The sequence below is a fragment of the Ascidia mentula genome, chromosome 8 (assembly GCF_947561715.1).
Source record: "Ascidia mentula chromosome 8, kaAscMent1.1, whole genome shotgun sequence".
In the NCBI taxonomy this organism is placed as follows: domain Eukaryota; kingdom Metazoa; phylum Chordata; class Ascidiacea; order Phlebobranchia; family Ascidiidae; genus Ascidia; species Ascidia mentula.
Genome location: NC_138573.1, coordinates 10,979,790 through 11,103,043, shown reverse-complemented (window position 1 = coordinate 11,103,043; position 123,254 = coordinate 10,979,790). Strand labels below are relative to the sequence as shown.

At 34.7% G+C, this 123,254-nt stretch overlaps 9 protein-coding genes and 1 non-coding gene across 13 annotated transcripts; 7 read left to right on the top strand and 3 right to left on the bottom strand.

The window, feature by feature from the left end:
* Positions 1–6,032: 6,032 nt before the first annotated feature.
* On the bottom strand, positions 6,033–14,305 carry LOC145910529 (S-adenosyl-L-methionine-dependent tRNA 4-demethylwyosine synthase TYW1-like). The gene is made up of 14 exons (XM_082997681.1): positions 14,201–14,305; positions 13,981–14,139; positions 11,452–11,643; positions 11,125–11,243; positions 10,978–11,062; positions 10,787–10,911; positions 10,505–10,593; positions 9,804–9,918; positions 8,876–9,042; positions 8,491–8,618; positions 6,980–7,165; positions 6,803–6,914; positions 6,579–6,748; positions 6,033–6,404 (listed from the first exon to the last, which is right to left on the bottom strand). Exons 1-14 carry the CDS (start codon positions 14,282–14,284, stop codon positions 6,192–6,194), a joined length of 1,944 nt encoding a protein of 647 aa, XP_082853807.1. The 5' UTR covers positions 14,285–14,305; the 3' UTR covers positions 6,033–6,191.
* A 1,521-nt stretch (positions 14,306–15,826) lies between these two features.
* On the top strand, positions 15,827–37,863 carry LOC145910317 (uncharacterized). Of its 2 annotated transcripts, XM_082997388.1 has the most exons (33): positions 15,827–15,955; positions 16,678–16,900; positions 19,186–19,321; positions 19,921–20,099; positions 20,726–20,807; positions 21,068–21,208; positions 21,520–21,616; positions 21,915–22,051; positions 22,645–22,775; positions 23,040–23,129; positions 23,881–24,003; positions 24,878–25,026; positions 25,561–25,644; positions 25,941–26,047; positions 26,297–26,435; positions 26,506–26,714; positions 26,865–26,989; positions 28,777–28,892; positions 28,945–29,072; positions 29,735–29,877; positions 30,053–30,220; positions 30,378–30,454; positions 30,600–30,692; positions 30,749–30,895; positions 31,821–31,920; positions 32,154–32,307; positions 32,377–32,533; positions 32,596–32,769; positions 32,952–33,110; positions 34,780–34,843; positions 35,753–35,953; positions 37,125–37,273; positions 37,383–37,863. In XM_082997388.1, the coding sequence occupies exons 2-33, from the start codon at positions 16,762–16,764 to the stop codon at positions 37,770–37,772; spliced, it is 4,488 nt and encodes a 1,495-aa protein (XP_082853514.1). In that variant the 5' UTR covers positions 15,827–15,955; positions 16,678–16,761; the 3' UTR covers positions 37,773–37,863. The 2 variants fall into 2 exon arrangements, 1 of the variants encoding a protein (XP_082853514.1); XR_014403202.1 differs by lacking the exon at positions 37,383–37,863 and having other exon boundaries at positions 34,780–34,911; positions 37,125–37,265.
* Positions 18,419–18,492, top strand: Trnat-agu (transfer RNA threonine (anticodon AGU)). Its single transcript has one exon. It is a non-coding gene; the product is annotated as a tRNA-Thr (tRNA).
* A 1,420-nt stretch (positions 37,864–39,283) lies between the features above and the next one.
* Positions 39,284–41,603, top strand: LOC145910831 (intelectin-1b-like). Its single transcript, XM_082998039.1, has 8 exons — positions 39,284–39,463; positions 39,528–39,634; positions 39,703–39,859; positions 40,085–40,176; positions 40,233–40,392; positions 40,815–40,989; positions 41,051–41,130; positions 41,356–41,603. The coding sequence occupies exons 1-8, from the start codon at positions 39,304–39,306 to the stop codon at positions 41,457–41,459; spliced, it is 1,035 nt and encodes a 344-aa protein (XP_082854165.1). The 5' UTR covers positions 39,284–39,303; the 3' UTR covers positions 41,460–41,603.
* A 2,800-nt stretch (positions 41,604–44,403) lies between these two features.
* LOC145910830 (uncharacterized) lies at positions 44,404–49,088 on the top strand. The gene is made up of 14 exons (XM_082998038.1): positions 44,404–44,532; positions 44,645–44,693; positions 45,106–45,194; positions 45,251–45,383; positions 45,606–45,697; positions 45,752–45,911; positions 45,967–46,174; positions 46,241–46,346; positions 46,430–46,588; positions 46,891–47,021; positions 47,158–47,225; positions 47,574–47,757; positions 47,865–47,950; positions 48,550–49,088. The coding sequence occupies exons 1-14, from the start codon at positions 44,458–44,460 to the stop codon at positions 48,651–48,653; spliced, it is 1,644 nt and encodes a 547-aa protein (XP_082854164.1). The 5' UTR covers positions 44,404–44,457; the 3' UTR covers positions 48,654–49,088.
* A 5,308-nt stretch (positions 49,089–54,396) lies between these two features.
* LOC145911938 (DNA helicase MCM9-like) lies at positions 54,397–56,664 on the top strand. Its single transcript, XM_082999369.1, has one exon. It carries the CDS (start codon positions 54,397–54,399, stop codon positions 56,662–56,664), a length of 2,268 nt encoding a protein of 755 aa, XP_082855495.1.
* Positions 56,665–56,727: 63 nt separating this feature from the next.
* LOC145910330 (general vesicular transport factor p115-like) lies at positions 56,728–66,721 on the top strand. Its single transcript, XM_082997411.1, has 22 exons — positions 56,728–56,820; positions 57,569–57,655; positions 58,762–58,900; positions 60,318–60,379; positions 60,490–60,625; positions 61,155–61,210; positions 61,539–61,736; positions 61,959–62,057; positions 62,112–62,252; positions 62,606–62,793; positions 62,856–62,911; positions 63,386–63,594; positions 63,843–63,953; positions 64,047–64,165; positions 64,223–64,404; positions 64,462–64,580; positions 64,680–64,818; positions 64,876–64,937; positions 65,006–65,053; positions 65,120–65,191; positions 65,468–65,674; positions 66,493–66,721. The coding sequence occupies exons 1-22, from the start codon at positions 56,758–56,760 to the stop codon at positions 66,565–66,567; spliced, it is 2,568 nt and encodes an 855-aa protein (XP_082853537.1). The 5' UTR covers positions 56,728–56,757; the 3' UTR covers positions 66,568–66,721.
* Positions 66,722–67,813: 1,092 nt separating this feature from the next.
* Positions 67,814–72,997, top strand: LOC145911811 (uncharacterized). Its single transcript, XM_082999248.1, has 12 exons — positions 67,814–67,961; positions 69,356–69,510; positions 69,566–69,696; positions 69,787–69,853; positions 70,846–70,886; positions 70,967–71,012; positions 71,098–71,147; positions 71,539–71,618; positions 71,790–71,969; positions 72,027–72,125; positions 72,243–72,382; positions 72,709–72,997. Exons 1-12 carry the CDS (start codon positions 67,852–67,854, stop codon positions 72,837–72,839), a joined length of 1,230 nt encoding a protein of 409 aa, XP_082855374.1. The 5' UTR covers positions 67,814–67,851; the 3' UTR covers positions 72,840–72,997.
* An 853-nt stretch (positions 72,998–73,850) lies between these two features.
* On the bottom strand, positions 73,851–79,730 carry LOC145912345 (uncharacterized). The gene is made up of 5 exons (XM_082999782.1): positions 79,651–79,730; positions 74,363–74,513; positions 74,235–74,297; positions 74,041–74,163; positions 73,851–73,986 (listed from the first exon to the last, which is right to left on the bottom strand). The coding sequence occupies exons 1-5, from the start codon at positions 79,663–79,665 to the stop codon at positions 73,910–73,912; spliced, it is 429 nt and encodes a 142-aa protein (XP_082855908.1). The 5' UTR covers positions 79,666–79,730; the 3' UTR covers positions 73,851–73,909.
* Positions 79,731–82,400: 2,670 nt separating this feature from the next.
* On the bottom strand, positions 82,401–122,747 carry LOC145912623 (protein furry homolog-like). Of its 3 annotated transcripts, none has more exons than XM_083000156.1 (62): positions 122,604–122,747; positions 121,686–121,810; positions 117,860–117,919; positions 117,746–117,785; positions 115,896–116,116; positions 115,101–115,250; positions 114,694–114,796; positions 114,438–114,638; positions 114,110–114,274; positions 113,836–113,995; positions 112,889–113,115; positions 111,434–111,537; positions 110,990–111,170; positions 110,501–110,613; positions 109,938–110,076; positions 109,663–109,878; positions 107,645–107,809; positions 105,760–105,861; positions 105,239–105,411; positions 104,118–104,271; positions 103,915–104,058; positions 103,689–103,802; positions 102,976–103,267; positions 102,728–102,899; positions 102,408–102,515; positions 101,496–101,644; positions 101,232–101,401; positions 100,748–100,960; positions 99,950–100,317; positions 99,382–99,421; positions 98,891–98,985; positions 98,731–98,797; positions 98,111–98,245; positions 97,987–98,050; positions 97,264–97,366; positions 96,382–96,508; positions 95,190–95,285; positions 94,545–94,738; positions 93,939–94,120; positions 93,649–93,743; positions 93,463–93,593; positions 92,622–92,776; positions 91,482–91,624; positions 90,331–90,481; positions 90,147–90,274; positions 89,687–89,789; positions 89,511–89,603; positions 89,017–89,141; positions 87,745–87,814; positions 87,599–87,693; positions 87,414–87,536; positions 86,549–86,710; positions 86,411–86,495; positions 85,810–85,891; positions 84,838–84,891; positions 84,586–84,758; positions 84,118–84,230; positions 83,944–84,051; positions 83,785–83,889; positions 83,002–83,210; positions 82,837–82,937; positions 82,401–82,606 (listed from the first exon to the last, which is right to left on the bottom strand). In XM_083000156.1, exons 1-62 carry the CDS (start codon positions 122,706–122,708, stop codon positions 82,476–82,478), a joined length of 8,472 nt encoding a protein of 2,823 aa, XP_082856282.1. In that variant the 5' UTR covers positions 122,709–122,747; the 3' UTR covers positions 82,401–82,475. The 3 variants fall into 3 exon arrangements, with proteins under 3 accessions (XP_082856282.1, XP_082856283.1, XP_082856284.1); XM_083000157.1 differs by having other exon boundaries at positions 86,552–86,710; XM_083000158.1 differs by having other exon boundaries at positions 105,766–105,861.
* Between the last annotated feature and the right edge of the window lie 507 nt (positions 122,748–123,254).

Here is a 123,254-nt window from a genome sequence, read left to right as displayed (position 1 = left end):
TTGGATCTGGTCTGTTCCGAAGTTCAAGTAAGGAGATTGGGAAAAAGAACGTGTCAATTTCTTAGGGAGGTCTGTTGTAGGGATGAGGTTTTTCTTTACTTTGTTTGGGTTTTCCATATTGTATGGGAAAGGGAGGTATTTAAAATAACACAAAGGGCTTGGTTTTCTTGGGTATTGTTAGTTACTTAGGGAACAACAAATGATTGGCTTGATCAAAATAATGTTGGTTTGAAGGCAATAGTGCTTTTAAAGCAGAAATAACTAAGGTGCGGAGTGCTTGAACTTTCGGACAGTTAAAAAATAAATGTTCATTTTTTTCGTTTCGTAACTTAGGGAACAAAGGGTACACAAGGAGTCAATTGTCTAAAAGATAAATAATGACATAGAAGGTAAATAATGATATTTCAGGGGTAGAATTTGCAAAGTAAGTCGATGATTAAAGGTTTTTAAATAATTAGGCAAAGGACTAAAATAAAAAAGGACCAGTCAGTAAAATAAGAAGTTTCGGGTGGAGAGTTTGATAAACGTAAATATGATGGCTTCAACTTAGGAGAAAGTAATTCCGATTCCGTGGGGTTTAGATTTGTAACTAATAAAAAAAATGCTGATAGAACGGAGAAGGTGTTGTGGAATGGGGTAAATTATTACGTATTCTAAAATTGAAAATTGTAGAAAGTTGAAATCCAATATTGTACTCTATAAATGAAAGGGCTGGGGTTGTGGGTGTGTCGAGTATCCTGTGTTTATAATAATCTTTGATAGGAAAGAGATAAAATAGGTCAGCATAGAGTGGTATGTTGGCGACGCCGTAACCACCGTGGTCGAAAGACGCCGCCAGGGTTTTAACGGGGAGGGTGGGGTTCTGGTGGCCTGTAACAAAGCTTGCCACAATGCCATCGACCGTTTCTCGCTGCCGGCGAGGGAGGGGGTAAGATTTAGCTAAATAAGAGATTTGGGGTAGGAGTAGTGTTTTTGTAAGGATGCTTTTCGAATTGTAGGTGAGAAAGGGGTTGCTTATAGTGGAGGTGTAAGAGCGTGGAGAAGATATGGCTTTGCGCCATGCCGCGGTAATATAGTTGGGATGTCTTATTGCTATATTTAGAGGGCTTATGGCCTGTCGATTCCAAGTTATATTATATTGGGTAATGTTGCAAGGGGGTTTGATGATGGCAATCGCCTGGGACTTGATGGGGTTTATGGTTTGATGGGGTTAGTCCAGAAATTACCGAGAATTGTTTGACCAGGTCGAGGGAAAAAATGAGGGAGTCACGGCAGGTCACCGCAAGGGTGACATCGTCCGCGTAGGCGATTGCTTTGGGTGTTTTGCGGCAAGGCGCGGGAATGGACCTAATTGAGGAGTGGTTCTGTATGGCAGCAAGCAACGGATCGACGGCAACCAGGAAGAGGTTCAGACTAAGGGGGTTACCTTGCCTGACGCCTCTCCTGATCGGGAAACCCGTTGAGGAGGGCTTGTGAGGTGGCTGTAGAATGAAGGGCAGTAAGGTAATGGGTGCAAGATTTGTGCTTGGTGCATGGGGGGAAACTTATCTAACAAATGATTTTGAACACAATTAAAAGTCACCACAAAAAATATTAGGATATGGAGATGAAACAGAAGGATAAAGTCAATCAAAATATAAATTATTTGCTGTCGGGTTTCCTGCGGGGGCATAAATGTTTACAATATGGAGGGTATGGGTACGGGTAGAGATGTCGGCCGCAATAACGCGACCGGCAGGATCAGAAATAGATTTTAGAATTTTGAGATTTGGAGAATTGAGACATAGCCTTTGTAGGGTGCCGAGTTTAAGAGGGCAGGGCCGGAAGTACATTCGGACTTCCAGAGGGACTCGGTCTGGGGGGTAGAGTGAGTCTCCTGTAAGAGGTAAATGTCAAAAGATAAAGAGCAAAGTTGGCGGAACAAGGCCTGCCTTTTGGTAGCCAGGCCTATGCCGTTTACATTTAGAGTACAATTTTTTTATATAGGATTCCATTACATTTACATATTTTAAACATAAAAACACACACGATTTGACAAAGATAAACAAAACATTTAACCCCCACAGATACATGTCAATTTTTTGTTAGGTTTTATCTTCGTCCTCCATCTCCCGTTCTTCAGGGTGTTGTAGTGGCTGCTCCTCTTCTTGCTCCTGCACGTGATGTGGTTGGTTCTGCTTCTCCAGGGGTTGTTGCAGCTTCTCCTCCTCCTGCTCGTTGTGATAGGATGGGGATTTTTGTTTGGTCGGCTTCTGCTCTTTTTGATGGGATTGGGGTCTTTGTTGGTGGTTTGGATGTTCTTCTTGTCTATTCCGGACACTCCTCTTTTTCGTGGTCATCGGCATGGCAGTAATTGCAGTGCGGTGGTTGGTTGGTGTAATGCACTGGTATTTTGTAGACACCAAGTCGGATGTCTCGTGGCATGCGGTTTTTCTGAAGTGCAGAGCCCTTCATTTCATATAAAACACTCGCTTGCCTCCACTTATCCTCTGGTCGTCGAGGGCATGTCAATTCCTGGCAACTGTAGCATACGTGGTGAGGTAGTTGGTTAGTGACCTTTGAGACATCAAAGGTGGTACGTAGGACAAGACGACTCTCTCCACGTCTTCAGACCACGCTGTGGCGTAGATTGGCTTGCCGGTTTCGGACAGATCTCTGGCAAGCTTCTTTGCTGCTTGCTCCGACGAAATGTGGAAGCGTACCTTGCCGTTGGGCAGTTGGGTGATGCATTTCATAAGACCAAGGTTAAACCTTATGTCCTTCAGAAGTTCGTATATTTGATCTGTTCCGAGTACGGGGTTGAACCGACCTCACCGCTTCGGTCGATCGCAAAGAGATCGTCGTTCCCAGCGCATTCTGGCGCTGGGGTGGCACAGGAAGATTACACTGCCGCACAACTTCGCGGCTGGGGTATAACCTTTTCCATCGAGCCCTGAACAGGGCTAGCGACTTCAAAGAAATATTCTCTTTTCTTTTTAACAAGGTATCTCTACGATATCCTTTTAATATCTTCTTTTTCTTAAAAACCAGCGTTTGTGGTGACTTCGCTGGAAAACTGGAACACTTCAAAGTTTCGCTTTCCGTAGCTGGATGGGTTCCGGCCAGGTGACAAAAACGCCGGTATATGCGCCCAGTCTTCGGTAGCAGAACTTTGTTTCGTTCTTCGATCTTCAGATGATGAGTAACGCGTATTTGCTCGACTCCTGGTCTGAATGGGTCTTGTGTATTCTGAGCGTAGCGGTTTTTCTGCAACCACAACATTTATAATAGCAGATTGTTACGTCACAATATCGGTGGTGAAACAATGCACAACGAACATACGCTTCCCACCACCACCACCACAGTTTACAAATTGCATCTGCGTTAATCATTAACCTTTAAAATATTAAAGACTCGCAAACTACGTCGCCGAGTCAAGGCACATCACAAGATCAAAACGATCACAAGATCAAAAAAGTAAAAACTGAATATACCAACTGTGGGGGGTCCTTGCAACCCTGCGGCTAGTGGCTCCATCAACGTTCCAAAATTCATATGCATTAACACACGTCTTACTGGTGTCTTATTCAACTTATTCAAATAGAAACAGGATAAATTAGTTGTCTCTTAACATAACAAAAGTTTAACAGCAGTACAACTTTATCCTTACACCCTACAACATGTCGTCCTAAAGATTTAACACAATAGACTGCACGGTTCTATATTCGGCTGGGATTGACGACAACACAGGCTCGCTGTTGCTTACCCATTTTCCAAACCGAAACCCTCCAAGTTGCAACAGATCCTGCAACTCGCCAGCCAATTTGATTGCCTTATCTTCAGTTTCGACGGATTTCAAACAATCGTCCACATAGAAGTTTCGTTTCACGGTTGCGACCGCTTCGGGACTAAAATTATCTTTATTATCTTCAGCCGTTTTTTGTAAACAGAACCCAGCACAACAAGGAGACGAGGCTGCGCCAAATATATGTACCAGCATTTGGTAGTCTTCAGGTTCACACGACAAATCGCCTTCAGGTCACCAAACGAATCTCAGCACGGATGTATCGACTTGGTCCACTCTAATCGAAATAAGACATAGCGATGCTAGTGTTGCTTTTCCATTAAAGTGTTCAACTATACAGGTAGATAATTAGATAATAAAATCGCCAGTAAACAAAATTTAGAACGCGGGTTACTCGGCCACCTTACGAGGTAGTGGCATATTTTTTTTACATATTGTAGTTTTTAAACTGACCTTTCCAACGATATCAAAATTATGCGTATAAGTTGTCAAACCAAGATCAGTGGTCTGGAGCAGAGCATTCTACGCGCATAACCTTTTCAAAAGATATTAAAATATATGAGACATTCGATGAGGAACGTGCAGAAATATAAATTTATATTTGTGAAACATGAATCCATTTTTCCTTGGTAACTTTCCTAATCATCATGTTCCCCACTTTCAATTTACAACCAAACGAAAAATCAAGCTTTTCAAAATATTAAACTTGTCTAAAAACATAGGCTGCAAACAAGCCGAATACAGTTAAAAGCATACACCATTATAAACAAGGTTTAAAGATGCTCCGGCACATACTTTCGTCGATAAAAAATTTGGCACAAACTTGGGTCCCAGCTGTTCTTTTGGACAAATAATCGTATACCATCCTGCTGTCGAATGAAATCAAACTTTAGCCCATTCAGTCTGAAGTGTTATGCTAAATTTAACGACAACTACAAAAATTATAAGCTAAAATATGTTCATGCTACAAAATTATGTTTACATCAAAAGTTTTTGTGGTTGTTTACCACAAGCAAATGTAATCAGTTGTTTGCGCAACATTGTTTTTTACATTTCCGACAGCAATGCTCGGAAAAACGTTTCGCCTTATGAAGTACAACCGACTAAAATAGGCTATTTTCATTTGCAGCTTTAATTTAAAAATTACGTTGTATGGCGCGTATGCCTTATATAGGCGTATAAGAACAGAGGGCGCCCGGGTTAGGTTAGTTGTCGACTAATTTAGCATAGCACCCCTGACTGAATGGGTTAAAGTTTGATTTCATTCGATAGTAGGGTGGTATAAGATTGTATTTCCGAAAGAACAGCTCGTATGCATATATAGGCGTATGGGCTCAAGTTTTATCGGCGATGCATATATAGGCGTATAAGAACGGCGGGCGGGATTACGTTAGTTATCGCTCGACTTTCTGTAGTACGCCAACCATTCGATTTAAGTTTGATAGCAGGATGGTATTAGAGTGTTTATTACAAAAATCGGAGGCCGCCGGAGTTTGTGCAAGGTTTTATCGGTGTATGGCGCGTATGCAAATGGCTTGAGGGCTTATAAAAGCGATGGGCGGGATGAATGTAGCAAATTGTCCCCGTATGAATGAGTTAAAAGTTTCATTCGAAAGTAAGGTGGCACAAGATTGATTTTCCAAAAGAACACAGCCTGGGCCCCAAATTTCATCGACGAGAGTATATGTCGGACCACCTCTAAACCGTGTTTATAATGGTGTATGCTTTTACCTGTATTCGGCTGGCTTGCAGCAAGCAGCCTATGTTTTTAGACAAGTTTAATATTTTTGGAAAGCTTGATTTACGTGCTTTCGTTTGGTTGTAAGTGGGGAATTTAACGATAAAAAAAATTATCCGATCATGTTTTCGCAACCTATTTCATAATACGCATATCATATTCGAATCTAAATATTTTCTATCGTTGGAAAGGTCAGCCTATGGTCCATAATGTAAGAAAATCACGCCGATACCTCGTAAGTTGGCCGAGTAACCCGCGTTCAAAATTTTGTTAACCGGAGATTTTTTTTGTATCTAGCTTCCCTCTGGTTGTATATGAGATGAAATAATCTACCAATATGATATGTCAACGTATCATGTGAAGCCAAAATAAAATCAAGTGGATTCAAGCAGTTGGGATGTGACAATTGACTTGTTGCCAGCCCTGGCCAAAGCATTTACCAACATACACAGGAATCAACAATTGGATAATACAGCCTAATATGACAAGTGTCAACAAACAAACAATCTGTGTTCTCGTCAATACCACAAAAGCATTTTTTCCTGGGGCAAAAATCTAAATAACCCGACATGGTTTAATATAACAATGCAGAAAATGAACACCAGATTTTGGTTAATTTTGTGATGGTCTGCAAGTAATCAACATATCCGTTTTTTATAAGAACTCAATTCAACAACCATGGGAGACTTTTTGTTTTCGCCTCCAACGTGTCTCTTTCGGGTCAAAACCTTTTTCTTTTGACCCATAAACAGCCCACAAAGGAGTTGGTTCACTGTAGTCTAATGCTTGAAATGTTTTTCCAGTTGCTTGGTATTGCTGGAAGAGCTCATGAAATCGGCCATAATTTATCCAGGTTCTCCAGCAATCGTTTCCATCTTTAAACTTTATAACAACTTTATGTTACATGTGGCTAAATCCCCAGATAAGTTGCCCTTTGCACCCACAATAATGAATTAAACAAAGTGGTTTTGTCTTGAAACAAGTCTTCTTTATTTATAATGCAGAATTAAACAGGACATATACAGTATCTGCTTAAGTTAATGAGAAATAACCTACTTTTTTGTTTGCCAGTAACACACAATTGGAGTGCTCATGTTCAGATGCAATTTCATAATCTGGCAACAAGTTAGCTAACAATTCCACAAAGTATATCACTTCTTCATGCCATGGAACATTTTTTAGTGTCAGACCATCCCCACTGGAGGAGTTGCCACAAAAGGTTACACCTAAAACATGCGCTAATGTATTGAAATGACCAACATTTACACAACAACATATACCTTTCACTTCTATGAAATCAGGAGTTCCAAGCGTAACTAGTTTCGCATAAGCTTCAATCTCATCATTATTCCAACACTTGACAATTGTCAATCTATATATTGTGCGTTGGCCCTTAACAATAAACTTATCCATTTGATTTGTTTCATGTTTGACGTAAACATATTCTCCAAATATACCTTAGAAGAAAGTGATTTAAGACTTTCAATAAACCTTGGCCAGTAATCACTGAACAATGGCCTGTCAATCTTCTTTAAACTTTCTGGAGTTGCAGCATCCACACTTACATAAAGTTGTGTAACTGGTATCAAGCTTTTAATAGCATCAGGAAATTGAGCATTGGTTACTAGGAACGATGAGATTCCCTAAAAATATTGTTTGTCAAAAATAAAATAAATAAAAGAACACCCACATACATAAATTTGTTGAAGACCGCATATCAGTAATTCTATAAAAAAAAGTTTTGCTTGCGGGGAATGCCCACCTTGTAGTCCTCTGTTGCAAAGAAAGTCATTTAGGTAACAAAGCAACCGGTGATGCAGTAAGGTCAATTTTAGGGTTGAATGAGCAGGGACGCATGTGCTGTTGCCAGGGCGATTCAGCTGTTTAGTGCAGTTTTGGTGTATTTTTTATCCTTTTCAGTCAGCTAGTTATTTGGTGCCGGGTGTTGTCAAAAAGTTAGTTGAAAAATCATTAAAATATTCAAAGGGATGTAGCTAAAAATTTCATCACAGAAGTGTATCTTTATTTGTCATTTTATGTTAGGCCCGCCACTTGTTTACGCATTCAGGTCCAAATTAATTGCAGGATAGTTGCTTAAAGCACCCCCCAGTTGTGCATTGTGCCCCCTGATCGGACATTATTTGGCCAAAAAGGCTGCAAAAAATGTAAGTTGGTTTTGCGAAAAAATGAATCACAAAAACCTTAACCATTTTGCAATTCAATGTTGGCCCCAACCCTTTTCTATGCGATGGCTAAAAAAATTCTCATAGGAAAGTTGCTTTGGCAACCCTGGGATGTTTCTGCTATCTTATAGGACATAAGATCCTCCTGGAGGCTTCGTATACCCTTGCTGTGTTGTGTCCAATGCAGCTGCAATCGTTATGTTTCCTTTGATTAGTACTGGTGGACCTTCATGGGTCATAAGCCACAAGAATTGTTTTCGGCAAAATAGTGTATTAATGCAGATAACCTTTAAAACTTTTTTGATTTTTGGGATTTATTACGGATATGGGGCCTTAAAGGGAAATTTGTCATTTTAAACTATAAAATGTGTCTTAAATTTATAAGTTAAGTAACAATCTGGGTTGTCCTTTTGCTGTGAGTTAATAATAAATTCTTTAATCTGAAGGTTTAGAGGTAATTTGCGATGAATTGATGCCGCCCACAAAAACACAGCACTTTTACTTTTGTTTTGCACCAAAACTGTTGTTGTAACACTTAGGAAACTGCAAGTGTAATACAAATAGTTGTGTCTTTACATTCACAAATAATGCCTGTTTGCCAACAATTCAGCATCTTTGCAATGGCAATTTTCAGCAGTGTGTTAATCAGGTCAACATTAACAAAAGGTAATTTTGTTTAAAAAGCAAGCACAACATATGCACATTTGACCTCAGCACTTTAATTTCAAAAGTAAGTTTTACCAAAATTGCAAATACCAAAAACTAATAACCTAATTTGTACATGCCTTTTCATGAAGTAACTCGACTAGTTTGTTAATTTCTGGATAGAGTATGGGTTCACCAACAAGGGATAAAGCACAATGTTTAATCGAAAATCCTTCACCAAACCTTTCAGGTTTTACTCCTGGCACACCTAGAAATAAACATTAGAGTTCAAGTAGAGGTGTGTTAATTGGATACAGACAGAATCCTTAACATGCCATTCATTGAAAATCTATCAGTTTTAGGATTTGGTAATGCCCTTAATGCATAAACAACTTCTGCTAGTCACGAGCTTAAACAATTGCTAAAAGCAAAATACATCATAGTGTGATATTTTTCTGTGCAGTAATGTAACAAAAAACTATATGTCAACTTCTGTTTATACTGGTTGAGTTATGCAAACCTTACCTTTAAACTGTTTAATCAAGCCATAATGACTGGATATTGCTTCATCTACAATAAATGTTGGTGAATCCTGCTTCCATTTCCATTCTGTGCCAACTGGATTTGAGTGATGCCGCCAACAAAACACACACTTATTTGCACAAGCCAAACTAGGTGTAGCTTCCATACATCTAAAATTTTTTATTTGGATTATAGAACTTATATTATGTTAATTTAACTAATTTTTATGTATACATGGAAACAACCAAGTTTAATTTAAACAACATACATGTTATTGGCAACACACACAAGCATCAGATTATAAGCCAGTTTCAACATTACTACATTCCCGTATTGATTATTGAAATCAGACCTATTCGGAACAAAGTAGAACACTAAGTTATGCTTTATTTAGACATAAACAATAAGCAAATAAAATGTATTTTGGGCAAAAAGCAACTACATAGATAAACAGTATACAACAGAAACAAAATGGCACGTAGAATCATAAAGGATAAAACCAGCATAATGTCAACAAGTAAATTTCCATTGACCTACTTACAAACCAATAAGCTTGAGTCTACCAACAATGGGACAAGCTAAAATTTTGTCAGTGATATATATATATATTTTACCAAGGTTTAAAAAATTACTTTGAGAATGAACACATGGTTAATTGGGTTGTTGCAAAAACTCAACATACAATTTTTATTGTTTAATGTTTTGCTTTTATATTTTAATGTTGCTATTGCTGCCCTGCCAGATCTGATATTTATGAAAAGTTATTTCAAACAAAGGCAATTTTTCACTTGTTATCAAGTGACACAGATTTCATGACATTATATAACTGGAATCAATGGGTATTTTACATTTTGAAAGTCAGGTATTTTGAAGTCGGGTAACCCAAAAGGCTTGTAAATAAATGTGACTTAACTATTACTGCATCACTAACCTATGACTTTCTATTCCATAAAAAGTATGTTTGTAACAACCACCTCTTCCTCGAAGCATTGACTTAGTCCATCTACAAAGCTTGACACCAGAATGACTTCCTACTAGGCGATATCCTTTGAGAAGTAGTTACATCAATTTTTTATGTATTCTTTGCAATTATTTTTTTACGTTTTAACACTTGCTGTTTTAAGTCCTAAGCTAATGTAATTGGTGAAGTCAAGTATAACTACACAGATACAAACTGCATGACAGACGTATATTGAGTGCCATGCAGGCAAAAAATATAAATAAAAGTTAAAAATGAAGACAAATGTAGACTCTTTGACCATTGTGGGTGTTTTTTTCTTATTTGCCAAAACTACAGTAAAAATGTTGTACAGGTTATTTCTACTTTCAAAAAGGTAATTTTAGTTAATGCTGCTGGTACAGAAAACAATGTGCTCTATGTGAAACCTTTAATGTGTGCTATGAGGGGTAATATTGATAAATGTCAGTACATAATGTTATTGGGTATGAAGTGTGTAATGTTATTTAATAAATATTTAAATCTCTATCCAAATAGGACATAGAACAGAAGTTAGTCCTGTTTTAAATTTAATACCTTAGCAAAGCAACTACTCGACACAAAGATCTTTTATTAGAACTATTTGTGGACACATTGCCAATTTAGCACATAGTTATGGTGTTATGGCTATGTACCTTGTTTTGTTAGGTTTTTACGAAGTTCAGGAGTAATCATTTCCTTTAATTTCTTCTTTTTCTGATTACTTTTCACAGCAGTTTGGTTCCTGCAAATGTATTTATTTAATACTAAAAATTACTGTTTGATGTTTATTTGCACTGCACATGTTCGACATTTATGTTTTCAAAATATTAATTTTCTTTAGAGCAACTAAGACAAAAAGGAGTGCATTTATTCAATTCAAAAAGCACTGAAAGTTGAAAAACAAGATTTAATATATAAATATCCTGTGAACAAACTTTTGTTCAATATCTTGCATGTACTGATGGACTGCATTGCCAACATCTTCAACATCTATGAGGCCATCAGAATTACCCTCTTCTTCAGTCCCACTGCTTTCACTTTCACTTAAGTCATAATTCTCCTGAACAAGTTTACATCAATGTTTACAATTACTTAATTGCATCTACAATAACTAAATTCAAAGGACCTTGATATGTTTGTCTTTTGGGATATTCAAGCCATTCATGTCAAGTAGATAGGAAATAACATCACTGATAGTTCCCAGCCATGTACTAAAGAGATACATACAAAAAGTTGAACGACAAGTTGTTACCGGTATAATTTGTTACGCAACTAAAAATCCTGTTGTTGGCTTCCATTGATACTATCATTTGTGTTTTGGTTGCCTTCAGAGAATGGAAATATTCTCGTGGCACTGAGTTTATGTAGCCACTTGTCTATGTTTTTTCCCACCTATGGATTTAGAAACAATACTTGCATAAGCAAAAATTTACACCTTTGTACATAATACTTTTTATATTACTTTTGCAATCTTATTTATTACAAATTACTTGCAAGAAATAGTAAAATACCTTTGTGCTGACAAGGGCTTTCATTAGACTGTACATAGTATACATGTTATAAAATAGCTAGACAAAAATATATGACAGTAATTACCAACCTCATTGTAATGAATTTTGTATGATGAGTCACCCAGGCCAAACACAGCATACTTCAATCCTCTCAACATGCTCTTCTGTATTCTAAAATCATTTGAGGACTCCCTCAACCATTTGTAAAACCATTTTGAGTTGCCTGGTACAGATCCATCAACATAGGTGGATATAATGAAAAGGTTGATACCACCAGACATCTAAAACAACAAAAAAGTGATAAGGACACAGTAATACAGACTTGTCTTTAAAACCATGTAAAATGTATAGCTTACAGTTAATGACTCTTTAAATACAAGTACAAAATAAAGAGCCATGATATTCATGCTAAACCAGCTGTACTGATGAGACCTTACAGGTCAAAACAGTGTACACTACTCCGTGTTTTAATTAAGTTTGAAAAATTAATTTAAGTTACCGATTAAGACTTTAATAACGATCACAGTAATCCTTAGTTAATCCAGATTTTATTGCTTGATAAAATTAATCAGATTACATGAAGTTCAGGACTTTAGGACACATATTGGTATTTCTATGAAAATAAGTTTCGGTGGTGGAAAATGCCCACCAGACCTCTGTCACAATGGAAAGGTCATGTCACAGAGCAAACCAGTGATGCATAGATTTTTCGGTTGAATGAGCGCACATGCGTGTGTCATGGCAAAGAAGAAGCACCCCCCTACAGTTCTTTATACACCCCTGTTGGTCATAAGATTTTCCAGGAGGCTCAACAATTCCTTGTTCTTTGAAGAATATTACGTCCCTATGTAAGTCACAAGACCCATCACGAGCATTGAGAAACAAGCAGAACAGTTGCCAAATGCATTACAGCAGAGGGCCTTGAAAACTGGATTTCTCCAATTTAATAATTTACAAACCATGGGTTATGACTGAAATATAATTGTGGGGTTGCAAAACAAATTGGCTCTGGTAGGGTCTGGTGTATTTCGTAATTTTTTAAAAATGTGTTTACATATAGAAAGCCAAGTTCTAGGTAATTGTCAAGACATCCCTGCAACTTTAAGGTTAAAAAAACAGTTAACTGTGACATCATTCGTGTACTGATAACAGTGTTAGACACCACAGGTGTTACTGAAGCATGTTAGTTGTGGAGAGTTATCTGTAAAATTTGGCATTTGGATATATAACAGAATATGCAATGGTGAATTTATTGTAGCACTAAATGCATTGAAGACAAACAAAAATGTTCAAATCCATAGAATGTAACATTTGAATTGTTTGACTCAAGAAAAACCGCACACACAAATGGGCAATGACGAATATTGGGCCACGGCATGCAAAACAGTTTTTATTTGTATGTTTTTGGGGTAAAAAAGCAACAAAAAATCAAATTGGATTTTCCAGAAAAAATTTATCATTTAAGTATATATCCTATATATTATGGTTTTATGTGCAAGGCCCATATCTACTCTACACAATGGCATCAAAGTTAGTTGCTGAATAATTGCCTGAACAGACCTCCATACCCTAGGGATATTTATGCTCCCCTGTAGGTTACAAGATCTCCCAAGAGGTTCTACAAAACCTTGCTGTATACTGCCTCATCCAGGTGCAATGCATATTTTTGACTTTAAACAACATTAAGTCCTCTTTGCTCATCGTATGATTATTATGACCCAGGGCCTGACGGCACCATGGGCGCCTAGTCTGGAGGGGGCTGCGCCCCACCAGTTTTTTAAAAAAAATATTAAGTATGCTATTGTGCTATTATGCGCGTCTGTCTGCACTATATAACTCATCTCATTCATAACGTTTGAAGATTTATATGTTTTATACTTATAATTTGACTAAACCCACCATCAGACTTTCAGACACGCAACAATCAAACCATGTGTTTCCATTATTTTTGTCTGTGCCTTGCAAAAAAGCGTTTTAAGACAATGTGAGTCACCAACAGAAAACAGTGGAACCAGATAGGAAAATGGATGGTTGGAATCACAACATTCACAAAATACATCTTGCTCTTTCTCTGAACTAGATTCCATTAATTATGTTTGGTTGAAAATAATTAGATTGCTCAAAAAGTGAAGCGCTTATTCACAAAAAAACAGCTACTAGTCAGTTTCATCCCACCCTTTTGGCTAATACGACTTATGCACTGAAATTCAGAGACAGTTTTGTGATACTTAGTGACGTCAAAGTAACAAATTATGATGTCACAACAGAGCCGCCCCCCCCTGGAAAAATTAAAACTAGGCGCCTATGGACGGCACTATTCGTTGAGCATGTTTCCACCTTGTTTTCTTCGTAAGGTTGCACCTAGTTTGGTGCCCAACGGATGACGGTGATTGTATAGTCACCACAAAGTGGAAGTCGTTGCTTGGCCATTTAGTCAGCAAAGTCGTTTGTGATAGTCACACCAGCTGCGCTTATGAGTCCTTATAGGTCGAAACAGTGGCCATCTGTATGCAGCTTACACAATATTAAGTCCATTTATAAGTCACAAGACCCAGTAACGGTTATTGGTCGTATGTCTCTGATGTAAAAAGAATTAAATATAAAGTTTTCTAACTTACAGCTTCCTCATAGTTGTCTTCAAAGTTAAATTCATCACAAGACCATATCCTACATGAAACTTTCATGTGTGACAATGCATCTGCCAGTTGAAAGGCATATTTCTTTGAAGTTCCGGTTTGAGTGCCATAGAATATTTGTACCTTTTTCGATTTTGAAATCTTTAGTAAAGTAATATGTTAGCATGTATAGAATAACACAGTATATTTCAAGCATACTTGCCTTATGTCGTTTCACTTTAAAATTTATTAATATAGTTGTCAGGATAACTACTCCGACAGCAGCAATTAACAAATCCACAATCATCAGATTCTAAACCCTAAATCTATTGGTAATCACAAACAATATATAATTGTGACAACCTTAAAAAACTGTTTTCTATGGCTGCTACTTTTATTTTGAAAAGGTAGTGCTTACTAGTTTTAAGAACGCATCATATTGGGTTAACAATTATAAACAGTAGCCTAATGTGTTACATTTTACAAATATACAGTGTTGGCCAGAATATCATATTCCAAATATGCAGTGACCAGACTGGAAAAAATGTCGTGCTCTTTTGCGAAAATTCGCCGATAATGCGCGCAATATTAATTAGCTAATGCATTAACATAGAAAAAAACGTTGCGATCGTCCGCGCAATTAATGATCGCCGAAGCGAAATCCTCCGCGCAAAAATCAAACTTTCCAATCTGGTGCAGTGATGTGTGCGATTCAACAATTGACATGCATGTTAATATCGGATTTTGAAAAACATATTGTTTTAAGCTGCAAAAAACTTGGGGAGTTAATTACATTGACCTAGAGAATCATAGCAGAAGCAGAGCTGAGCAAACGTTTCGAACACTGCACTGAAGATTCATTCATCAGTGATGAATGAATGATGATAAGCAGAGCAGTGTTGAAAACGTTTGGTCTATACTATGATTAGGATATTAGCTCTAGATTTTCTATTCAATGTTGTTTTAAAATTGTTACATTACTCTTGACATTATTAAACCAACCACTAACTATCAGAATAACAACACGTGGTTTTCGTACAACATAGAAAACAAACAAGCTAGCCCTAGACGTCCAAGATCAGTTGCTTGGTCAAAATCGGTTGCCTAAACACATGACTGTCGCGGCAATCAGGGAGGGTAGATAATTTCATCCAAGGAGAGGTTAATTGAAATTAAAATGATTTACCCGTAGCTTTGTTAAATAATGTAGTATTTTGCCTATACCTTGCACCGTGTCCACGATAGGTAACTTTGTTAAACGTTGGAGAGTAGTTACGCTATACCTTGTACTGTGTCACTGTCACAGTGCATAGCAAATCTACTCTAACCCACAAAGTGGACACAGTGTCTTATCGTGGACAAAGTTACCTCCTTGGATGAAAATATGTACCTTCCCTAACTGCAACCAATTTAGGCAACTGATTTTGTCTACACAACTGATCTTTGACGACTACCTATGTTTGCCATAACGTTACAGTCATATAGCATAGTCTCTGGTCCGGTATAAACTAAGCACATGGTTTTGTTTTGAGGACAAAATGATATCTATTAAAATGCATAAAATTGTCTTTCAAGTGATTTGGTAACCAAGATGAGAAAATAGAGGAAAAATAATCTTGTCAATCAGTTTAGTTTATTTTGCAAAACAAAACAAAAGTACGTTCAAATCAATTATTTGCGTAGCGGTATTTAAAGGGGTCCGGGGAAATCTGCGATTTTATTTGTTTACAAAAATTATACCAACTTGTTTCGTTTGGGTGGTTTTGTGTGCACCGTTATCAAGCAAACATTTTAATGGTTTTACTGTTACTCTTTCTTCTACATTTTGCGAAAATAATTTTTCGAAGGACATTTTTTTACAGATCTTGTTGGCGGCAATTTCAAATTATTTTGCTACGTGTTAGGACATATCCCGTCTATTATGTTATGTTTACGTACCAGCCTTCAAGGTGTGCCGGATACAGCATGAATTAACAACGTATGTAAATTTCAACTATCACCAGCTTTTGTACACAATACAGTGCGACATTTATATTGCTTGCTTCATGTCAAACCATACGGGTCCATGGCCAATGGTTGGGGGACCTTAGTCTTAGGATGTCATCACGTAAAAATTGTTTACCATGGCCCATGCCCATTGCTTATGTTAAAAGGGAATAAACATGGGTGTCAATTGTGTTGCGCACAATGTTGGCAAAATTAATTCTGCACAATCACAACTATGTGTGTCAGGTTGGAAAAAATTTTGTGGGAAAAAAAAACATTTTGTAACTAAATCATCAGAATGCACAGAAAAAATAATACATTATTTATCCATATACCTATATTTTACAGGACTTTCCTAAACTGAGAATAAGGAGAACACATTTAATGTTTTTATTAGATCTAATGTGCATTTCCATGCAATCAAGACTTAAACGCAGCAGCAAAAGCACATGCCAAAGTCATGTAGCTGCCTAACGCACTGGTTACCATTGATACCAGACATTTTTCTTTGCCGAAACGTAAATTTTTGTTGTTTAGTATATATTTACTTTTTTCCTTGACAATTTTTGCTTCAAAAATTTAATTTGAGCCAATCTTGCCTGCAGCCTTGCGACATCTTACTCATTCATTGATATCCCATATCGGAGCCATGAATATGAACAGAACATTGGATGAGTGGCTTGGGATTTAAAGTAACAAAGTATTATTTTACAGAACTCTACACTGTTGTTGGCAAATTTTAGTCACTATCACCACATGGCGTACTCTTACCTTGGTTGATCGGAGTTGTTGTACAATATGTGCAAAATACAGATGGATAGTTTGAATTTAGAATCATGGATACTGCCGCCATGTGTGCTGCAGTGCTATCATCAGTCCGGTTTTACACATATGTATGAATGGCAAAAAGAGTGTTTGCGACTTCCTGGTGTTTTGGGTAAGAAACAACATTTTTTTTGTAAATTGGAAAACTGCATGATTATTTAACAGTTTAAGCACCATTCATGTACCCTTTTCGAAATACAGACAATTTTGTGAAGATTCCTCCACACAGTTACAACATATTAATATTATTTAGTCTTGGACACAATTATAGGTGTATCCTAGGTGTCTAACTGGTCCCTCTAAAAACCCATTGTAGGCATCACAGGCTTAGTGCTTTTTGTAGTGATGCACCGAATCATCTTGAGTCGGTTCGGCTAAAAATCTAAAACCTATTTGTTTTAAGGTTGTCTTGGTGGTTGTTGTTATTTTCCAAGTGTATTACTAATATTGTATCGGGCATGGGCAAAACAATATTACTTCAATGAACACTATTGACTCCATTTTTTAGGATATGTCTTCAGCGACTGTGATAATACTTACATCACAAAAATAATCCATCCTTAACAGTTTTATTGTTACGTCACTGAACGACCATAAGGAGTTTCAGACTAGTTTGTAAGATTGTGTGATCATTTTTCATATTATTGAAAATTATCCATTAAGTCCACATGCTGTTGTTCTAGAAAAACGTTTTTTTTAAGTGGAAAGTTTGGTTTTGGCCAAATCAAAACAAATTATTTGGCCGAAATCTTCGTCAAATAAATCAAGTGAATAAATTCGTCAATCTGAAGCTTCGGTACATCACTTGAATGAATAAACCGTTCCAATCCGTGACAATTAGACAATTGCAGGACACAGTGGAACACAAAGCGAGCATTTAGCTATCGCGCGATGCGAGATAATGGTTGCCATTGTGGGTATGTCAACTTAAAGAACGGCGGAGACTTTTCAAATCCAGGGTATGAAGCATATGTATTTTGCAAGTTAGGCTTGCCTTCTCTGGGAGATAGGAATAGGAAAGATAGATGTGAATTTACACCTCCCCAACATTTCGGTAAATCAAATAAATCGGCAAAATTTAGCAATTAACCAATTTCGCAGTAATGTTTCATGCAATGGCATGATTGGCAGGATCGCCCCACTGCGCAGGTCCTTGCTTGGCGATCACAGCTAACATATGGCGATCATGAGGTTTGCAGGCTTGCTCAGCCCAGGCATTGCAGCCTAGGTGGATCAGCCACTTTTTCCTGACAAACCAGAGTAAAATTTGAAAAATCAAGCTCCTGGTGAGGTTTCAACTCTTGACCCTGGGCTAACCAGGCCCAACGCTCTACCAACTGAGCTACAGGAGCTCAGTGGCTTCACAAGTATATTATGGCCAAGGTACACTGGTGTGCAAGCAGTTGATTTTTCAAATCTTGCTCCGGCTTGTCTGCAAACCTCATGATCGCGATGCGTTAGCTGTGATCGACAAGCAAGGACCTGCACAGTGGGGTCTATATTACTGAAATATTACTGTGTTATCTGATACGGTGGTAGAGATCCCCTACGTATATGTGAAAGTTGCCTGGCAAATTGTGCGAAGCGCACCAGTTTACCATGGCCACAATATAACCCGAGAAACCACTGAGCTCCTGTAGCTCAGTTGGTAGAGCGTTGGGCCTAGTTAGCCCAGGGTCGTGAGTTCAAACCTCACCGGGAGCTTGATTTTTCAAATCTTGCTCCTGGTTGTCAGAAAAAAGTGGCTGATCGAGCTAGGCTGCAATGTCTGGGCTGCCAAGCCTGCAAACCTCATTATCCAATTTTGCGTTTATAATGTGAACCAGAGTATTTTCTCAACGAATGGCAGGCTTGAGATTACTGATCCCAATGCAATTTACAGCGATTTACTGACATGCCTTTAACCTGATATGTCTTTATATACTTGATTTATAAAAATAGTACATCATTTAAAAAGGATGCTGAATCTAGTAATATGGCCATCCTTTAGAATATGGCAGTACGAAATGTGGAAACTCTGAAATATCTTTTGCCCTGACTTTTGAAATACCACCAAGAATTAAAATTATTACCCTCACTGGGGTCAAATATTTTTAAACAATTTTTAAAATGAAAATTTTTTAGGCACACCTCCCTTTTTTCCGTAAAATTTCAAATAGGCCAAGGGCAATACATGTCTGTTGATAAAACCACATCATGTAACATGTCCTATCCGAATGCCCAAAAAAAGCTCATGCGAGCTGGTTATTCTTATGATGTCACAGACTCACAGTATAGCTGCCCGTTTGGGAAGTATGAAAATTAGGTGCCTTACTCTTAAATATGGGCCAATATCTCACATGTGCGCACAGGAAGTTCTTGTATAAAACATAAGTTTGAATCTGTACATCTTTTTAGATGGAGGAAAGAATTTGGTATATTCTGCTCCAACAGGTTCGGGTAAAACATTTATTGTTGAAATGATTATTGCAAGAAACATTGTCAACAAAGGTGGAAAAGCAATGTTAATATTTCCATACATTTCTGTTGCAAGGTGATGATTTGATCAAGTTACAAACATGTTAAATCTTCAAAGTATAGTTGTCAGTTGTCTTGAATATTTCTGACATTGCCCTAATGTATAAAACAAAAAATCAGACTTTTCCATGATCTTATTATCTTGTATTGTTTATGAATTGACTCAAATATTGGCAACCTACCTGGTTTAAAACAAAATACTTTTGGCACTATTTGCGTATCTGATTTATTTTCAGATTAGGCCAATTAAAATCATTGCTCTGTATAACGATTTTGTGGCATACAAGTTATTTGTATCTGACATGTTTTGCGAAAAATATCAGAACACCGACTTTATGTCAAAACAAAAGATTGTCTAAAAGTTTTGTGGTGGTTGACATTTAGTGAGGACATATAGGCTACTAAACAATTCACAATCATGAAGAGATTTTAGAACCAACAATTCAGTTTAATACTCACCTTTTGTGATCAACTTATGCTGTATTTTATTGTTGAATCATTGAGATTTTCTGAATCATTGGCTCCCAAATCTCTTTTAACTGTTTGTTTGTGAAACTTTGATGTCTATAATGACACATGTTAGGTTTAAAAATAATTATCTTTTTTACACTCAAGAGAGAAACTATTTTGGCTTCAGCAACTGTTTAATGGAACTGGTCTACTTGTGGATGGATTCATGGGGGGATTAATTCCTGCTGGAGGAATTACATCAGTAGACATAGCTGTTTGCACCATTGAAAAAGCAAATAGTTTAATTAACAGAATGATTCAAGAAGATACAATCAATCAAATCCGTATGTGCGATCTGTAATGTAGTTGTTATAAAAATGCATGACATTTTGTAATAGTGTGATTTTAAAAAGACACAATGATAAAAATGAATTCTTTGGTTTTTAAAATAAGCTGTTCTGTCACTGTCGATGTTAGTATTTAAACTGAATTGCATGTACACATCAAGTCTATGACATAGAGTTTTATCTGATTAGATTATGAAAAGCTTTTATGGTGACGAAATTTTTGAATTTTTTCTATTATTGGGCTTAGAACTATGCCCACCCTTATTTGTGCATGAAAATGCCAAAAACATGCATTGTTAGCATTTGACATGTTGTATTTGTATGTCTAACTTAATGCATATATTATATTAAAACCAAACCACAGGTTAACCTAAATGGGCAATAGGCTATTGTCATGTAAGTAATGAGTGTGTTACTGAGTCTATAACAGCTGGGAACCACCAACATAAAAATTCCACTCAAGATGATTTTTTTTGTGTATGCTGTTTTTAGATTTATGTTCCACTAACCTTAGTATGTCTGTTTTCTTTTTGTGCAGTTTTCGTCAGAATTGTGCTATGATGATCTTTTTTTTCATGTGAAAAAAGATTCAAAATTGTTATTAAATAGGTTACAAATTGCAGGAATTTTAGCTGTTGATGAATTACATTTCATAACAGATGGATCCAGGGGATATTTGCTTGAGCTTTTGCTTACAAAGCTGAGGTAAAGCTTTCCCAGAGAATTTTTTTGTGTTAGCTGATTATTGTCATAAATTCTTGTAAACTTTAAACCCCATGTAACTTTAGTGGCAAAATCAACTGCATTTTACTTTTAATTTCAGTTATTTTCTATTATATTGCTGTAAATATTTGTTGTCAGTGATGATGATTGTTTTTAACATACTATTCAGTTAAGTTCCTAATTATGACCAGTATTTGTACCTGTTTATTGGGTATGGTGCTGCCAATTGCCTTTATTTCTAGATTTATTTCCATGCATCAATCAAATGTTTGCACTGATAAAAAAAATCTTGGCACACAAATAGTTGGTTTTTCCGCAACTGTTTCCAACTTGTCTCTTTTAGCTAAATGGTTGGATGCAGTCATGTATGAGACATCATTCAGGTAATTTTAAATTTAAAACTGAAACAATTTTTTAAACATTATTTTGCATTTACAATTGTTTACAGCCTTTGTAATGTTGGAAACTACCAGTTAACTGCATGCTAACTTGCTTCCATTTTGAAAGTAGAAAGTGTATTTTAACTAAACACGTTTGTTGCACCTCAACACTATCCTTGATTGGTTCTATTATCCCATTTTTTTGGGTGAATTTTTTATTACAAAACTGTTTTATATAGTTGTACCTTCCCTTTCGTTAATAAATTTCCATCCAGCAAAAATTTATCATAAAAAAAGTCTTCATGCCATTGCAGGGCTTTACCACTAACCAGGTATGTCATGGTTGGCAATGAAATATTTGATGACCACTTGGTAAAGATTAAAGCAATTCAGCCACCTCCAAGTTTAAAGGTACACAACTCAAGTGCTGTTTTGTTTGTGCAACGATGCCAAATTAAAAAAATATTGTTCAAATGAAATGGCACGTTCATGCTAATAATCTTTTTATCTAATAATTTTCCAACAGCTGGTAAAAGTTTTATGTGCAACATACAGTGAACAACACAAAAGTAGTGTAAGTGCAACATACAGTGAACAACACATACAAAATGCTTTGTCTTTTGTCATATACAACAAAAACCCAGTCTGCTAAAAATCCCTTTTAATTTGCCATCAGCATTTAACAAGGTTTACAGCTGCTTTGTTTCAGAACAAAGACTTTCAAATATCCACGTTATGTCTTGAGACTATTATTGATGGGCACTCGGTACTTGTATTCTGTCCAACAAAACAGTGGTGTGAAAGTTTGGCATGCACGGTTTCTGAAAACTTGTCAAAGGAAACATGGTATGTGTAAAAAGTTTTATCTTTGTGCTTTGCAATCTGTATCCTCATGCTCTGTCAGTATCAGCTTTTCAACAATTCCCTTGACAAAGAGGGTTCATAATATGTAAAATATCATATCAGTGATGATAGGAAGTTGGAACACAGTTTTGTTTTAAAATCTCACCCAGTATTTGAAAACGTTTTGGATTTTATACATTGTTTTATGCTATCATGCAGGGTTCCATTACAGCAGTTGATCAAAAAGTCATAGTCTATGGTATTTTTCCATGTATTTTTAACCGCTGTTATAAAAATATGTTTTTGTCACTGTGTCAATAACACAAATGTGTTACTGACATATTCAACTAAAAGTTTATGTTTTTGCAATGTGTCATTTCAAATCCTTGCATAGTTCAAGTATTACCACCTTTTTTTCCAATTGATTACTGTCCCATTGTCAGCCTGTGTCATAATCTTGTGCTATCTCCACAGTAAGATACATCATTTAGATTTTTCCAAGCCTGTTACAGTAAAGGATTTCTATTGCTGCCAATTACATATTATCGAACCAACTTTATTAACATCATGAACAGTCACAGACATGTTTTTTCTAGTGATATGATGAACTGTACAAATAAAACTAGTGCAAGGAAAACTATTTTGCAAAGTTTAAGTCAAATACCAGTTGGTTTGGATAAAGTCTTGTCAAACACTATTCCTTCTGGAATTGCTTTTCACCATGCAGGTATTTTACTGAGCAAATTTTGTATTGCATTAAGGCACAGCTTTTTCTATTTTTATGCACACACAGTGCATAGGTAATTTACACAGCAAATAAGGCCAATTCTACTTTTAGTATGTAGAAGAAATGTGTGTGAATTTGTGATTTTTTTCAGCTGATAGCTCTGTAATTGTATTTACATGGTCCAATTAGATTTTGTCACCTGATTTTTGCCATTCTAACAATATAATCTAATGCATTCCATTTATATGACATGGTTTTCTCAAGGTCTGACTATGGAGGAGAGAGATATAATAGAAATGGCATTTAGACAAGGAACAATAAATGTGATTTTTGCTACTTCAACATTGTCATCAGGTAAACAACAAATACAAATAGTCAATAACCTGATATAATAAGGGATTATTTGAGCAGCTTTTGCTCCTGTGTTCCAAAATGTTTTTTTAATTGACATATCCAGATGTTAATTTCAACCATTAGATATCCCAGAAAGTCATTTTCAGTTTTCTTGAAATATTTTTAGCCTTTGTTGTGACCATACAACACATTAAAAACTTTGTATTTCATGATGTTTGAAGAAAGGGTAGCGTTTTAATTAATTCTGTAGGGTTTGATTGAACAAAGTTTCCACACTTTAATCTCTTTCTAAATTATGATTAAGTAAGGCTCACTGCATCCACATTTATCTTTTTTTTCTGGCTTAACACTGCTATACATGTTTTGTCTGCGGTACTTTACATGTTTTATACAATTACAATAAAGTTTCAGTTGTTTATAAGGTGGAGCTTTTTAACTGAATTTTGTAAAAAAAAACTTCCAAATTACTGCTTATGTATAGGGTTTGTAGACATCACAGTCACACGGCATATGTATTGCCCATAAAATGTATTGTAGTATACAGTATTGTACATTGTGATTGTGCAGACATATAGTATGATTTTACTGATGAGCAAAATATATGTTATACAACAATTTATATGCATGTACAAATATACCCTGTATCTTAGGGGGTCATTCTGTACGGTTTGAATTATTAACAGGGTGTAATGTGAGTTTCTGTGTTACAAAAACCAAACAATGTATTGTACGAACTAGTCATTGTTTTCAGGAGTTAACCTACCTGCTAGGCGTGTGATTATCCGTTCACCACGTTTTCATGGAAAATTTGTACCTGTGCACTTATTTCATCAAATGGCAGGTCGAGCAGGAAGAAAAGGATTCGATGATCATGGTAAAGAAATAATAGTGGCGATCATAGGTACCACGCTTTCAGAATTGTTTACGGTGCTACAAATCATAAACCATGGCATCGCACAAAAATGAAGCACTATGTATAATGCATTTTTATACAAAACCTTGTTGAGAAAATTTTTTTGCTTAACACCATAACTGGCTTTATTGCTTTAAGACCACTGCTATTGACAATCAAAACAATAACATTTATATATATCTATAATATGATGCAGAATTTGACAGTCTGAAGTTGGTAAATTGTAAAGCATGAAACACTGTTTACTACACATACAAGTAGAACACCTTGTACCCAATGTCATCTCTTTAAACCACTATAATTACAAATACTACTATAATAACATGTGTCAATGCCTTTATTTTTAGAATGCATGTTTCGTTTTATTAAGCATCATCAGTTCTTATTCAAAGTGACTGTAATAAGTTTCACGACAACTAAAGTGTTGTGAAGCACATTTATCCACTTATTCCATATAGCATTTATTACAGCATCACGGTTAGTATCATTCATGTAAAATTTAGACACATTTTAAACACACGTCATATTGCAATAAAAGTATTATTGCAGGGGTGCCAATGATTCTTCACCCCCAGCAAGATTACCCTATGGTTTGCATGTGTTTGTTTTTACATGTCAAATTGCAACAATGGTGTTTTTTTTGTAGGGGAACTATCACATGCTTAAACAAAGAATATTGAAACAAACACATGCAACACCACATAATCTTACTGGAAGTGAGGCATCATTGGCATCCCATACGTGTGCCTATGGTTTCACTGATAGACAAAATTATACCAGTTTGTCAATATTATTAATTTCCGTGAAACTAAAAAAACTTCTTGCAAAAATTAAGGTGAATGTTTTGTCATTTGTGAAAAGCATGAAATGGATGAATGTAGAAAACTCTTTTCACTCCCATTTCCAGTCATAAGAAGTTCCCTGTGTAGCAGTGACCCCAACAAGCATGAGTTGTCTAATAGTCTAATAAAAGGGATGCTTGAGGTAAGTCAAAAGAGACCTATAAAACAGCAAAATTCTTGCACAATGATTACGGAACACTGTTCACTGCAGAAATTTTCAAAGAAAAAATTCTGGGGAATTTTTCTTTTGTTTGTAGTATCATTATTGTTACTTGTGGTGGAGCTTCACAAAATATAACCAGTAGATTTCTAGCTTTCGCTTTCCTTTTTTGAATTATTACACGTGTTTGTAAAGTGGGGGTCAGTTCGAAATGAATACCTTTGATTTGACCCTAAATATCTTCCAGTTAACAGTGTAAATTAAAATAAAACCTATTTTCTCAACACTAAAAAGTTGAAGAAAAAACAATGACCTCAACCGGGTCGGTGAACCAAGCCACCCTGGTAGGCTGTCGATCAATAACCGTATCTGCAATTGCTGAGCAAAACCTTTTTTAGTCAATCTTTCAGACAGCTCTTTAAAAGATGTTTTATTTATTTTATTTTTTTTATAGTTTTGTACTTTCTGTACTTAGTAATTGTTTGAAAATTTCACATACTATGATTCTTTTTGAAGGTAATTGGCACTGAAATTGTTTCAAATGAGGCCACTGCTGAACTTTACTACAAAAGTACTTTGTTTGGTACACAGGTGCATATGGTAAGTTTTTGTTTAATGATTTAAAAGTGGATCCATGTATGTTAAACTGCCACTATATGCTGTTCCCAGTCCACTAATTTGTAATACAACACCTATTTTCAGACATGCCCAATGTTGCTGATTTGTATAACCATTTAATACAGACCATAAATACAAGCTTAATTGTTGGAAATATACATATATCTAATATTAGCTGGAAACTTTGACAAATACTTTGCAACATAGTTAATTTTTGTATTTGGATTATTCAAAAACTTTGGTTTACATTAATGATCATTTACCAATATTTTTGCCAGAATGAAGCAGATTCAATTAATAATACCCATCAAGAACACATAAAGAATATTTTTGCTTGGCTAAAGGACAACGAATTTATTGGTGTCAGCGAATATAAGGAGAAAATGTATGTTGTTTAAAAGATTACTTTGTATTTTGTTGAAAAATATCTTGTTATTATTCAAAATAGACTGATCTTCTGGCTTAAAATTAAAAAAATAAATAAATAACTACATTTTGTCTGCCATTCGGCCGAACCCTGATGCAGTCTAGCCATATGGCAGACAAAAAGTCGAAATAATTGTAGTAATTGTTTTTAATTGTAATATGCCTGACAGCAACAGTGTAATAATATCTTTGTTGTTTTGGTATATAGGACAGTATTTTGCACTAAACTTGGAAAAGCTTCTCTCTTTTCATCTTTGTCTGTGCTCCAATCATTACATGTTTTGGGTGACCTTAAGACAGCAGCTAAGTCTTTTGCTTTGGACACAGAACTGCACCTTTTATACTTGGTCTGTGGTATATAACTTTCATAATTGCCTACAATGTTTGTGATAAATTAATATCACTGCTAATACACAGATAACACCTTTGCCTGACCCATCAGAATGGACAAAATTAAACTGGTTTAATTTTGCCCATATTCTCGAAACATTGGGACCAGCTGAGCAAAGAGTTGGTCAACTGATTGGAATCAATGAAAGCTTTTTAATTAGAATGGCATCGAGAAGCAACATGCTAAAAAAACGCCTAACCAAAAAGCATGAAAGGTTGTTTAATATACACACCAGGTAATAGATATTATACCCTTTTCTTTGTGTTTTTCCTGTTTATTTTCTGTCATTGCATTATTGGTTATTTTTTTATTTTCTGTATTACATTGATTATGTCATGACAAGGGCATGAGAAAACATGGGTGAAAAAAATTTATTTCTAACCAGATTTTATGTTGCCTTAATATTACATGAACTTGTCAAAGAATCATCACTTTCATGTATTTGCAACAAATATGAATGCAACAAGGGCTATGTTCAGTCACTTCAACAATCTGCTGCAATGTATGCTGGTAAGTCTTTATTTTAGAGGTTAGCAGTACCATGTATCTTATGTATTTAAAGTTCAAGCAGTATTTTGTTCAGAAGGTACAGTAGAACTTGGTTAATCAGAATTAAATTTGTCCAAAAAATGTTTCACTGCAAATGTTAAAAAGCAATCCAAGTAAGTAAAATGGCATCTCAGCCAAGGCATTTTTCGCATGTCTGAGTCAGATATCACTGGTGAGTTTACCTCACGATCGTGGACATACCATTCCCTGGTGGTGACTGAAAACATCACTTGGGAAGGGTGATTTTTTAAAATGCGATACAACTTGCCTAGAAAAAGTGAATTTGAATCAGGCTTGGCTGCCTTGCAATTGTATTTTATAATCGGTAAATGACAGCCAAGGTATTTGCAGTGGGGCATCCTGTTTTTTTGTGGTCAATGTTTTGCACTTGCAAATCATCCATTTGGAAAGTGTAGGCTCCATTGCAATGTGGTTAGTTGTCATCGTCTATCTCAAGCTTTCTATTGTGGATGATATGTTCAGTCAGTCTTGATTTACACCCTAGTTTGAACACTCGCTGTGTTATGAATCTTTCATGCTGCCTTCTGTTTGAATAGTTTTATGTGTTTTACCTATTAAACAGAACAAAATTCCAAAACCATGCTTTTCTGAATATCAAAATTTGCAAAACTATCACCTCCAGGTGACACATGAAATAGATGTCCTGTATGTCTTTTACCTTTATATTGCCTATGATTGTTTTAATATTGTTGGGTATAGTGATTGAGTCACAATGACTCATTAAAGGGAGCTAGAAATTAAAAAAAAATGTGAGAAACTGTTCAAGGCTGTATACTAGGGTTGCCAGATGCTGGTGTTTTTCATTGGATACCTGATATTTTTTTTGAAAAGTACTGCGGTACCAATCTGATACCAATGCTTTTTAAGCACTGTGTAAATGCATACATCAGGAAAATTTTGAGTTTGATAATGTTGTTTATTTTTTGTGCTTAAAAGCCCACAATATTACTTGTTTGCAAACAGGTAAAAATAGGATAGTTTGCTCAGTGTTGGAACCACTTTAGCAATTGGCATCTAAAAAAATTTATTTTAGGAAAAAATGATAATTTTTCGTGATTTGGTAAAGTAATCCGCAATCAAAGTTTTGTATTCTCGGCAAAAAACTATCACATCAAAAGTTGAACTTTCATGAGGACGACACTGACCAACAGAAAGACAATTACATTCCTTTAATGCAAACATGTAGCAATTTTGCACAACCGCCTTTTAATAAAATGGAACATGTGCCCCTTTATGTCCTTTAACGACTGTTCAAGTTTAATGAAATTACAAATTGTGCCTTATTTTACTTTCAACAAGCACCAGATTTATTGGCGATAAAAAAAAAGTATCGGTCGTGATACCAGCATGACATCACTTCTGATTTGATACTACTTTAAAGTAAAGACTCCGATCCAATATTATCGGACATCCCCAATGAAAACAGCAACTGTTTGTTGCTGAGCATGCAAAAACTTGTACATGGTCTCTTGTGGGTGGCAAAACTAACTATTCATGGATAATTTTTTGATCAGTCTAACATACAATTTAAAACATGTGTGCACATACCGTTTTCTGATTATTTTAGACAAATTGCTACCCAACTAGAGATTTGATATAAATGTATTTGGTGAGAATAGGTGCAACATACAGTCACAAAGCCTGATTTGTTTTGCAAATTCTACCAAAAATTAATTAAAATATGCCCAAATGCATTATTGATTGTCTGATTAGTTTTCCACATAAAGGTATGATCACAACATTTTGCAAGGAACTTGGGTGGTGGAGCTTTGAAAAGCTTTTGGAAGAATTCCAAATGCGATTAGTTTTTGGAATTGAAAGAGATCTTCTAGACCTTGTTAAGGTATTGTTGATAACAAATTGATATCAATAGTTGCTACAACTAATTTTTTTAGGTTTCATTTCTGAGCAACAAGCTGGCTCGAATACTTTTTAATGCTGGATTTACCTCTTGTGTAACATTGGCAAGTGCAAGTTATTTAGATGTTGAGAAAGTCCTCATAAAAAGTAGCCAATTTCAGAGGTGACTTTTATTGTAGTATTTAGTGATTGATGTAGTAACACAAAAATAAATTAAAGTAATTGTTTTAAGGACAGCCTCTTTCTGTTCAGACTTGTGTAATAACAACAAGAATAACAAGCAAACAAAAGTTGTCAAACTACATTTAATTCGGCTGTAATCTTGACACAAAAGAACAACATGCTATTATTTACACACAAATGTTAGTAGTCTAATTGTTAAGAAATCTGCCCATAAAGTTCGTAATGACAAAGCAAAAAAAAGCTTTTCATTAATAACACCATTGTTTATGTTCAATAACTCATTAGTAAGCCACTGCTGGCACAACAGTACAACTGCCAAAGTTGCATTGACATATTGAGCCAGTGTTTATTGGTTTGTATTTCCTAATTTGCCAACAGTTCTTTGTATCGGAAAAAGGGCATGGTTGCCATACCTCGCTCCGACCTTTCTTTTAGTTACACTGTACTGTAATAATTAGCAGGCAGAAAGTGTAGGCACATAACTGTACATATGAAGTTGTGTTTTTGAATTCTCTTCAACGTTCCATTTGAACCAACACATTATAGTGGAGATGTAAAGCTTCTTTGACAATCTTAAGCATAAAAATAAACCAGTTGATTTCCTTTGTAGTTTAATGGGGTGCATAAAAAATATTTGAACAGTTTGAAAAAGGATGACTGGGACACAGAATGGGAAGCAGAGGAGCGCCAAAAGCAGTCTTTAATTAGATTATGTGGCCTAAATTATAATGTGACCCATCACAAGGCAACAGATCTTATTATCAAAGCAGCAAAAACAGTAGTAGGTAAAAAAAAAGTAAAATTTTCAAGCAATGTACAACTATGGAAATGTGCAACTTTTTGTTTGCTATTGAAAAGTTTTTCGATAAATAAAAAACTGTCAATATAACACTAGGGTTGCCACACTAAGTACTCAATGCTTTTTTTCGTATCAGATTTATTTGTTATGCTTGCCTGAAGGTAAAACGACAATATCCACTGATGAAGTCTGTGCCCAAATACTTTCCCTGTCTCTTTATGATTCAAAACTTGGTACAAATATTCATTGTGATGAAAGAAAAAAAGGTGGTTGCATCTTGGAAAGCTCTTTTGATATGTTTGAAACACAAAACAATCCACCAAAGCCAGGTATGTTTTTGTTCGTCTTTCATTAATCTTTACAAAAATGACAAGTAGAATAATAAAAAGCCGTCTAAATATAAAGTATAATGAAATTTCAGTGTTAAAAAAAAAATTTACAAGAGCAGTAAGACTTAAAAACAATTAAAAAATATTTCTTTGACAGATGTTGAAGACATAGGATTTCAAGAATTTTTACTAAATTGGTCAACACAAAGGATATTTTCAGTATGCTTTATGCAGGTTTGTTTGTTTTTGTAGCAATTGTATTTAGGAGGTGGTTTATACAGTGTACTACTATAGGATGAGAATAAATATTTAGTAATCGACAAAGCCACACCAAAAAGTTTCCAAAGCCAAGTAAAAGGCTGATTTGAAATCTTTTTAGGACCATAAAACAAATCATAACAATATACAATCACCAGTTGAAGGATTAGCAATATGCTGGTCATTGGAAGAAGCATACTTTCTTAAATTTGAAGTAGGTTTGATTATTTTTATGTTAAATGCACCAAAATAAATGTTATTTTACAACAGGGTGCTACTGGTGTCACAATGTGGGAATCTGTGATAAATGTTTTTGCTTGTTTACCTGATCATTGTACTGTTATAGCAATAAATGCAAAGAATTGCTACAAATTTTTAAGTGAAGTTTTGAAAGCTAATCCAAAATTTCAGTGGCAGGTAAGTAAAACCTTCAAATCTTTGTTGTAGTTAAATATATTTATGTTAACATCTATAGGTGCCAACTTACAGTGACGTTGCAAAAGTTAAATTAAGTAGCAATTGTGAACACCACCTCAACAATTAATGCGATTTTCGTTTCAAAATTGCTATTGGAACAAAACTAGTTTATATCACACACCCTTCTGTTTAATTTCACATGGTCAAGCAGTGGGACCTGCTGTCTATGGTGACATTTCAAAGATAATTCACTGATTTGCAAAAGATCAGCTAACGTTTTAGTCATATTTTTCTTCCAACTAATTGCAAAAACAAAAATATTTATATTCGGAAGTTCAGTATAGGCATTGCCATGGGGAGATTGGATTATAACAATGAACATGACAACTATTTGTACTTGCAGAAAGTAATTGGTGGGCAGTGGGCACTATATGTATAAAGAGTTTGAAATCATGGCTGATGTTTTCTTGTCTTGTGTTAAAAAGTCTTGCAAATCAAAGTTTTGGATTTTTGACATCTCATCCATTAAAATTAAAAAAATTAAACGAAGTAGAAAAATGCAACTACTATTCTGTCTAAATTGTCATGTGTGTGGAAGAGGCATAATAGAAACTCTCAATGAAAAACTTTTAATTTTTCCTCTAAACCGTGAAAGAATGAAAAATTGTTAATTAAACTTAACATCTAACATGTACAAATAACATCTGCAATTAGTAAATGTCTGAATTTAAAGTACAATAAATAATTTATTTCCAAAAATAGAAAGAGCATGTTCAGTTAAGTCAACTCAAAGTTAAGTTTAAACACTTAAGAAGTCGCAGAGACAGATGATGCCTTTTGAGCCCAACAGTTACGATATACAGCACCAATATTTCACTTTTTTGCCAAATAACTGAAATTTCACGGAGATCGTTTGTTTCAAAAGGATCCAGAAATTGCATCCTGGGTTTTAGACAGTGAATGTCCTGTTTTACCAAAGAGTGTTTCCCTACCACCATTGAAAAGACATCAACATTATCCATCAGGTACATCATTTTCTAATGTGGATAGATTTATAAATAAAACGAATAGAATATTTTATACAGAGCTTGCAAACTATTTTGCAATTGTAGGTTCATCCTTGCAACATTCAAGTAATTTTTAGGTGTTTCATAAAAAAGATTTTAATGCAATTATATAAGTGTCAATAAAGCATGAGATTTGTTAAATATTAATATTTTTTACAAAATAATTAAAACCAATCTTTTTTGACAAACAGGTTTTCAGAAATTTCAAATATGTTCATCATTGTGCTGTGAAGCATGTCAGAGAGCACATTACACTTTTTGTTCAATGAATCATTGCAAGCAAATTATGGAGGAAAGAAATGTTTTTGAATATTATTATTCAGTTGAGATGCAGCATTTATTGGTGTATGCAATAAATACATCTGTTTGAATAATGTAATTTTAACCACCCTTTTATGTGAAAATTTTTATTAGTCTTGCTGCATTGGAAATGCGTGGGATATGCATAAACCTTGATGACTTACGTACTTACAAAACCCAAATAAGTGAGGCAATGAAAAATTTACAAAACTCTGCATGGTCAACTGTGGGTCACAAGTTCAATTTGTACAATCCGGCTGATGTATCTAAAGTATGTTATGTTGGAAAATTGCATATTGTGCTATAACACGTTACTATGTGATTGTTATGCAGGTTTTATTTGAGGAGCTGAACTTACACAAACATATTGTCCTTGATAAACACAATAGTTCTAAACCAAAAAGTACAAACAAATTGGTGTTGCAAAGGTTATGCAAACTACCAAACTCTCATCCTTTGCCTAAAATTATAATGGACTGGCGATCTGTGTCACATTCATTGCACAAGGTAATTGTAATTTTATTTAAACCGATGAATATGTTTGTTGCTGATTGCACAGATAATTTTTTCAAGACCAACTCAACCAAAAACCGGTCAGGCTGCCAAATAAAAATGTCCTGTATGTTTTGTAATAAATATTGGTGTTTAATGTTTCCTATCGCATATATTAAAATACTTCTTTGTATCAGGTTGTTTACCCCCTTTGCTCAAATCATCTTGGGGGTTACAAAGATTTTGCTTCACATCATCCAACTTGTTTTACCAAAACCAGTACAGGTAGAGTGTCAATGGCAGAACCAAGTCTTCAATGTATTTCCAAAACTTATGATGTCTGTTTGAAAAACCAGGCAAGTTGTTATAATTTTCTGTGTCTGTTTTTAATCAAATTTTACTGTAAACCTGGTAACTGCAAACCTTGATTTTAACAATCAATGCAAAATTACATCTAACATTTTGCAAATTAATTGTTTTGACTTTTGCTAGGGTTTGTAGGACATATATGGCAAATAAATCAAAGATCGCAATAATGCACCTGTCACCTTTTCTGCATGTTTGCCAAAATCCGTTTGGACTTGTGATTTATGTAGGGACTTATTATTCTTCATAAATTATTGCACCTGGGGGCAAAAAAGCACCTATCCAGCAAGCAATGTTGACCAGAATGTGTAGACAAGGGATAAATCTTTCATAAAACCACAAATGACTGGGCCCGTGAACGATTCATTTATCTGTAAATACAGCCTAAAGTTTGAGCTGCTTTTTTGGTTTAATTTTCTACAACATCAAGCAACAAGCTGATTGACAAACCCCACAAAACTTAAATTTATCCCTGCAACAACACATGTATGTGCTCACTCAACATTAAATTGATCCCCACACATCACTGATTGGTTTGTTCCGTTGTGACAAATGAATATAAGATGGGTATTTCCTGCTGGCGAAACTTATTTTAAAAGAAATATGGATATGTGGCCTGTAGAAGTTCAAATGGAGATTTCTGACACAAAAAAGAAGAAAACCAAGATTTAAAATATGTTAAAACAATGCACACAGACATTCAAAAGGATTTGTCAAAAACATTTTTTTTACTAGTCTTGTTGGTTTGCCACATAGGCAGATTTATGGTTTTCAAAATATCTAGTTCTTCTACTGACAATACACAATCTTTTTGCTTAAAAGATTTTTAATAAAGGTGAGTTCTAGAAAAAAATTGCTTTTCACATATCATCCAAAACACTGATAATTTTTTCTGTTTTCCAATGTGAGGCCTTTCAGCTGATGCACTGTTAAAAAAATGAATTAAAGTGATACGTAAGCAAAATTTGTCTAAAAACTCTATAAAAAGTTTAGACCTAATTTCTTGGAAAATTGTCAAGTTTTGGATTGTATGTTGCCCCAAAGGAGCACTGCAACATGTGTTTCTAAACCTACCACAGATAATCCAAAAGAATTGGACAATAAACATGACAATTGACTTAGTAATGGTGGCAGTTAGTTATTTCAATTGTTGTAGAATTATCAAACACAATGCAACTAAGCAAGTATCTAACTTTAAAAGGTGCTGTGGTTTAGTGTACATCCGTACCTTCATAACCCGAATTTAGTGAAAATCCAGATCACCCAAAATTTACTTTAAGATAGAAAATTATCTAGTGTTAAAGAAAATCTTTTATTAAAGGTAAAAAAGTTTTGTATGTCCAGCAGGTAAACTTACTTGTGCTGTTGGGAGTAATGTTACTCTATATTACTCAATTTTCCCTTTGTATGTTAATATTGTGCCTTAAAAGTTCAGTATGTAGCAAACTTTAGTATATTTCTGCTCTGAGAATATTTATCATGTGTATAAGAAATATATGACAGAACTTGTGCAAATCAAAATAGCTGCTCATATCCTAAAACTTTTAACAAAACAATCTTTGCAATATGCCAGGAGCATGATTTATTTATTTGATTTTTATTCTCAATATATCATAGCTATCGGAAGGTCACCATTAATCTTTTTTATGATGTTTGCAGGATGATACTAATCAGACAAGAAATTTGAGCATATCTCTGCGAAAAATGTTTGTTGCCACAAAAGGTGAGAAAAAAGTATTTTCAAAATTCAACAAAAACCGAAACCTGTTCTATGCACCAAAACATATCTGGGTAAGTAGTATAGTCATGCCAAAATGAGATAGCATTTTATTAACTAAATAGAGAAGAAAAAATAATCAATGTTTTTGCAGTAAGTAGATGTCAAAACAGTCAATAAACCTACAATCAGCGAAACTTAGCAATAACAAGATATCTATTTTTATGTGATAAGGTGCGCGATGGACAGCCTGCCGGGCATTTATCAAACTTATCTAAATTACTTTATTATTCTGCAAACACAATTGACAATAACAAACTTGAATAAAAAATACCATAACATTAGCGATAATGTCTAAAGTACAGAAAAAGGTAATGGGAATTGTAAATGCACACAAGATAATTTGTAGTTTTAATAAAGGGTTCCTCACATGGGAAAAATAATACCTCAAAAAAAATGTTACATTATCTGGACGATTGTGGTCGAGCATACATATACTATTTAAAAATTCTTGTTTTTAATTATACTGCAATAAAAGGGTAGAGCAGTTGTGTTCAACCTTTTTTAGTCGTCTGTTTTATAAAATGCTGCTTCGACAGCAATGACTGATGATATTACAACATACATACAACAACCTTTTTTGTGATTTCGGTCCCTTCAAACCAAAATATACAAATATTCCAAATCCTCAGTGAACAAAATTGCTCCCAATGGAGAAACCATTTACTGCAGCATAGAAATTTTAACGTTGGATTCACTCAAAATAAATTTATTGCAAAAATTTTGTGAAAATTTTTGTTATAGTGGTTGTGTAGCATCAACTAGTTTTGCAGTTATTATCCAATCTTCTATTGTTGCCATCTCAGAACAAGTGTGCGAGGGCTTTAAATAATCACATCCTCATGTGTGTTTCAGGATCTGTGTTTTTGGCGGCAGACTATTCTCAACTTGAACTTCGACTTATGTCACATCTTTCAGAGGATCCAAATTTAAGAAAACTCTTTGACAATCCCAAAATTGATGCATTTTGTGAGATGGCAGCTAATTTGTTTAGTTTGGAGTCTTATCAAAATGTAACAGCAGTACAAAGACAAACTAGCAAGCAAGTTTGTTACGGTAAATTGTAGAAATCTGCTTCGATGTGGTACTACAATTAGAATAAAACATTTTTTTGCCATGGTGCTGCAAAAATCATGTTTTTTCACCATCAGTGGGATCAAAACATAAATATTTACTCACCAAACTTTTTTCAAATAAATTTTTTGTATTTTTATCTGTATTCATAATCAGGAATCATTATACTTGTCTGAACTGTGCTACCAAGAATAATTAAGTGTCGTAAACAACCAAGTCAGGACATGTATGAAACACTGGATAAGAAAAAAAGGAACAATAACCTAATTAGGTGATGATGACCAATAATAACTCGACTTAATAGATAAAAAAAAATAAACAAAGCTCTTGGAAATACTCAACTGCAGAAAAACTAATTAACAATTTCCAATATTTTATACATCCTGGTGGACAAGTGCACAACAAACACCCAAATGTTCTGGTCTTATGTAGTAGATGTTTTTAAATTTTCTAGCTGTGTTCCTACAGATGTCTCTCAGGCCCATAGCAGCGATACATGATTGTGATGTTGGATTTTTGTAGTTGCACCAGGACAGTGCATAAGTTTTATCTTCAAGAAATTGGCCCATATAATGTATTTGTTAATCATGTTTGTTATGTTAACATTGGGAGGCAAACTTCTTGATTTAAAAGGTTGTTGGCCTTAACTTCTCCATACAAAAATGGTGAAGATACAGCAAATATAATTAAGATGAAGCATTTTTCTTGTGGTAAAAGAAGTAACTTGTAACATAAATTCCTCATTGCACTCGGTCCCTTTTTCGTTTTTGGGTGACCTTTACAATTTCATGTGCTTTGAAGTTATTTTTTCACTCTGACAGAATTTGGTAATAGTAAAAAAATTAGGTGTCATATAAAAAAACATGTATGTAATGCTGGTTTCCCATCACTGTTTGCAGTTTTGCTGGTGTTTGTTAATTTATAAGTAATTCATTGGAAAGTTATTTAAAATATAAAGAATATTTTCCTCAAATGATTACCAGGCTTGCATTTGTCTTGTGTGTATTGTTACTAAAAGAGCAGTAACCACAAGGTCATCTTTGTCGATTTGAGTTATAGAAAGAAATACAAACAATCAGAAGTACAGATCTTTTTTAATTGTAATGTGATGGTAGTAAACATCATGTTAATTGTAAATCTGGTATTTTTGTAGGCATCTTGTATGGCATGGGTCCTGCAGCTCTTGCAGAACAACTCAATGGCAATCAATTAGAAGCAAGGGAATTGATCAAAAACTTCTGGTTGAAATACCCTTTGTTGAAGTGTTATATGAACAGCATCATAGAATTGTGTAGAAAACTGGTAATAGTCTTGAAAAAAAAGTTTATACAGAAGTTATTATTTTGTAATAATTATCATGCTAAATAATTGTTTGGAATCTTAACTAATCTATAACCTACACTATTTTTAGGGATATGTCCAAACAATATGTGGCCGAAGAAGATCAATTCCTCTCATTAATAGCACTGATCGTCAAATACGATCTCATTGTGAAAGGCAGGCCATAAACACTACTATACAGGGGTCTGCTGCAGATCTATTGAAGTCTGCTACTGTGAAAATACAAGAGCAAATAACCAAATATGGGTGGAATTCAGCCCGAAAACATGCTGACAACTGTCACATTGTTCATACACTGCATGATGAACTTATCTATGAAATAGACTTCAAGTTAATTCATGAGATGGCAGCCATTGTTAAAAACTGTATGGAGCATGCTTTACCACTTAAAACTGAAATGCTTGTGAAGGTTAGTCTTGGTCCCACTTGGGGGGATCTTCAAAGAGTGGAAAACCTATAACTTACTACTTTTCTATTACATTTATTTATGCAGCATTTATAGGTGATTGTTCATCGACACGTTTTTTTGTGCAATATTTTAAATAAAATAAACTATTGTACGTTCGCCTCGATTTCTCATTGCAATTGTGTTTGAGTGGTGGAGTTTGCAAAAGCACTTTTATTTATAGTGGCCCTAGTTGACAAAATGGCCTTGCCTTTTTTTAATTGTCAAATTGTTTTTGGAACACGGATAAGTTTGTAGAGTTTTCCAATTTTAGTCAATCGAAAATATGCACAAAATTTTCCGGCAATATAATTGCGGTTTGCAAAAATTTGGGAACATAGCAACCACGTATCCCACGAAACGTATTTATTGGGTACGAAGATCATGTCGGTCATACAGTTTGGGCTGTAAAGCCTTTTTTGTACACTTCTGTCATCGAATCTTGGCAAACCGCAATTATATGTGTGTTAAATGATTCGTGCAGGCCTGTATCAAAAATTAACTTTATACGCTCTAAAGCGCACAACATCTACACACAGTTCAAATACATTTTGGCTGTAAAACGCAGGTTGTGGATTGCTAAAAGTTTTGTTTATTGCGAAAAAAGCTGTTTCGTCATTATTTTTCTTAGCTTACATATCATTGCGAAGACCTTTTTTTTGGTAATTTGAGTTCCTCTTTTAGACTTAAGATTGTCAAGCGAACATAATTTTACGATTGGTCATCGTGAGCGCATATCAAGAGTTGCTTTTACATAATTGTCATCTTCTTAGTTATGATCGAAAAGATTTGAAAATGCTACTTAAACAAGTTGACCATAATTGTTGTCCTACTGAAGAAGCAGGGATTTTAAATTCGCAAAGAGGGCGCCAATCACCGTTTTCACAACACAACCATAATATCACGTGATTACCCGTCTGTTTGGTTTAAGCGCAGCATGTCCTTTTCAAAGAATAGCGTGGGGGAATATTCTCAATAATAAGTTTGTTTATCCCAAATGCCTGCCCATGTAACTGTAATGCATTTTTATAGTTTTAGTTTAGCTACTTTTTTCTGTGCAATGTACATGACATGTAGGCTACGATCAGCAAATTGTTTGACTATAGGTTACATCATTGCAAAAAATCACTAATGTAAGCTATGTTACACAATATTTAGAGATTGGTAGTTCTGCTATGCAACGAGCAAACGTAGGATAATTTGTTAATTTTCATGCAATGTCTCAACGTGAGTTCTTTTGTGATATCAATCAATAAACCAAAAGACTATCCAGATGTCACAGAAACAAACCGTGCAAGTGTTTTTTGACATATTGCCAGTGCAGTTTCCGTTTCGTGTTTAAGTAATTACACTTACGTCAAATTTTAATGTGTGTCTGAAAAATTTGATTTTTGATATGCATGCAAATGACGGCAACTATCTAGGCTGAGTTGTGTCACGAGCGTAAGTTTCGGAGCAATGTTTTTAGGCTCTGTTAAAAAGGGTAGGCCTATAAATATTAATTTGTATTTTTTTATTTCAAGGGTTGAAATTAAGCTTATCTAAAATGTCACCATGTGTACAGAACATTTCAGACAAGTCAGATTTGAAATCAGGCGACAAGTTTGACACCACCTTGTGGAAAGCAGTAATTATTTTATCATTGGCTTTAAGTTTGATAGCGATCACCTTGGGCCTACATAACATCGTCACAAATGCTGGATACAGTTAGTGTATTTTAATATTTTTTTCGAAATATAGGTTTAACTGCAACGATTTACGTCTTTTCAGATGAACTCAAGGCAAAACAACTTTTTCCAGGATCATGCAAAGACGTCAAGGCAACAGACAACGGCTTGTACATTATTCAACCCGATTCGATGATTCCAGAATTTCCGGTTAGACGTTTAAATGTCCACAAAACTCTTTCGTGGACGAAAATGTCTTACGTTTTCATATTTTAAAGGTATATTGTGATATGAAGTCAGCTGGTGGTGGTTGGACGCTTGTCGCTGCAGTGCATGAAAATAACATCAACGGAAAATGCACAGCAGGGGACAAATGGTCGAGTGAACAAGGTTCAACAATGTTTGCGAGACGAAGGCGACCTGGAAATTACTCAGGTAGGCGTATTGCAAATTTAAATTTTGTTTTTCTGCCACTCAGATTTTTGTTCAGGTTACTTCTGGCCAGAACTTTAATTTATATTGCTGTTCTTCTTTTGTTTCTGTTTTTCAACCCAACGTTGTTGCTTAGCTGCTTTTTCAAAATTCTTAACGTAACGTAAGCAAACTAGGCTACAAAGTTTCTATTCAATACCTCAAGATTCAACCACAATTTTTCTGCAGGTTCACAAAATTGGCAAAATTTAAATGTGTTTGGAAAGGTGTCAGATCTTTCCTACGATGATTACAAGAATCCAGCTTACTACTCTGTGAAGGTAATGCGTTCCTAATACTTCAGTTTTGATTGATTTACGTTATCATATATGTTTAGGCATCCAATGTTATGATCTGGCATGTACCAAACGATACTCCGTTGTCTGAACTCTCCAAAAGAGTATTTCTGAAGTACTATACAAGCAACAACTTTCTAAAAAAATACGGTTCCACTTTACAATCCCTTTATTCCAATCATGTGCCACTTCAACATGCAGGTGGAGTTTTATAGTAAATCGGAGATATTTTGTCAAAACGGTTGAGAGAATCACGTTATGTGGCAAGAAAATTACTTCCTAATATGTACATGTCGACTACAACGCATATTTTATTTTGCCCTGCAAAGTGGGCGCAAAAGTTTGTTGTTCAGTTGTCGCAAGCGACGTGATCAACACGTTTGTATTCTCGCTTATCTAGCTTGTTTACTCTGGACTATAATAATATGATGAAATAACAGAGGTAAATGTTGCATTTCACATTACTTTGCGTCACAGTGCTTACATATGCCACAAAACGAAAGTCACGAACTAATCATTTACTTTTTACTAGTTTCACGCAATTTAAAGTAAACGTTTGCCTAATTGTTTCTGAAGTTCACTTTGTATTTTCTCTGCTTGCAAACCTTTTTTATTATTTTTAGGGTCTTTCAGATATTTTAATCTAATTGCACCTCCTATAACCTACTTGGTTGGAAATAATTCTTACGTCCGCTCCAAAATACCAGGCAATCAACAAAGTAATGTCACACCCGGTTTTTTGCAGTTTCGTGCATTTGATGAACAAGGGTTCGCTTATGCATTATGTCCTGCTGTTAAGTATGTAATTATTCGTCAATTTTTTTCATTATTTAATATCACAATGAACTGTTACTGTTAGAATGCCAGATGGTGACTCCGCACGAGTTTGCGTTGGAAGTGGAAGGACTCGCAGTAGAAGTGTGTGCGGAGATTTCGCAGGTAAAAGCAGAAACAATTTACTTTTACTACAACTGGACTTTTTAATTAAACTTAGCATTATTCATTGATGTGGTGCAAACTTTCTTGAACATCGAGTTAACATTTAATAGTAGCATTTAAGGCGTAGAATTAGGCAACGGTTTTTAGGTGTGGCAACCCAACTCATATTGGCTCCATTTTTTGTTTTATGATGACAACACTGGTTCCAAAATATTCTTTATTTAGGATGGGGTGCAACTGCATCAAAAGTTCTTTCTTTGCGTTCACCTACAAACGATAGTAGAGCTGGAGATGACATTTCATCAAGTCTTTTTATATTTACGAAGTAACAACGTTTGACGCTGCGAAACGTTTTAATTCTTTTCAGTTTATTAAAACCTTTCGTTTTCCTGTATTTAAAATTTCTCAGAATTTTTAACAGACATTTTGAGGAAATGGAACAGGGTCAAATGCCTAGTGTTGTTTTGTAACTTGGGGTTTCCAAATTCACGCTTTTGCGCATATAGGTTTATCACTAATTTTGTTCATAACATGTTAACTGCATTTTAAAAATTGTTCCATAATATCAAGTCGTACGCAAACAAATAAAGCTAACCTCAATTTATATATATGTCTACTGTAATTTAAAGACAGATCAAGAACGCTGCTTTTTGCAAAGAAAACGACAAAAAAAGACAGCAGTAACCGTCAACAAAAAACATATGTTTGTCTGTTTGGCGTTTATTTTTTGGTTTCCTCACATATAGACATGTGGATGAATCTTCACAAACCAAGAACCTATGACTCGTCGTACAAAGCAGAAAACGCAGAAATTTGTGACTACAGGCCTAGTTATGCGTTAGAATGTATGAGTGACATTCATAGTAAAAAGTTTATATGACATTATTGACATCATGGCAAAAACCCTCTTTCTCAGTGTCCAACTTTGTTAGAAATTGGTAAAGTCGACAAGACGCAAAGTGTGACGTCACATGTTATGGTTCTGATTTGCAACGTGAAAGAAAATTTTTAAAGGTAGTATTCAAGTAGGCTTTGTTCTTTATTTTTCAATTCGGTATTTTTTCAGTTTTAAGTGATTTACGTTGTCATATGTTTAGGCATCCAATGTTATGATCTAGCATGCACCAAACAATACTTCGTGGTCTGAACTCTCCAAAAGAGTATTTCTATATAAAGTACTCACTAGTAACAAAAAAAAAGATATGGTTCCACTTTACAGCATTCCCTTTATTCCAATCATGTGCCACTTCAACATGCAGGATGAGTTTTGACGTAAATCGGGGATATTATGTCAAAATGGGTGAAGGAATCACCTTATGTGGCAAGAAAATTACGGCTATGCTATAAACTCGTTCTACTACGCGAAGCGCAAATATATGTGACTGTAGGCCTAGTAATACGTTACGATGTATGAGTGACATTTATAGCAAGAAGTTCATATCAAAACATTGAAGTCATAATGAAACCCTATTTACCAGTGTCCAACTTTGTTAGAAATTGCTCTAATTGATAAGACGCAAAGAGTGACGTCATAAGTGAAGGTTCTGATATGCGATGTGGGCGGAAACTTTTCAATGAAGTATTTAAATAGTTTTGAGCAATTGGGTAACAAAAAATGCTATGTTGGGATCTAATTTTTATTTTGTGCTTAAATCACGTTTGGCAATTGTATTTAGTTGCTTGAAACAATTTGGTGGGATTTCAAGAATTCCACAAAATTCCAGAGGAAGGTTACATCCACAAGACTCCCAACTACTTTTTGTCCGTTTATACAAAATGTTGGTGGGAAGTCCATACCAGGAGTTGTCTTGTACTACAAAGAGAATGATATTTTTCATGTTATATCCAACTTCTTCGCAGAACATAATTTTGCCAGATCTTGCCCACTGAGGAGCTGTCTTCAGTAATTATCGCGCTTGAACGGCATTAAAATAGAGGGAATAAAATAGTCAAAACATATTACGTCAAACATAGGTGCAAAATATTTAATTATTTGCGTGTCGCGACACTATAAAAACATAACAAGCAGTTTCACTGCCAATCAACTTTGCTTAAGAATGTAGTTCTTGTAAATAGCTTACTGCTGGCATTGATAATAACAAACGCACGTAGATATTGGCAACCTATTTGATGTATCTGTAAATAAATGTATATGTAGAATTTCTTGTTTTCCAATTAAACATATTACAATCTAAATTATCTACAAGTTGGTCGATGTGTGGCGTAGTCTCACATACAGTACAACAAAAATCACTTTTGTTTTCGATTCTTGAATTTATGACCATCATAGACGAGAATTCCTCCTCACACTTCCATGTTGAGGATAAAACTGGAGCCGAGGAAAAGAATTGTGGACCAGTGTTGGGTAAGTGTAGCCCATACTTATCCAACATTACATAGGAGTGCATTTCCAGTGCTTTATTTTAGGCTCGTCGAAAAAAATCAATGAGGTAGCCACAAAATGTTATATGTGAAAATAAAGCACCACCAATTACGTTTCAGGCAATATCAAGGGACATATGATTTGTTGATATTATTTACCGCTAGGTGCTGGAACATTCCGTACGTTGGCCAACCTTAGGACAAGTTCCTCGTTCATCCCGTAAATCCCAAACAAATACAAAGACACGCCTTGTCTTATTTGCCTCTATGTGATCTCAGTGTGGTAAAGCATGGGATCGCGAATCTTGAATCGAAAAAGTTTAAAATATTACCCCTTTCCTTTTTTCAAGATTTGCAGTGATTATCAATTCTCTGGTAAAAAAAATTGCTTTTTGTAATAATTTAGATGGCGTGTTATTGTAAAAAAAATATAACTACTTTCGTGTGGTAGTTAAAAAAGCTGCATATATTGTATGCATGCATCTTATAGAAGATTTCTTGAATTTTACGTGTCTTATATTTAAAGTCGTGCATGACAGATCCGTAAAACCTTAATTTAATTGTTTCCAACTACTATTTGCACTGTTTCGATCTACTAGAAATCATCGGTGCAGCTTTGGGGACTTACGACGATCATGCCAGCAAAATAGGTATATTTTCTTTATTTCACCAAGGTGCCCCATAAAGCGGTTTCAGCGATACCGTTAATTTTGTTCAATAATAAATGAGACTTAAATTTAAATTTAATCTCTAGTCTTACCAATTGTTCCATGAAGATTGTAAAAACATAAAACACTTTGTTTCCTGCTTGCAGAAAAAAAGAAATCCTAATTGTGACGTCGCACGAAAGCAGATCGCTTTACAAGATTTAGTGCTGTCTTGTTGTTGCTTGTGGGTATTTGTGAGAGGTTGCGGTTGTAATCTAAGCATTTAAAAAGTTGAGAAATGTTGTGGAAAGCAATATCGTTTATTTCATTGCTGTTGGCATTTATTGCAATTATCATTGCAATTATTTCAGAGGTAAGAGAACTACTTACAGAAAAAAAATTGTGAAAGAGACAAAAAGTTTCAAATATTTGTAGAATTTGATGAAACTTTTGTCTAATGTTGATAAAGTATTTATATTTTTTAGGACAAAACAAAAAACGGAAAAATGTTTGATACAAGACCTTTGACAAAAGGTTTGATTTTTTCAAAATATCAAAAAAACAACCGTAGAACTGAATTTAGTTAAAGCACTTCCTTACATATAAGTTGTTTTTATTTTACTTAACTGATACTTAACTATTTAAAACCAAGGGTAAAGACTAAATGCTAATAGTATTAATTCTTTGAAAAAGAAATATGTCGGCACAAGTATCAGAGAAAAAACAGATATGGGGAGTTTCATCATATATGAAGCAGAACGTTTAGATTTTGTAATAATAACACAAGTATTCCAAGAAAAATGGGTCAGACGATCATAAATCAATTAAAAAAAACGACTGCGTTGACGTCTGTCTTCCTCACGAACAGGAAATGATTTTTTTTACGTAACCAAATCGTGTGGAAATTTAGAATAGGTCATGCGACTTTTTAATTGCTGTTTTGCAGATAAATATCCAACTTCATGCAAACTTCTTGCAAAGAAAACTAATGGTTTGTATAAAATTCAGCCCAATTCCCAAGTACTTCCATTTTATGTGCGTAATTATAGAAAATTATTTTATTTTATTCCTAAACAAACCAACTCTATTAGACATACTGTGACATGGAGACAAACGGTGGAGGATGGACTTTAGTGGCATCGATTCACGAAAACAACATAAACGGAAAGTGTACCATCGGAGACAAATGGTCTAGCGAACAGGAAACATCCGAAGGATATTTGAGTAAGCCGAAGTAACAGTACTAAAGTTTATTTAACCATTTCTAATAACGTTTCCATGTCTGACGCAAATAAAACCATTTACAACATTTGGAATCTCATGTTAAAACGCTATTTTTTTCGTTAAAACATAGTTTGCAAAAAGCATAAACAGTTTTTATTAAAATTGTGTAAAATGTCATTTGCAATTAAAAATTAAAAAAAAACTAAATATTTTGTGTAAAAGGTTCTGGAAACTGGGAAAACAGAAATACTTTTGGCCGAGTTGACGCTATTACCACTGCCGATTTTAAAAATGCAGCATATTACACCACAAAGGTAAAAAAAATAACAACTCAATTTTAGCATATTGTAACAAGACACTTTTTAAAGGCATCAAATGTGATGGTGTGGCATGTTCCCAATGACATACGGGTGTCCGATCTAAGTAGTCGTGCATATTACAAGTACTACACCACCAACGATTTTTTGAAAAAATATGGATCAACACTCTACACTCTCTATTCAAAACATGTGCCTATGAGAAAAGCTGGTAATTTTTAATTTTTTTTACTCGTTTGCTTTTAGCCTAATGTGTTTCCTTTTAGAAGGTGGAATTAAAGGTCTATTGGAATTATTAAATCGTACAAAAATTGTTTCGGGAATTGAAAACTGGAACAATTATAGATATGATGTACGCCGTAATCCAACACGTATAAGCGACGGCGGTGGGGACATGTATGATGGTGGAAATAAAGTTTCTTTTCGAAGTGCTGCCACAAATTTTACAAGTATGGTATACGGTGGAACATACTTGTAAGTTTATCGATGTCTGTATTATTGTACCTTATTTTAAACAGTTTCATTCGTTTTTTTTTTCAGCTTGTTTGGCCAGGGTGTAGAAGTGTCTAGTGCACAAATGTACCCGTTCATGGCTTTATCTTGGATAGGCAACATGACTACGGCGAATCAATACTTTGAGTTCCAGGTTAGCTGGCAAAATTTAGTATTAATTAAAAGTTTGAAGTGGTGGAAATGCTGATCTTCTAAACACAACTCGATCCATATTAGGTCACATCAAATTATGGGGCCGATGGAAGGGGAAATTATTCCACATACGAAGAAAAGGATTTTTCATTTGGAACTACCAAGTCAATGTACAGGGCATTTAATGTGTTTAACGCCTCTGACCCATCCGTTTGCGAGGTGTTTTTTTTCATTTCAGACAAAGTAAGGTATTTTGTGGGGTTACAAAATGCAAAAACAATGTAACTTTTTTATCATAAAGGAGTCTAATTTATAAACAAATTTTGATCAACTACTAACTTAAATACCAATTAAAATGTTACTCAATTGTGCGGAACGCCTTGTGAAAATTTTGTTTATTTTCTTGTTTTTGAATAACAAAAGCTTTGTACGATTAAGGCTCTGACCTTGAGCTCACCTAAACAGAAAGTGCATTCACATGCGGAAACGACATTCTTTTCGCTTTAACACAATAGATTTTTGTAAAAAAATTAAATTAAAAATAGAAATGGAAGTCTACTGCGCCAAGAAAAGTTGAAGCAATTTCCTGGTCTAATACTACTCACCGGGCGCGCAATATAATGCGATTTCATGGACCAATGAAAAATGTTTTCATTGGTTACACCCTTCTATCACGGTAATGTAACTAGGCTAAAATAAATTATTGAGAAAAAAAAAAGATTGTACAATGATATTTAGAACTTGATCTTTACTATAAGCTTCTTTGCATTTTGTTTGGACTTACTTCATTTCAATGGAACAGTTTTGTGCAGAAAAAAGGGTGTGGCCGTGACAAAAACCCAGGTGGAGGAAGTGCTGAAAATAATAATGAATACAACAGGTACGTAATATTAGCCTACTTGAACAAAACATGGACACAAAATGCACCAAACATAGGCCAACTACGACCCACGGGACAAACCCGGTCCGTTGGACCTTTTACTCTGGGTCGATAGATGTTTAGATGACAGTTAGCCTAAATGTGTTTCTGGGCAAGTTTTACTGGTTGCAACTTCTGAATTAATTTAATATAGTTTTTACAACTGTAGTGTAAAGTTGCACAAATCTCTCGAGAAGGATTGATTTGTTACTACATCGTACTTTGGTTTTAGTAGTACAATAAACATATCCATAAATTTCACCACAACTTCTGCTGTTTGACGCGTTTAAATTTTTCTTCTGCTTCTAGTTGCATTTGAGTTCGATTACTCCCACAAACAAGTTGTTGTTCCTGTGAACTTTACAAAAGGCAGCCCTTCCAATTTACGAAGCAGTGTACCAACACTGCAGCAAAATTTTACAGAAGCCGGTTACTTGCAGTTTCGGGCATTTAATACTGCTGGCTACCCAAATGCATTGTGTCCAGGTGTAAAGTAAGTTTCCAACACAAACTAACAGTATTTTCCTGGCATAAAAATGTTAAAATTATTAAAAAAATGTAAATATCGATTTAAAATACAAACATGTTGTACAATTTCAGGACAACTTCCAACTACCCAGACCAGTTTTGCGTAGGTGGTATAAATACTGGGCCTACTTTGATTGACCAATGCGGAGACTTTGCAGGTAACGCTGATATGGTTGTAGTGGGTAAACATGCATTGTTTGGTCATTAAATCATTTTTTCCTTGCAACATCTGAAATAGTTAAATCGTTCAGCTCCATTCCTTTCGGTCTATTGTTTGATACAGATTATCTTCGTACTTTTTTTGAAAAAACATTCCGACCACATCATCTCTTCATCTCATTGGAACTGGCAAATTTTTTATGCCAAATTTAAACCAAAAAACTAGAAAATTAAACAAAATTAAAACAAACTACCATTTCAAAATCTTGTCATTATTTATATATCACTTAGCCTACCACAATTTTTGATAATCCTTCATTTGTCTCCAAAATTAATAAATTATTTCAAGGGCAGTCGTGTTGCAAGCTTTCTTCTAGTATGGAATACATTAGACTGCTGCACAAAATTGCATGTAAATTACTATTAAGAGTTTTCCCGATTTCTTCCATCCAGATTCTAGCCATAACTAATATACGTGAATGGAACTGTTCCTTGTTTGGTAATGAAGTGATAATATTGTAACAGTTTATTGTTATGATTTATCACAAATTATTAAATTCTATAATGTTGCCTCTTCTTTTAACATTTTGTACTGCAGGTTGGGAAGGATCAAAGGGTGAGACAAAAAGTCAAAATCTGCCAACTGCAACTGGAAAGTCTCTAAATGATATTCATTCAACAATCTTAATATTTACAAAGTAATGCATTTGTCGCTTTCCATCGTATCTATTTGAATGTATAGCCTATAGTATTATTGGTTACTCGTATATCGGCAGAAGTGGACAAGCGGCGATTAAACTCCATTGTTATTCGTAATATACGTCAAACTAACCTAACAAACTTGTGTTTATCCACATTCAAGTTTTAAGTATAAAGATCGAGTATAAAGATCAAAGTATATCCAAGTCTTGCTAACAAGTGACAACTTCCTTTATTTTCATATTGCCATACTTGCTTTTGCTTATAGCAGTTTTACCTGCCTGAAAGCCATGTTGAACAAATGAGTAATTATCGCGTGGTAATAACACAAGTAAACGGCAATGAATCAAAGTTTTACTGTAACAAAAGCTTGGCCTATATTGTTTGCAAATTGCGCTTAACGATTAGTTGATGTACTTTAGGATAAAATATGTACAGAAGGCCTATGTATGTAGCCTGCACATATTTTTATCCGCGCATCAGTTTCGCGCCATCTAACAACGATCTCAGACCATTATTTTTTTAACAGTGTTCATTTCGAATAAAAAAATGGGTTCATATAAAGCTGTGCAAAAAAAATCGGTCGAATGTGACTGGCTTACAATGGTAGCAAGCCCGGTCCTGGAAATACGGGGCCCTGCATTTCCACGAAAACAAGCAATTACAATTTTCGAAACCATAATTTAAAGATTTAATTTTTTTGATATTCCTGGTAAACTGTAAGGCCCCTTTTCATGTGCTGGGCCCAATTGCCCACATCGGTGTAATGTGCTTATGCGTCCGGACCTGCTGGTGATATCACTGGAGGTCTTGTAATTTGTACTGCCTTCCTAAAATTTCCAATTTTAGCACATATGCAAACGTTTTCATCAATTATTGTTATTTAGGATTATTAAAACCTTTGCAGCATACCTGTAGTGTGCCGCGACACACTTTTTAAGAATCCCGGTATAGATTACAGTCAAATTTACTCTATTTCTGTGTAACGTGGCGCGGGATGTACCATTTCCGACCGATTAATTTCCTCTTCTGGAACCTGCCATAACCCTTTTTCAGAAGTATTCGTATCTGTTGAACACACTTTTTACTCAAACTTGCATCACAATCGTTTCTGTGCCATTTTCAAAGTTTCGGGAAGCATATCTGCCGAATTTCTCCACAACAGTGGCAACTGGTAATGTCCATCCTTTATGTTCGTTGTTTGGTCATGATGTCATATGCAATGACGTCCTCTGCTGAAAACTTCATTCCAAACAACATTGCTTCCTTGTTGCTCAGGAGCCACTGAAGAAACGATTCAACATCCCAAAATCACCACTTGGCAAATCTCACCATCATCGGTCACGATGACGTCCACAATTACAGGGATTAAACTGCTTAATTCCGTGCAACAGAAAACTACCTCCATTGTAGTTTTTCTGTGGTGCATAGCCTGTTAGCAACCAACGTAGAGGCGTTTTGACAGGTTCCGGGTACTCCGGATCAAAAAGAGAACCTACTCTCTAAACATAGATGAACCAAGTAGTCTGTACCATGGGACGAACAGATGTTCCCAACTTGGGAATGTGTTCCGGGGGAACAGAAAATTCTTCAAGCAGCGTCACATCCGGTAATTTGACTCCTCTCCTCCCATCAAGGGCAGTTTTGACATGAAGACTTACACGGTGTTCAGCTCCTTTGCACCTATGATCGACCCGAGCTTCATACGAACTGGTTCGACTTCTACCCCAACATCCAACATGTCAACCAGCCGCTTCTCACAAAAGGTTTTGTCCGAACCAATGTCCAGCAGAGCACATGTATGTCTCAATTTCCGAAACAATGTCCAACCATGTGGACAATGAGTCCCCCGAAGGTGCGTCTGCCTGTCGCCACCATGATAGCCCACGGCATTCAAGCAACTGCGTCACACACGTCGAGTCAGTTTCAATTTTGTCCCCCGAAGGTGTGTCTGTCGGTCGGTGTCTTGCCGGATCGTGCAGCAGCACATGATGGTTTGCACTTCCACACCCTTGATCACGGCAGACCATCTTACTGCCACAATCGACAACCATGTGTCCCACTTCAAGACACCGGAAACACAAACCTTTCGCTCTTTAAACGTATAGCAGACCTCCAGCAGTATAGCAGAACTATTTAAATGTATAGCAGACCTTCAGGTCATGCGGCTTTGAACACAGTTTCTTTCGTGGCGTAAACTGTTGTTCGCTTTGGAGCGGCTTCGGGCAACGGTAGAAACAACGACGTTGTATGGCGTCGCTTTTAGTCGTTTGATAGCTTGAAGAATAGAATCGTTTAAACGTCTTTTGGGCAACAGCAGTAAAATTGTCTTCGTTTCAGCAACATAATTGTGCTGCTAAAAGCGAATACGTGCTGAAGGTTGTCCACAACCGTCACGAGTGATTGCTGTTTTGTGCGCCCATATTGGCGCAAGGGCTAATACGTGTCAGATCAATTCTTTGGGCGATGGTCTGGAGAGTACTTGCTATACGATCACCACCCAGATGATTTAAATGTCTTCCATCGCCGCGAACCCAACATCAAGTCAGTCCTGATACAAGACCTCCAGTCCAACGTGCCGATCGAGTTTCTTCAAATAAAGAAGGAAGCTCAGACTGTTTGTCTCCTCGCCAAAGAGTCTCCCACTGATCGACTTATCGCCAAGTACTCGACCTGGAATCGGCTAAAAAAGGCTGTCGTATGGATGCTCCGATACAAGTCGATGTTGCTAGCCAATAGGTTTCCGTCGAAGTACAGAGTGCCCACTGGTCAAGTGACTGTCGTCGAACTCAAAGCTGCTGAGCTTGGGATCGTGAAGTACGTGCAGGGGCGCAGTTTCCCAGGCGTCATTGCTGCAGTGTCAAAGGCAAAGGACGGAACTGTTTGTTGGCCAAAGAAGAAGAGAGCTTTAGGAAAGCTTAACCCAATTCTTGTTGATGGAATTCTAAGGGTTGGCGGAAGGTTGGAGCGAGTATCAAAGTTCAGAGTAGTGTCATTGTTGCTATATCCTTTGGTCTTTCGATAATCAGGAAGAAATAAGCCTCTGGTTTGTGACGTCACAGTGACATATTTTTTATGACGTAAAACCTTGTCCTGACCTTTAAAGTGTATGACACGGCCATGACAACTTTGCGTAAAACTAAAGGTACATCTACAACAAACATATATCCAAAGTTTTACGGTTCCACGTCAACTCAAAAATGTAGAAAACTGCACGAAAAGTAACTGCGAAGAGGAGAAAAGGACATCACACAAGGCGCTTGCGTCGAAAAAATGCATTGTTTCGATAGGAGAAAGCGCCTTTTTTTGCAGATATCGATTAGTTTCAAACATAGGAGAATCCACAGATTACGTTACCTTAAAGGTCAGGACAGGGTTTTGCATCACACAAAAATATGTCATTGTGACGTCACAAACCAAAGGCTTATTTGTCCCTAATTAACGGAAGACCATAGGGCAGGGGTGCACAACCTTTTTACTATTGCCGGCCGCAACACACACACTACTGTGTGCTAACGGCCGCCACTGAATATACTGCTTTTTCAACGATATACCCCTGATAATTACGACAAGTTGACGTGAGCAATATAAGAAAGGAATGGAAATGATTCCATACCTGAAAAATGTGCACTATTTATTATTTACATTTGCCAAATTATGTATATTACAATGTAATGAAATGTCGAATTATTCAATGACTGCCTTGTTCTTGCACGCTAGGTTCACGTCTCCATCATAAAATAATTCACTTCCCATTTGGGATTAAACGCCCTTTTCTCTTGTTTTAACAACCTTTTACGTTTCAGCGACATGACTGAGCGATTCCACTGTTTAGCTTTTCGACAACTGTACATGCGTACATAACAATTCACCGATATACTATTGATGTTTTATGACGTCACCATTTTGATATAAATGTGCACGGCCGCAAAAAATAGCGTCCGCGGCCGCATGCGGCCGTACGGCCGCAGGTTGTGCACCGCTGCCATAGGGTATAGCAGAAACGACATAACTCTGTACTTCGATAAGACGGGAATGGTGCGTTTCTTTGCTAAGTGACATTACATGACGCCATTTTGGATGTGATGTCATAACTTTAACCTCCCCTTTGTGTTGACTTTAATTTGATGATTCCAACATTTCTAGTTATGAACTATATTGCGAAAAATACATTAGTGGTTGATCGTGGCGAATTAAATAAATCATTTATGACGCGCACTCGTAGGCAACGCTACTGTCGGGCAAAAAGTGGTATTATGACAGAATAACTGTGTTGCATAATCAGCTAATTTGGTCGTTTTTTCTCAGCGGTCTTTGCCAGCCTCAAAATTCAATTAACCTACTTATATCCTTTGCTGTGAGTGGACAAAACGACAACGCTAAACTAACGGTTTGTCTCTGTCGTGTTTGCAAAAGTTTATGTATCACGTTAACGATCATAAATGCTGTAACAAAAAGAACACCCTGTCCCAGTAACTGTTTTATTATTACACAGCGACTTTGATTAGCTACTTTTTTCGCCAAAAACGTTCTAAAGTTATGAACATCTCTTAGATTGATTATTAACATGTTTTATTTTTACGTGTCATATGGACTTTAAGGTAATTTGTGGATTCTCCTATGTTTAAAACTATTCGATAACTGCAATATAAGGCGCCTTCTCCAATGTAAACAATGCATTTTTTGACGCGAGCGCTTTGGTGTCACACTCCCTACAGCGAAAAAGATATACGATTTTTGGTTGCCGCTATTTTTCGTGCACTTTTCTGCATTTTTTAGTTGACGTAGAACCGAAAAGTTTTTGAAGTATGCTTGTTGTAGATGTATCTTTAGTTTTACGCAAAGTTGCCTTGACCATGTTACATCATAGAATACTAAAACAGTATTCTATGGTTACATGCACTTTAAAATTAAAAATGGGTCAATCATACAATAAGGGACGAGATGGCACTTAGAAAATCTCATATGTTCACGTTGTCTATGGCAGTGCATCGGTGTTTCGCGGCGTAAATAAAACAGAACGTTTTTTGTTTTAAACAACTTTAATGTTTTGGTAAACTTTTGACATTACCACATTTGAACAAAATTTAAACTCCATACCAAAAGAACACATTTACAGGACTTTGTCTAATATGACGTCATGTATGTTTGTAGAATTTTAAGTGTGGCGTCAGTGAAAAAGGTATAGTATATAGTGTAGTGATAGGTGAAAGCTATATTAACCTGTAAATCAATCTCGAGAATAGCCGCAACAAAAGTTCTTTGTAGAATATATTATGTAGAATATATATTATATATTAAATATATTATGCAACAACCAGCGGAAATGACGTTGAAAATTGAAACTGTGTAAGTCATACATATCACATCAGCCTTCACCTAAAATATATTAACAAATAATTATACAGACTGTTTTGCAAACAGAAATAAGTGTATTGTGCAAAACTCTCTTGCAACGCACCCTGCAAAATATTGCTGTTGTGGTCACGTGCTATATCGAACCGATTTAGGACATGCAACCAACCTATATCACTTACTTTTTACTATGTCAACTGATCTTGTACTCCATCTTGTGTATAATAGTACGTGACAAGTGACAACGTGTAGCTCTGCAGCATTACTCCCAAGCACAAATTTCGGAGATGCCAGATTTTTCACAGGATTGCACCACTACGAATTATTACCTTTAGACTTTCTTTACCCAGATTTTAGATATATACATGTTACGCAATTGTTGCACTATCAAATGGATCAAATTGCCAGACAAAAATTACTGTTGTCCTTTGAAAAACACCTCAACTCCCACTATGTTCCAAAATTGATAAGGATTCTTCTTGAGGAAGATATAAATGTGCATTATGCCTTGAATGTCGATGCATCTGATCTGCTACAAGAATATACCACATTGGCTGACTTGTTGTTTTTTAAGCCTGAGGAAACTTTACCATTGATAGATAACACTGCAAAAGTGGTTATGCAAGATATTTTTTCTAGACATATGTTAAAAAGTCATATGGTGTTAAAGTCAAATCTTCATGTGCGGTTTACAAAACTGCCACTTTGTTCAGAAATCTGGCGAGACCGCATTCCGAAATCAAGGGACATAGGTTGCTTATTGGCAGTTGAAGGTACAGTTATAAGAACCAATTCTGTAAAAATACTGGAATATGAAAAGGAGTACATGTGTATGAAGTGCAATAATACTTTTACATTAAAGTCTGATTTTCAACTTTGTTATCAACCTTCCATTCCCTACCAGTGCCCTGTTGAAGTGGATTGCAAGTCAAGAAAGTTTGTTGTGGTAAATCATGGACCTAGTAAAAAATGCAAAGATTACCAAGAAGTGAAAATTCAAGAGCAGGTGCAGAAACTGTCAATGGGTACAATACCAAGATCTATAACTGTTATTTTGGTAGATGACTTAGTGGATAGTTGCAAAGCTGGTGATGATATTATTGTTGTGGGATATGTTGCCTGTCGTTGGAGCCCTTTAACAGTTGGCAAAGTTTGTGATGTTGAAATGACACTCATAGCGAACAATATTGAAGTGTGGAATGAAAAATGTTTTTTGGAAAAAAATGCAAACACAATAGACATAAATGGAGACTTTGAATGCTTTTGGGCCGCACAAAATCACAGCCCAATGACTGCAAGAAATCATATTTTAGCTTCTCTCTGTCCTCAACTGTATGGCTTGTATGTGGTAAAACTGGCTGTGGCATTAATGCTTGCAGGTGGAGTCCAACGAACTTGCTCCTCAGGATCTGCTGTTCGAAGTGAATGTCATTTACTTCTTGTTGGTGATCCTGGAACGGGAAAGTCCCAATTTTTAAAATATGTGGCTCAAATAACACCACGCTCTGTTATTACCACTGGTGTGGGTTCAAGTGCTGCTGGATTAACAGTATGTGCAATTAGAGATGGACCTCATTGGTCTTTGGAAGCTGGAGCATTGGTGTTAGCAGACGGAGGAATTTGTTGTATTGATGAATTTTCTTCAATTAAAGATCATGACAGAGCAGCAATACATGAAGCTATGGAACAACAAACAATAAGTGTGGCAAAAGCTGGGCTAGTTAGTAAGTTACATACCAGAACAAGCATTTTTGCAGCTACAAACCCCAAGTTTGGCAAATATGATGACTTATCAAGTGTGTCCATGAACATTGCTGTTGCCAGTCCATTGCTCAGCAGGTTTGATGTAGTCATTGTCCTGTTGGATACAAAAAATTTGACATGGGATGAAATGGTTTGCAACTATTTGCTTCATGACAACGCAAGGTTTCCTGGTTCTGACTTTAATGAACTCTGGGGTTTAGATCAAATGAAAGCTTACTTTAGAGTTATTCGCCAACTAAACCCAGTAGTAAGTCCTGAGGCAGATCAAGTATTACAAGCATATTATCATGCACATCGACAGTCAAATTATCGCAACAAAGCTCGCACAACAATTCGTCTTTTGGAAAGTCTTATTCGTTTATCTGAGGCTCATGCACGCCTAATGTTTCGTGAAACTGTCACTGTTTTGGATGCTGTTGCCACTGTTACTGTAATGGAGTCATCCATGCAAGGTTGTTCTTTGCTGCCAACTGGTAGTATTTTGCATTCCTGCTTTCCTAATAATCCTGAGGAGGAATATAAAAAACATGCTAAAATGGTATTACAACATTTAAATTTAAACTCCTTGATGTCGGAAGTTGATGCTATGTTTGAACAAAGTTGCCAACTAGGAACAGCGGTTGTTTCAAAAAATTTTTCTGATGACATTAAAGATTATCAAAATGATTCTTACAAATTAAAATCAAATCATAACACAGATACAGCAGATAGTTTTTTCACTCAAAAGAGAAGTTTAAATGTTGAAGAAAAGTACTCTCTTAATGCAATGTACCAATCTGCAAACAGTGCTGTTGACAAAAGTTGCAGTTCTCAAAATGAAAACTCAGAACAATACTATGATTCAAAGGTTTCGAAAATTTTCAAACTTGACGAAAGTGTTATAGATGACTTATGAATTTTAATTTTTTTTACACAAGGAAATATTTTAGCAATGATTACATGTGTTATATTGTTTTTGGTTTGCAGAATTTTAGTATATTGGCCTGCAATGAACTATTTTAAGTCTTTTGTTAAAGGGAATGAAGAAGTACAACCTAGTGGAGCTGAAACGGTAACAAATGGTTAATAATATGTATATATTTAGCCATTCTTTTCAATCATCTTGTGGTAACAATTATTCTTAGTCGAGTTGTTTATAAGTTGTAAAGTCGTACACCAAGACAGGCTTTGCAACTGCTATAGATCACAAATAAAAAACATTGTTCCCAGTCAAAATATGTGCAATGCAAAACAAACTGAATGAGTGAGTGAGTGAACAAAAATTTTATTCTGCAATTATTGCATGAAATAAAACAATTAGTACACAAACAAATAAGACTACATTTTGCGGTGTAGACATGCCAAACAAACTGAACACACAGCAGTTATGTAAAAGTTGTGGTATTGTTCATGTAACCAATTTGGAAAAAACGGAACTGTATTCTGGAATTAATTATTAGTGTATTATGCTATAATTCTAATTGCTGAATTCTATGTTGCCCCACATATAGCTTGATTTTCATCATTAAAACATTACCAAAAATGTTCAATGATTGTTTTGGAAACTAGGTTGATTGTTGCAATTGCACACATATGCATGTACACAATACTGAGTTTTATTGTTTTGACTTGAAAAGGCTTCTGGTGTGGAACAAATATTTCTTGGCCAAGTTTTGTATGAGCCTAGATACACTACATATGTTCCTTTCAATCAAGGTTTCCTTTTTCAAATTAAAGTCTTATAAATGCCTGTAACTGGTTTTAGCAAGTGTGTTAAGTAAAATCATCACTCTGTCTTTACTTCTAATAATAATTTTTAGGTTACAAGACTATGTGAAAGAATATCATCAGCCACTTTACTAGAGGATAGACGTGATTCTGTTAGGGCATTAAAAGCATTGTCCAAGGTAAGCTGCATTCCTCCTTTGCATTGTTTCATTGAAACTATTTAGAGTTAAATTGGCTGGATGTTTTAAACAATTTTTGTAATTGTGTTAGAGATTCCTTTGTGAGTTTAAATGAAATTAGCTCGGCTTATTTTAAATTATAATATTTAAGACCAGTTTGCCCTAACTAGTGGTGAACCCGAAGACATTTGCATTGAATGCAATGGTCACAACTAGCTAATTCTCTTCTTATTCGACGAATTTGGGTAAACCATCAGTAGTTCTATTTTGTGAAAACCTTTTGTGTTAAATTTTAGTTCTAAACTGATTTCCAATTTACCTGAAGTGTTAGTTTGTACAAACACAATTTCCTCCAGAAATGCTAAAATGCGAAGCATAATAAATGGAAAATAAAATTTTGGTTTGACATTTGCTCTACTCCTGTTAATAAGAATGAACCTTCAAATAACCAGCACAAGTAACAAAAAATGTGTTGAATGTCACAAAATGAAAACAATGGTGTTTAATGTAACAATGGAAGTTTGTGACTCGAAAAAGCCCTGGTACAGGCTATGATAAATAATTTCCCTGTTGAATATAAAGAAAAGCTCATAGCACCCCTCAAAATAGCAATGGCACTTGGTATGGTACCACTGTTCAAGACTGTTTGCATTATGAGAAAATATTGCCAATAAAACATTTTTTGTCTGGATGTAGAGTTACCATCCGGCATAAAGAACAGCCTTTGTGTGTATGCAAAGTTGGTTACCGTCCAAATAATGATGTTGGTTTTTGATGCATGTTGCTTTTTGATGCTGAATGTTTTTAATTTGTAATTTTTTTAATCATTTTGGACATCATTATTTTGATGAAAGTCACAAATTAGCAAAATTCTTGGAAAGAAACACACTGCTCTTGAAAATCCATTGTAAAGATTTAGTATGGGAGCAATACTTTTGACATTTTTTGTGAACTCTGAATGTTGTACAAGCCAACTTGTTTGTTTGTTTGTTTGTGTAGGAAATCATTGTTATAAAACATTTGCCTCATGTCAAAGCAAAATCTTCTTATTCCGAACTTGATTTATGATTAAGATCTTTAACAATAACATGTTTGCCATTTGTCAGAAATTTAGGCTGGAAGTTGGTTCTCAGGCCTTGCCACATGTTCTCCAATTGTTGAAATCTGATGTTTCTGATGAAGACGTCTGTTCGTTTTCCTTAGAAACATTGATTAACTTGACAACTGTAGAAGAAGAAGAAGAAGGTAGTACTCAATAATCCTAATTATTGTTCGATTTTTGTTGGGACAGAAAATAAATAATAAAAGCACCCACTGTGGTCAGGTCGTGCCCTAATAAATATATTCAAATATAAATTTTGTATCAAAAATCAAATTGTTGCAAAAGTATCTTTTGTTGTCTGTTATTACTTAATGTAACTGAATATTATTCAAGTAACTTTGCATTAATTGGCAAATAGTATGACATGGTAAATTGTGATTTTTGCGGATTTTTTATCATAAACCATTACATAGACTAGCATATTTCAATGTGTTGGGGCTGCTCAGATATTTTTAAAGGAATAATTTAGCCACAATTGTGTGTAACATAACAAGTGGAAAAGATCAGAAACCAAAATTAACTTTGAATTGTAAATACTTGTAAATTTGAGAAGGCCGCTATTATACATTTACGATCCCTGAAAACCATCCCACAGAATATTTGATAATTGGGAATCACTGACCTTGTGTACACTGCTAACTTGACAGGCCCAGCCAACAAACCTTGTCACAGGAGTTGACCAGATAAAAACAATTTATTTATTATGCTGCACAGTTCACATAAAACATCATTGAGGGGTCATGAATTAAGAAAGGTTTTTATGAATACAGATGTGCTAACACAGTAATCAATACAGTTGGTATATCTGCCTTCGAAGCATAGGCTGAGAATAATTAGGAACTTTAAAAATTTCCATGAAGCATGCTCATGTCATGTATTTTCCTGACATAAATTAAAGCAGAAGATTCAGAGTTTTTAGAAAAACGTTTCTTCCCCATATCAAACACAAGGTGACATGTTACCTTTTTAACAACCATGCTAAGCAACAGTCTAATCATTGGGACTACATGATGAAATTAAAATTTTTGTGTTGCCAACTTCTAATTTTTTGCATAAGATAAAAGGATGCTAAAGCTCGATAGATTATAAGTAAACATTTCATGTCTCATCTTCAAAGAGCAAAAATGGGTGATATACACCTATTATGAAAAAAATCATGCGTCATGACATTTGACCATGCTGTGTTTTTTTGCACATTACATCTTGATGAAGGCTGCTGCATGCAGTGTGTGGAAAAGTGGGATAATCTGTTCTAAAAGCACAGTGGTCTTAATAACAGTATTTTTAATGCTTGATCTGTTTAAAAAAAACAAGTAACTGCAGAAAATGCTGTTGTTGTGAAAGTAACACCAGTTCTGTTTTGGTAATGACACCACAATCCCTGTTTACTAACCACTGTGCTAATCAAAAGTAAATTGTAATTACCTTGATCTATGGTAAATCTAATGCAAGGCATTTTTTTTTGTCTTTACCCTGCTGCCATAAACTCTTGATCATTGTTTTATTGACAATTTACTAACTTTTTCATGGCTACTTTTAAGCTCAGTTTTTTTATTTTAGGTGATGATGTGGTACAAACTGAATTCGCCCTATCATTTGTTGAGAAGTTTATTGATGATGTGGTAAGTGTAAATATAGTAGACGAAAATGGGTATTTCCTTAACTTAGAAGCGCCATGACAATACAAAGAAACCATCACTTTGACAATGTTAAGAAGTTTTTATGTTTACAGGACAATGTGATGCTTGTTCTTGACATGCTAGAAAGATATGAGTTCACAATCCGATATGCTTCAATTCGATTGCTGACATCATTATTAAGAGGAAAACCACCAGCTGTTCAGCACATTATTCTTGCTCAACCATTGGGTAATTAGTAAAGATATATGTCAACTAAATTTGTGACATACTTTGAGGTCAATGTTTTTTTGAAACAGTTGTGGAATGTTATGTTGCTGCAAGGCATATTGTATTTTTATTAATCTGTTGTGGAATGTTTAAAAAATATTTACAGAACTATGTTTTATTGTTGACACCTTGTTCAGATCCTTTCTGTCACTAAAATTTGCTGTGATTTACTGTTTCATAACCACTGTGCATAGTGTCAAACAATATCTTTGTTGAGTCTATTTTTGAAGTTGTATTGAAGTTCTTCAAATCTTGGTGTACACTCTGTAACAACAGATGGTGCTGTTACAATGGAATCATTATATTTAAATTGTTAAAGTTTAAAATAATATGAAGTATTCTGAAAAAAAAAACATTCTTGACAACTAAACTAGATCATAATATGAAAAAAAAACCTTTCTCTAAGTCCCTAAAATTAACAAATTTTTTATTCATGTCTACAAGCGAATTCAGTTCAGCAACCTTATACCATTCTGTGTATGTTTTGTAGGAGTTTCAAGAATTATGGATTTGTTGTATGAAAATAGAGAAATTATACGAAACGAGGTAAACCACATAATGATTTTGTCATAATTTGTAGGCATTTTTTGTGTTTCTCAAAAATAAAGATAAATGTTGACAGAAAAAAGTTAATTGTCTTAAGTGTTTGTTATTTGTTCAACACTAAAGTGTGCTGTGACAATTTCTCTTACTTTTAAGTTAATTTTTTTCAAGTTTATTTCAAATAATTGCAATAAATAAAAGTAAACACAAAAAGTAATTAAAAAAATAGTTAAGCCAAGAGTTGAAACTCTACTAACTATAACAAGCTAAACTCAATAAACTAAATATGTTTGCATTTAAATAGATGACATTATTGTTAGTCTCATTTTAGGCTTTGTTGACTTTAATTGAGCTTACCCAAAACAATGCAAATATCCAAAAGATAGTTGCATTTGAAAATGGGTTTGAAGCGATATTTACAATCATCACAGAGGAAGGGTTTTCTGATGGAGGAGTGGTGGTAGAGGATTCTCTGATGTTACTACTTCTTCTTCTAAAAAACAACACATCAAATCAGCAGTTTTTTAAAGTTTGTGCTATTTGATAAAAACTGTCTTTGTTTGTTTATGATAAGATGTTGTCATTCTCTGTGTAATTTGTTTTATGTAGAAAAGTAATGATATTATTGTGTCAGCATTTAAAGTTTTTGTTAATTTTTTTAAAAAACAAAAAAAGTTGAGGATGACATTGTGTACACCTGACAATATTCTCATCAATGCAAATGCCTTGTTTAATTGTAATATTTTTGTAGGAGGGGACTTTTGTTCAAAAACTGACACCTTTCTTTGACATGTCTTCTGAAAGTTTGTGGTCTGCACAGAAAATTGCCAACATTCATCTAATGCTCAAGGTATTTTTTTTTTTAACGCAAAAAATAGTTCTGTAACATGTATTTTCTTTGAAGATAGTAAGAACCCTTGTTTCTCCTTCTAATTCTTCAAATTTTCTGTCATCTTGCCAATTGGCAATGCAGCAGTGCAATGTATTGGGCAAGTTGTCAGAATTGCTTATGGCTACAGGTGTACCTACCGATGTACTCACAGAGGTATCATTTTGTTGTGCACTATTCTCTGGATTTTGCTAGAATGTTAATAATGCATGACGTTGACATATTGTTTTGAGATTTTATAAATCACTATGTCTTGGGTTTTGTAGTTTGTTACAGCAGGACTGTATGAGAAGTTTCTCTATTTTAAAGAGACTTTCTGTATGACCCCTAGTAAACAACTAAAAGTACAGAATTACCCTTATAAAAGCAAATTTGTTTTGGAAATAACATTTGGTGAGCCTAAATAGGGTCAGAAACCCTTAGTTTGAGAAGTCCTCTGTCACAGGAACAGTGTTGCTAGTTTTTGTTTAATAGTTGAAACCACATTGATAAGTGATGTCTTTGTTAAGATCATAAACACAGTATCGGAAGTAATAAGGGGAAACAAAGAAAATCAGCTGGTATTTTCTCATGTTATGGCACCTTGGGATCCACCAAGATCAGCTTTGGTTGTCCTTCTAATGTCTATGGTTAATTCCCAGCAGCCGTTTCACTTGAGATGTGCAGTTTTATACTGTTTTCAATGTTTTGTTTACAAGTAGGTACCTTTTTTGTTTGCCTTTCTCTTAAATAAACACAAAAATGAGTTTTTTTTACCAGAAATGGAACTGGACAGACTCAGATAATTGATACACTACTTCCTTCATCTCTTGAACGTAAGAATCTTATGGATAAAACACTTGCTGTATGCTAATAAACCTATTGATGTATAATTCCTATACTGAAGCTTTTTGATTTTAAATTAATCGTTATATACAGTGGAACTTAATAAATGTTGTTCTTTTTGCATCTTGTAATCTGGATTTGCTGCTTTTACCTTGTATTTGTGCACCATGTTTCAATTACATCTGCTGAAAGTTATATTTTTGCTTCAATGCAGTGTTCTTTACGACATCACATCATGACTTAGATAGTCTGATCATCATTATTGTAGCTTGTATCACATAACTGTCGAAATCACTTTTTTTGGCTGTGTTGAATTTAAGCAAATTACACCTATATCATCTTTGAACTAACCAAGTTGTACTGAACATACATTAAATATGCTAAATGAGTATGGACGACAATGCAGAAGTGTTTTATGCTATTGTATGACAAGGCAGGATCACCCCACTGTGTTTTTTGTTTAGCTCATGATGTGTCATCAGGACAGCTATTATGTGGGGGATTGTTTGCACAAACTGATTCATTGTCCAATTGGTTAGCAGCAACTGCATTATCCCATGCTTTACTATCCAACAATAAAGCCAAATGCCAGCTTCTTCGAGTTCAACTTGCAACTGCTCCTGGAAACTCCCCAGTAACACTGTTAAAGCAGTTAATCAGAATACTGCAGCAGGTAACTGTCTTTTTTTCATGAAACCATCTTTTTTTTACCAACAAAAAAGCAAACTGAACTTTCGGTACATCCCTAGCCATGACCATATATATTTTGAAAATAGATCCCCTATTTTTAACTAATATATATTACATACAAGTTTATAAACAATACTATGTAGACCACACCAAATAATGCACTTCAGGTCATGGGTTGTGCATGCTCTACAAAGTTAATGATTTCTGAAGCCAAATTCTCTTGTGTTTTAGGCCAGTCAGCCACAAACTAGCATTGGTTTACTAAATTTGCTGTGTTGCTGGTTGACAGCATGTCCAGTAGCAATTTCACATTTCCTTGAAGATGAATCTACGGTCTCATTTGTATCCTCTGAAAAATTTTGTTTTATGTGGTATTGGTAATTAAACAATTTTTAACTCTGTATTGCCTTTTAACTTTTCAAATGCCATGCATAGTTGTTAAGTCAACTTGTAGTAAGCGGAACTGATCATGATCTTTTGGTGAAAGGAGTGTGTACCCTATTATTGGGGATATGCATTTTGGATAACGATGGGTCAATATCACTTTATACTAAGTATGTGAAGTTTCTGCTGTACGAAGGCATGAACTAATCAATATGATATGTCTAAAGAGAATCTTTGATTGAACTTGTGGATTCTCGTGTTGGAGTGGAGAATTTCTGCGATGCTTTATCATATGTGTCTCAAAATGATTTGTATGCTAAAGCACTACAAAAACATCAGCCGACTAGTGATACAGCAAGTAATCTACTGTTTGATCACTCCTTTGCAAAGCTGTTCAAAGCTTTGGAAGGTACATTTACTGCCAGATTTTTACATTTATTGTGTTTAAAAAAAACTATTTGTGCAGACAGAATTGTAAAAACCGTTTCCAACCTGGAAGACATAAAAAAAGAGGAGGAAGTGAAGGCTGCCATAAAAGCACATGATTCTATTATATCAGAATACAAGACTTTAATAAGAGAACAGGTATACTTGATTTATGTCCAAAGATAGTAAAAAAGTTTTTGGGATTCTTACTTAACATGTAAAACTGTGTCCCTTTTAATAGTTACAATTACATGTTAGGATACAAAAGTTGCCTCGCTGCAACTAAGATGTGATGAGCTGGAAAATAGCCTTGTTGCAAGCAACAAACATATTCAGGAGCGTGATTCCCAAGTTCAGCAGCTTAAAGATCAATACAATTTACTAAAGACAATGCAAGGTTTGACTTTAATAAATACTAATGTGTTGTGGAAGAGGTCATAAATATCTTGTATAGGTGGAGATGAAGCAAAACCACCAACAAAGGAAATGCATGAAATAGAAAAACCGGATGAAAAGGTAAAAAAAATATGTTTTAATTGCTAGTTTTTGTGTCAAAATAAACAATTAAACACACAAATTCCTAGAAAACTGAAGATGCTTCGACAATGAATCATAATGAGGAAGACAATGTGGTAAGCATGACATTTATCTAATAAAGGTGTATATGGTTTACAACCTGCTGCTTTTTATAATGACAGGAATTTTGCAAAACCTGTCAAATTGCTGAAAAAGAAAAGGATGAATTGGAAGCTCGTTGCAAGAATTTAGAGGTGTTACTTTGTATTCAATTTTTTTGTGGGGGTTTGTGTGTTTATGTTTTATTTGACACTTCACGAACTTAATGAGTGTCAATCATGCAAAAATGCAAAGAAATGTCTACAAAAGACCTAATTGCTGTTATTTTCTGTTTTATGATACATAATTTAAAAAAATGGGTGGATGAATATGCTTTGTCAACCTCCGGGGTCGCAAACTAAATTGAGTATTATTGCTATACTACTGGTAAAACAATTGTTATTTTGCCCTATTTTTATGACTGTTTTTAGGCTGAAAAATGTCGATTATTAAAAGATTTTGAGGAACTCCAAATCCACATTAATGATCTAGAGTTGGCAAAAAATGCTGAAATACAAGAACAGGTTATGAATACAGACTCTTTACGAAAAGAACAAGAGGATTTGCTTATTTTGCTATCAGATCAAGAACTAAAAATTAAAGAATACAAGCAAATGCTTAAAAACTTTGGTGCTGAGGTAATGAAGCAGAATTAAACTAAATAACTCTTTTAAAACTTTCAACAACAAAAAACTAAACATTGTGTTATTTTTTAACATCATAATGCAAATGGAGTGATTCAACACTTAAAGTAATTCTAGCAACAATAGCTGATTGCTTGCAATTTTCCGTTGAAGGTCGAATTTTGTTTTATTAGTTTTGAGTCATTATTCATTAGTGATCCAATTACCTGAACATCTGAGTTTTAGAGAATTTCATGACACCAGGAAAATTTTCCTGGTGGTGCGACCTTTTTATGTAATTATTGTACTTTTTTATTTGCCATATATTATGTTTTCTGATATTATAATGCTAAACCCTTTTGCATTTCCAACTTGTAGATATTTTTTTCTTAATTTTATTTTGAGCAATGGTTTAAATTTACATGAGGTTTGCAAATTCAAACCCAATATTAAAGGTGCTCCTTTTTAAACTTTAGACAAGTAGATAGTTTGTTATCTTCTTTATGGATTGTCCCATTGGTTGCCATTGTATCTTTTAAAAGTTGTAACTTGAATCTGTTAATTTAATATGTCTGTATGTCAATATGTTATAGTAGTAGTACCAATTCTCTCAACTTTGACCTGTCCCATTACTTGTCTGCCATGGTGAGAAAAAGTGTTTTATCTACATTGCCACCCTAACAATGACATTAATTAGCCTGGCTTACCAGACATGCATTTGATGTTTCACCCATCGTGTGTATGGAAAATTGGCATTTGACAGAAAATTGCTGCTTAAAGCTTTATTGTGAAATTTACATGTTGTAAATGTTTCTCCTTGTGTTTTCTTCAAGGTATCTGAAGATGAAGAAAATGCTGACACAGACAATAGTGAAGATGATGATCAAACCCTCTTAAACAATGAATAATTATTTCGGTGTTGGAAAAAATGTTAAATTGTGCAATTATGTACAATGCTTCTTTAGTATCAATTGTTTATGATAGTTTGGAGAAATATTGTGGCTCATTTTCTTTTTGGCTGCTGTAACCATTTCATGGGAAGTATGCAATATAGAAAAAAACTAGCCATTTATTTGACTGTTATTTTTGTGCAAACTGAAAAATTGTGTAGGTGAAATTCAGGTGCAAGACTTTGGGGAGTATGAAGTTATTAACCAGAAACGGACAGGTACTTTACCTGCAGCCAGCAAAACATTTTGAGATAGGGCAGTTCTAAAAATTTGTTTTCACACAATAAAAAACTGACCACAATTTCTAGTTCAACTCTAGTGATACGCCTTTCATGATTAAAAACAATACTTTAGATTAGCATCGAAAAATCTAATTTCGTTGGTGGGCATGGTGGCGGTCCAGTTTACCCTAATAATATGACTTGAAGCGGCCGGGCCCTTGTGGAATCTATAAATCGCAAATCTGCATGATAAAAGATCAACGTTATTAGGTGAATGTGGTAATAGTTAATGCGCCACTATCATTGGGTCCTTGTTAGGGTAGAGATAGGACAAAGATCTTTCATCATTGTTTTCAACTTTCAAACTGGATTTCTTTGGAAGCAGTTTGTGACAAAATTTTGGAGGTGGTTTTTCAAACGACCACCAGAATCATCCACAATTGTAGTTTTGACGTAGCAGCTAAATTTGATTCTGATGCGATTAGCGCGTATATGTTATTAGCGGTTATTAACAAGAGAGGCTTAGAGCCATATGACAAGTCTTAGGGGCAAACAAAAGTTGGTGTACATATACAACAGTAGTGTAGTCTAGTCAGTTTAAACGCAAAGGGTCATGATAAAGTATTTTTTCCCTGGGTAGTTAGTTGCGAACTCCCATAAAGGATGGAAAGTTTACTGCGTGAGGCACACATAACCGATAGCGAAACAAATGTTCAATCGTGGTTCCATCTGATCGTTTGAGTTTAATTTAGCGACGCTTTGCCACGTTCTTAGAAAGCTGTCAACAACTCTTACAAGTGATTGATTGTTTGATGGTTAGCTGAGGTTAACGTTTCCTGCAATGTTGTCGTCCCCAAAGGATAACAACAACAATTTTGTTTTAGGCGTTTGTAGATAGGAGAATACAGAACACTTAGTCTTGGTAGAATGCAAGTGTAGGCTATATTATATCGATAACCGTAATTCTTCTGTTTTGTAGAATATCAGGTAACGTAACAGTTTGTGTTGTTTGTTTATTGTCATGGCTTTTTCGTCTGAGTTGGATTTAAGTCATCTTTCTCAAGATGAAATTATTCACATCAAGGAAGTTATCACACGGGCAAAGGTTGATTCAGACATCAAAATAAGCGAGTGAGTGTTATAGTTTTATATCCAGTAGGTCATGCCTAAAAATAACAAGCGTAGCAATGATGTGAAATGTGTGCACTTCAAAAACGTAAATAGACAAGGGTGGGCCTGATTTTGTTAGCATATTTTCTGCAACTAGGTATATTACTGTAGAGATCAATAGGAATGCAATGGCGCAAGTGATATTTTATGTATAGGTCGTTTTTTGACTTCAGAACGCTTTCCCAGACTAGCCGATTTATGGATATAGTTGGAATAGATTAAGTTAATTGACCCGGGCATCTATTTCCATATTTGTTAGCCTCCATCAAAAACCTTAACATTGTCATTATGTTAATTCCCAGTATTTAACCGCAACTACCAAAATCATGTAGTAAACAAAGTACAAAGCAAGTGTAACTACAAACAATCCGCCAATAGCAGGGTTCCAACCCCACCCTAAAGTAGTTTGGGAAATGATCAAAAAGTCAAATGCATTAACATTTCCAGCCTGGAAAACGAGTTCATGGTTTTCTCATGTGATAAGCGTTCGGTTAGTGTCACACAATTTAGAGTAGGCTAGCCTTGGCGGGAACCAGAAGAGCTCAAATGATTTTTTGAATTGTTTTCAAAAATACTGAAAAAAGTCACGTTATCTGATTACCTTATAGGACATGATTGGGGTTATCTCGGACAGTAAGTTTTAGCTAAACTTTTTTGGTTTACATAATATTCAAAATGAGCACACTATCAGCATTAGGGCATTAACGGATGTTTTAAAGCTTTACTAAATCGTAGTGTGCCAATTTGCCGTTTGGACCCTCACACACGTACAAGATTTCCGAACATTGTGACAACTCGTGCCTCATTAGGCTATCTTTTATAGACTTGTGGGGCATTTAAAGGTTAGAATTTCTTTTAAAACAAATTTATTCATTGCTAAACCACTTATATTCATTTCAGACTCGGTTTTTCTTTTCTATTACGGTACAACAAAAAAACTATTTACAGTTTTGTATTTTGGTATAAAGTCTGAAGTATCCCCGACCTCGTGACTGCATGAAAGTAAAAAAATGCCCGTCATGCTGACCGTTGTTCAAATCATTATCGGCGAATTTAGGAATACCTTGTTGCCTATATCCTCAACCAACAATAACTGTATTTTGGTGATTTTGCAGCTGATTTGTTTACTCGGACAAATTTTAAATCGTTTCACTGATAAATTTACTTTTTCGGTTCTAATTTTCCAAGCTAACATGACCTAATTCTAAATTTCTTGCTTACTTGTAATGGGGGGACACAAATATACGGTAAAGGTTATTTAACAATAACAAAAACAATTTGTGATGTAAATTACCTTGTCCGAGGTTTCCCCGGCCTCCCTTTAGGTAAAATCAACATCAGAATTTGTTGTGCAGAGTTTACGGAAAGCAAAAAAATATCAAATCAGATGATGTGATTCAATCGGTTTGGACCAAACGCCATGTCGCTTTAAAGTATTTTTCAGGAAGTGACATTGTCATAGCTGCTCTTCCCAAAAGTGAACACTTGGAAACACTTGACAGCAATGCTGGTAAAACAGTGAAATTTTCAAAGAGAAGTTTTCTCATTTTATTACTTTTTATCAGAAAATACAGAGAGGGTAATTGAAGATGCAAACAGTGATAACATCCCAAATTACATATTCAATGTCGTTTTAAATGACATAATAGACGAAATCGAAAAGAAGATAAACGATAAAGAATCTGAAAGGAACGATGTAAGTAGGCCACTAACTTTACGAAATAGCCTACGCAAACAAAAAGGCCTATGTCTTATCACATTTAAATTCATTTCACTTCTGTTTTAGAGTCTTTCTTACGAAGAAAACATCGATCAAAAAGAAAGCATGTCGTCGACTTCGGATGGATTGAAAGGTATAAGACCTAAATATCGAATTAAACCAAAGAAATTCTGTTTTTAAGGCCCTCTGCAATAATGCTTCTGTCGACTGTTGCACTTGTTTCCCGATAATCGTTTCTGTGTCTTGTGACTTATATTGGGACCTAATATTCTTCAAACTTAAAATAAAATACTATTGCACCTGAACGGGACAGTACACAGGAAGGATTTGTGGAGCCTCCGGTAAGATCTTGTGACCTACAGGGGGGCAGAAACAGCCTAATTCTTCAGCAACTAACTTTGGTGCTATTGTGTAGAGGATAGATGGGCTTCAAACACAGGATACTTATACGCTTCATTTTCTGCAACATCTAATTGCAGTTTTTGTTACTTTTTAATAATAATGTCCAACCGGGGGGAATAAAATGCCCCCAGGGGTCAAAAATGCAACTAATTTTGACCAGAAAGGATAGATGTGGGATGGATCTTTCATTGAAGTTTGAGTTGCCTTTCTAGCCCTATTTTCTACAGCACCCGGCACCAAGTAGCTACCTGACTTAAAACGCCCAAAACCCCAATAAAACTGCCCGAAACTGGCTAAAATTCGCCCTAGCAACAGCACATGTATATGTGCTCACTTCACTGAAAATTAACCCACATGTATCACCGATTGCTTTATGACGTCCTCCTTTTATTGTGGCAGAGGATCGACTACAAACTTGGCATTTCCCGTCGGTGAAACTTATTTTAATAGAAACACCAATATGCGTCCTATATGCGGCCAGAAGAGTCATAATTCGTATAAATTAACACGTTGCTTATGTATCCAACATATGTTGATTAAATTGGCAACATGTCCCTTAAATAAACAACATGCGAAATTTTATTTTAGAGTAATTTGTTCCCAAGCAGCATTATGGTTAAACTTGTTAATTCCCACAAAGCACCTTTCTGGCCACCCGCATAAAGGGGGTTAGTGGACTGTCATGGTTTGTACAGTATTTAAACTAATATTGATTTTTCGCAGATGCCACGATTGATAACCCGCCCAGTCCGAGCATTGCAATTGTAGGTTTTCATTTCATTTTTTACACAAAACATTCATTATTTTGTCAGAGGGCTTGACAGCATTTTGCTTAATATTTCAGCTTGAAGAAAAAAAAACAGAATCACCAATAAAAGAAATACAATCTGGTAAATGTCTTTATTGAATTTTTTTCATTAGCAAGTTAAATGCAACAAAGTCGTCAAACTATTTTTGCTCTTCAAAATTTTTCAGGCAATGATACTGAAAAAGTCACCGAATCCCAGGATCAAGCAATTGAAGGGGTAAAGATTGTTCACGAAGTAGCCAGTTTGTTGATACTAATAATCTGTGTAACAGACAATGTCGATTTGACCAGTAAGTAAAAAAGCTATGTCTAGGGCTGACCAAGTCCAGGCCACTTAAACACATTATGGCGTAAATTCAGGATTCAGCAGGTTAGACAATCAACAACATTTTGGCACTCTTTATTGGATCGAACGATCAACTCATTTGCAAATTCCGAAACATTTATTGACGATTTTGTTCTTTATTAGGTTTACTCTATTCTTGGTGGGCGCAATATAAAAGTTATATATAACTTATATTCCAGCCACTTTTCACCATATGACTTAGACAAGGCTTTAATCCAGCACTGGTAACAGGCCAATACAATCCCACAACATTTTGTTGCAGACAGGTCTACTGGACATTTCCTTGACGTACTTCCCACCAGGACACAGTCCAAACACTCAAAGGACAATTACCAGAAAAAGGTTGATTTAACTTTATTGCGGTTTTTGTGGTAACACTAAAATATTAAATTGCATTACACCATGACACATGATTAGATTTAGGCGAAGTCCTTTTGCAAATGTAGGTCATCTGTTTTTCTAAAGTTATCGTTTAATTGACATTTTTTGTAACTGAATTTTTTTTTCTGACAGTGGGTCTTCGACAAGCCAAGACACCAGCGTCGTTGCTCGGAAAGATTATGTTTTGCTGACTGGAGCCAAACTTTCAATTCTAAAAGGTACAGAAAGTGGTGCCAGAGAAGATGATGATGCGGAGCTACACATTGAGATTCATGGAGCACATAATATATCTCTGAGCCCTGGAGTCACAAAGTACATGCAATTCCACACTATCGGGTCATAAAACTAAAATCTATCACTGTTTTTTAGAAACAAGTCGCGCACCTATGTAAAGTGTTATATGATACCAGACCGTTTTCATGCTGCAAAGATGAGAAGCTCGGTCGTTAAAGGATGCAACAGTCCCATGTAATTATGAAACAAGCTGAAATAACTCATGTAGGCCTAGTTATTTTTTTGTGCATTGTTCCTAACTTATTTACGAAGTTTTTTCTGTTTAAAAAAAATATCATTATTTTCGTACAGTTACAGTCACAAATTTGTGTACCGTGGTTTCAACAAAACCGAGTTTGAAGACAGATGCTTCGAAATACTTGTTTGCGGCCTTACATTTACCATTGGAAAAGCTGTGGTTGTTGGCGGTGTTCGTCTGTCCAGTCGAGATGGTAAAAGAATAGGCTATAACTAAGTTGATTGCCGAATAATCATAAGATAATCCATGTCAAATGAAATGTGTTGAAAGATAAAATCCTTCTAGCACGTTTTATCACTCAAACAAACGTAATACTTGCGCAAAAGAGCCATGATAATCAATGAGAGCTGCAGACAGGGTGTATACGACGATTGACCGAAAGGTACCCCAAAGTGGAAATCTGTGTGCCTACTAGCACAGTGCCACATCAACAGCTGCACTGATGAGACCTTACAGGTCGAAACAGTGCGTGTATACACCCTGTCTGCAGCTCTCAAACGTAATACTATTTGTGTTTAGAAACAACTGACACAAAATTGGGATCTAATGAAAACGAGTTGTCTCTTTGGCAACAGGCTTTTGATCATCCTAGCGAAGAAGCAAACGCCTGTCTTTCTCTGCGTCTAAACATGAAACCGACATATTATTAAAACACGAATGCTGTGATGTAACACTAGTTGGACCTGTAAGTGTGTTTCGAAAGATCACATTTTCGAGGATACCCTATATTCGCGATCAATATTTGTACAATTCCATTTGCGAATGGTATTCGTCAAAATTTAATGTACAATTTTGGCAAACTCGTTCATCGTCCGAAGTTTTATCAATAAAACTTAGCAACAATATTACTAATCTGCTGTTAACAATATGAGCAAAAGAAAGTTGTTGATAACAGTAACTGATTGTTGACTCTTAGTCTAACCCTAATTTTTGTCCGCCAGACCTGATGGTGTTTTTAAAGAATGTTTCGTGGCGGGTGATTTGCAAACAGTGCCTGCACCCCAACCAACACTCACTCGCTAATGACTAATGCTCGTTGTATATAGCTAAACCTGACAGCAGATCGCATTGCATCGGGTAAAAACTTTTTAGAAGCGAAACTTAAGATAAACGGTGTGTGACGACGAGTTATTGAAAGACACCGAAGCAATTTAACTAACCCGAGCAATCATAGGCGTAGAGTTTTGCACATCAACGGGGGTGCGGCGAAAAAAAATACTAACGTCAGAAGGTCGTTTTGCACGCCATAAACAAGTTAAAGCGTCGTCTATGTAAGCACGTTCATCACCAACGTAATTTCGCTTGTTGCGTAATTGTTGTTCGCGAATACGAGACAAACGAATCAGCGTGTTGAGCACTTTGCGTGCTATCAGAAGGAAATGCGCCTTTATTTTTGCTGCGGTTTAAACCGGCGAAAACCGAAAGGACACGATGCGATTGCGTTGTAAATTTAGAAAAGGTCGGGGGTGCGCGGCACCCCTGCACCCCCGTACTCTACGCCAGTGCGAGCAATATCACGTTACTGCTACATTGGTCTATTAAAAAGGGTACTGTGCGGCTTTCATGTTGATCGCGAATAACTTGTTCAACTAACGGTCTTTACAACAAATTTGTTTTAGACTAAAATTCTACCTTTTTGTGCTTTGTTTACCTCAAACGGTTGTCAAAATTCTTTATTCACGCTTTCGAGATAAACATCGTTACATTTTTAGTTTCCATTTCAGTTTATATACATGGCCATAAAAACACTAGCAATAACAATAGTAACTGTCAATATTCCAGATTGTGTTGTATAACCTGAAACCACAAATAGTTAGAAAACTCAATTGTGACAACAATTTTACGTCATACCTGAATTCGTTGTGTCGTTCCCATCAGTTACAGAATTGTCAGAACCACCGTCACCACCAACCGAATTGTCAGAACCACCGTCACCATCAACCGAATTGTCGCCTGTGTCCACACTTGTGGTTCCTCGAATAATAGAAACAATCAACTAATTTATAGTTTAATTTTAAGCACTCTATAAAAAATAAACAATTTACCTGGTACGCTGTTGATGTTGTTTGAAACACCAGTTGTGGCAGCTTCTTGTGGAGAATTTCCGACTGTGAAGTTTCATAATCATATGAAGTCGCATTCTTTCGACACAACAATAAATACCGCGTTTTACCTGTTGGTACGTTATTATTCGAGTCAGTTAAAGGCACATCGTCTTGAGTTGAATAATCGTAATCGGCCACTGACATGTCTATATTGCCATCAGTGACTTGAGCGGCGACTTGAGGTTGATTTGTTTTTACCAAAAGTAAAAACAAAAGAATCTGCAGAAAGAAAAACCTTGGTACGCAATTGACAATTTATAATATTGTCATTTCAGTAAATTATACAAATAATTTTTTGAAAGCAGTATTTTGGGAAAAGACGGAACCCTTTTGATGGTGTATTATCGTTGTGACATAACCCTGAGAAAGTTTCGCGGGATGGTGGACGAAACGTTGGTATCCATAAACACGTTTGAAACTAAGTACCAGAAGAGCAGTTCCTATTAATGACTATGCCTTGCAGCAAAAATAGCACTATACCTTTTGATGACGTCAGGGCAGTCGCATACCCCTTTCAGGTTTATCGAAAAATCTGCTCCCGCTGAGATTTAATCCCGGGGTGTCATGCAATAATGCCATTTTGCTTGCCACGTAACAAGGTTGTGACTAACTCTTGCAATTTTGCGTGTGTCAGGCCTATATTGTAAATACTAAAACGAGGTGAAATTAAGAAGTTTCCGTGGACAAAAAGCATTACCAACAGTGTCCTACCCATCAGCAGATCTGGTACTTTTCATTTGTGTGGAAACAATAAAAACAAAAAGGCGATTAATAATGCATACCACGTACCCTACTTTTACCTGACAAGTCGAAACACGATAAAATACACTCCCGATAAGGCTTAAACCAGTGTTTCTCAACCACTGTTGGTTCCGTGACTCTTTTTTTAACGATTTTCATGCAACCCGCAAACCCCTTTTAGCTCTTTTCTATAAATCACTAAAAACTGACGTATTACTATATGTTTTAGTGCAGCGGTTCTTAACCGATGGGAATAGCGATGCTATTCGGTCAAAAAGTTGACGCAATAGTTGGCAAACCGATTGTAATCGGTTTTTGAAATGGGATTTCCTTTTGCCATGGGTAGACATTATCGTGTTTCTACTAACATTGAAAAGAACGGGTTATTTGAAACTGAGTAAGGTTTGTGCGACTCCAAACATCGATCGTTGGCAAAATAAAACTTGTAAATCTTTTTTCTATTTCGGTAAAATGATTTGTTTGTTGAACTTTCCTGCATTTTCATTGAAAAGTGCAAGATTTCACACAAATGCAAAAATTAAATTTTAATTAATTTAGGCCAGGAGAGCCGCATTGCAACAATTACATTTTAAGTTGAAAAAATTATATGTTGGTGGGAAACAAGGTTTCGATTTAAGAACCACTGTTTTACTTTTCATTAAAACCAATCTCATCATTACACAAATAAACGGTGCCCAAAAAGAACATGTGTAAAGCCATGTTCACAGACAACCAGGAGAAACGTTTTCGATTGTAATCATATAATATCAAATATAACAATCATATAAATATAAGTAATCGAAAAATGGCCAGAATTCCAAAAACAGCCAAACGATTTTGAATTCGGTCGGAAAACGGCCGATCTGATAGCCCTTCTAAGAGGTCTGTTGAACTTTCAGTTCTTTTACTCCTTGTGGCTACAGCTTAATCCAGTGATTCCCAACCTTTTTGTGATTGCGTACCACTTGGAGGTAAAACAGCCGTACCACCTAGTTGAGTGTTACAAAATAACCTAGGGGTTGAAGTAACAAACATTTTGACAGAGCTTACGATTTAAAGGTGCTCGCGTACCACCTGGAATGCCGTCGCGTACCACTGGTTGGGAAACACTGGCCTAATCATTCTATTTCGTAACAATAATTATACATTCTCTTTAATACCAAATAGCCAATGCAATAGTTGAAACTTCATGCTACAGACGTGTCGATTGTTATACTACAATCATTTTCAGTGTAAACTGAAGGCGAACCGCCAAAATGGTACGTTGAAGTTGCGATAAGTAAAAAAAGGGGGGAGTTGAAAACGCCTTTTGTATTGAAGATATATAAAACCGTCAGTTATGTTCCTAAATATTCATTCTCTATTTTAACGGAACAACTGTCTGCTACTTTGTTACAATTTAACAGTTGTGCGCTGTTTAGAATCTAGTTATCAACGATATATCCCAGTGGTGGCCAGAATTGCTCAAACAAATTTTGCGATAAAAGTTTTGCCTCAAAGTGGTCCGCCAAAAAAGTCGCCATTAAAAGTAAGTCTCAGGCCTAAACGGTTGGAAACCACTGAATTAACTGCAAACTGATCCCAGCGCAACCATTAAAACAGTACTATTTCACGACTAGGTAAAACCGCTTAGAGCGACCCCTTTTTGCAAGAATATCTGCAATTTTGGTGGAATCAGATTTACAAGCGCTTTTTTATGCAACATTTTGATAAGAAGAGCTGTCGGTTAGAGAAATGAAGAACCGGGGATACCGAAAAACAAACACATTTTTGTCGAATTAAATATTATCTATCCTCGGACTTTCTCATATACTGTAATTCAACTCTACGGACTTGTATAGCATCCAGCGTTAGAATTATTCGGTTTTATTTCATCGTTTCAGGGTTTTTAGCCTAAGGTCCATATAAACCGTGACTGATTGTAACAGGAAGTATAGCCTAGAAAAGAAAGTCCTGATATACATTTGCATTCGCCAGTCTTCGCTATTGCTCAATCAGTTCTTCCATGAAAGAGCGAAACGAATTTTCATCTTAACTTTTACTTCCCAAACTTCTGCATAAATATAGGAGTAGCTTACCTTACCAAAGTTACATAATAACACAATAAAAAGGAGCAGCTGACCTTCTTACTTAAAAGTTTCAAACAGTCAATACAAAAGTGTGCAAATTCTTCCCAATCAGTCCAACACTCACAAATTCGCAAGAAGATTGACACCATTTTTCTAGCAAACTATCCCCCCTTAACTTGTGGTAAGGTCGTTCTGCAGGGCTCCACTGAAATAGGGATGTTAATTTAGTGAAATAGGCATGTGTGGGTGTAGTCAAATTAAACCGAACTTGATCGGTCATGGTATACAGGTGCAGTTAGAGGCGTTGCCACAGTCTATTCGCTATACTCGTGGGCAGAAAATGAACATCACAGCGAAATTTCAACACCATTATATGACGGCAGCCATGGTAGCGATGGGCGTCCGGTGAATCTTATTCAAGGCCAGGTGTTCTTTACCAGGGGTGCAAGATCTGCTCCTAGGGGGGTTGTTTTTTTAGCAATGTCGGTATTAATATTTTATTATACACCTATACCCAGTGATGAAGTTAATACTTGCAGCAGACAAAAATGAAGGGGATGCGAGAACTGGTTGGTTATTTCAAGAAGGTGCTGACAAGGAGAAAGATTAAGAATTACAGTTTTTGAACAAACTTAGAACAGTCGACAAAACTTCACGAACCACAGTAATATGTTTGCACTGAATTTTATTTGCCGCGCGTGGTCTCATGCCTATATTGGCGAGCTGTTGTGAGATAATAATTATAAAAATTATAAACTTTACAGGCAATGCCGACCGAAGAAGAATATTTAGCCAGAATTATGACCAGCTGTATTAAAAATAGTCTGGAAATTATTACAACCTGATCTAACAATTGGTCTGTATTTTCATGTGGGGCCCATACAGAAAACATACGCCATGAGGTTATAATAGCCAATGAAACGCCACTAGTTTGGTTGCAAAGCATTTACTTGTTTCTCCGTACGGCACTTCATAACACATGTAAAAACATTTCGCTTAAGTCAGCGCTTTCAACCTTTTCGAAGACAGTCCGCAAATTTGTTTGGCACGAAAGATCCGTCCGCACAACACGGCCAAACGAATTAAACGGTTTTACTTTTCAAAAACCACAGAACCCCATCACGAACACAAGCGGACAGGTAAATAACACTTGGTTACATAAGTCGTATAAAAGAACACACACACACACACATTTTTTGCAAAGGAAATTTACAACTCTTAACTGCACAAAAATGCATATTTTGTATCAAATAAATAGGGTATACCTCAGACTTCAAGTACAGCTCGTGTTATGATTTTTTGTGCCCTGTCATGTGAATGCACGAAAAAGTGAGGCCTTAATTTTAGTCAGGTTTCTAATTTTGATTGCAGCAACGCTATAATTATGCGCGCAGATAAGACACAAAAAGCTTGTTACACCGTAATGTCAAAAGTTCGTGAATTATTATTAACTGCACTATGTATTCCAAAACTTCAGTGAACCGGTAACGCACTGAACAAAATGGTTTGACGACGCACATAAAAAATTTTCTACTTCATACGAGTCGCTAAAGTTCACGTTTTTTAAGTATACGTTTATAACAAAATTTGCAAAAACTTTGTTCAAAATCGATGAATACTCCCAGAATTCCATTGAAATCTCATTAATTTTAATTTATTGTTATGATCTTCTGAGCAACAGAAAGTTTTAGAGAAACTAACTTAAACATCATGACGAGGGTACAAGGTTCCAGTAGACTGGAAAATGTTTAGTGTCACAGTTCTTACATTTGTCAAGGTTTATGCAGCGTTTCGGTTGCATGAAACAACGCTGCAGGCAGTAATTATAAGCGAAATACATAAGAATTGCCTTTTATGCCGCCTGTCCAAATAAACATTCTAACAAGCGGCTCATACAATAAAATAGGGCACCTCTGATATGTTTAATACTACTAGAAGTGCATTGGTAGACATGTTATGATAGTAGGTCGCAAAACATAGGAAATTCCAAAACTAAACAAACTATATTTATCACGCGATTGTCATCCGCACAACAAATTGTCATATCCGCAATGATGCGGATGGTTGCATAGATTGAACTTGAAAAACACTGGTTTAAGTTTAAAAAAATTGAAGTTAATTCGGTTAATTGAAAATCATCAAAGCTTGCAGTTTAGACCATGTGTTTTTCTAACTTTGAAGGGTCACGGACACTTGAACCATCTTTGTAGGCCTAATTCAGTGTAGGCACGTGGCAGCATTGAACGCAAATTTTTGGCCTGTTGAGTGTTGACATAATCAAATTGCCTAATTGAGGGCTGAATGTTCGGTATCTATTTCTTTATTTACAGTGTTCAGTACCAAACGTTGTTTGTTGTAAATTACTGTGCTTACAGGAATAATTCCAGTGCAGGTAGGCTACTTAAATAATACTTTTCATATTTAGGGTTTTGCAGAACACATGTCGAAACTTTTTCACAAAATATTCAAAACTTTCACGGCACACCCGATTCCGTTCGATAGTAAAACACGTCAAGTTAAAAAATGAAAAAAAGGTAATGACTTACCATGCGAAGTCCCATATTGCTGAGCTATCAATCAAGTTTTCATGAATATATCACCCAACCTCGCATAACTTGTTCAAATTTGTCGCAAACAAAACAAATATAATATTGTCTTGTTGACTGACAATTCATTCGTAACAATGGTATTTGTTTCAACACAAAGTGCATTATATTTTCTTTGCGTTCACATAACAGGCTAATATCGACATTAAACCATTCTTTTATTACCGTTGGCTTAGTTAGGGTACTAGTTGGTTGCCGCTTAAACGGGTTTAAATGGATGCCTTTGGGCGACTTTTACTTTAGCCGAAATATTTGTATTTGTGCGCTTATCCTATGTAAACGACATATTCATCGATCTTTTGGGAAGTCAAGTTTGTAAAAGAAATAACTTTGCATGTGTATTTTTTTCCAAAACCCATCGAAACGCAAACGCCAACTCGGTTCTCAGAACGTTTCCTTTTATCCATATCAACAGACATAAAACTTCCCGAGGACAGTCCAATCGTGGTGGTGTAAATCGGAGATGGATTGTTCATTTAGGCGTAGAGTACACGATAAAAACACAAAAATTAAAAGGGACAATAAAACGGAAAAGGAAAATGAACTACCATTAGAGTGGTTATATTGATGCATGAAAAAAGAACTTTGTCGGCTTCTTTAATCCTGAATTTGCGGGATAAAGTTATTTAGGTGACCTGAATTTGCCCCGAAGACGCGTGTCTTGTTTGTCTAATGCAGTGTTTCTCAAACTTTTTTCTGTACCGCCTCCCAAACACCTTGGTCATTTAACAACGCCCAACAGAACAGACAAAAAACACAATAAATTTATTTGTTGCTTGTCAATTAATGCGATGGGTGAGGTTGGTGCAATGACACCAATTTCTCAATATCAGGTTTCATGTCGGACAAAAACAATCGTAAACTCTCCTCAATTGTCGATATCAAGACGATTTTCTTCCATCTAAAAGAGTGGTGAATGTGGTGAATGCACGTTCCACCAAGCATAAGCTAAGAAAATTACGGAAAGGTGCTCGCGTACCACCTGGAATGCGGTCGCATATCACTAGTGGACAGTGGTAAACGTACCACCTGTTGAGAAACACGGACTTAAGCGCCTCCCAATCGCCCACTTTGGGAACCACTGGTCTAACGGTTAATCAGGCACTCCGTGTCAATAACTTGTGCGTACCTCAAATCATTCATTAATTAAGTGTGCAATATGGTCTGTTTTTTCATACGGTGGTCCATTAACATAAATTTTGGTCGATATTGATTGTATGGCATAGCAGAGGTCGGCAACCTTTGGCATGCAATGAGCCTGACACATTTTTTTGTACTAAACTAAAACAAGTTGGGAGCCGCAAAAAACCTAAGTTGGTAGAGTTTATTTTGACCCTTTCACAAACTCGAAATATAAGAAGCGTCAATATACGTTTTGAGTGAACTTGCAAAACCTAATTTATGATGATGAGCGTCACTATACCTTTACAATGTTTTATATATAGGCTATATATATATATATTTGCATGGTATTTGTTTTCTGAATGTGCGTGTATTATTTTCGTGTTATAGCATGTTGTTTTCGCTTTCCTTGTCGCCGTATTTAGCCTATTTGTAAATCCTCTCGCCAACTCTGCACGAAATCAATTTCAAACGTTTGTCATCATAAAATATTTTACAATGTCTACGTTATCACTTCCAGCATAACAAACTGACACGTTACCTGTCGCGTAACTTAATTGTCAAAGTAGCCTTGATAACGAAATTGCCCAACAAGTACACCAGAGGTTCCCTAACCGTGACACAGAAAGCCTAACGAGATAACGTTTAAATGTAAAAAAAATATCTAACAGGTCCAACTTGGATGGGATCAATATACCATATTGCTGCGTTTTTCTCCTACTGAATCATGTGTTTGGTCGGTTTATCCTACGCCGTGGTGTATTTAGGATCGAGTAAAGATGGCCATAAAATATTTTGTAGCACAACCTAGGTCACTATTGCAATCATGTGGCTGACTGTCGTATCTATTACTTGATTGTCGTTTTTTTTTCATGTGTATAATTGGCATATTTTGGATACAATTAGGCCTATACTGCCCATATCTTATACCAGGGGTCGGGTCAGTCACGCAGCCTCTTTACAAACTGCAGTAACTATATGACATACCGAGTATTATGTTATAGTACCAAATAAGAAGACAATCTAAATAAAATGTCCCTAGTTTGCAAAGTTTTACAGAATTATGAATAGAACGATGTTGTCACTGAAAAAATAGTACGCGCGCTGATGGCGAAAAAAAACAATGCGTAGGGCCGCATGCAAGAGCAGGGTGAGCAATGCGAATTGTGAGTATGGCACTTAGTTTGCTAAATTCTGCAGTAAACCCAAAATTGTCATTATAATAAGCAAATGGTTATACAACATAATTCCAAATACATATCTCCAGTTTTTCACAATTGCCTTCCTCAAACACATTAGTCAAGTTTTTTACATGTTAAAACTGGCAAAGCTTTACCCACTAGCAAAAAATTATGAGTCCACCAAAACATATGAGCAGCACACAATCTAAGAAAACCTTCGTCAGACTGCTAAGAAGTTTTGTTGTGTTTACTGACTATTTGTGTTAGAGTTCATATATATGTTGCTTAAAGGAGTTTTTGTGTTTAAAAGTTAAGCAGAGTATTAACCTATCCTGCATTGTTGATGTACAAACAGCTGATTTAGATTAAAGCAATATAACAGGCCAATAAAACAAATTATACTGTATTCATAAAAGGAAACTGGAACATTTAAACAAACATGTCTTTTGTCACAGGTTTCCCTTAGCTGCCACAGGCCTGCTTTGGTTTAAGTTCTAACAACTGCAGAGATTGTTGAATTTGGGAATTTACTTCCATTAACTTTACACTGATGCTGGGTGCACAATCTTTGGTACCCAATATAACTTGATATTCTGCGAAGTCATAAAATAATAATTGTTAATTGAAAGTCCCTTTAAACACAAAAAATCCTTTTACTTGGAAATACAAGTGTATTTCAGAAGAAAGATTTGGTAAATAAAAACTAATGAATTTTTATGTGACAATATAACAAGTTTATCTTAAAGTGCAAATCTTGTTTTTTTAACACACCAGTTAGGTTAATGCATTAACAATTATGGTTAAAAATTAACATGGACCCTACCTTCTTTGCAATTAATTTTCACATAATTCCAAAAATACAGGTACATTAAAAAGGCAGAGCATGAATCATTTTCCAAACCAAATACATATGGCCATTGTTTCCTAAGAATAAAATAACACAACAAAAAAAAGAAACAGTTTAGTAAAGTTAACCTTTACCACTTACCGTAAAACATTTAAATATTTAAAAGCACTTTCAATATCATTTTTTCCAATCAAATCAACTAAATGCTTTACAGCATCAGTTTCATTGCAATGAATTATCATATCTCCCTTGTGTACTTGATCTGACACAACATCACTGTGCTTGTATTCCGATTCAAACAAAATAAATTTGCGATACATGGAGTTCATAGTGTCAGAATTTGGTTTGTCCTTGAAACAAGCCATGTTTTATTTGGATGTTTTGATCTAAGTCAGAGTTGTCCAACTGCAGGCCCGATCTAATTTTCGCTGGCCCACGAATTGTAACCTGACTTGGAAACACAACTTTGTACGACTGCCTTTGCATGGCCATAAAATTAATCGACCACAAATGACACATTAAATAAAGATTATTTTGTGTTATTGTACAAGCAAACAATAAGTTTGTATCTCAATAAATTTCGTTCTGTAATTCCAAATATACATGTAATCCAGATTTCTTATAATAACACTGGCCTGCGGGATAAACTAACGGTTTGTTATGGCCAGTGTCAAAATTTGGTTGGACCACACTGATCTAAGTTATCAACACCATTTCAAAAGATTGTTGTAATAACCCAAACAATTTAGACTCTGGTTCAGTTATCCTGAACTAGAATAATTTGATTTTTAACATAGCAGTAATTGCATTGTGCGAGACCATTATAAATAACACTAAAAAATGCACCACAAAAAATTATTTATAACAAGCATGTTTGTATCAAGAGTAAGTATGACAAAAGAATTTGGGTTTTCGAAAGGCTACCTGAACATTGGATGAAGACACCAAGTTAACCAATGTATTAAACTTCTGGAAAAGTACTAATATTTCAAAGTGTAATTTGTACATTTGCTGACACAGTTCCAGCTGCTGTAAAATAATGGAAGTTGTGTTAACTTGTAATAACTCAAATATATAAAGTACCTTCTGTTCTTTGTCGTACTTATCAGGATGAGTGTCACATGCACAAGCAATGATTTCAAGTGTGTTGTTTACATCCTTTTTTTTTACTTGAAAAAAATTGATATGTTCCTGAATGCAACTGAATGTTAGTTTTGCCACAACTATTTCACAGAATTTCTGGAATAACTGATTTACTTGTAAATCATGAAAGCCAAATGTCAGTGCGGACTTGTGGCGAATCAAGGTGTTTGGTGTAGCAAGACAGACAGGGCATACAAGTTGTTCAGGGAGTTCATCTAGCATGGAATGTTGCATATTAAGAAATGATGAACACCTACATTTTCAGTTTTTAACACATGTCAACAACGAAAAGGTCCCTAATTTAGAGCAATATTTAAACTCTTTGACCAAAGTCCATTTGTCAGAATTGATTATTGCAATATTTATTTGATAGAGAATCTTGGTGGCAACTGACTAATATTGGATATTAAAACAGCAAATTTATGCAATTCATTCACAATAATCAACCAAAATGTAACAAAGAAATAGTACAAGGCAAAACTCTTTGTGCAGGAAAAAACTTAAAACTGCAGTTTATGAAAAACATACTTCTTGTTACCATGCATAGCATAGCAGTAATTAAAATCACCAACAAAAGGATATTAAAATGACTTGAAATTCCTGCCAATTTTGAACCCAAAACTGAACAGCCTTTTTTGCATTCCGCACTAAATGACACACAAAGATGGTGATACATAGATTGGAATGCCATAAATAGTTCAATGTAAGTTTTTCCTTTTTTATCCTTCTCCATTGCCTGCATTAGGGCATTCCACCTACAACAAACAATAAACACAACGGCTGTGAATATGTCATACATTTATAAAACATTTGCTTGTGAAAAAGCTGTAATACCTGTTGATCTGATCATCTTGAAATTGATCATTTTTTGATTGTTGGCATATTAATCTAAAAGAACAAAAATCTGTTACTCAAAGGTCAATAAAAATTTATAATTATGTTTAAATAACCATTCAGGACAGGCTTGGACAACTAAATTAAAAAAAAATTAGATTGGAATTAAAATAACCAATTTCCCCAAAATACCAAAATTTAATTCATATTAAATTGGAATTTATTCACATAAGCATTCTCTTATTTTGGACATGACCACATGAAAGAAAACAAGCCTCTACTGGCTGTCTTTTTAGTCTTCAGATGAGCCACTATACTGGTTATGGTCAAAACAAACACTGGCTAGGTCCGTTGTGGTTGTCTTCCTTTATAGTTCCTTTGTTTTAGGTTCAGAAAGATTTCCACTAAATCTCACTCTTCTTCAGTTAGCAACCAGTCAGCTTTAAATTGTTAATCTAATAATGTTGTTAGGCAAAAATCTTCTTGTTCAAGATAAGGATTTCTCCTCGTGATAACTTGATCAAGACTTTGTGAATGCACAGTTTCAATATCATCCCTCCCTTGACTTCTTCAAACTGAACAGCAAACACATTATTGTTACATTGTGTACATTGCTGGTGAGGACCCCTGGTTCTGACAAGTTCTCCAATAAGCTCCCAAAAGCTTGCGATACTCTTCCGCAACAGCTGGTTTATTTGTCGCCACGTTGGATGCTGCTTGGAATATTACTTGACCGTCCAGTTGGCTAAGGAATGTTTGCTGCTAGTGCGATGTTGCAGAATTATATGTGTGTAAATAAAGTTTTGGTGGGTTGCAGATAGGATTCCTTGTTTTTTTCATTTCCAATTTAGCTCATCAAAAAAGAAGGTTCAAAAAATCTGAAGGGACATAAACTGGCAATTTCCTTTTCAATTCTGTTGGTAGAACTTTTCCTGTTCTAATTAGTCATTGTTAATTTGTCACAGTTTTTACCTGGAATAAAGTGGGGAGTCGATGGCAATATTTGTAACTTCTTGGTTAATTGAGATTTCATCATTAGTTCGGAATGCCAGAACTGTAACACAAAAGAATCTGTTACCATAGTTATGAGCTAAGTTTAACTGTTTATATAGTATTGCAGACATGCATCAAGTTGTGTTTTACATTAAAATAAATAATGTTAAAAGATGTCTGTTTTTTTGCAGATAGCAGTACCAATTGATGAATATAACAACACACAATTTCAGCCGATCTATAAACAAATTAAAGGTTTATGTAAAATCCAGCCTTTTTAATGTAGCTGGTGCAGATGGTTTAATTGCTGCATTAGACTAATGTTGTATCTTAACACGCCAGATTTAGACCGAATATGTGCACGTCAAATATAAAAAAATTTTAAACATCATTTTACTTGATACTAAGAAAGGCCCCTTTACAAGAAGACTTTCTAAAGTATTTAAAAGCACAATAATATATCAATGTCAATGCATCACATATGGTTACTTACATCACGAACAAAAAATTTACTTACATTTCATAGCATTTAGAAACATGTTAACATTCACAATTTAGCAATATAAACAGGAATAACTACCTGGAGGAGATGGTGAAGTTGAGCGAATGTAATATGAACTAACATTTGTTGTCGAAAGAGTGTAGTTTTTTTGCTCTGCGACTTGCTAAGAATAAAACACATTAATAGTAAAACTTAACATGTAACATTTCAACCTACAACAGTTGCAGTTTCCTCCAAGTTAGTTGTTGAAATTATTTGTGATTCCTTAGAGAGTACATCAGGATCACTGAAATCACTTGACACACCAACCATGCTATTTACGGTAACTACAGACGATGAGTCACTATCTACTTTTTCATTGTCCTCCACGTCTACTACCTGCAAATGACAAAATATGATGATGTGGCAAATTTAATGTTAAATTTACAATACAATATACATAATCATTTGTAGTTTGTACCAGAAAACATAACAAACAAAAGGATACTATTAGGAAAGTTGGGTGTTTTGTGTTTAATAGACATTGAAGTGTTTTATTAGAAATTGAAACTTTAGTAAATGTTTTAACAATATTTCTTATACCTCCCTCTCAAGAAAGCACACTAAAAAAAAGGAAGCTGAAATAAACCGCTTTGTTTCTCAGAACAATGGAAATGGCACTGCCATTAGGTTGCAGATTAATTTGAGATAGAAATGTCCTCAAACTGCTCTTATTTTTAATTTTCTACAGGTGTTTTAAAATAATTCTGTTTCCATTAAATATGCTTTGTCATTGGTAGCAGATTGCCTACAATCTCTGAGAAAAATTGATATGTTCTATATTTCAAAAAAAATGTTTTGACTGATAATGGCATAAGTTTCTGTCAAAAGGGCCATTTTTTTCATCCTTGACCAGACAGGAATACTTCCTCACAGGGTTTATAGTTTTTTACACAATAATATTTTATTTTTGATACCTTTAAACAAAACTATACAAATAATTTGTTACAATGCTACTGTTACCCTGTTCTTGTTTATTTCATTGAATTTTAAAAACATACATTAGTTTCATAGAGGTAATGCTTAACATAAACTTACTGACCGTAGTCAGATCAAAAACTTCCAATGGGTCTTCAGAAACATTCAAATCTTTGTCATTCAATGGTTTGACAGAGTGTGATCCCCATGTGGGCATGCCAATATTAAAGTTGTCTGTAACATCACCCTTTAAATACATTAATAATAGATGTTTATCTTTATTAAACTTATTTGTATTATGAAGCTAACCTCCATTTCAAATTCATTTAGAAAATCAAAATCCCGCAAAACTCCTTGAGAGTTCATGTCATCCAAGAAATGATTTGAATCAACTTTGTTTCCACCTGTAGAACAATTAAGATGCTAAAGGCTTAAAACACTGAAAAAATGAGTACCTGAAAAGGTGGACTTTTCAAAACTTTCCTGGGTGGGTTCTTGTTTGTTTGGAATCATTTCCTTGCGTGGCTGCAGCAAAGCACAGCTTTTGTAATCAATTGTATAATCATTAATGGGTTTGACAAATAAACGTATTATTATCATAGACTATATATTACATGATGTTTTTTTTGCATTTAAACTATACAGTTGCTGCTTTGACAAAAATCTATTTTACAAGTTTGTAGACAACTTGCTAAATCCTAAATAAATTTAGTTTTGGAGTGCACATACATTGTTACTACAGAGTTATTGATACTGAAAATTTTAAAAGACATACAATGAACCTAAGTTAATTTGGATTTGATTAGAGATGTACGAAAATGTCAGATAGTTTTAGACCATACAGATAGTATCGAATCGTATCTGTTGCTATGTCAGTATAAGGAGTGATACTTTTTTACATCACTGAGAAGTAAATGAAAGCATCATTTATATTATCGTGAAGGACGAGTTGCACAAGATTACAACACATAGTGATGACAAGATAGTCACAGCTTTTGTGGTTATAGGTTTGTGTGAATGAAGGCAAATGTGCTTTTATTGGGTAGGACACTTGCCTTTCCTCAACACTTCTGTTGGTTGTTTGCCTTTTGAAAATTAGTTGTGATTATTTCTACAGAATACAAATCAACCAAGATGATTGGATAAAACTTTGACTGCTGATGACTTGATGATTTTTAGTGCATGTTTAATTCATGAGGATTGAAAATAAAACACCAATATCGGACAACCCTAGATTTAATACATTGACAAACCCATCCAGGTAAGGTGATGTTCCAGATTATATAAAGGCATATTTTACATGGCACAAATTGAAGACATCTTGGACATATCAGCAACAACCAAATGCAAAATTCATATATTTTAAACCTTATGTGATGATTAGCTAATAATCCATGAGAGTTGACTGACAGTCAATCAGTCAACTGATTACAATGTTGTGAAGTACAATGCACTTTTCTAAGTTCAAGCAGATATTTATGAATAAACATACAACTAAACATGGTTTAGTGTTCAAATGTGCAGTTACAACAGGGTGTTAAAAGGGCAATATATATCCTGAATTGGTGGTAATCCTAAGCTTAGTTAAAGACAATGATCCCAAATCATTTGTACCTCCAATTAAACACAGCGATACGAAGATCTGATCAACCAAGGTTTAGTGTATACGTATGTAAGATTAAGCATGAACAAATTTTGTAAAACATGTTTATGCATAATCTACCTACCTGCAAAGTTTTTAAAGCAGCAGATTTGTTTTGTGTAGGATTTTGAAAGAAAGAACATACATTTGCCATGACTTGAAATCGGTCACACCACGCTGGTTTTTGTTTTTTCATTAGAGATTCACATTCTATGATACAAAATGTTACTAAATCCTCCCAGAAAGTGTTAAACTTCTTGTAATGAAACAACATAATAAACAAGTATATAAATGCCCAAGTCATGATTTGCATTTGCAGAGTATATGACCATACATTGTCTTTTTCATCTTCAAAAGACAATTTTTACACATATTTTTGTAAACAAGATGTTTCTAGGGTTGCCTTTTGTGTAACAAAATTGTGGTTGGTCACAATGTTTAATAGTTCACACCGGTGAAATAAACATTCGTGCTATTATATAAATCAAATGATTTGCACAGAAAAATAAAAAACATCCAATGGGAATTTTAGCTGTACTATTTTTTATGTTATCTTCATATATTTTCTTGTTTAAATACCTAATTTTCTGCTTTTTTCATAACTCTGCAAATTGATTTGGTCCAATTGGAAACTCATGGTCAATCCTGGAAGTCCAATAAAATCTTTTTCATCTACAAAATTTTTAATAATTAAGACATTTGATAAAATGTGCAAAATTTTTTTTTTAAATATTTTGTATTTATACTTTGGGTACCTTTAGACACATCATTGGTTGTGGAGGTTTGCGGAGAGACAAGGTGAGAGGATCTTGTAACTGCAAGCTTTAAAATTCCAAGGGCTTCGTTCCAATATTTACCCTTATTGCATATTTATATTATTTTGGGTAAGTATGAAATGTAAATTACACATAAAAAATATTCCGAAGCACAGTATAATGTGAATGACAGGGCAGGGGTCTGCAATCTCTTTGAACACAAGATGCAGGTTCACAAATTGTGTCAAAGTAGGTTTGATTACATTAAAAGGTATTGAAATATCAAGAATAATCACCTAGCTTGCAAAACACTACCATCTAATAAATCTGTGATTTGGTTGCTTGTAAATTCATACACTGGCCCTAATAATAAACATTTGAAGTGGTGTATGTTACAACTGAGGTTAATGGGATAAATTACACAAATTAGTCATAAAATTCTTTGTATCTCAGAACATACATGTATATGCTTGGCAACCATTTTTAGAGATTCTTCAACAAAATCTTCCTTTAACTCCTTTGACAATGCGGTAGATAATGTATACAAACTTAACATTATTTGCAAGCACTGTTGGTGAAAAGAGTATCCTAACAAAAAATTCCAATAAATTTTCTTTTCTACACTATGAAAACAATTAACCTACCCTCATCAAGCATTTGTGTCAACAGTTTTATCTGGTCACCAAGAGCAGAAGGAAAAGTTTCATAAATATATTTGCAGACAACACTGATCCAAGTAGTTGCAGGTTTATTGTAGGTTTTGTTCACATATAGACTCATGACATGGGCCAAAGACTATTCACAACATTTGTAACATAAAAAATATATTCCAATAAAGTTTCAATAACATATATGGCTTAGATTTATGAAATAGTGGTACCACATGCATTTTGAACACATGGCACATTGTAACTGATGACAAACAAATGTTGCAGGTGAATTGAATTGCAGACTAAACTGCCTGAACATGATACACATTACCAGCAATGCAATGATTTAAAAAATCCCGAGTTAATTATAAAAATTGTTCATAACATATTTGTTAGTGTCTACCACTCTTGCAATGTTTATGGCAACATTATTAGGGATTTCATCACTCACAATAGTAAATATCTTGATAATGTAATAAACCAATACCATTATTTTTTGTTTATAATTATGGGCGTATCCAGAGGGGAGGTCCGAGGGGTCCGGACCCCCCCTCCCCCCCTTTTGTGAAATATTTTGGTCTGATTTGATAGCTTAACAACCTAAAAAACGCATCTTGCTTGCATTCGCCATTGTTTCGAAACATGGAGCATTGTTACCGAACACTTGGCATTATTACCAAACATGTTGCATTGTTACGAAACAAGTGTCATTTTTGTGTCAAGCCTTTCTTTGAAAGTAGTAGCAATAAAACTACGGCGCAAGCACTACCGCAAAAAGTCGCATTAAGTGTTCCATAGTGTTACACAATTTCACCAGCCAGGAAGCCTCTGTTTATGTGACGATTGGCGCGAACAGTGGCGTTCGTATTTTGCGATTCTCGGCCATAATTAACCTTAGTTTACACCTGAAAATCGGGGAATTCCCCCCAAAAATTGCACCACCCCCTTTACAAAATTCTGGATACGCCTATGTTTATAATACCAAAGAATAACACCTTCTTTCATAGATTATATGTTACACACCCAAAACTTACAGACAAGTATGCAAATTCAAAAATATATAAACTTTTAAACCGTAAAAAGTAGCCAACTCGAGACCTGGGTGATATTTTGCCATAAACATCTTATGAAATACATACACATACCTGAAGCTTAAGGTGGTCTTTGAAATCAACAACACAAACTTGGGCTATTTGCTGTGCACTTTCACAACAAGCATGATCCGGTAAGTTAAACTTTGACACAAGGTATGGCAAAAGAAGAAGAACATTTGTGGCAAACGCATTACCTGTCAGTATTATATAGAATAATCAATTATTTGTATAAAAACAAATATCTAAAAACAAAATATAAACCAAACATTTTTTTTGTACAGCTTTGAACCATTGAACATATTTACTTAAAAATATGCATGGCAAACTTTAGTCGCTAAATAATTACATTTTTGTGTATAAGCTGCAGACAGATGGCCACTGTTTCGACCTAAAAGGTCTCAACAGTGCAGCTTACATTTTTGTCTACACCAATCAACAGCTTATTTATTTCTGTCGAATACAGAAAAACAACCAAACTCCAGTTTATTGCTTTTTGACTGTTAAAAGTTGAATTTATCATGTACATTTTCATTTTTTGTGTGGTTCTAATTTACGTGCATTGGTTTGGAAAACATTACCTCAATTTCAAATTTAGTGGTTCATCTTACTATATAGACTAATGTAAGATAGCCCCCTTTGATTTACATTCTACAGAGAAGGATAAAATCAAGCGACTAATACAAAAAAAATTTCTGTCACATTTTTTAAGTTCAAATGAAAGTTTGTTTTCTTTGAATTGCCTGTTGTCGCTATGAAATGTTAAACAGACAGACGACTCAGGATTATTTATAATATATTTTAAGTTAACTACAATCTTTGACCAAAAGTTCTTAAAAAAAATCTCTTTGGACAGTAATGCAGTCACTTAAAATGTTCAATAATTTTAAAAATTGGTTTTCGCAAAATTACATTACCACAGTTTTCTGTTCGTGATTTTTCAGCATAAACATTAAAATGGCATACCATTCCGTACAATTCACAGAAAGCAATGTTTTTGGTCAACACAGTGGAACAACAAAAACAATATGGCAAAGTTTCATGATATGGTTGTGCTATTTATTTATTACATCAACAAATTGTTTCAAGGGATCATCTTACCTCTAGTTAATTAAAAAATAGTTTTTTAACAACTTCAAAGTTCATAAAGACCCAAAAAAGTGTGCTAAATCTATTGTACTTAATTATCATTACCATGTCCTTTTACAGAAACTATTGACAATTGTGTAAGTGTGGTCACATGCGTCAAGGCAGAATAGGACAGATCAAATGTTTGAGATGATAAAAGTCCTTTAACTAGGAGAAACTGAATTCCTTCAAACGTATTCCATTGAAAAATTTGAATATAACTGTAAAAACAAAATATTGGTAGATTAAAATAATTGGGAGTAAAAAACCTTGGCTAAGGCTAACATGCAGGACACATTAAGCAAACATATTTAAAGTACTGATCATTTTTGTATGAAATGGTAAAACAATTACAATAATTAGTGTTAAACAACATACCAACATTTTACAGGGCCGGAATAACAATATTATTTTTTATTTTTTTTTAAAACCAACCAAGTAAAATTAAAATTGGTATGTTCATCACACAAGAGTTTCCCCGCATTGTAATCAAGCAACTGACAGTCTATGCCCAGAAAAATGGTGGCTTTTAATTTTTTGGTATAATCTGTAAGAATTCACATATGTTTGGACCTAAACTAGTTCCCAATTAGATGTAATGCAGCTATCCAGTGTCGCTAAAGCAGTAAACATGGTAAGAAACTATACAACACACATCAAGGCTTCTTAAACTTTAAACACAATTTTGGCATTGCCAACGAAAACCGCCTAAGATCCATAATGGGACCTATGTTTTATTACCATTAATCTGGTAAACATGAATATGTGAATTTCAAACCACCTAAAAAAGAGAACCTTGCAGCAGGACAAAAATGTATTTACAGGCAACTTTTATTTTAACAAAATAAATTTAAATGAAAATTTGTCGCTGCTCTATTATGTTCTGTGTATAGCATAACCAACTTACTCATAACAATCAAGGCACCAATCATAACAATCAAGAGAAACATAATACAATATCTTCGAAAGAATCTTCAACCCCAACAAATATTCATACTCATATTCTGATTCCATGACAACTACAGAAATCCAAAATATCTGAACAAATTTAAACACGGTATTTATGAAAAAGGGTAAAAGAATAAAAACACACCTGTAGTAAGCACTGATTTTCAATGCTTGGAAGTGGCTGCAACATATCTTTAGTGTGATCTTTTTTCTCCAAATATCCCTGGTTGCATCTTGCAGCTACAATTTTTTTTGAGTAGTAAATTAAAATACAAGTTTAATTTGTTAAAATACGAAAAATTTGAATCTAAATCATTGTTTACAGCCACTGGTTTAGGCTTGTAACATGATGCTATAACATTCTTTATAACACATTGTGAAATGAAGTTCTAAACCTATGCAGAGGGATTATGTTTAAATGAAATATATTTGTACCTTTTTCCTTAGAACTAAAGCTTAAATCACCACCCACAACATTCTCAATCTTACACTTCAGTGTAACAGATCCTGAACGTTTATGAGAATGTGATCTTGCTGGGCGTTCTTTAAGAGCAAATGGAACTTTGGAAGGAAGTGTTTGAGGTGCAACAAACTTGTTGTTACCATGAACAGACTTTCTAAAATTAAAAATTATTTATTTAATTGTGACACAAAAATACCACATAAATCACTAAGGTATATCTGGACGTTGTCACAAAATAAGAAATTTTTGTTTTAATTGATAATCTGATTCATAACCATATGTTTTATATTCTTTTGTTATTATTCATTTTTCATGCTGATTGAGTGAAAAAAATGATGGATATACGATTGGGGCCCTAAATTATGGGGTTTGTGGCTCAAAAAATTTGGGAAAGTGTACCCAAGGGAAATAAATATGCTGAAAAAGCACCTTGGGAGAGATATTGTATTCATCTACAGCAGTCACAGGATTTATATTGTTTAAGAAACTGATCCAAGATTAAAAACTCTGTTATCAATACGATCCATTTATTTTGAAAACGACAAAAAGTTATACATATCCCAGACCAAAAATATTACTTATCAGCTTTATTGTTTCCATGTTCCATCAACTTTTTTAAAACTAGGTCGCAAGAATGTAGCAATGTTTGCAGGATTTCAATTTTAAGGCTTTGTAGATCATTCTCATCCTTAACATTCTGTTTGGTTGTGAGAGGTAAGACAACTGAGCAAATGTCTTTAGGGCCCAATGGTATTCCAAGAGCTCGAAAAACCTATACCACATTATTAGTGGTTACTAATGTGCATTATTTAAACTTAACAAATACAGACGAATCCTCTCTGGCACATAGCTAATTTACCAAGCTTTTTTATACAATTAAAATAATGTTGCTATGATGTTGAACTACGGCTACAGAGATACCTTTTCTCTTTTGTGTAATAAACTTTGTCTAAAACAACCATAAAATTAATTCAGTTTACATGAATTTAAGCAAAGATATGGTTGTGTTTACACTGATACTACAGTTGTATCATTTTTTCAATCCATGCTTTCCATTTTTCAACAAAACTATTGGGCTGCAAAATTCGCATTGAACATTTCGATCAATCAAATAAATCAATTCTTTCCTAACCAGAATATTTTCCAAGTGAAAGGCCATAAAATGGATTAGGCGATTAACCAAATTTGTCTGTATATAAAAAGGAATGGTAAGCATAACTTACTTGTAAACTGCGACATTTATAATGCAATGGTTTTGCTATCAATGAAAAATGTAATGAATCAGGAGACAATTTTTTGGCCAATGGCAAATCTGGAACCTACAAAAAAACACATGGAACAATTAGATAGAAAGCTTTTATCACTTGACATGCTGTATTGCATAACTTTGGTGCTGGGGACAGAATGATCACAACATAATGTATCTGTACATGGCCTTGAATAACATGGTTGTGTTTTTATACAGCGTAAATACAAAATAATTGTTTTGAAAAACATTTGTGAAACAAAAAGTTTGTGCTCAAACAATTTGTACACATTGATACACAGGCTAATGCTTTGTTTATGGCATGTGTTCATACAAAGCAAAGATGAATAACCAATTATATATACAACATAAACACTTAAACACTGTAACAAAAAGTGTTTGTCAAATGCCAAATATTTTAAAAAAATCTCTTTTTTAATCAAATAAATTTGATAAACTAAACTTTCGGAAGGGCCACAAGCATAAAAATAAGGCTTGCCGATTACCTGCAGAAGGTAATATTAATGGAAGTGTGCAAAAACAAATGAGTTGCCTCCATAGGTGTAACCAGGATTTTTGATATTCAAAAAATGTCAAAAATGTTTGGGGGAATTCCCCGATTTCTTGCTGTAAATTGGAATTGCAGTCGAGCATTGCAAAATATATATGCCCATGACAGTGTAAATCGTTACATAGACGGCGGCTTCCTGGCGCAATTGCATAGCACTATATGCAGTACTTTGCCATAATTTTGTTACTATTACTTCGAAAGAATGAACATATTTGTCAACCAAAACAGGAATTAAATGTGCAGTTACGTAGTCAAGAAAACACACAAATAAAAAACTATTCTGCAAGCGGTGCTAAAAGGGTACATGCATAATATTTGCAACATGTTTAACAACTAAATTAATTGACATTTTACACACAGGGAAACTGCATGCCATTGCAACAACGTAACCAATAAAAACAGGACATTTCATCCCAAGATGAACGTAAAATGCCATATGTTAGGTAACACTGCCCAAAAATACACCTATGGTTACATCCAGAAATATTTCCAACTGTGTTAAAAAATACAATAATTCATGAATATTTTTATGTGCACTGTAGGCAGCAAAAAGATTGTAACAGGCCAGATAAATCTCAACATACAAATAGGGCCTTACCAGGTAACCAAAAACAGACAGCAAGTTGTGAATAAAAAGTTCAATTTCTTCATCTCCCCGCAGCTTAGTGTCCTTGAGCACATTTGCAGGAAAACTATTATCATATGGCCACATCTGCTTCGGAGACCTAAAATTATGTAAAAAAGTCAGAATAAATTTTTTTGGTAATGCTACACATACACTATGAGATAGAACTCGTTGATAAAGTAAAAAATTCACCAAAAAGTCTCACAGGCACCAAAGACTTGGTATTTTACTGATGCGGCCTATTGTATGGTTTGTACCATCAACATGTCTGCATGTTTTGTACCTCTTTCTGTGTAAACAACCATTACATCTGACTGACTGATATTTTTTTCAATATTTATATTTGCACTATATCTCTACTACAATAATAGCTTTTTGATCATGCCCATTGCTAACTGGAAGAATTAGAGTTTAATTGAAAGTAAAACCTAATGGCCTTAAGAACCTCCAATGTTGTATATTTCGCTTTGCCTGCATACTTATGACATCAGAATAAGAGAAACTGTCATGAAATGACTGCAGGAATCAGCCTGTGCAGGTCGGTGTTGACTGACAGGTGTGTCTTTGTACATAAGACTATATTCCAGTAACTCAAAAAGTTCATCAGCTTTTAAATAAACATTTGACAAAAACTGATGATGCCAATAGCAAAATTTATTTATATTGTAAAGATTATACACACTGGTGCTGATTGTCTGCTACTTATTTTTTGAGTTACTGGGACATCAGAATAATGTTTCAAATGCTTTAAAAAATAATGAGGTCTATTGTGGCTACTATACAAGTTCAATTTTATACCACTGGTATGCTTGCCCAGTTTCAGAACCCCTGATGCAGAAAGAAAGAAATCATTACCTAGTATAAAGATCCAAAACAAATGATTTAACAAAAGCGGACATCTCCTTCTGAAAAGAAATTTGGATGTCAGAATTTTTCTCTGGCTCACTTTTTTGATGTTCTGCAAAAATTTGATTTTGAATCATATCTGATATTTAGGCAAGTTTGCACAATATACTTATATATGTATTTTTAATGCGGTGGCCGGAGACACAAATAACATCACTAAATTTGCAATTGTCACATATAAAGGTTATCTAATTATTTGAGAATGACGTTCAATATAAGTAAGTACAACTGCTTCTTTTTTATGCTGTCAACTAATTTTCAAAAGTGTTTCAAAATTTAAAAGGCTTGTTTCAAATTTTTTACGTCATTACGCCACCATAACAGTGCATCAAGTACTGAAATCAAAATGGGTAAAAAAATAAAACAAGGCTGAGGTGTTAGTTCTTTGATAATGGACTGGAGAGATGCAACAGAAAAACTAATGTTGCTACATGTTAAGCATTTAGCTTTTTTCAACCTTTGAGTAGTTGGTGACCACACAAGTGAAAGTAACAAGCACATAATAGATATGGATAAAGAATATTAATTTATCCAGAAGGTTGTGCATTCTGATATACGTTTGGTGTAAAAATTTTCATAAGAGAAATAAAGTTTTCCTGGAAAAAGCTTTCCTTATTTCTGCTTTTTGGCATGATCAAAGATATATAAAGATAGGTTGATTTAAATGCTTACCACTTTTTTTTGACAGAACTGATATTAAAGCTGTACTCGAGATGGACATTATTTCCATAACAATCTGCAATATGACCAAACAATTTAGCACACCATCAAAACAACCAGTCAAAACCTGAAGTACCTTCTCTTGTTCCTTCGGTGGCAGTAACAATATGACCACATGTGCTAGCAGTAATCTACACTTTTCAGGTATTTCTGCAAATTGGACATTGTCCATTCCAAAAGTTATTGCCAACAGCACTTTTGACAGAAACGTCTAAAAATAATTAGTATATTTTAAAAAAAGTCTAAATAAGCCATGCACATCTCTAGTTTATCTCAGAAACATTGCTTTAATTTTAAAATAAAATACTTTTGAAGAGGGATTGAAACATACACATATCAATTTGTATTATAAATACAGCAGAAATCATCTTATTGTTGCTTAATATTACTTCGTTTTGCATCACAGTTGCATAGTAATCTGCATTGTGTCTTATGTTGTACTGAATGTAATAATAATTTTGGTGGTTGTCTAGTGTTTAACATGGCAACGTGATACCAACAGTGTTAAATTATTTCAATCAAATGTATTCAAATGTATGACAATACTGTCACAGTGTATTGGGAATAATAAACGTTAACTTAATAAAATATTGAATCACTATTCAACTTGTTAAATGAAGAATAAACAATACAATTTAGTAAACATTAGGTGGCTCCATGCACACTCCAAATAGTCATTGACTGAACCATGTTTACCTTGACATTAATGGATAGTCCATGGACAACTACAATCTCATATAGTAGAACACAGGCAATATCCGATCTGTAAGTACAAGTACTAAATCTCTCTGGCATTATACACTTTAAGTGTAACATAAAATTATAATTGTTGCTCTTGCATGCAATATAAAACTACCTCAGTAAAGCAGAACTTGCAGAATTACTTGGTAGAAATTCATGTAAAGGTAAATAATGAAGTGATCCTCGAACACAGTTTAGAAAACCATTTTCCTGCCATAAAATGTTTCAAATGCATTTTAGTACAAACATGCAGTTCAAGGCATCCAAAGATTTCATTGTTTGAGGAACACCATTATGAAAGTATACAATAAACATTAGTTGTTTTAAGTCTTTTTACACTTCATTGGGTGTGGAAAACAATTTTTCTGGCCATAATATAATATTTTTCACATAAAAGCCAATGCACAAATTCCAAAATCAACTCTTTTTACAAATAATATTTGATTTGTTTGTAAGAAAAAAAAATCTCTACGTAAACAGATATATGACAACACGAAAACCATCTCTGATACAAACAAAGTTTTTTATGTTTACTGTTGGCATGTAAATCTTTACTACAAACTATCAATCTTGACCAACATACAAAAAAAAATATTTAAATTTTACCGACAAGGTGTTCTTTTTCATTCCAATAAAAGTTCCAGATCTGAAAATAACATAATTTCTGAGCAAACTATCTGAATAAACAGATTCAAGCCAGTTTAGTGCAGCATTTCGGCAAAAGGTACACAAACTCTTTGCAGGTTCCAACTAAAAGCTTTGCAATCTTTTCACTAATTACCACCACTCTAAAAGAATAGAAAAGCCAGGTTTGCTGTGATCACCAGAATAAAAATCAGTTATCTGATTTGGCAAAAATCAATCCTGTTGACTACAAAGCATGTAGTATGGAACAGGTTACAACAGACATTGGAAAAAAGTAAGAAGTCAACTAATAAAACAGAAAAATTGAAAGATGGTTTAACTTTAAAAACATACTTTACCAGAGACTAGGTCATTAGGTATCCTGCCGATCATGCCATTGCATGAAATATTACTGCATTACCACAGACTATTCTCAAAAATATAATTTATATTATACAAAGATATTTTCGATTTGCTCTTAAAATATTCTATCATCATCATCAACTATCATCTAAACAGACCAAAAATGCATATTAAAATTCAGACACACCTTGCCTTGTAGATACTTTGGTCTGGATCAGAAATCTTGTCCATGAAAGACCTGTTATAAGAAGAAGGCAGTGACACAAGAGATGAAGACATTTTGCGTTTGTCTGATGCAGATAGTGTAGAACTTTTTTGGAAATGAATGTTTTCAGGAAATGAATAGTTGCCGCCTTTTGATAGAAGACGACTATCACAGGAAAAGTTCTCTGTAATTTCATATTGTCTAAATGAAAGAAACGGCTCCTTGATTCCCAAACGTGGGGAAGTGCATTCCACTGAAACTTCAGCATCCTGCATACACTGGTTGTAAATAAACTTGAGACTTGAATTTGATTCATCCAAAACAACTTTGTGCGATGTCACTTCAAACATCTAAAAACAAAAAACAAGGTAAGAAATAGGCACTTCTGAAACTAAGTTTAATATAAAAAACAAACAAATAAATAAACAACCAATTAAAATCATCCTATAGTATGAAATTGATTAATGGTAAAAGTGTTATTCAGTATCAAGGTATCTAAATTAATGCATTACTTGCAGTTACAACTGTGTATACATAACAAGCCTTGATGTGTTCTTAATGTTAATCAAACCTCATAATTACAATGCGTTAAATACGTAAATCAAACTGATTTTAGCAGCACAGTTCAACAGGTATCTGAAATGTATTTTATATTTAAAACCCTTGATTGACCATACTCTTTGTCATGAGTAAAAACCTCATTTTTTCTGAAAATTTTTGCTGATAAATTAATATTAGAATGACTATTACAAAAATTTGTATCAACCAAAAAAATCTTACCTGTGATTCCTTTATGAGAAAATCTGTTACAGTATCAGGCTTTGCTTTTGCACAGTATGTTGCTATAAGTTTCGCTGTTGTGGATATTTCTTCGGAAAAGTAGCTCGAGAGTAACGTTGTTGCAAATTTAAGGAGATATTGAAGGTTTTCCAAACTACTTGAAGCCAATCTCCTCCAACAGTTTTCTACCTCCAACTCACAGCTGGTGTGATACTGACAACAATCGTGTTTAAATATTAACTAACTTTGAATCTTTTCCTTCACATTAAACAGCAAGAATATGATAATTGCAATACGTAGTAGCTTTGAGGTAAGTGATACAACAATTTTCTTCTGATTTGAGGTCATTTGAATTTTTTTTTTTTACTTGATTTTTTTGAGGAATGTAATTGAGGATTAATACAGTCTGCTCTGACATATCTACAATCTTTTTTAGGTTGGGTAGTACTGTTAAGTGAATACAATTTGAACTAAACAAGCTTACTTGTGCTGTTATGTAACACAAGTTGGACAAAACAAAAAGTGATATATTTGGTTTGTTCTTATCATCACTTTCCATTTTATCTAGATGTATGTTTTCAATCCAAGGCACAATGTACTGTAACATGTGACGTTGAATAACAGATGAGGTACACTGAAATCGATGAAATACATCTGAAAAAATGCATTTTGTCTAGCAGTGTATATAGCATGAACAAGTGCAAAAACTTTTTACAACTAATTATTAAATCAATGTTAATATACTTACCTGAAAGAATATCTACTGTTAAATTGGGATAAAGTTGTGCAATTTTTTTAGACAAAAAATAGTAGTGAGTATTTTGATAATGTTCTGAGAGAAGGTTGTTAACATATTCCCCAGAAAAAACTTTCTTGGTTTGATCCTCTTTTGGTAGCCTGCATTAATACAAAAAGAGGTAAGCAGGAAATACCTTTTTGTTGATATAATGTTAACAAAATTACAAATGTGCCAGATAATTATTTTTTCCGTACAACTACTTTCATGGTCAAGGCATTTATTTACAGCATAAACTACCAGATATCATGCTGGTTTTTATGCAATAAGAATTTTAGATGTAGTATATAATTGAGGAACTTGGGATGTGGATATTTTTATTGGCAGTGCATTCCAACCATTGGGCCTTGACCTGCTGGTGGTTCGCGAAGTTCTTTCTGGTGGGCCACAAGCATGTTACCTTATAGCCCAGCTAATTGCTAAATACGCAGCGTCCAGGACTTGTTTCACAACAATAGTTAACAGTGCGCGTATTCCTTGCAAATGTGTCGGTCACAATTTTCTGAGCACTTACACAAACAACCACGAACGAAGCTTGTGTAATTAATTTATTTGTTCTGACTAAAATTTCACCCTGCACTTTTAGGTAAGCTATTAGATCATCAATTACCCTAGTTGCGTAATAAACAATTGTCATTGTTATGCGTAAGTTGATTGCGAACTCACCAAAAACATTTACAGACTAATTAAAGTCTACACACTCAGGGTTGGAATACTGATCTATAAAAAGCCAAACCCCATAATGGTAACAAAATGCCACATATATTTCAAAAGTGGTCCATGAAAAAATGACCAATAAAGTATAAGCGTAAAAACGTTGAAAGCCACTGATTTAATACAGTTTTAGAGATAAATAAATATTACCTGTATTGCAACAAGAGCAACAACTGTTTGGCTGGCTGCAAGAGATCCTGGTTACCCATGCAAAAAACTGATAAATTCAACAAAGCCACAAAATTGTTTGGCAAAAACCTTCAAAAACATAGATACTTGTACACATAATGTAATATGCAGAGTTGTATCAATTTGCCACTTTATATTTCTTTACACAAATAAATATTTTTATTGCATATATTGATACGTCAACAAAGGTTGCATACAGGTTATCAGTGTAATGCACGACAGATTTGTTCATAATACTGTAGCACACAAAACATTACTTTTAGTATAGCATTTGAACTTACACTGAAGAAAATGCTGCACATATTCCCAAAAAGCAACCAGATGAAACAAGAAGTGAGCCAGTATAGCATTTATCAATTATCCACTGCAAAAGCATTTGACAGCCTTCATTTTGTTCCAATAGTAAAATGATTGCCTCCTTGCCTACATCATGAACTCGGGAATTCGAACAGTCTGTAACAATAAAAATTTCAATTTTTAGTCCTCTCCATTAGCATTACCAAAAACAACAAGACTTTTGTTTAACTACCAAGCAATCCTTCCAGCCAAGGATATAAATATCCAGACTCTTCACTAAGTCCTTTGTCGTCAAATATAGGTCCACAACAAAGAACTGCACATTCAGCTCGTAGCATTGTTATGTGAAAAACAGTGGCAGAATCAGAAGTTTCTTCATTCATTGACTCCAGTCGGTCCAAAGCTCCAAAGCTGAAATACTTTTCGCACCATTTTCCAAACATAAAAAACAATGCCCTGCGGCACTCATTGGACAAAAATGTCTTTTGAATTTTGGAAGGAAGATGTTTCAACAATTCCGTCACCTTAAAAAAAAAATCTTTTCAATTGAAAGTCTAAGTAATATTATCACAACTCGTAATATCAATGGAAGCTTGTGACAAGTTTGCAAATTTGAGTTTGTGGTTAAAGGAAAACCAAAACATTGCAATTCTTTTACTTATCAATTTTTTTGTGGTCATTGTTTAATGTTGCTCAATTAATTGTTTTTTGTTATTTTATAGTTTTTTGCCCCAATTTAAGGGTTTATTGTTAAAAAAGTTATATTGCCTGTCAGCTGTCACCATATATTAAAATTTCACTATGCAAGACAAATTTTGTAGTTTTGCTGAATAAATTATAATGTTTGCATTTGTTTTTTTCACTTAACCATACCTAAAAATGTCATATATACTTTACCAAGCTAAACTTATCAATCGTTTTCTTAAAAAATTACCATGTAATTACCATTGATGCAAAACAGAGACGAAGATCATCTAGTGTTGTTAGAACTAAGGAAGAATAATGGGAAGTTGATGGTGGTGAAAATGTTCCTTTTGGGGCTGGTATCTGTCCTGCAAACTTTTGAAACAAATGAGCATTTGACAAAAGACCGAAATACTATATAATGGCTTTGTTAGAATAAAAGAGTGCTATTTTAAACATTGCCAAAGTTTGTGTAAATCAAAGTCACCTGGTTTGCAGATACAAAAATAGAGGGTTCAGTTTTATCAACAGATTCCAAATAAGCCATAGTGTTGTTGATGTAGGCATGCACAACAACATTTGGAAAATTATCCTCCAAATCATTGCAGGGGCACAGAGATTGACCCAGTACCTGATTTATAAATTTGCCAGTCCCAAAATAGTACTATTAATTTTTTTAGCTAAACTTGCCTTTTGTTTTGCTAAGTTCTCTAACAAACGGGAGATTATCAGTCTTAAATTGTCTCTTTTTCTTTTTCTTCTCACATTTTCTTGGCGTGGTATTTTGAAACATTCATCAATTAAAGGCTCCAACACTTGCAGAAGATCAGAAAGAGCCATACAACTAAAAAACATTTAGCAAGTAACTGTTGATTGATTGAGTTCTCTGAAACAGGTGTAAAATCTGTATCCTTTACCAGCAGTAAAACAAACAACAGTACACTACTGTGCCTAATCAAAGCTACATATTAATGTTAGCCCTTAAATTACTGCTCAACAATATTATAGGTATGACAATTACATGTTATCTTTTGTAGTCACCAAAGAGTACTCAAAAAGGGTAGATTTTTTTTATTGAAAGAACATAAATCTCAATTTTGACAAATGACATCACCAGTTTCAGTTTTATTCAAACAAAACAAGTATTTCTAGGGTGTTGGTTTTAGTTATGTTTCCTTAATGAAATCTGTGACATCTCCGTTATCCACATTTACGCCTAGGGTTGTTATAAAATAGACGTTCTTAAACTTGTCAAACAACAAGTATTTTTCGCTGCTTTAAATGAAACAATCATATGCAAGTTTTCATGCCGCCAGTAAGAGCAGTAAATATCTGGAAAAGAAAATTGACTTGTTTCCAACTTGGTTCCACTCGGGAAACAGGGAAAATGAGTTGGCTCACATGTGCAGAATTACACACATGTGAGAGCGAAGCGAATTCTAGTTTATTTTTTGATACCAATGACTTTGATATCACTAAATGACTGATCCTATTTTTTATGCAAAATTATAATAAAATTCTTTTATACAGCTAATTTATGCCACAATAAAGAACTTTCCTCAAGTAATACTGCATCAATGCAGATGATTTTGCAATTTAGTGCTTCAAGCAAAGCCTTAGATTGAGAAGAAAGACACACATACATGTCCGTACATAACCTGCAATTGGACTTTCATTGATACGATTTTGGAGTTGTAAAGTTAAAATACTTGGTGTAAGAACATGGTAATTTTATTTATTTTCATCTCTTGCAATATGACCTTGAGTTAATAAGTGCTTCATTAAAAAAAAACTTCTTAAATTGTGCTTACTTTGTTGATCCCAATCCCCTCAACAAACATTCTTTCAATGATATATTCTCTGACTTCAGATTAGCAATATTTTGTTCCATTAGTTTTGAAGTTGATGCTAATCTTTCTGTATCCTTCAGAAGACATACATACCAATCTGGTGTTCCAGCAGGAATTGCTGACAATGCTTGCTTCTAAATTGTTAACAATTACACACTTGCATATTTGACATTTTTGCTACAGGAATGGAAAGAATTATTTTGTTTTTTTAACAAATTTCAAACAGTTGAGCAAACATATAGAACTTCTATTACATTTGTTTTGTTATGTGTCTCTTATGGTATAGTATCATTTGAATTCAAATAGCAGGGATGAACCTACCACCATAGGTGGCACTAACAAAAAATAAATTTAGTTTGTTGGACTTGGTAAAACTAATGTTGACAAGAAAAATTATGTCCAATCAGAAAGAATTTGGAACAAATATAAAAATAAGATAAGTTCAATCACATACACTAAACAATTTAGAAAATAAAACTCACTCTTACTAATGACACACTACTTGGGGCACAGCTGCAAGCATACACCAGGTAGTTTGTCCAGAGTATCACCACTTGTTCCATAGTGTTTGGAATTGTTGATACCTACAATTTGGTTTATCAGCCCAGTTACACAAATAACAAAAACAATCTTTCTTTTTATAGATACATAATTTGGTAATAAGTAGTGGTGCACAAAACAAAAATATTTTTTATTGGCTGGAACCAAACTTTCATCAAAACTTGCCCAATAGTTGTGGGTATATAAACTGCAAATTTTATACCCTACCTCTTAAATATGGTAAAATACAAAGAAACCAGACCTGATATTTCACAAAAAGCTTCAAAACACACAATTGGTATTGCCGAACTAATTGCAATGCGCCTTGAGGTGGCTAGTATTAGGATGCAACCGTCACTAAAAAAGACTAATATACTGCAATTAATGTGCATGGAATATAGTATTTATGACAAAAAGCAATACTTTAAAAAAAAATTTAAACCAGAAAGTTAAAAAATATCAGTTTCAGCCGAATGGACATTTCAGTGCACCTATATGAAAAACCCATTGGAAATGTACCAAATTGTAGTCCTTAACAATTTGCGAATTAATTGGAAAAAATACACAAAATAGATTTGTTAGTCGACAGGAAAATAGTTAAGTCAGTAACCTACTGAGTTATACTGGTCAGCATGTCCCATTGTTAATAATAATAAAATCAACAGTATTGATTGGTCTAACACAGTGGTTCTTAACCGGGGGGTGGGGGAGGGGGTCATCAACCAATTCTCATGGGGGGACGCAAGCTCTATACCAAAACTTCATTTTTTGTAGTGACTTTAATGTCCTATGCTTACTGTCATATTTTCCTTACAGTTTTGGAACAAAAATCTTGTACTTGAAATGAAAATCTGCCTGTGTAGTTAAGTTACTGTTACATCACAAAGAAACCACTGTGTCACAAAATACCTTTTATGATGATTCATCTGTTTCGTCACAAACCATTTATTGGTCCCATAATTTTTAGTTAAAATAAGCAAGCCTAAATTGATACATATTATGTTTTTATTGTGTTGCAGTGTTTAGTTAGCTTGCTTATTAACTTAGATCGACAAAAAACACAATTGCTTTTGGTATAAAACCTATTTACAGTTTGGGGGGAGGGGGGCGTTAGGCACCTGACCGTTACTAAAAGGAGGCATTTTAGAAAAAAGGTTAAGAACCACTAGTCTAACATGATGTAACATAGTATTTAAGGCACGGAACTTGACATCATCCCAAACTTGGTGCTAAATTTAACGAAGTCATTAATGGCAACAAGGGCCACACTAGTCTATTCATGATCTAATTATCAAGGCTCAATAAACTAATATTTAGGTTGTCACTCATGGTTTTGTAAAACACTGCTTTACTAAATCTGATATCTTGTTTGGGTAAACGGAACAATAAGATCTGCGCATTCTTCCAGTGAAAAAAAATATACATCTTTGGTTAAAAAAAATTAATTCATCATGGAAAATTGCTACACTAATCCATTGCCTGATGTATTACATTGCAGTGATAGCAAATTCTGTATTTTCTGATTTTGCCCATACCACATTCTTAAATCCTTGCCTTCTTTCTAATGTTTTTGAATTACATCCCGCCAAGTTTTGTGATGGACGTACCCTTATTGTGCCTATTTATATTCCTGTCAAGTGATTCTTTTTTCTGAATGCACAAAGCGATACAATTGCACAATTTCAGGACTGAAATTTTGTGAAAAAAACAGGAATTTTTTAAATGTTAAGCAAGCCACACTGAAGAATAGGAATGAAAATAAGGCTTTAATCATGGTGTAATATTTTGAACTGCTGTTTTCATTTTACCAAATGAATTATCACCTACTTTTTTGCTAGTGGATATTTGGGCAAGATCCATATGATGCCATAGTTGTTCCAAGCGAATGTTAACATCACCCCAAGAAAACTCTACAGCTGATGGACAGAATGCTGGTATTGCATTGGGCTTCATGTACAATGAGATTACAAGACTCCACAAATTTCCTGTGGTCTAAAAATGTTATAAAAGTATTTATAAATGATCTGGTAACCTTTTAAACTCTTAGGGGTGAAAAGCAGCTCACATAAAAAATATTATGATCATCAACAAACAAAATTAAAGCAGGGCAGCACTGCAAGCAAGTTTCAAAACAAACAGAGGTTTTAAATTACCTTTTTACGCTACCCACATTGTACAACAATTGGATTTTTTGTTTTGTTTAAATGTAGTTTACACACAGCAAAGCTCATTTCAAAAACTATGGGTTTCATTCCTGAAAGCTATGTGGTGCTTTAAGTTCACTTTGCTGCAGCAACAATAGCATGTTGAATAATGTTTTCTTGTCTTTGTACTTTTAAGTATATGCATAGCATAGTTACAATAATTTCATCCTTCTATTTTATTTATATTTTTTAAATTTTCTTTCACTGAAGATATTTTTTGGGGAGCAATTTATATGATAACATATGTTATCCTTGATAGGCAAAATAAGTAATTGTTTTTTCAGACAACCGTAATATCTTCCTAAAATTCTTGAAATTAAGCATGCCAAGTATTAATTTATAACCAAACAAACACGCAAGTTCATTGAATGTGGTTCATTTCTTAGCTTAATGGGACTACTTTAAATAACAATCAAGTTACATTTCACAAAAATATTGTTTCCACTAGTCACAATATAAAAGTAAATAAGCAAGGGGGTAACTGAACACTTATTTATAGGTTGATTTCCCAAGGTGCACTGCATGCAAAATATGACAAAAAATACTTTCTGTACAATCTTCAATACTTGAACCATAGTTGTATTTAGCGCAGTAATATTTCATGCAATGGCATGATTGGCAGGATCGCCCCACTGTGCAGGTCCTTGCTTGGGGATCACAGCTATCGTATCGCGATCATTAGGTTTGCAGGCTTGACAGCCCAGGCATTGCAGCCTAGATGGATCAGCCACTTTTTCCTGACAAGTCGGAGCAAGATTTGAAAAATCAAGCTCCCGGTGAGGTTTGAACTCATGACCCTGGGCTAACCAGGCCCAACGCTCTACCAACTGAGCTACAGGAGCTCAGTGGTTTCACGGGGTATGGCAAGTTGTGCGCTTGCGCACCAGTGTACCTTGGCCACAATATACCCCGTGAAACCACTGAGCTCCTGTAGCTCAGTTGGTAGAGCATTGGGCCTGGTTAGCCCAGGGTCGTGAGTTCAAACCTCACCGGGAGCTTGATTTTTCAAATCTTGCTCCGACTTGTCAGGAAAAAGTGGCTGATCCAGCTAGGCTGCAATGCCTGGGCTGTCAAGCCTGCAAACCTAGTTGTATTTAGGGTGCAAAACTAACAAAGAATCAACAAACGACTTATGATTGTTCGGTGATGTAACAATAAAACTGTTGACAGGTTATTTTTGTGATGTACTTCTTAGCATTTTCTGTTGCTAAAGACATGTCCCTTAAAAAAACGAGAGCTCAAGAGTAAACTAGTGTTCAATGAGGCATTATTGTTTTGTGCACACACAGTAACAGATCAGAAATTCATTTGGAGGCAAGCAAAGATGGCCAAGACAACCTTAAAACCCAAAGAACTAAGATATTGAGCACTGTTTATATGCGCAAAAGAGCCATAATAGTCAATGAGAGCTGCAGTGTACACTTGTCTGGAGCACTGTTTGTTTTGCAGTAAAATAGTTTTCTCGAAGCATTTCATGCGGGTTTACATATAGATGATAAGAAATTATTTTGTTTTCTAGTCTTGCATTTTTTCTCTGTTTATGCCCCTCGACAATTGAACTGCTTAAATTTATGTTAACTGACAAAAAGAAATATCAATATTTTGCAAAATAAGTTTAGTTTGTACACACAAATTATGTACCTGGGTCCATGAAGAACTGTACTCTACAAGTGCTGTAAAATTCTTTAGAGCTGCAACTTGAACTAACTTCTCAATATTAACAAATTCCATGTTTATTTCTTTTTCCTGCATTTGTATTGTTTCCGCAACTATTTGTGGGCACAATCGATCCAAAACATCAATACATAATTCATCATCACTCTTGGTGTACTCCAAATACATAGATAAAAGTTTTATCTGTATATAACACACTTGTGAAAATCTAAATAAACAAAAAAGTGTCTTAGCAGGTTAACCTCTTTGAAAAGCATGCATGCCAACTTCCGCATCACTGTTCGGTTGCTGCACAGTAATACCAATCCGAACCCTTCCATGCGATGTATGAGTGGACCAAATGTGTTTGGTTTGTCCAGAATATCAGGCAGCTTTTCACCACTGCAATATTTAAAAAAAACGTTTTTTTCAGTACTTAAACCTTTTGGAAAGCTCAAAAAAACTATGTTTCTAAACACAGGTTCACTAAACTTTAAAGTTCAAATATACAGGTAAACAATATTTATTTTAACCTGTAAATCATTTTTACTTGTAATGTTAATTTTAGTAAAAAAAAAATAAATTTTCACCTGAAATAAAACTTCATGAATATACAGTACTATGTTTCACCATGAGAACAATCATTCATCCAAAAAGGGTTTCAAGTAAGTTTAAAGTAATTGTAGTAAAGGAAGTGATTTTTTTTTTATTTTTAAAAGGAAACCGTATATTTTACTTAAAAGGGTAGAAACTTCAAACAAAGTATCTCAATAGAGTCGGATAAAATTGAAAAAGCACAAGATGTCTAAATAGTATTTTAAACAACCTTGCACATTCATAAGAATTGTTGACGGAAGCAAGTTTGTTTTTCCATCCTGAAATGAGCTGCACCAAGTGTTTTAAAGCAGTTTCCAGCAAGATTGGATGTGTATCATTGACCTATTTTGTAACATTGCTAATTTTCGCAATTGCTAACAATATTACTGTGTATTACTTTTATCATACAAAAATCAGTTTTCCTCTTAATCATCAATTAAAAGGTTTTATAAAGACAGGTCGCATACAAGTTAAGTTTAAGAACATGCACAAAAATTAGTACTGCAACACTGAAGTGTTTACAAACTCGACAATCGGTGACTATCAATATATTAACTGCTTTTATAATAATTGGTTTAAATTATTAATCTGTTCTTCTGGTAGAATTAAACGTAACTTTTATTCACCGACTTTTAATTGTGCCCGAAGAATAGATCAATTAAAATACAATATGCCTGGCATCAAGAGCAACATAATAAATATACTTTTTACAACTTACTTGCTTCAAAATAAATGAAATAAAAGTTGCGATAACATCTTCACGCTTTGGTGGAAAATCTAGAGCAAATAACTGCAAAGCCTTGAAAGACAATGATCGAAGCTCCTCATCAATATGAATGGTTAAACGGGACAATAATTCAAATAAGTCCAATTGGCATAAATCACCTACGGGAATCAACCTAAGACATAAATAGTGATAGTAAGCAGTGGTAACCACCCACTTCAAATGACAGAACTAATTTTCAATGAAGATAACTTAGCCATTAAAATTATCTTGGCACAAAAATTAATGTTTAATGTGGTTACTGAGTATATTGTAATCTTCGTTCTATATAATTTTTGTGTCAGAAGGTCAGTTATGATTATTGATAGTTTTTGGCCATGAAATTACAATATAATTCTTTTGAAACACTTATCTTACGCAAGTTTAAGGAGTACAAACCTTGGCATGGCTGCAACACATGTTCGAAATAATTCAATTTTTGGTTTATTATCCTCTGCAATTACATCAGATGTCCTTTGAGTCATCATCATCTTTTGCCCAACCTTGATAAAACAAACAAAAATGAAAATATTTACTTGCACACAATACAGAGAACAAAGCACTGAATCACAGTACTCCGAACAAAAATATACATAAAACAAAACTATTGGATATCCCTCAACACAAAAAAGAGCAGTTTTGCCAATGAATACAGCACAACATCAGTGCCAAAACAATCAGCTATTGCACAAACCAATGGATAAAGAGTTACCATACACCAAGAACCACTCATGGTGAACAAACTTTACACACATTTTCAGTAAATCAACACAAAATTTCTGGGCAAGTAAATCTAAACCTGTTCCAAATGGTTTAAATTAAATTTAAGAAAGGTATAATTCTATCATTTTTGAAAAGTAAGTTTGTGACAAGAAATGCAACATTCCTTGTAAAACTTTGCTCACATAGTTCATACTACACCTGCTGAAATTTTCCATTTACATGTTTAATGGGTTTTAATCAGCTTGACAAACAATCCAAAATGACTAGTATCTACTGGTCTATAAACTGGTGTACAGTAAACTTTGTTTAAATTAGATGCGATTTGTCAAAAAAATTATTTCCAATAAAATTTTACCTTATTTGATTGCCTTAATGCCTTATTTGATTGCGTCAGTTTAGACATTTTCATAACTATAACATCCAAAAAGCACTGTGACCCATGTTTCTGATTAATGCACAGATTACCCAAAACATGGTTTAATCTTAGTGTTGTAATGCACTGGCATAAAAGGCAAGCAACCACTTCATTTTGATCAATTAATGCATGTTACAGACAAATTCTGCAAATATGTCCTATCAGTCTCTGGTTTCTAACTTATATTGTTTGTCACACCTCATGAACAAGGAGTAGCTCATGCCAATTAAGTTGTCTTTAAGCAATCCTGTCACAAAAAGTGTACCAGAAACTACACATGTCACAGCCAGTAATGACTCATCCAACACAGTAAACCATGGACTGATGCAGCATAATTTATTGTAAAGACCAACCAACAGACGGTTCCAGAAGTCTTCTCATAAATGTTGCAAGTTAGACAAACAGCAATTAAAGGTAAACAAGCAACACTTTACTAACTTTTACTAACATTGCAGTTTAGTAAATACAAATGCTAATTATGACGCACATTTGTTTCTATGTTGCGTGGTAGTCTTTCTTAATTAATTATTAATTTAAGGCACAGGGGTGGCCAACCTATGGCACATTTGCCAAAGATTTCAAGTGGCACACCTAATCCCAGAGATATTAAAAGAAAAAGAATGTCTGCTCATGAAAAATAATAGTAACTGATTTCCAGAAAAAACAATAGTTAGTTTACAAAACAATCAAAAAACATTCAAATAAAAATTATAAACCTGTGTGTCAAGTGAAATAATCATCCAATCCAATGCCCGTTGAACTTGCTGATGATACTGTAGAACTCCTATAGTCCTTGCATCATCTTCTGTTAGCATTTTGCTTAAAAAGACTTTTTTTACTCTGATTGTATTTCCAGATGGCAGGATCCCTACAGTTGATGGCATAGGAGGGGCACCATCTTTTTGCTGCAAGCTGTCAGTAATTACTAAAAATGCACGCAACCCTGTAAAAAGAGTGAGTTGATAAAAGTTTTTGTAAAAAAAAAACTAAACATAGTTATGTGCTATAACTTTTTAATGACTAGTCATTTTAGACAAGAAATAAATTTATGTTGCCAAGAGAGTTGTAACAATTTATACACATTGTAATTTTTATGCAAACTGTGATAAGTTCCATTCACAATGCATAGCAATTTATCCCAAGTTTTGGATTTGGGTACAAGCAAAGGAATTTGACTCCAGTGAAGTTTAATGATTGGGAAACGCCAATAGTTCTGGTTCTAAAACTATCGCTTATAAGACTGTGCTACAAATTTGTAATGTTCATTCGGTGACTGCGAATTCACAAATGGAAGTTCACTGTCACCCTTTGCCGTTACCAGAGAATTTAATGTAGAAAATAGGTGGTGGTTGTCCTTCGCATAGATTGATTTGGTGGACATTTATAATCAAATAAAATTGGGACTAGAAAGTCAAATGAAAGCTTGCTAAAAGCACACATCGAGTTGCTTTGTAATAGAACATGTTGCCATTTGGTATCAGTTCTGCACCAGCTTATTTTCAAAAAATTACAGATGATATCACTAAAGACCTGCCAGGTGTTGCAGTATATGTAGATGATAAACTGGTCAGTGGTTCGTCTGCCAAATAACTAATTATAAATGTCCAGTCATTGCATTGAGTAATAAGAGTTACCACTTATCGTCTAATACAGAAATGTTTACCTATGTTCATTCTTTCTGGCTGTAAAGTGAGAAGTCGTGAACTTCTGGATGACGAAAGATTAATTCCAAGCAAGTCCATAATAATTTCTTTCATTGCAAAATCTAGTCTTTCTTGAGCAATAAACTGAATGATTTTTACATAAATACTCAGTGGAGTGTCCTGATAAAACAGTTGTTAAGACTGCACTCAGTTGTATTTAATTTGTAATAAACACAGAATGTTGGACTTATAAACAGTATAAAAAGAGAGTTTGTCTTAAAATATGACTTTTACCTTTGGAACAATTGTTCTTGAGCCGAAAGGAAACAGACTTTTTATAATTGACTGCAGCCTTGTTTGAGTTGCCAAGTTACTTTCACATTTAATACGTACAGTATATGTCCATAAAAGCCTGTACAAAGACTCTAAAGCGACTCTTGAAACTTTTTGATCACGATGCTACAAAAAAAAACAGCAAACAAGAAAATTTAAAAAAAATTTAACACCTAAAATGTATTGTGTTTCAGAGAAGCTAGACTTTTAAACTTTGTCATGGAAATGACTCCATACCAATTTAGATTAAAACAAAATAACTACAATCATCAAGAAAGACAAATAATACCTTTAAATTTGATAGACAGTTTTCTAAAAAAATATGCCAATTGTTTAAAAAAAACTGTTTTTGTGATACACAAAGTAGGCATGTAACAAGAGGATACATGGCCAGCTGATTTTTTTTTCTCTTTGACATTTCCAAAGATGTGGGGTACAGTGTGTCCACAAACTCCCTCAAAACAGGAACATTAACTTCTGTTTTTACAGCCTAAATAGACAAAATTTACAAAATATTTGAAATATCTGATCATTTTAATACTCACTGCCGCAACAGGAATTAATATTTCAACAAACAAAGCAGCCAATCCATGTTTTAATTCTCTGTCCTTGGCTTCAAGAAAAAAATCTGCAAGTTCTCTTAAAAATCTGTAAGAATATTTTTTGGGGTCTGAGTAAGAACAGATTTACATATAAGGGGACATGACCAAAAATGTTCAACAAACTATTATCTAACATATGTTATATTTTAGTTTCATGTTTTTTTATGTTTATTTTGTGAATTTTAAGAAACTGGGCTGATAATAGTTTAGTTAGGAATTAACTGCATTAAAATTAATGACAGTGTAAACAATTCTATATACATGTTGGATTAGAAAGAATACTTTTTTAAACTTTGCCGTACTAAAAAAGTTAGAAAGTGCTAAAATCCAGTACAAAACTACATGCATACCTAAAAGAAGCTTCAAAATCTTCAACTGGATACATTTTAACTCGAAAAAATTTCATCCCCATAACAAGACTTAGAATAGTCTGAGTGCTATGTTCTTGTCGTTTTGCATCATCAATTTCATGCAAAAATTTTTTTCTGACGGACTGAAACCTTTCAAAGCAAAAATACGGTAAATAAATAATTTGTTTTATAGCAAGTTCTGTTTTTTTTTGCACATAAAAACACAAAATTACTTAAAAGGCACACTACAGAACACATTTCAAAAAAGATTTTCAAAAGAAGTCACAGAATTTTTTTAATCCAGCATTTCAAAGATTATTTTGACCTTATTTGAAAATTATTTTAAAAGATAGTTTTAATTCAATGTGTTTTTGACACAAATGTCATACCATTTTATCAGCAAATGCAACAAAGTAATTCACCATTACCAAGAGCCTGTATTTTGAAATACAGGAATAATAAAATAAAAAATCATCCTCAATTTCATACATATACACCCGCTAGATCCACCACTGCTATCCAAATCCATGTCTTTAATCATTGCCTTATAAGTTTATTAGTTCACAAAAAATGTGTCTTTAGAATTGCTTAAATTTCACAAATCACATCCATTAATTTTCACTAAAATGTTTTCTCCCAACAGGATTTTGCTGACATGCTATTATATAAACCTTAAGACAGTAACAGAAACATGAAGAATTGGCACCAAGACATCTTCTCTACAACACATTAAGGGCTTGTACATTATTTTATGTGTGTTTAGTGTTTGTATCATCCTGCATAACTTCAACTTACTTTGTTTTGGCTATAACTCCAATAACCTCTGAAAACAATTCCGCAACAATCCTTGCTTTACTGTCTGCCTGATCATTACCATGAATAAGAGAAGTTGCTTGTTTAAAATGATTGAACGCAAGAGTCAAAATTTGTTGAATAAATTTTTCTGGCAGTGGGTGAACTGGTAACTGCTGAAGTATTTCAATAAGGGCTAATGTGAAAACTATTTTCACTGCAATCTGAAATAAAAAACAAATACTTTTGGGCTAAATATATAGACATAAACACAAATTATTACACTTTCATAATGAAAAGAAGATGATTTTTTGATCAATAGATCCAAATCATTAATTTTCAACATGTTTTGTATGCAATTGATTTTTAATTTTGGTGAAAATTAAATTTTGATATGAAGTATATATATAAAAAGCTTAATTTAGACCCAATTCAAGAAAAAGGGTAGTCAAGTTTCATGCATATACATTATTGCCAAACATGGGTTTTCTGCTGTACTTTGTGGCAACATTCACATGATAAAACAAATAGAAAAAATAAATTAACTTTTGGCATAAGCTAGGAAACATTCCTGTAATGTTGTGACCAACATACGCGTCGATTTTTTAAGTTTCCAGGTTAGGCCAAGTAAAATCATTATTCGGACCATAGGTTCTCAGACGTGTTCGTATTGAACTGGTCCTGCGAGTGCCGAGTCAATTTACGGGCTTGGTGCTTTTGAGTGATGAACCGAATCGTCTATTTCGGTTCGGCTAAAAATCGTCTTTCGTTATCGTCAGATCGTCAAAAGCTATTCGTGTTTGGTTTTTAACGTTGTCTTGGCCGTCGTTGGTAGTTTCCAAATGTATTACCGATCTTGTACCAGGCGTGAGCAAAACAAAAATACTATCAAGCACTCCAGCAGTGTTTCCCAACTGGTGGTACGCGTACCAATCCACGCGACGGCATTCCAGGTGGTACGCGAGCTTTTTTCCGTAATTAGTGGATATAGTTCGAATTTAAATAATCGCAAGTGATCGAAAAACATTTGCTACTTCAATCTCTGGTTACTTTGGAACACTCGACTAGGTGGTACGCATCGAAATTGTTTTACCTCCAAGTGGTACGCAACCACAAAAAGGTTGGGAATCACTGCACTACAGGCTCCCGTTTTTTAAAGGTTATGTCTTCAGCGACAGTAAATGCCAAGACTTACATTACGAAAATGTTACTTCACTGATTAATCATAAGGCGTTGTTTATTCCTCGTTCGTTTAAGTGCAGTTTGTAAGATTGTGTGATACACAATTACGCAGAAAAGACACGATAAATACTATCATTTTTCATAGTATTGAAAATTATCTCTGATTCAGCAAATGAAATGCACTCCACAAATTTAAACAGTGGAACACAAAAACATTTAACCATCGCACGATGCGAGCTAATGGTTGCCATTGCGGGTATATCAGCCTAAAGAACGACGGAGATTTTCCAAATCCAGGGTAGGCAGCCTAACCTGGGTATTTTGCAGGTTAGGCTGGCCTTCTCTAGGAGATAGGAATCAACGCCTATGGTGACCAACCAATCATTTCAATGCAAGTCAAAAGGCTATACAATGACGAATGTACAAAAATACGTACATATTGTTTTTAAAGCAAATAAAGTTTTGAAACCTCCAAAAATGTGGAATGCAACTTTCTATATTCATACCTTTGTTACTAGTTCTTTAAACAATTTCTAAACAAAACTGGATTTATCTTGTGTATTTGAAACCGAATTGTTTTGCAAGTGAATTAGCTATTTATAATTACAAATCACAACAGCAAAAATGTTTTGCATAAAAACAGTACCAATGAAATTAAAAAACAACTATACCTTTTGAGTTTCCTTTTGTGTGTATTCGTCTTTGATGTCACTAGAATAACATAAATGTTTTCACTAAATTGCAGCAGTGAAAAGTGATTGTATTATGTAATATGTTGTACTTACCACTTGTTGGAAGTTGATGTGGAAGCAAGCTTATCCTCATTTGCATAATTACCATCAAGCCTATTAAAAGATTTGTAATAGAATTTTTTTTTAATACATTGCCCCAAAAAATGTTTCACATTTATTGTGTTGCTGCAAGGCATATTATATTTACTGTGAAACTAACCTTACACATAAACACTAATTCAATTCAAATATTTTAACTAAGTTTTGCCATCTATGCAGCAAGACCTCATTAGGGCTATGGCCATAAAATTTAGGTTTATTTATGCCCAGAGTGTCAGTTTCTTAGAAACTATACCAATTTAAGCCAAGATTTTGCACATGGTTTGTTATTGGTAGGGTCTTCCATATTGGTAACAATGCCACATGTTCGGTAACAATGCTCCATGTTTGGAAACAATGGTTAGTTTTAAACATAATGCGCTTATTCGCTGAACGTTAAAGGAAGTGCTGGTTGGTTTTTGCATGGATTTTGTCCAAAAAATTATTGCGGTTGCTTTTGTTTAGCCATCTAAAGAGACAAATTTATTTTGGGTGGGGATCCAAAACAATGATGCAATTTAGTTTTCAACACTACGTAAGCGTTTAGTTAAATGCTGTTGTTTGATAGTGACTTGAAATACAAATTTCTCCCCAACTAATAGTTTGCAGTTTGAAATTAAACGACTTATACTGGCACCAACGTCTTCGAACCACTTTTGCGCCCAATCTTTGAAAAAAGAAAACTATTAAGATTGATGTGAATGTTGCAAGATTGACATGAACGATATGTTAGGCTTAATTAAGTTATTATAGTAATTCAATTTATGGACTTTTGTAGATAACAATAGCATTGGTCTGTTCGTGGTACTGCATACCGGTAACTTAACATTTATTCACACCGCCCATGTCGAACAGTGGCGCCGCATGTCGAACACTTACAATGGTGAAAAAGGCATAAATAGAAACCCTGGACGCAAGTGCCAAATACTTCAATAACAAAACTTTGAAAATCCAATGCTATTGTATTCAATGAAAGCCTGGATGTCAAAAACACATGAATATCTTGTTTGTTCCAGGGTGACTAAGAAAAAATTATAAAATTTTATACGTCAGGTTAAAAATATTTTAGGTTATTCGAGTCATAAATGGAAAAGATTTTCTTGGTTTAGGTACTTTAGGATTTTATGTTTTGGTACTGATTCTGATACTTTGTCAAAGACGTTAACACATTTATAACTGTCTTTAAAAAACTTTTTTGTATTTTAAAACGATAAATATCGTCAACCTAAACTTTTCATGAAAAATAAGTTTTTGTCGGCGGAAATGCACACCTTGTCCTCTGTCACAATATAACTAGTGACATAGTGGTAAATTTTACAGTTGAGCGAGCAGTGGGGATTCTCTTCTTTAACTGTGTTGGGGAAAAAAGTTGGCATACTTCAATACTCTTTTCTGACCCTAAATGAAACAAATAATTTTGCTTCACATTTTGTCTTGGCCTCCTTTCGAACTCTGCATCTTGTTTGGGGATTGATGTAACATATTTGCATTGTACGATCATTGCAAGTTTATGTCACCAAGCTTTTAGAAATTTGCATTAATTTTTTGTCTAATTTATGGGAATGGGCAATATAGACTAACAAATCCTGAAAATTGGAATTCCAAACTATCTAAATTTCATACGAAGTAATAAGAATGAAGAGACTGGCCCATACTTTAGAAAACATTGACATGATTTTATTTCTTTATTATTGTGAAGCTAGACCAACCAACCATTTTTAAACTGATGATGACATAAGCTTTTGCTAAAACATCTTTAAATGAATAAAACATGTGAATGTTTTCTACAGTATGGGCCATTTTATTCTCAAAATTGTGTAAGATTCAGTTCACAGTTTTTCTGCAAGCTTTATTACTTTACTTGGTCGTGTATTTTACCGCATGTTAAGGATTGAAAAATTATCGCACCCGTCTGTGGTGAATTTAGAAAAAATATGAGGTTGCTAATTATTGAAACCGTTATTTGGGGTTAAAATTTTTAAGTTTTTTTTTGAACATTTACCATGCAAATTCACTTTTAAAACAAGTAGAGCATTACGGTAGTTCATGCGATATATCAATCAACTTCAAAATCAACTGGTCCGCGAAAACACATAACGTTTGAGGATGCTTATGTATACATGCGTTTGTCCAAGTTTAAGAAAAAACACAAAAACAGACCATATTATAACAAAACAATGCTCGACAATTGTTAAGCAATATATCTCAGTGGGATTGTTTTTATATTTCGCCAATTAAAAACAAATTTGCAATTCTGCAGGACGTTGTCTTGCACCACCAAATATACATATATGTTTCAGTAGTAGTAGATAAATATTTGCGAAAAAAAAAACGGAATCTTGTCAAACAATTATAACACTTGTGGCGATTAATAAAATTGTAGCAGAAATGAATACAACCGTGGTTTTCAAAAACGCCTGTTGTTGTCGGGTTTGTTGAACAATGGTGTGACAAACAATTGTTCATTGCCATGTAAATGCACATGACCGATAAACGGAGCTACAGCGCATTTGAACACTAGTCCGTAGTGTTCGTTAGCAATGTTGAGGGGGTGTTCTGACACTTAAACATTCCCCTACTGCGTGCAGACAGTCTTTTCGATCTACTGGAGGTAAGAATCATTCTTACTCGATTCGTCAACATATGAAAAGTTATTAAGCCACGCACTTGCAACATTGCTATACTCGCAAAAAAGTTCAACGAACTATTGTCCGAACCCGAAATACGCATGATCTAAAATAACTTTGCGTTAAACTCCTCTGCAATAAAGACATAAAACAATACAATGCAGAACACCACACAGACAAATATTATTTTACACCAAGTGACATCGGCAAACGAAAACGTTGTTGATAAACAGTGCACACAGCAATTGTACGAATGTTGTGAACAGTGATTCCAAAACTTTTTTGGCTTAGGGTTCTCTACAGAACACATGCAGATTTTTTGCACATAAATTTTGTAAGCCATCACAAAAAGAAAACAATGAAATTAAGGCTGAAACAAACTTTTGGAACCTCAATACAACATCACTATAGTACCCAAAAATTACAAATGGTACACCTGTTTGGATCCAATGGCACCGGATGTACAACGTATTGTTTAGGCCACAGAAAATAAGGCTATACAAGGAATCCAACAAAAACAGAATAGGATGCAGCATTCTGCATTACATTACCTATTTTAATGATAAAGAGCAATGTGTGTGTTTTCAAGCAATATACAACAACTTGTTGTTACTGTTGTGAAGTGTGTGTTTTTGCCCCAATCAGGTAATTTCGCAAGGTGTGTTAGCTTGTATTTTTTCATTTTGTGCCTTTAAATGTTGTGTGGTTGCATTTGAAATGAGGTGTTAAACCCTGGTGAAGTTTTGCTATATAGCAGATGAAATGTCAGACTAATGAAGTACATGAATTCATGACAGTAGAGCAATCCTATTTAAATTGTATTATACGTAGTAGCAAAAGTATCACATAAACTGTTTTAGAATAGGGCATTATTCTATATTGCCAATCTTTACTAATTTCTCTGAGCACTGCAGTGATGTGCCTGATGTGCTGTGTGGGACACAGCAAATAACATTTGGACCACCTTGTGCTAACTATTATAAAAAGTTTAAATTTTTTAAATATGTTCAAAATATGGGGTGTAGAAATATCAATTAAGTGCATTTTTTCAATGTGTTTGTAGTAAATACATTTTCACAACAAAAAGTTAATTACAATAAAATATTTTGTTGTATTTTCCTGTGATTAAGTTTTACCTGCAATTGAACCCTCACCATTTAAATAGTATTTCTACTAAAGAAGGCAAGCAATGTTCTGCCAGACAGCCCAAGGAACATAATAGTTGATCGAATTCTGCATCCTCACCACGTTGCAAGCATTTCATCAAATGTTTTTCACTCTAAAACACAAAAGCTTGTTTGCTTTGTAAGTTTGGCATGAACATGGTCCCAATTTATGTCAAAATAAACATCAAGAAACCTTTTTCGTACATGAAACATGACAATGTTAACAATAGTATGGGCCAGTTTCTTTATTCTCAGAATTAATAGCAAATCCGTTAATAGTGTTCCTAAATATCAACAAACACTGAAGAACGGTATGGTATATATCATATTTTCCCAACAATCTGAAGCTTGTTTTGTGCAAAGTGGTATATATTACTTCCCCAAATGCACAAAATGTTATGCTACCCAGCTATGTCCCAGTTGACATGATTTTTTAAATCTGCAAGCAGTGATCCTTCTTACTCTTTCTGATAAACTGTGTGGCCTTTTTGCATTGGCCATTGAATGTGCAGATAAGGGTATGGACTTCCCCACATATTTGTATAACTAATGTATTCATGGAACAACTACGCACCACAAATGAGTCTGACAACACAAAGCTGCATATAAATATTGGCTGGAAATGTATTTGAGTTCTTCAATAAAATGCTTAATGGTGTAGGGGTTATCTTTTTCGGAGAAAAACATAAATACCAAGCACTAAAATGAAAATTTTTGTTTACGTGAAGACAAACTGGAATTAACGGTATGTAGAACATCTGGCAATTTTCTAAAATAAGAAATAATTTTCAGGAAAGACACTTATCAATAGGTACATCATGTCAAAACATATCCCCAAATCAATATGGAAATAATGGGGACACAAAAAGTTAGCTTTTTCACTTGCCTACATAAATATAAACTTACCACAGACTGTGCTGACAGGGCTTCCAATTTATGATTAACATGTGATGTAAAATCCCATAATAGTCTTTGCAGAACAAATACGCCAGGGGGTGTGGAAACATTCATTGGATAACATGTAACCTATGTCCGTTGTTCATTGCTGGGTACCTTCAAATAAGTTAACTTACGAACGAAGTGTCTACCTTCAAAGAATGACAATAGTCTCGTAGCGCCTATGCGTTTTTAACTGACGTTGTTGTTATTTACATACTACTGTCATTTATTGTGGTGAAATATTTTCAACAAAATATATTTCACGCACGAATGAACACAACTTCAAAGGATTTATCAAAAACAAAACAAAAGTATACATATAAATATGCAATACTTTTGGATGTGGTAGCTTGACAAAGAAGAAAAAGACGCTTGACAAAGTAAATTTGGATGCGAACATACACAAAGCAGACAGTGGTGTATTCGCTTGACAAAGACGAACTTTTGAACCACTTCCGGTCCATAGGACTTTTTAAAATTTTGCACAGAGCTACCAATTACCACACAAATTCCAACAAAGTTTTTTGTTTTATGAGTCGTGTTGTGCAAAATTGTAAACATGACAACATAATTTGTACTTGCCTTTGTGCCATGGTGCCCTCTGCGTACGTATTAACG

Coding starts and splice junctions, on each gene's coding strand:
- LOC145911938 (XM_082999369.1), top strand. CDS start 54,397: ATGGATCAAATTGCCAGACAAAAATTACTGTTGTCCTTTGAAAAACAC.
- LOC145910330 (XM_082997411.1), top strand. CDS start 56,758: ATGAACTATTTTAAGTCTTTTGTTAAAGGGAATGAAGAAGTACAACCT. Junction 60,626..61,154: donor TATTCTTGCTCAACCATTGG/GTAATTAGTAAA, acceptor TATGTTTTGTAG/GAGTTTCAAGAATTATGGAT. Junction 64,581..64,679: donor AGACTTTAATAAGAGAACAG/GTATACTTGATT, acceptor ATTACATGTTAG/GATACAAAAGTTGCCTCGCT.
- LOC145912345 (XM_082999782.1), bottom strand. Junction 74,298..74,362: donor GAATAATAACGTACCAACAG/GTAAAACGCGGT, acceptor GAAACTTCACAG/TCGGAAATTCTCCACAAGAA. Junction 73,987..74,040: donor GAACGACACAACGAATTCAG/GTATGACGTAAA, acceptor TTGTGGTTTCAG/GTTATACAACACAATCTGGA.
- LOC145910831 (XM_082998039.1), top strand. CDS start 39,304: ATGTCACCATGTGTACAGAACATTTCAGACAAGTCAGATTTGAAATCA. Junction 39,860..40,084: donor GCGACCTGGAAATTACTCAG/GTAGGCGTATTG, acceptor ATTTTTCTGCAG/GTTCACAAAATTGGCAAAAT. Junction 40,177..40,232: donor CAGCTTACTACTCTGTGAAG/GTAATGCGTTCC, acceptor ATATATGTTTAG/GCATCCAATGTTATGATCTG.
- LOC145910317 (XM_082997388.1), top strand. CDS start 16,762: ATGTGCAAAATACAGATGGATAGTTTGAATTTAGAATCATGGATACTG. Junction 23,130..23,880: donor TACTTCAACATTGTCATCAG/GTAAACAACAAA, acceptor CATTGTTTTCAG/GAGTTAACCTACCTGCTAGG. Junction 35,954..37,124: donor TAGCAAGCAAGTTTGTTACG/GTAAATTGTAGA, acceptor GTATTTTTGTAG/GCATCTTGTATGGCATGGGT.
- LOC145910830 (XM_082998038.1), top strand. CDS start 44,458: ATGTTGTGGAAAGCAATATCGTTTATTTCATTGCTGTTGGCATTTATT. Junction 45,195..45,250: donor CCCAAGTACTTCCATTTTAT/GTGCGTAATTAT, acceptor CAACTCTATTAG/ACATACTGTGACATGGAGAC. Junction 45,384..45,605: donor AACATCCGAAGGATATTTGA/GTAAGCCGAAGT, acceptor TTTGTGTAAAAG/GTTCTGGAAACTGGGAAAAC.
- LOC145910529 (XM_082997681.1), bottom strand. CDS start 14,284: ATGATTGTGGATTTGTTAATTGCTGCTGTCGGAGTAGTTATCCTGACA. Junction 9,919..10,504: donor TAAAAACCTAACAAAACAAG/GTACATAGCCAT, acceptor TACTTCTCAAAG/GATATCGCCTAGTAGGAAGT. Junction 9,043..9,803: donor TATGGAATAGAAAGTCATAG/GTTAGTGATGCA, acceptor AAAAAATTTTAG/ATGTATGGAAGCTACACCTA.
- LOC145911811 (XM_082999248.1), top strand. CDS start 67,852: ATGGCTTTTTCGTCTGAGTTGGATTTAAGTCATCTTTCTCAAGATGAA. Junction 69,511..69,565: donor AACACTTGACAGCAATGCTG/GTAAAACAGTGA, acceptor ACTTTTTATCAG/AAAATACAGAGAGGGTAATT. Junction 72,126..72,242: donor AAAGGATGCAACAGTCCCAT/GTAATTATGAAA, acceptor ATTTTCGTACAG/TTACAGTCACAAATTTGTGT.
- LOC145912623 (XM_083000156.1), bottom strand. CDS start 122,708: ATGAATGTTTCCACACCCCCTGGCGTATTTGTTCTGCAAAGACTATTA. Junction 113,996..114,109: donor CAAGAACAATTGTTCCAAAG/GTAAAAGTCATA, acceptor CTGTTTTATCAG/GACACTCCACTGAGTATTTA. Junction 105,862..107,644: donor AAATATCCACTAGCAAAAAA/GTAGGTGATAAT, acceptor ACCAAATTGTAG/GTATCAACAATTCCAAACAC.